The 109,872-nt window shown below is 32.9% G+C and overlaps 10 protein-coding genes across 11 annotated transcripts; 5 read left to right on the forward strand and 5 right to left on the reverse strand.

Annotated features, from left to right (window-relative positions):
- The first annotated feature begins 19,500 nt into the window (after window positions 1-19,500).
- On the forward strand, window positions 19,501-21,658 carry LOC108213457 (scarecrow-like protein 32). The gene has a single exon (XM_017385255.2). It carries the CDS (start codon window positions 20,090-20,092, stop codon window positions 21,419-21,421), a length of 1,332 nt encoding a protein of 443 aa, XP_017240744.1. The 5' UTR covers window positions 19,501-20,089; the 3' UTR covers window positions 21,422-21,658.
- Window positions 21,659-24,216: 2,558 nt separating this feature from the next.
- On the reverse strand, window positions 24,217-26,184 carry LOC108211599 (peroxidase 51). The gene is made up of 4 exons (XM_017383236.2): window positions 25,511-26,184; window positions 25,126-25,326; window positions 24,854-25,019; window positions 24,217-24,777 (listed from the first exon to the last, which is right to left on the reverse strand). Exons 1-4 carry the CDS (start codon window positions 25,754-25,756, stop codon window positions 24,362-24,364), a joined length of 1,029 nt encoding a protein of 342 aa, XP_017238725.1. The 5' UTR covers window positions 25,757-26,184; the 3' UTR covers window positions 24,217-24,361.
- An 8,977-nt stretch (window positions 26,185-35,161) lies between these two features.
- Window positions 35,162-37,154, forward strand: LOC108213326 (uncharacterized). The gene is made up of 3 exons (XM_017385107.2): window positions 35,162-35,461; window positions 36,186-36,309; window positions 36,410-37,154. The coding sequence occupies exons 2-3, from the start codon at window positions 36,229-36,231 to the stop codon at window positions 36,926-36,928; spliced, it is 600 nt and encodes a 199-aa protein (XP_017240596.1). The 5' UTR covers window positions 35,162-35,461; window positions 36,186-36,228; the 3' UTR covers window positions 36,929-37,154.
- Window positions 37,155-38,482: 1,328 nt separating this feature from the next.
- On the reverse strand, window positions 38,483-41,164 carry LOC108210712 (uncharacterized). Of its 2 annotated transcripts, XR_010289807.1 has the most exons (2): window positions 38,792-41,164; window positions 38,483-38,691 (listed from the first exon to the last, which is right to left on the reverse strand). XR_010289807.1 is itself a non-coding variant. In XM_064088975.1 (1 exon), exon 1 carries the CDS (start codon window positions 40,826-40,828, stop codon window positions 38,888-38,890), a length of 1,941 nt encoding a protein of 646 aa, XP_063945045.1. In that variant the 5' UTR covers window positions 40,829-41,164; the 3' UTR covers window positions 38,723-38,887. The 2 variants fall into 2 exon arrangements, 1 of the variants encoding a protein (XP_063945045.1); XM_064088975.1 differs by lacking the exon at window positions 38,483-38,691 and having other exon boundaries at window positions 38,723-41,164.
- Window positions 41,165-42,830: 1,666 nt separating this feature from the next.
- On the forward strand, window positions 42,831-45,406 carry LOC108211484 (tRNA (guanine-N(7)-)-methyltransferase). The gene is made up of 2 exons (XM_017383092.2): window positions 42,831-42,970; window positions 44,421-45,406. Exon 2 carries the CDS (start codon window positions 44,435-44,437, stop codon window positions 45,182-45,184), a length of 750 nt encoding a protein of 249 aa, XP_017238581.1. The 5' UTR covers window positions 42,831-42,970; window positions 44,421-44,434; the 3' UTR covers window positions 45,185-45,406.
- Window positions 45,407-46,152: 746 nt separating this feature from the next.
- On the forward strand, window positions 46,153-53,383 carry LOC108215179 (ribonuclease III domain-containing protein RNC1, chloroplastic). Its single transcript, XM_017387562.2, has 5 exons — window positions 46,153-47,122; window positions 50,415-50,619; window positions 50,905-51,105; window positions 52,572-52,658; window positions 52,824-53,383. The coding sequence occupies exons 1-5, from the start codon at window positions 46,329-46,331 to the stop codon at window positions 53,142-53,144; spliced, it is 1,608 nt and encodes a 535-aa protein (XP_017243051.1). The 5' UTR covers window positions 46,153-46,328; the 3' UTR covers window positions 53,145-53,383.
- A 6,695-nt stretch (window positions 53,384-60,078) lies between these two features.
- Window positions 60,079-63,911, forward strand: LOC108211571 (eukaryotic peptide chain release factor subunit 1-3). The gene is made up of 4 exons (XM_017383206.2): window positions 60,079-60,173; window positions 61,665-63,150; window positions 63,263-63,361; window positions 63,490-63,911. Exon 2 carries the CDS (start codon window positions 61,705-61,707, stop codon window positions 63,013-63,015), a length of 1,311 nt encoding a protein of 436 aa, XP_017238695.1. The 5' UTR covers window positions 60,079-60,173; window positions 61,665-61,704; the 3' UTR covers window positions 63,016-63,150; window positions 63,263-63,361; window positions 63,490-63,911.
- A 2,528-nt stretch (window positions 63,912-66,439) lies between these two features.
- LOC108214604 (suppressor of RPS4-RLD 1) lies at window positions 66,440-84,335 on the reverse strand. Its single transcript, XM_017386700.2, has 23 exons — window positions 84,071-84,335; window positions 83,877-83,986; window positions 80,757-81,529; window positions 80,337-80,381; window positions 80,104-80,205; window positions 79,934-80,014; window positions 78,430-78,496; window positions 77,205-77,305; window positions 76,977-77,084; window positions 76,073-76,143; window positions 75,880-75,936; window positions 75,100-75,208; window positions 74,914-74,994; window positions 72,892-72,978; window positions 72,439-72,645; window positions 71,620-71,945; window positions 70,640-70,726; window positions 70,457-70,556; window positions 69,793-69,884; window positions 69,670-69,708; window positions 69,495-69,585; window positions 67,281-67,378; window positions 66,440-67,199 (listed from the first exon to the last, which is right to left on the reverse strand). The coding sequence occupies exons 1-23, from the start codon at window positions 84,178-84,180 to the stop codon at window positions 66,878-66,880; spliced, it is 3,264 nt and encodes a 1,087-aa protein (XP_017242189.1). The 5' UTR covers window positions 84,181-84,335; the 3' UTR covers window positions 66,440-66,877.
- A 9,390-nt stretch (window positions 84,336-93,725) lies between these two features.
- Window positions 93,726-95,024, reverse strand: LOC108214758 (probable esterase KAI2). The gene is made up of 2 exons (XM_017386930.2): window positions 94,491-95,024; window positions 93,726-94,354 (listed from the first exon to the last, which is right to left on the reverse strand). The coding sequence occupies exons 1-2, from the start codon at window positions 94,907-94,909 to the stop codon at window positions 93,910-93,912; spliced, it is 864 nt and encodes a 287-aa protein (XP_017242419.1). The 5' UTR covers window positions 94,910-95,024; the 3' UTR covers window positions 93,726-93,909.
- A 240-nt stretch (window positions 95,025-95,264) lies between these two features.
- LOC108214757 (probable protein phosphatase 2C 78) lies at window positions 95,265-100,309 on the reverse strand. The gene is made up of 4 exons (XM_017386929.2): window positions 99,838-100,309; window positions 98,737-99,104; window positions 96,073-96,309; window positions 95,265-95,885 (listed from the first exon to the last, which is right to left on the reverse strand). Exons 1-4 carry the CDS (start codon window positions 100,097-100,099, stop codon window positions 95,619-95,621), a joined length of 1,134 nt encoding a protein of 377 aa, XP_017242418.1. The 5' UTR covers window positions 100,100-100,309; the 3' UTR covers window positions 95,265-95,618.
- Between the last annotated feature and the right edge of the window lie 9,563 nt (window positions 100,310-109,872).

Here is a 109,872-nt window from a genome sequence, read left to right on the forward strand (position 1 = left end):
AATGGGTGAAGTGAAAAATAAGTCAAAACTTATAAGTTACTAAAATGTTTGAAGAAAACATAGAAATTCCTAAAACAATAGTTAGAATTCTCAACTTCTTATAAATATATTTGATTTTTATATAAACGGATCAAGAAAATCAGAAACCAACGTCTTGAAAAATGATACTCGTACATGCACCGCGACAAACACACAATCGAGAAATCAAGACACATTACATATTCACACATGCATGACACAAAGACACTGTACAGATACATGCTAGTTATAGATGTAGTACAGCTCTGAATGTTTAGATGTGGCAGAGGAGTGAGGAGACAAAAGATAGATATTAAAGCTAGGCGCAAAGGAGCTGTCAATTTCTCCATTTCATATTGGTCCGACACTAGGTTGCGGTCCTGGCTCGATCGGACCATCACTCTATGCACCTTGTCCCGGACGTGCGCTTTAATTTGCCCATTCCTTCCCCCCTTTAACTTCTCCCCGCATCATTACCCTCCCCATCTACACGTGGAACCATGAATTTTGCCAATGAGTCAAACTTTTATCTTCAATCTTTTGGCCTCTGCACATAACGTTAATTTATTATGATTTCGTGTTCTGCATCTCGTCAACAATGCTTAATCTTCTTTCTGCTCTATGTTTCTTGTTGTTTCTCGTTCAAATTCGCTTCATTCCATCTCATACTAATATATAATTATGTAGTTGGTTTGTGGAATATTAGTAGCATTATTGCTTAATTAAGAAACACATTTACAAATCATATGGGACAAAATATTATTTATACACCACACTCTTGGATCATTAGTACTCGTTTTTCTCAAAGATCATTAATCTTATTACTAAATGAATCCAAATCCTGTAATAGAGATACTTGAATATTGTACATAAGTATTACTTGATTATTACAAATCCAGATCTTTTCGTTAGTTGATCCTAATCGTACATAATTAAAACCATTGGCCGCTTAAGTAAACACCGGATTAGAAAATGCACATGAATTATTGGGAACCAATTAGTAACTATTACTATATATACGCGTTTGGCCGACTTGAGATCTTATAGGATTTCATGCTACTATGTATCTAACCGTGAATTTATATTTAATTAGAATCAAAATTTCGTAACTAGTGGATTAGTATGCGATTTGGCGGGACGTACATTTTAACATCCTAATCCCGTCTTTAATGAGAGTTCAATTCAAGTTTATGAACATACTTATTATATCACCTACATCAATAATAAATTATGACATATTTTGATGACATGCGATGGTTTTTGAATTATTCAACGTGGTGCAATGATCCGATATATTTTGACTTATTTCTACACTAGCAACTTAGACCAACTAAATTTTTTAAGGGATTTTCTATGGTGTGCCCAAGTGAACACAATAGTCCCTAACTCCAATAAAAATAACTCATTTTGATTGGTGGATGAACAATAAATGATAATGGCCCCTCTGCATTCACATCAACTCCACCAATCAAAACAAGCTATTTTTATAGAATTTAGTGTTTAATGTGTGCCCTTGGGCACACATTAGAAAGACCGATTTTTTAAAAAGACTCACAATTTAACCTAGATTGTTATATATGATATTCAGCGCCTGTTTGGCGCATGCATTTCTAGCTATTTTCATAAATAGTCGGCTTCAACTCGTTTATGTAAAAAATTAGAAGTATTTATAAAAAATTAAAAATACTAATTCTTGTTTCAGCACTTTTGCTTTTTCCCTAAACAATTTAATCACTTACAAAACTTAATTTACTTCTCATTTCTGATTTAGATTTGATCTGAATCAAGCGAGATATTGAGTCGTCAACTTAAGTCGGGCAGAATATTCGGTTTCAACTCGTTTATGTAAAAAACTATTTTCGATAAATAGTCGGCTTCAACTCGTTTATGTAAAAAACTAGAAGTATTTATAAAAAAATCAAAAATACTAATTTTTATTTCAGCACTTTTGCTTTTTCCCTAAACAATTTAATCACTTAGAAGACTTAATTTACTTCTCACTGTCTGATTTAGATTTGATCTGAATCAAGCGAGGTATTGAGTCGTCAACTTAAATCGGGCAGAATATTATGTTATCTTGCTACTATTTTACTCTTAACTTTAGTAATCCTAACTAGATAGTTTGTAATGTTGTATTTATTGACAGTAATATATTTGGTTCAATGACTTGCAAGAATTTTGTTGTTGTGGTTGATTAATTTTATTTTGATTGGTTTAATTTATTTTCAGTAAGTTAGCGTAAAACAGATTTTCATTTTTTTATTTACCGATAAAGATGTAGATCTGTTTCGTTGAAAATGTGTTGGTAATTATTGACGGAATTCCGTAGGTATTTAGTTGCAATATAATGATAAATTCCCAACTAAAAAATTCTGTTACTATTTACTGTTGCTAATTTTTTGACGGAAAATTCTGTTGCAACTAACTGTTGCTATAGTTTCCAACCATTGTTATTATTCCCAATGAAATTTCGTCGTAATAAACCGTTGCAAAATTCCCAACGGATATTCCGTCGCTACTTAGGTGTTGGGTGGGAGTAAAAAACAACTTGAATTCTGTTGTTAAACTTTTGCAACTCTGTCGTAAATATTTGCCGATGAAAAAAATTCATTGCAATGCATTCCCTACGGCGATTTTTGCAACTAAATAATCTGTTGCAAATTCCGTCACTACTCTCGATTACTGACGGAATTTATAAATCAACAACGGAATTTTCCGTTGCAGAATGCGAAAACTGTTGTAGTAAACTTATTATGAGTGATGTTTAACATGTAGGTTTATTTGATTTTTCATAATAAAATTATTATTTTTAAAAATGTATGTAAAATAATATATTTTTTTCTGAAATTGTTCAACATCTTGTAATTACATAAATTTAAAACTAAAATATGAGTACTAATTTTTATTTAGATTAAATTTTGGTTGAATGATATAAATACAACCTGATATGGTCTGCAAAGCTAAAAGCTATAGTAATACAATTCTATAATATTATTATAGCTTTTATTGTGAAATTAATACAATTTTATAATAATATGATATTGTTACTTTTGACGTAAATATCAAAAGATCACTAAAACAGATGTTATATGTCAATTTCCTCACATATTTGAACGGGATATTATATGACTCGTTAAAATCATATAAATATCAAATATGTATTTTTAGCTATGTGTTGGAGAAGTAAAATTAATATTGAGTGAGTTTTATACATTTTTTTAACATATAAGCCAGCAACCGCTACCTTTTTGGATGCACACGTAATAAACTCACGGGCTCACGCACAGTAACATGCAAACTATGTGAATCAGATGAACCACAAATCCACAGTCTCAGGTAATAGCATTCGAATTATGTGAGATAAAACGCACTTAAGCGACAGGTTCGGTACAAGAGACATAGTCACAAATTCGTCTCCCTACGAGAATCGAACCTATGACTAAGAGGATACAAGCCCCCTTTTTAATTAGCTAAACCAACATTTGCGGGCGTTTTATACATTGTTCTTGGATGTTACTACAACCATGTAAAAGGTTATAAATTCTAGTATTTATAATAATATATTTAGATTTTATAAAATCTATTTATTATTTACTTTTAGTTTTTTATTTATTTAATTTTTTAAATAAAAAAGTTAGTAAATAAACTTTAGAAATGTAAATATATTTTCAACTAAATTTGTGAAAAGATTTGAAAATAATTTTTGGGACAAGTACTAGCACTTCCAACAAGTGTTGGAAAACACGAGAATCGGACTTAGTGGGTGAAGGCACCCTCAAGATATTGACAGAATAATCGGGGATCAATCAGAAAAATTAATCAGATAATAATTGGAATTAATTTAATATTATTTTAGAATTATATATAATCACTTTATCATATATTATAGATTTAAACTCTTATATAAAATTTATATACCACAAAAATATTATATATTACATGTATAATAAATTATAAATATAATTAACAAAATTATGTACGTATTTTTAAGTTTTCACAAAAAATATAACATCTTTTTTTATTTTTTGATTTTAGTTAAACTAAATTTTATATTTAAAAAAATATAAAAATATTAATTTTTATAATTGACCGACTTTTTTCCAATTTTTGATCTATTATACCGATTTTTGACAGATTAATCCGATTTTTGACCTATTTTTTCTACAAACGATTTTTGATCCGATTAATACTTAATCGAAACAGACCCCGTCCGAATCATGATTAATTGACGATTAATCCTGATTAATCACCGATTTTTAGAAAACTGCTTTCAACTATTATTACTTCTTTAAAAAGAAAAAGAAAATTACATGATTGTTCTCCTAGTTCTCATTAAATTAATTGAAGTAATAAGTTAAAGATAATTATTACTTCAAGCGTTGACGGTAAAATTAGGAGTTGTTTGTTTTAGTTTATAAAAATTTAAATTGAAAAATGTTTATGTGCAATAAGTCAGAAGTCGGCTTAGATCTAGAAAAAGATCAGAGAATAATTTAAAGCCAAAATTTTGTTTGTGGTACTTTTTTCAGCAAATTATTTTTTTAACTTTTTTTTTGATAAAAATTAGTTTTTACATATAAGTTATTCATAGACCACCTTTATTTTTGTTATTATATTTTTAACAACTGATAAATCATTATTAAGTTATAATTATTAAAATAAACATTTTAAACTCTTGACTTGTTATATTAAGTTACGTCAAATCATAAATAACATTATATCATAAGTTATAAATTCATCCACACACTATAAGATCAAATTAACCTGTTTGTCCCTAGATTATGATTTGAACCTAACCTCCCGGCATTATGATTAAAAAAATTGAGTGCATGTTTAGTTGTTTAGTATCATTATTGCACGGTTTGAGATGATTGTACAAGTAGAGTTGCTATTACTGTCAATTTATTTTGTCGTAAAGCAAATGATAATTTCGCACATTAATTCGTCAAAATGAAATGATAATTGGACAAAATCTCCCCCAGCAAAGGTGATTATATCGTCGTACAATCAATATGGTTTTCCTAACTATAATAATATTACAAAAAATTCAGACAGAATTTTGAAAATATATAGCTATGTATATAAGCTTTAACAAATTCACGACATCAAAGAAGACATGCATTTCATAAAATATATTATCACAATAGGTATCTTAAATTTATATACCAGTGTTTCGTCACTATTTTGAATATTCAATTTAATGCATTTAATTATAACAGGACAGACTATTTAAGTTCCGTTCTAGCATATTACAGTATTTCTTTTAAAGAAAAAAAAATAGTTTATAAAACAACAATATATTTTAATATCATTTTACTGTTGTGTTAGAATTTGATCAATTCCCTTTTCCGTCATTTATTACAATAAAATCGAATGAAGTGAATATTTTGAAATAAAAAAATAGAAGAGAAATAGAAGACCTAAAAATGGGTAAGAATATATTCAAGTTCAGAATTTAGAATTTCATTTCAAGTTTGAATACCACGATTTGGGGTATCATTTTAAATTCTTTCTGGTATTTGAATGTATTAGATATCAAATTAAATTCAAATTCAATTTTTCTTTTATTCAAACATGTCATTTAATAAATACACAATTTTAAATTAAATCCAAATTCCCAAATAAATTGTTAGGAAAGTTTTGTACCATTCTGATTTTGACTTTTCAACTGGTATCGTCTTATTTTCAACTTATAAGTAACAAACTTATATTATAACTTATAAATTTTACGGGATGTAATATCCTTAAATTTTCCAAATATAAGTCAAATTTTAAATTATAAGAATACCACATATAAGTTATTTGTTAGAAAAGTTAATAGCAAAAGGATATAATAAAATATTCTTCAAAACATTTTATGAAGTTTTAAATTATGTTTTGTTCATATATTTGTTTGATTATATTTTTAAACATAATAAATTGTTATAGGCGTTGAAAGTGGGAAAAAAAATGAAGTTTAAATGACTAATTAAATTATTTACTTAAAGGTTTACATTTAGTTAGTAAAATGATACATTCTATGTGAAATTTAGAATACAAGCGCACGACTCGTAAGATATAGATTAGAAAAACACTATTAAAAAACAAAAAGAAATAAAAGATTAGCATTGAGAATATCTCAATCATTTATGAAAATTTCTGTTAAAAGCGGAAATTTATGAAAATTAAATTAATTAATAAATTATGAATTATTAAAAATATAATAGAAAAATAAAAGTGATTTGTGGTTAGTTTTTGACTTATGAATAACTCTTATGAAAAGTTAAAAAATTTAAATAACTGGAAAAATTAACTCAAACTAACTTATAATTTTAAATTAAATTGCTATTACTTATTTTTAACTCTAAATGATTTCAAATTTATTGTATAAAAACATATTCTTAAATTTAAAATCGAAAATAATTTAAAATTCGAGTTTTAAGCCCGAGCAAACAGGATAAGAGCTGATGAAAACACAATGAAACGAAACTTGCAGATCAAATCGACGCCCAACCACTTGTCTAAAATATCACAAATATTTTGGCGCATAGCCAACCAATCGGATAACTATTTTTTCCAAAGTGCGCAAATTAATCATGAGAAAAAAATGAAACAAAATCCACTCATGATCTAATTGACATATATGGACCGATGGTGTGGGCCGACTTGAGAAGTTGACAAAACTATGTATAAATGGGAGCCCAAATACGTGGGACAAGAACCGGTCGGTGTGTTAACTACTAGCTTATACATCTTGACAGAAACCCATTAAGGGCCCACAATCCTAGAAAGCAGCCATGCCCACGATATTCGAATAAACTGGGTATACATACGTCTAACTCAGAATATTATTGCCATCCAACCAACTATGGTACTTTATTTGGCGGAATGGTGGGTCTTTCTGGACTCGATATAGTATACATGATTTAAAAATCGAATAATAACTTCAAAAATTGAAAGTACGATATTGAACCCATTTAGCTCGTACAATTCTCTAAAAGGAATTTGAAGATGATAAGGTTAAAGTGTATAATATCTGGCCAAAGAGAATTCCGGGTACCGATGAAAAATCTGTCCCCAAACGAAGTACGTGTACTTCTTATATGATAATAAGTGATTTCTCTAAAAAAATAATAAATATTAAACAAATATTAAATATTTAATATTAATATTAGTGTAATGATACAAAAACGTTTCTTAAAATAAGTACTTGTTTGTACTTTATATAACCATAAAAAATTTAGGGGAAATGCTACTCATCAATGAGGTTCTTAGAACTTTAATATTAACAAGGATTCTACGGCAGAACAAGTGGCGTGCTCAAAAGATAACCGGTTTTAAAAATAGGATTATAAAACTATTAAGGTCCTCCACAATCCTAAATTTTGTTTGGATCTATATCTAAATATATATTTTTTTCCATCGTTACGTGTGTTCAAAAATAATTTTAAAATATAATACATAAACACAACGTTTTTTTACATTTTGTAGTTCTGCTGTAGAACCCTTATCAATACTAGAAGGTTCTAAGAATTCTTAGGTTAATGATTTTAAAAGGAACATGACCCATTATTATTATTATTATTATTATTATTATTATTATTATTATTATTATTATTATTATTATTATTATTATTATTATTATAAGGTCAAATACATATTTCACTAATTAACTAAGAAAAATTTAAAATCTGAAATAGAGTTTATTAAAATATAAACAAGTAAATCAAATTCTAAGCAACGATGTTTAATATATATTACTTCCATCCCAACAAGTTGTTTGCGTTCATTTTTTGCACGTATTTTGAAATTTTTATAAAATGTAGTTTCATAATTTTTTTTCTAAACAAAAATTTAAACTTTACATTTTTATTCAAGAAAAATCTATTAAAAAATATTATGAAATTATATTTTATAGAAATCTCAAAATACGTGTATAAAAGCAATATAAAGAAGTAGAGGTGGCAATATGGTTGCAGAATTATAAAACCAATCCAAAATTTTGAATGTGGATCCATATGAAATCAGAAAAATGGATTTGGTTTGGATTCTAGTCTCACATTTCTCACAAAATATGGATCTTAATATATTTGTGTCTCAATTTTAAGATTTCTTATAATTTTCACATATATTATTATGTTCCTTTTTTCTTTTTTGCTATTTACAACAAGCGCGGAAGCCACGACTTTGAACCACTGCATCAATTCACATGCCCATAGCACATTATTATTATATTTATTATTTATTATATTATCACTTGAGTGTATTAATTTTTCTTCATTATATAATATTTGTTTTTACTTATTAAACTAGCTAGTTTACCAACAATTCAAACTAAAACCATAATCAAATTTATTAATATATGATATATGATTTGAAAATGGTTTCTATTCATTTGTCCTGAATCCATTTTATGAGAATCAAAACTAAACCAATCACAGTATCACACGTTTTGCCATCTCCATAAAGAAGTATATCATAACTAGTTCTCAGGGCCGGCTCTACAATAAGGCAAACTAAGCAGGGGCTTAGGGGCCCCAAACAAAAAAGGACCCCCAAATTTTTAAAACCCTTTTATATATATCTGCATACATAAATATTAATATTTGTTTTATCAAAAATTTGTTGAAAACAAACTTTTACCAAATAATTTTAATTTTTTTTAATATATTTGATTGATATAAAAAAATTTGATTTATTATTTAAAAATGAGAATAATTAAGTAAAGTATCATTTTTTTGAAAGATTCTTGAAATATAAATTATTTTTATTATGTTTCTATTAATAATATTTATCATATTTATATGAATATTTGTTCAAAAAAATTAAAATATATATATATCATGAATAATTATGATGAAATTAGTGTTTGAGCTTGTCTTTTCAGTTTTCACTGTTGTGTGTACATCTATTTATAACTCTTCCTCAACGACTAGCTACTGAACTATTATAATCTTTTTTTGGTATTTTTCTCATCTTCATCGTTCAACATCCAATATTGAGATAAGGGTCTTGTATTAATAAATTTATATTATATCAAAAAAAAATTATATATAAATATGGAAGGCCTCATTTTTAAGTTTTGCTTAGGGTCCCAAATTTGGTTGAGCCGGCCCTGCTAGTTCTGAAAACAAAATCTTTTATGAAACTACAAAAGTAAAATAAAATGTGTAATGTAATTTGTTTTAAAAAAAAATGTAATATAACACGTCATAACTGGTCTCTACTAGGTACTGGCCCTTAATTTGTTCTCAACTTTTTAGTGGGCTATTTGGCAGAAAACCAACTTGGGTTCCACAAAATCGATTGTAATTATATTTTATAGGCGACTTTCTGATTTACGTGGTAAATATAAAATTCAAATTCAAATTTTATATTTTATTCAAAAACATGACAATGTTATGATTTTAAAGTAATAAGAAAATATAATAAATTAAATTTTAATGTTTTCTTCAAAAAAATAATTTTCAATACCAGAACAAAAGGTAAAATTCTTAATATCAAACTTCCCATTTACATATTATCAAGTCATGTTATTTTTAAAATATTACTTTAAAAAAATAGAAAATTTCAAACAATAATCATCTTTTATATATTTTAAGTGATTTTAAAAAATAGCCATCTTAAACATCAATTTTTTTGCCGACACAAGACTATTAATTTTTTTTTTGGTTTCAATTTGCAATAATTCGTAATTTTTTTAACAAAATTAATAGTATTGTATCCTCAAATTAGCTTGATAAATTATAAATGTTCATGAGTGTTAAGCATAAAGGAGCAATAGTGACAACGCAACACAGTATTAGAGCATCTCTAGCAGAGTCTTAACATGTTCCTAAATATATAATAAAATATTCATTTTTTAAGGGATTACTACATTTTATTTAATGGGAACTCCAACAACATTCCCTATTTCTATTCCCTATTATTATTATAATATTATATTCAACTTGTAAGTATGAGATAGAAAGGAGAGAAAGAGGGGGGAAAATGAGAGAAGTGAATATTTTATTCTTCAAAATAGTATGAGCAATGGTTCCACAATCCTTAAAAATGAGGAATGAAGTGGACATCCTAACTTTTTAATGGATGGCTAGGACTCTGCGGGAGTTGTGTTTTATGTCATATTCTTTATATTAATAGCTTAGGACACCATATAGGGAAGCTGCTGGAGATGCTCTTAGGACCAGAAATAATACATGGGGGCCATTCGAGTAAGTTTAAATAAGATGATTCTTTGCTTATAGTAAATAAGTGTATTAGAAGTAATAAGTAAATAAGTTAATAAAGTGTTTGGAAAAGAAGCAGAACTCTGAGTGAAAAGCTAGCATTCTCAGTTTCTTAAAAATGCTTCCGTTTATTTATACAAATGGGTCAGAAAAAGCAGAAGACAGAAGTAGAAGTTGTTTTTGCTAAACAAAGAGGGGCATAAGTATGACGATGAAATCAATACGTAGAAGATTCGGTATAAACATGTAATAGAAAATGAACATCCGTCAAATGAAAGTAGTTTATTAATATGTTCAAGTATCGGTAAAGAACAAAATTCAAAACGTTTCAAGCAACGATAATTATGTGAAAATTTTGGTATCAAATACTATAAGATTCCAATATCGACTAACTGATTGTTCGTGATCGGAAATTGAAGCAAATCCAATTAAAGATGGACTGATCAATGATATTTATGCGAAAAAGATACGAATATCAAATTCAATATGATTCTTTTATGCATCAGACAACTATATTAAGTGTCAATACGCACGAGGATGATTCTTGTATTGATCTATAGAAGAATGGATCAAGTCAAGTAAACAGTTTTAACATTCGTCAAGAAAAAATTGACTAAAGACATGTTTTCAAATGTATTAAATCCAGCTTAAGTCACAAGGTATTTAATACTCTCATATTTATATATAGGGAAAATAGATTTTTTTGTCACTCAACTTATAGTGTTTTTAGAAACTTGCCACCCAACTAATTTTTTTTCCCTTTTACTCACTTATGTTAGGTTTGTATCTTTTTTTAGCCACCAACTTAGGTTTGGATTTGATTACAAGCATTATGATAACTAGTATTCTTTGCCCGCTTCGCATGGTTCTTAGTCTAACATTTTTTTGAAGTATAATAATTTTTATTATAATTATGTATTTTATATAGCATATAAAATAAATACTTATGGTTACATGAGAAAATAATTGTTTGGTGTTCTATTAATTAACCTGTTTTTTAATAATATGCTGATGGTTTTCTTTTACAGACAATTATTTCCGGGTTTTTTTTATATGTTTTTAACACTTTATGTTGATATAGTAAATTTACTAAATTATTGCTTTGCATAAAAAGTTGTGGATTAAATTCCAAAATTTAATCGTTTCATATAAAAGAATAGTATCAAATTATATTAATTATTTTGTTGGAATTAAATTTTGACTGGACTTTGTTCTACAGCTGTGTAATTTAAAATCGAACCTTTATATTACATAGGAATTTTTTGCCCGCTTCGCATGATTTTATGTTATAATTTTTTTTATTTAATTTTAATAAAATAATACTTAATCTAAATATATTGAATTGATATGTGAAATATTTATTTAAAAGTTAATTTTAGTTTACAATTAACATCTCGCATATAACCAAAAACACTTATTTTGAGATAATCTAAGGAAGCGTTTCGTTCATGGTTAAGGAGCCCGATGAACGGAATTTGGATCCTCATACCAATACAATATGTTTCGATTAACAAAATTTTTATGTGAAATGGACCCTTTGGATTACCCTTTCCCATACCCATATTCTCATACCTCTTATTCCCATTTCCGCAACCATCCAAACACCCTCCAAATGATTCTATTGTATCAAATTATGCTATGTAAAACTTATTAATTATATAAATTTGTGATATATTAGCATTTTGTTAACAAATTGAATATTATATTCCGAATGCAAATATATTACACTTTTTAAACATATATAACTATTCAATATAAATATTTTTTTAACAAAAATTAGTCAAAATTATAAGTATTTATCTAAAATACATTATTTTAATCCAGCTCATTAATATATTTATCTTAATTTATTTTGTTATGATGACAAATAATGTATTATTATTTTTATACAATATAAAAAACATGCCCAAAGTCTAAATGGCATATATATTTTGAAACCGTGGTGGTAGAATGTATTCTTATTTTAGATACCATTGTGTGCCAATTTCGCATTATTTTTTTTGTACTTGCAAACCTGCCCAGACCTGAAAAAAGCATAATCTTATGAAAGAGGAATTGATAAAATAAAAAAAAAAACCTTACAATTTGCTCTCCCTGTATCTCTAACATTATAAATTGCGAGTCATATCAACAATCATATAACTCATAAATGATACAATTTGTGCTTCTTTTTTTTTTTTTGAAAAAGTCGTACTATCAAAAGAGACACAATTGATTGACTTATGTTCTAGGAGATGAATGTAAGACTTTCTCAATTCAGCATGGAGACCGGATTGCATACATGCTCATAAGGCCGGGCAGTTTCAATAACCGTTGAGTTAATATTTCTTCTGTCCTCAAGCTCCACTTCTTTAGGACAAATCACCAAAATGCACAATACTTATCATGTGTTAGCTGGTAGTCAGAAGCTTCCCCTGTCTTCCAAATCTCACAATAGTCATTAATGGATGGGTTTAGTTTAGCTCCGTAAGTAATCGAAAAAAATTTAACAACTTACTTTCATAGTGTCTCTCAAGAACATGCAATAGCGATCCCAGTAGACCATTTTGTCCTGAATAACAAAATCTTCAGAGCTTACCCAGTGACCATTGCCACTTCCAAATTTTTTTGTTGTCCTCATCATTCGACTTCCACCTAAATTCAATTAGAAAGTTATAAATTCGACTCACGTCAAAAAAAAAAGTTATAAATTCGACTCACAATTGTGAATTTAGAATGTTAATCAAGGTCGACAATAACACCCAGAGAACGAATCTCATTTGTGTATTCAACAAAAACATCTCGCTCATGTTGTTACCACTTTCTAGACAGTCTCAATAGCATTTAGTTCATGATAGATGTGTCAAGTCAAATTGTTCTCTCATTTGATCCATCTTTCTACACCTCTCCCTTCTGAACTTAAAGTCGAGATACAAACAATTCTATAATGTCATTAGATTCCATTCAAGGAGTATAAGAAAATAACACTAATGAATCTTTTTAAAACAAATAACATAATGATGGATACATCAATTGCATTATACACTAACAAAAAGGTGCAGGCAGACACGCAATGTTTAAAATCACATTCAGGAGTAAATGAGTACGAAGCGAAATTATCTTAAATTAGGCACCGGTCACAACCTAATGAAATAATTATATCTACTCTATTTAGTGTGAAAATAGCAAGTTCTTAACCACCATCTCTCACTCAAACATTAAATGCCAAGACTCAAAAATCCGACTATATCTTAACCACCATCTCTCACTCAAACAGCAAGTTCTGTTACATATAGATGTCATGTTTCAATAGAATACAATTAAAAGTAAAAGTTGGTCTAATTCTTTAAATATGATCTCAGCAATTAATTCAGTATTATTATCTAATTAAACTTATTCATATACTATAATCGTGGTTAGTCCAACTAAAAGTAAGACAATTTGCAATAGTTGAAATTGTAGTCTTTACCTCGTGACAACACAGAGCCACCAAGTGCAAATAGTATAAGCAATACAAATGAACCAAACGTGCTTGAGACAATCGAACTCCTGCCCATTGTTACAATATACCGGAACAATGCAGAAGCCATCTGGTTGATGAGTACTAAAAGCATGTACTGTTTGAACAATCTAAAATACGATCGTTAATAATTATAGAGCGTAGAAACATGATTGAGCACTTAAAGAAGAAGTTAATTGACGCAACATATATAATTTTACCTTCCAGCATTTGGATCTAATTTGGATCTAATCCAATAACGTAATGAGTAAAAAGTTATATGAAATAGTACCTCCTTGTATTAGTCTAATCCGGTTCTTCCTCTTTTGTTTTTTTTCTGAATACACACACAACCAAGCTCAGTCCTAGTAAAATCATTACAATTGACACCATCCTGGTCTCCCTCTGTTTCCCTATAAAATGTAAAACATGATTGCAACATAACACGCTTGTATATGTATAAGATATAAGAAGTATAAACACTTCACATCAGTAAAAATTCTTTCGGAACTACAATAAACCACTTAAAATCAATAAAAATTCTTTCATAACTATAATCATACACTTGATATGCAATTTTCAAGTATTCATTATCAACTAAATTTACTCTTTCATAACAACTACCATATTCATATACAATCGCAATAATAATTATTTGAATCATATCATCACCATTATCACATATGTACTTGCATATTAGCTTTCGAAAAGTACAATAAAATTGAAAAGAACTTTAATCAAACACCTTACATGCATTCATACAAAGACAATTATACATTTATTTACCTTTAGTGTCAGTGAAATTATCACATCCTTTGAAACCCGATCCTCATCACGCGCTTCATTTTCGATGAATCTGAAAAATTTACCATTTGATATATATTAGTTTAATTGTTCTAATACTTAGAATCATATACAACAAAATTAAAATTACGATATACTAAAGGGAAATGAAGAGAAAGAGACGGAGGAGGATAAAATTCAGAATCCACGATAGTACTACTTGTATCATAAAAAAAGAGGAAAGTAGAGTTCAAAATTTGAATTGAGAAAGTGTGTATCTGTTCTGTATGTTCTGTACGTAAAGTTTGGATAGCACGTGCAAGTAAAATGAAACATGGCAAATACTGTAAATACGTTCAATTGCTGGAGGGCATAATAGTAAAAAGCAGTGCAAAAAGCCTTCAGGCAATATATACTAAAGAGATCTTTGTACCATCATTTATACATAGTGATAGTATGTAATATTTTGATGATGTGTCGTATGTTTATATCTTTATGTATAACAATAATAATATAAAATGAGCCGATGAAAAATTAAAACCAGAAAAAATCGTAATTAGAATTCTAAAAATTCAATAAATCATGAATATGAAATCAATGACTTCAAACAATTCACCCTCCCTGATAAGATAAAGTGTAATTGAGTGATATGATGCATCATCTTTCGCTATTAAAGTTTCAATAGACTAGCTCAGTCTAAAATCTCTCTCAAATTTATCTTCATAAATTTTAATAACTTTATCTTATTACAATTTTCAAGATAAATAAATAGAGAGGTTAACTTAATTTTCGATGATTGCCCTCTATAATGCATCATTTTATTATTATTACTCTCTCCGTCTCTCTCATTAGTTTACAATTTTTTCTACTGCTTAGCACGTATTTTAAGACTCTTATAAAATATAGTTTCATAACTTATTTTTGTGATTTTTTTTGTGTGTAAAAAATCAAACAATGAATTTTTATTCGGAAGACAAAAGTAAAATTATTTATGAAAGTAGTCTTTTAAAAGCCATAAAATGCGTGTAAAATTCTTATCGCCCAAGGTAACGACGTTGGAGACATAAAAAGTACTATATATAAAGATACAAACATATACTAAATCATCAAAATATTATTACAGACTACCACTGTATTTTAATAATGCTAGACAAAATTAATGTAATGCTAATAATCAAATCCAAACCTAACTTCAGTGACAAAAAAAATGAACCTTAAATTAGTGAGTAAAATAAAAAAAATTATAGTTGAGTGGTTAATTTCTAAAGAAACAATTAGTTTAGTGACAAATAAAATTATCATAATGCTAGTAATCAAATCTGAACCTAAGTTGGTGGCTAAAAAAATATCCAAACCTAACATTAGTGAGTAAAAGGAAATAAAATATAATTGGGTGGCAAATTTCTAAAAATACTATAAGTTGAGTGATAAAAAAATCTATTTTCCCTTATATATACAATTACTTGTATAGTGTTGGTCATGAATGATTTAATTAAGATACAGTTATATAAATTAAATAAAACTTTGACGCCAATTGGAAGATTGGAAGTCAAAATATATTTCAAATACTGATACGCCCCCTGAGTGTCAAGGGGGCGCGCTGGTCGATGCGCACAATTAAGTGCGAGGTGGAACACAACAAAGAAATACTATATTTTTAAGATAGTAATGCGCGTCTGGCATACCTACAGGTTTCTTAACATCTTTGAACATTTAAATTTTATTTAAAATTCTGAACGTCTATAGGTGATATATTTTGATAGCAGAGGAAATTTAACTTAGATTTTGTCAAAATTAAACAAATCCAAAAATATATTAAAAGCTAAAATAAAAACGGAATTATATTAATTCTTTGATTACTTCAATTGAATTCATATTTGTTATAAAACACAACCTAACTCAATTTGTTACAAAGCGAAAACAAATACATTCTATATGAGACAAGTGATATTGATATCTAGACTTGTGAGTAGTTTGCTAACCTGAGCCATTCCTTAATATCAAGTGTGTGTATCACTTTGACTCGACATTTGAAATTGGGTGGGTATGATTTGGCTTCTTTATGTCTTGGCAAGTATCCTTAATCAATCCAAAGCAATGCATAAAAGTATAACAGACATAATTACTTAAAGTTAATAATGTACCGTAGGTATCTTGAGCACATGGTTACACTCTTCACAATGATGCTGTTTCTGAAACTAGGGCTGTTCACGAACCGAGCCGAGCCGAGTTTTGACCCAGTCGAGCCGAGCTTTAAATTTTTTCCTATCGAACCGAGCCGAGCCGAGCTTTTTTATCGAACAAAAAAGTGTGTTCGAGCTCGAGCTTGATAACTAACGAGCCGAACACGAGCTTGTTCACGAACAAATACGAGCCGAGTCGAGTCGAGCCGAGCCGAGCTGAGCCAGAGAAAAATAAGGCCAAACCGCTACTTTACTCTTAAAATAGCAAGCCAAATAAAATTTTTAGCATGTTTTGATGGTACCATATTATAGTTGATATTCTCATGATCGATTTGATATATTATATGTTGAATTTGGCGTTTAATAACATATATATATTATGAAATTATTATGAAAATATTGCTTTTTTTCGAGCTTTAACGAGCCGAGCTCGAGCCGAACAAGTTCGAGCCGAGCTCGAGCCGAACATACTAAAAGCTCGGCTCGAGCTCGTTTTCTTAACAAACAATTTTTTGTGTTCAAGCTCGAGCTCGTTAACTTAACGAGCCGAGCCGAACGAGCTCTTAACGAGCCGAGCTCGAGCTTGTTCGCGAACAGCTCGGTTCGTTAAACAGCCCTGTCTGAAACAGCTAAATTCAAAGTGCATGGATTACAGAGAATTCCTTTTTAGCGAAAGATTCCAGAAATTGCTTGTACTTATATACACAGTTTATATGTCCTCTACTCCTTGTATCTCTAACTTAAGGAATCCTCCTAGAATTTATAACTACTTAATATTCAATTCCCAACCCTTAACTTATTCCATTCTCCTTATATGCTTTTCATATGATTCTTCTCTTATTCTTCCTTAGTTCCATGCGTTTTCTATTTTTTTAATTTTGACATGTTTAATTATTGACAAGAGACAAACATGACCTTAACAAAGTGACTCACCTTTTGGTATTAATTATACAGGATTAACAGGAAAAAGTGGTTTTATAGAGAAGTTTAGTATATTTATCTTGTACTCATATGGAACTTGCATCATCAAATTGGATTTATCAAGGTAATAATACATGCACTCCAGCCTCCAGGGTCACTTTCCCAACTCAGCTCGATTCACCTCATAACAGCTTATACAAACAAACAACATTAGTGGTTGAATGATTAATCCTAACAACATTAATAAATCTATCCCTCTCATTGGAAGTTGGAACCTAGAAACATTTCTCTTCTCTCAACTCGATCCGTAACCCCTAGTTGACAGTCCTCCCAGACCCAATCAAGGTTTTAGCGCGGGTATCTAAATTTCTGTATATTACAAAAAGGGTTAATTATCTAGTTGATCACTGAATTGTGAGCTTAATGTATCAAGTTGGTCACCGAAAACATAGAAACAGAGGCAGGCTTAAATTGTGAAACTAACTGCATTAATGAAGGGTAAGAAACGATATATGTGTATAATAAGAAAGTGCATCTGAGAGAGCAGGTTTGGCATAGTCGAGTGGTCTATTTAAGGTAGGGTAATGGTAAATTTGGGTAAGAATGTATCACGTGTGTGGTTGCCTCGGAAGGACCAAGCTGAGGAAGACCACGAAAAGAGATTTACACGTACGTACTATATTTGTTTGAATTACTACCACGACTGGCATAGAATTAATTCGGTCCAGCTTCACGAGATCGAATCAAATTTTGCTCCCACTTCGAATCCTCCTACATGCATGCCCCGATTCTGCAACTAATGGATACCAAAATACTTGCTGTCCCTGTGCGCTCTCTGAAAAGGTAAATAATGCACTGCCCAGAGGCTACAAGCCATTAAAATTATTTCATATCCTCAGAAAAATCATATCAACATGATTGGGGCGGTATGGTGGCTTGTGAGCTCTCCATTCGCGCGAGTAAACCAAATTCGAATTCTACTTGGTTGCTTCTCTACAAATGGATACACTTGTATATTCATTGAATAATTTTGCTGTAATTATATGTGACGGTCAGTGTTGTGTAAACCATGGATCAGCCTTACCTTAGTAAGTGAAGACTTGGATTTGTTTGATATTAATTAAATAATCAAATATTAGTCATTCAAATGAGTTATGAATTGATGATTAAGTGGTCAGTAATTAAATCAATTATCGAGTTATGAATTGATGATTAATCGGTCCGTAATCAAATAAATTATCGTCTTTTTGATTAATGACCAAATAGGTTGGAGTTTTTGGTGAGATTGAAACTCAACCGGCTAATTATGATATGTTTGTCGATGACTTGAAAATTCCGATCATCATTAGTTTGTATAAAATCCAAGCTAACCATATAGTAATTTGTATGAAACTGTAGTATATATAAGCTAAAATTTGATATCCGAGGAATTTGCAACTGATTTTTTCACGAGAAAGACTTGGAAATTAGCGATCGATGATAAATAAATAATGACATGTTCAATTAATCTGATGATAGCTAATAAATATTTCTTATGTCTCTCTTATTTCCTTACGATTTTCTTAAATTGCTTGACATATATTTGAAGACGCATATAAAAGATAGTTTCACAACTTATTTTAAAGATTTTTTTAATAAAAAATTTAGACATTCAATTTCTATTCAGAAAAAAAAATTTAAAATAATTTATCAAATTATATTTTATGATAGTATTAAAATGCGTGTTGAGTCCCGTCCTCGTTAGGGGTGGAGCGAGTATTAAATTAAAGACTCAAGCTCAGTTATAATCATGATATTATAATATGGATTTTGAATTCATAAGATTAACATGGATAGGACATTTCTTAATTTTGATTACTAACTGCTACCTATGAAAAAAAAATCCAACTCTCGCAATCACGTTAAGACAAATAGTCGGCCGGCAAACACACATGCCATCAGATTAAACACAAGATCCTCCTCCACTCATCCATATTACCCTCCTCAAAATCACTCCTATATATATATAGACACACATGACACACCCATCTACATGTAACCCTCAATTGATAGAAGCAGAACAAAATTCATATCTCTTTTCCCAAGATCATGGTTTGTAGCCATAATAGTAACTCCACAGTTTTTACTCTTGTGTTATATTCTCTTGACAGCCCTCATCAGATGTACATGACCACCTGCAAAAGCTGCTAATTCTCTTTGCCCCTATATTCACTTTCACCAACTCATCTTATTTGGAACAAGCTAGACTACATATCTTTGCCCTCACCAGTCCCTTTTGCTCCATCCATAAAACAACAACAATCACTTGGAAAAAGCTGAAAAGTCCATGTCCTCCTATTCATCTGCAAAAATATCCCATAAAATTACCAAAAATATAATCATATTCCAAATCCCAACGCGCAGGTACTACTACCAGTCTAGTCATTTTCTTCCCATCTGTCCCCGTTATCTCTAAAACGCTAGATCATTTATTTTCGAGATTTATTCAATCGCATACAATGCAATTTACACAAACCCCTCCACCGCCGCTTCACGAAATAACCTCATTTTCGAGTAATATGAGCAAGAACCAAATTGTAAGACCACGGCAATGGCCCGGGTTCCAAACTTCAAAGTCTATCGGGAGTTTCGGCGACGCCAATTGCATGGAACAGATGTTGGTTCACTGTGCTAATGCTATAGAAAACAACGACGCAACTTTAGCTCAACAGATCTTGTGGGTTTTAAACAACATAGCTCCGTCCGATGGTGATTCTAATCAGCGCCTCGCTTGCGGCTTCCTTCGAGCCCTTATAGCCCGGGCCGCGCGTAAAGGAACTTGCAAAATCCTCACAGGCGCCGTGGCTAATGTCCATATAACCACGCACAAGTTTTCGGTGATTGAGCTGACCGGATTCGTGGACTTAACTCCGTGGCATCGCTTCGGATTCACTGCAGCAAACGCCGCTATACTGGACGCTGTGGAAGGATACTCAATCGTTCACATCATTGACTTTAGCTTAACACATTGCATGCAAATTCCAACGCTTATTGACGCTATAGCGAATCGGCTAGAGGGGCCGCCATTAGTCAAACTCACGGTAGCGGGTGCCACGGAGGATGTTCCGCCCATGCTCGATCTTTCCTACGAGGAATTAGGGATGAAATTGGTGAATTTCGCTAGGTCTCGTAACGTTATTCTCGAATTCAGGGTGATTCCCTCCACTTCTTCGAATGGTTTCGCTTCATTTATTGAACAGCTCAAAGTTCAGAACCTAGTACCTGTCAACAACGGTATCGAAGCGTTGGTCATAAACTGTCATATGATGCTACACTACATTCCAGAAGAAACCCTAAATCCATTTTCTTTTAATAACACCGCGGTTTCATCTCTAAGGACCATGTTTCTTAAAGAGCTTCGGAGTTTAGACCCGACAGTGGTTGTGTTAGTAGATGAAGATGCCGATTTTACATCCAACAATTTGGTGTCTCGATTAAGGGCAGCTTTTAATTATCTCTGGATACCTTATGACACCGTCGACACTTTCTTACCACAGGGAAGCAAGCAGAGGCAGTGGTACGAGGCGGACATGAACTGGAAGATAGAGAATGTGATAGCCGAAGAGGGTGTGGAGAGAGTGGAGAGACTGGAGCCGAAAAGCCGGTGGGTTCAGCGGATGAGAAACGCTGGTTTTCGGGGGGGTTTGTTTGGGGAAGAAGCGGTGATGGAAGTGAAAAGCATGTTGGACGAGCATGCAGCTGGGTGGGGATTAAAGAGGGAAGAAGAAGATTTAGTGCTTACATGGAAAGGACATAATGTAGTGTTTGCAACTGCTTGGATACCAAGCTAGTTAGTTAAGATGATGATAGCTAGCAGTGTTCTTTAGTTCAGTGTTTGTCCAGCTAATTATGTAGCTCTCTCTAACAGGGTTGCTAAGAGTACTAAATATCTGTTAGTTAACTGTGACTTGTTCTATTAGGGCGTATATCAAGTAGCTAGAAGACTAGCTAAAGTTTCTAGCTACTAGCTCTTGGTCAGAGAGATGTTAATTGTGTTGCATTTTAATTAGTTTCACACCTTTGCTCCATGTTGAGAACCTCCTGATCATGTTATCCTCTCAAGCCTCAAGTATGTTTGCACGTCCTCTTGTTCTTGTTTCTTTGAAGACGGTGAAGTCTTATGTTGGTCACAACTCACTTATTCTGAGAAGTGCCTGGACCTTAATTAGATTTAGACCAGATATGTGAAGAAAAATTTTAAAAAATGTATAAGAAAAATATAAGAGAGGCATAGAAGTTCTTTTGTGACCCCAAGCTATAATCGACTCTAATAGAATTTATTCTGATTAACGACTCATGATTAAAATTCTGTTGAAGTTTGTTGGTCTCTGTTTCGTTTCATTAGAGACATGTTAAGCACACACGATGCATTTCGTACTTGTAGTGGAAGATTTGAAAGACTAATATGTGAGATACATGAAATCCTTGATTGTTGCATATTCAGAAGATATTAAGTTGACAAGGTTGATACTTTCATGATTGTATATGCAATGTTCATTTAGATTGCATTCGTATTAGTTGCATGTTTGAGACTTCACAGAAAAAATTGGATTTTTAGGTATATTCACTATAAACCCTCACGAGACAAAATGCAATCGTGTCATCTAGGAAAATAATGATAATTAGTTATAAATATTTTATTTGGCTTATTTGCCCGAGTACGTGCAAATGCTTAGTGTGGGGATATTTTGATAGAGTATATTTTATATATATATTCTAGATGATTTTATTCTCATATTTAATTATATTTTGCATTGATTTGGATATTTGTTTAACAGGTTTTAATGTTTTATTATAGAGTACAAGAAATTCTTAAAGTTGGAAGGATTTGAAAAAATAAAACTTAATTGGACTCAAATTTGGATGGAAATTCGGATTTATTTGGGTTATATGTACTATTTCGCTGTTTGGGCTATATCTGGAGTTCTGTACACCAGATTTTGACAATCTTACAGCCCACGCAAAATTTAGAGAATTTTCTTTTATTCAGAGATGATCCAATATCCAAAAGCCAACTAGAACAGCCCACAAACTGTAATGATAACAAAATTATGAATTTAAATAATGGAATCATATTCAGTTTCAGAGACTGCATTGTAAATTCATTAAAGTATTAAGGGCATCAATACTTATAGCTTCTTTCGATAAAAATCTGACTTCTAATTTTTTTAACCCGTTTGTGTAAAAAGTCAAAAGAACTTATAAGAAGCTGAAAATGCTAACTTTTGTTTCAGGATTTCTATTTCTTTCCAAACAGTTTAATCACTTATAAGTCTTAATTTACTTCTCACTTCTAGTCAACTTATTTACTTTAAGCAGAAAACACCTTTTTAAGTTACCCAAATGACCCCTAAAATACTTTAATTCTAGGAGATATCAATGAGTTTTTGGGATTAGAGAGGGATACATACACAGTGATAGAGAAAGAAGAGAGGACGACTTTTACTTTTCTTCTTCTCCAAGATTAAAGATTGAAGGTTCCTTTTCATCAATTCTCAATAATAGTTAATTATGTATTTTTATTGTTCAATGTGTTTTGTTAGTTTAATTATGAGTGAGTAGATTTATAATCTAGGATTAAGTTGAAACCTAGCTATGATATATGCATCATTCCCCCAACCTTAGTTGATTACTTATGTGCTCTTGCTTATTGATTTGAGCTAGAAAACAATTACATGTCAGTAATGATTATGTGTATTGTTAGAACCGATATTTATTTATCAATTGAAGTATGATTATAATGGTTGTGATTTATCCAGTAAAGACATAAAAATTTTCATAGAAATAGGTAAAATGGATTGTTAGGAAGTTTATACTCGAAAAAGGTTATATATTGATATTTTATAGGGTGCATCTTTCCTCTTGAGTAATATATCTGATTTATTAGGGAAGGGAATCATAACTGCATTGATTCATGCCAGTAAGGATACTTAATTCTGGATATTTTTAATTAATCAATAAAATCCTAAATTGCTTTAGTATAATTAGTTGAATAATATCTCAAAATATTATTGTGTTCTTTGTTTAGTTAAATTTGGACATTGTTTGACATATTTGTTTCTGTAGGATCGACTCTTACTTTTCCTGCTACATTGTTAGGAGAACTGTCACAATTATTATTTGATAGATTTACGACAGTCTTGTCATGCAGCCATTTCACTTATTGCTTGAGAAAAACAGACGGAAATATTTGATCCCTAATTTGGAACTTACTACAAATCCAATGCTTAATTTCCATCGTAAACAAAGTTATAGTGTGAAAATTTGTTTGCTTTGGGAAATAAGTGGAAATAAGACCCAATCATTAGTTTATTTCGTATCCCAAAATTGACTAAAGAAAGTATAAACGATTTCCTCTCTGTGTCTCTTTTTTATGTGGCCCTCTGTTATCACTTATTCAACTGGTGCGGCCTAATATTTACTATAACAGACATACAGTCGTGTCCATTACAGATTAATTTACGTGAGATATATTTTTTTGTGGAAAATGATGTACTTCATCAAAAGGATGTATATAAAATTCTATGGTTAGGCATGCATGGAGGTCCATATTGTATTGAAAATTAGAACGGACTTGCTCACTGCATTAAGAAGAGATTGTTATGTATATTTCAATGGGAGGAGATAAATTTGCTCAAGTATTGTGTACACTGAACTCTACTATTGTATCACGGGTAAAATTAAATCCAATGAGCATAGTTTACATTACTGTTTTTGACACATTTTTTCCCCTAAGAATTGAATGCAGCACAATCTTGACGAATATTTCCATATCTGCTACGTCCGGTCTTGACTCGGACGCGACCCAATTTGGTCATGCCCGTGATGAAGGCTCGTTCGAAAGCTGCATTGTTGCTAGCCCAGAGGTTAACGAACGGCCTTGATCTGAAATCAGTATAGAGGATTTGATCAGAGGTGAATAGCCCCATGCCCTGCTGAAGATTCTTATAGTAAATGTTATCAAATTTTTTGTGACTAATCGGATCCATGTTAACAGCTATTCTTGAATCAACGCCTATTGGGCATAATGACTGCAATTCAGCTACGTACGACTTGTTTAGTGCTGGGTCTACTTTGTTGTGCCGGCTAAAATTGTAAATTCTCGCCGCAAATCTACTGCAGTGAGAAAATCCCACAGTGTGAGCAGCTGCAAAACAGATAAATTATTAATTTGCAAGTATAGATTTCAGAATCTAAGAGCTGGAAGTGTTCTGTGATGGTACCTGAGAGAGCAATCATATCTTTTCGGTTTAAACCAAGCGTATTAAAAAAAGAAGTGAGTTGATCCAAATTGAAGGTAGGCTTTGGGAGACTTCCGTTGACACTCGAAGAAGTGGATATCAGCCCGTCTAATCTTCCCAACTCTACGCGGTATGAAGGGCCTCCAGACTGTATGAAACGTCGATTTACATTAAGATTTTTTATACATGTGTGTGGAGAGACGGTAATTTAACAGGATTGGGGTTCCAGTATGCTAAGTTGTTAATTTACGAACCAGGGAAACGACGTCCCGAGTGGCCATGGTCAGAATATCAGCACATGAGACCTTGTTTTTGCAACCGGGAGCTTTATCAACTGCAGCTTTAGCTTTGATCACGGTGTCGAATCCATCTCCAGCCAAAGAAAGATTGTCCGGGTGATCCTTCTCAGCTGTATTATTTCCTTTTGATTGAATCATTATTGATGAATCACAACCCTGCAAAGTATAAATGTTGAAAATAGTCACACCAGTCTTCTAAAAGGTTGCAATACCTTATAAGTGAGCAAAGTGCATATGTGCATGTGTTTAGATGACATCATAATATCGGCAAATTGATGGTTTAGGACAAGACATTATAGCAGATTGCGAATACTGTTATCCATCATAAGCTGTTTGTTACCTGGATTGCGCAATCATGGAAGAAGAGACGGAGAGTTCCAGGGATTGTAGTAAAGGTTTGGTGAATTTTTGTCTTAACAGCCTCTCGAACTATGGATTCAACATCGGGACACACATTGGCATAGTAGTTTGGCCTCAGAGCGGCAGATGCCAGGTTCGGGCTAAAGATGATCAGGCACAAAAATAAGCAAATTGACAACAAGGATCTTAAGACTTGACTACCCATTCCACGTAAATGGAAGACCATGAAAGAATGATCAAGATATTCTGTGTGGTCGGACTACCGAATGTTATTCAGCTGCACGAGTTGTCTGACTTGCTCTATAATGAAACTGGATGACCCTACTAGTTAAGGTACCGACTGAATTAACTTCGAAGAGAGCTAAAAATAGACCAAAAAGTGGTATAGTACTGATCAGATATTTGGAGCTAAGTATTTGAGTAGCATATAGGAAATTGAAATGCTCCAAGCACCCTGACATTCGTTATACTATTTGATAAATATTTCAAGTTCTCTGAAAAAATTCATCGGAAAAAACTAATCCCTGTGTATGAAAACTCGGACTAGTGCTGTCGATAAGGGGGTTGAGAGTTCTTAGTTCTCAGTTTTCAGGAGGAGATGTTAATTTCTTTTAGAAGAAAACGTAGCATAACCTTTAAAACAAGATGCAAGACAAGGACTCAAAAGTGGAAAATAACAGAGGATAAAAAAAAAAGAGGAGTCAAATTTTTAAAGAGGACACAAAATCCTGCCACGGTGCAAGATTCGAAACGAATGGTGAAGCCATTTTCAATCTCAACATATTCTCCTTGCGACGATTATGAGCTCCCTATTTTCCACATAATCAGGCTTAAAATTTCTGGTGACCACCAAGCTGTAGATTTGCTCCTCGCTTATCACATTTTCAGCATTTTTCTTAATAGGAAGAAGAAGAGTATTTAGAAAATGAAGCATGCGTGTAAAATTCAAATCGCAAATGATCATTTGAGGAGAAAATAGTACATTACTCCCTCTGTACTCTAGATTCTTTACCGTTTCCTCTTTTGGATGTTCGTCTCATTTCTTTAAATTACAAAACTTTTCTGAAATAGTTAATGGGTTCCACCATTTTTTCCCTTCTTCTTTTTCATACTACTTTTACTCCACTATCACCCTTTTATAAATTAAAAATCAAGAGGTCCCATCATTTAATCCATTTTTCTTTTTCTTTTCCACTGTTGAGAGGGACGGAGGGAGTACATCATTTTCATTTTCTTTAAACTAGTGCTTTCTTGCTTTTGGTTAGCAAAGAAAAGAAACTTTATTAATATTCTAAACTTGGATTAGCATAACGAGCCAGCCCATTTAATGCCTTGGACCCGAGGTCCGCACACATCTCTGATTTTACTTTCTTTGTGATATGATTTTCTTTTTTTTTCTTTTTACGAATTCGTGATATGATTATAATTGAAGTAGCCTTTACATCTTCTAAAGACAATAATATACAGTAATATAAATCGGTGTTATGATTTATATTACAGAACACGTAAAAGTATTTACAAATATTAAGATCTTGATATACTATGTCATGATATATTATATCATGTCCAGAATAAAATGGAATCATAAATCGGATTGACGTCGATGATATTTATAGAACTTGAGATTAATTAATGATAATGAGGATTGTGAAGCAAATTCTATTGGAGAATATAGATACAATTGGCCAAAAAAAGAGACATTATTGAGGCAATTTTAAAAAAAAAACACTATTTGGATCAGTAGTCCTCTCACACCTGAAATTGTGAAAATAGTGTGCCCTACGAATCATTATCTCTTAAAAATAAAGAAATTTTTGAAAATACAGTTAACACATCTAAAGTTGTCAAGTCAGTGGGATATGAATGATTATTTGTGTGAAAACAAAATAAAATTTCAGAAATTATGAATGTAAATCTCAGATAATTGTATGATGACCTTATATTGATGATGAAGAGAAATGGTATCTTGCGGTGTATACGATTATTTGATTGCTTAATAATCTCACAATATGTGACGATTTAAATTAAGTTCTATACGGTTCACTTAATCATGATTATCCTAGAAAAATCTTAACTGTCAGAAGCAATATAACAAACTCTCAATAACATTATCCTCCTCAAATGAAAATTGGATTTGGACTAGCAGTCCAACACAAAATACATATCGTTTTTTACCAAATTATAGGTGACAACCCAAAAAGTTTCTGGTCGAAGTAGATGAAAACTAGAACGTGTTTTTAGCTGACATTGAAAAAAGTTACATCTCATAATCAAAATATATTTATGTTACTTTTTGTGATGGAATATATCTAGTTGTATATTGAAATAAGAATATACTCTTTAATGAGTGATATTTTGTGAAACCTAGAAAGATTATAAATATATAATAGTACGTTGGACTTTGTGGACAGTTGAAAGAAAGAAATTCCCAGTCCTGGAGTGCTCTACTTAAATAAACTAAAACATGTTTTATTATACATGACATAACTATAAACATATTAGTTAAAGCAGATTTTTACTTTTGGTTAGTGTTCATTGTTAAGTAATTACTCGCTCTAAAAGTGTGTAAATTCTGAAGTTGTATGTGATCTCCACTAATCTTTCTCATACATGTTTTAAATTAATTTTGCATGAGCCCAGTCTTCATTTCAATTATGGTAACTGTGGATCAAAAATTGAATAAGTTATATTAGATAATTTCGTTTGCTAGAAATGAGTTGTTGCATGTACCTCTTATCATAATATATTGACTTCAGCCATTCAAGATGATTGAAACTGAAAAACAATGTAGCATGACAAGATTATGATATATTACAAAGATCACCCTTATATATGTTTTGAGTTCAATTAAGCGTATACGAGGGAAAGAGGACCATTCATTCTTATTAAAAAAATACAAAAAAAAGGTGCCTTTCTTGTCGGATTTTTAAAATTCAATTACTTATTATTATTATTTTAAATAATATATTATATAATTAAATTAAATTATACATCAAATATAATTATCAAATTATAGAATATTCAATTTTTTAATTTGATTAGTTTTTTTTATCAACCTCCGATTTCCGGTTAGTTTCTAATCAATATCTTATTGATTAATCCTGACCTTCGAATATATACCTGCTATTTGTATATATCTAATACCATTAACAACCCCACTTTTCATTCATTTATCAATCATAATCCACTATACTTTTAAGTGGTCTAATTATCTGAAGAACTTCTTTATATCGTAAACGTACCAGATAGTATAAAATAATTAGATTCGTTCTCGTTTCTCCATTAATATGATCGTCATAAGGTGATGAATAAGAAACAAAAGTTTAAAGTGCAATAAAAATCAGCGAGACATCATGTATCATCAAAATAAGAATTTAATATTACAACTTATATATGAGAAATATAGAATTTAATTCGTTAAGCTAGACAATATCTCATTTAACATGATTTGTAATTATATATAGACTATAGTGATTATTATTGAACGATATGATCGTATGAATGTTAAATTTATGTAAAATTATAACGATATAAATTCTATGTATATATAAATTATAGAGTATTGGTTTTATAACAATAATAATTTTGTTAATATACTATCAACAATTGAGAGGATATTAATTAGACGATTAAATAAAATGCGCACAAGCACCGACGGATTTTTTTTTTTTTTTTTGCTATACATTTTGTACGAATATAGTGTTTTGATATTTTCAAAATTTGGTTCACGAAAGTCGTAAGCATTTTATAAATATATTTACTTAAAAAGCAATTCTTATAATGTTACATCAAGAAAATTAATTATCTTAAATTCTTACTTGATATTTATAAAATAAAGAAAAGTTGTATATTCCATGCGAAGACAACACGAGCATACTCGTAACTGCTGATAATAACATAATATACAATATAAAAATTATTTCTAAGGAGGATCTACATGTAAGATATGTGATGCAATCAAGTTCACGACCACAACCACTTGTGGGATGAAATTTTTGTAAGTCTAAATCTAAAAACTATCCTATCTATTATATTTGTTATATGAGATTATGAGAATGATAATTCAATAATAAAATATGACAGCTAAATAATATAATATTCGTATGAGAACAGAATATATGAAAAATAAAAGATAAAAAGATCTACAGTTTTGGAAAAATAAGATTATCGAAAGAAGTTCACTAGTATCTTAATGTCTTGTTGAAAAACAAAAACTAAAGTACTCAAGATTATAAAAGCAACGAAAGCAACGATGTTGTCTAAGTACTCAAATTACAGTACACCCTCTTGAACAAGATACCCTATGTCTAAGCACGTTATTTACGTTCATCGTTTTTGCATGTATTTTGAAATTTTTATAAAATATAATTTCATGAAAAAAATAATTTATTGTTTTAGAATAAAATTCCAAACATCAAATTTTTATTCGGAGAAAAGAGTTTAAAAAAATTATGAAATTATACCTTTTATGGTTTCAAAATACGTGTCAAAAAGTAACGTAAGGAACCTAAGAGGACGGAAGGAATATGTTTATATGTCGGTGTTTATTCATTTATGAAGATAATACTGCTTGGTATAGTTAAATTTTGAATATCAGACCCATACGAGAATCAGAATATCAAAGAAGCTTAAAATCCTATTTATTTTTTTGCCAAAAGAAGCTTAAAATCTAATTAAGATCATAATGACATACCTCACTCTTTTTTTGAAAAGGAAAATAATTCAATAATGAAAAGTCATACGACATTTACAGATATAATTGAAATCGAACAAACGCAGAATCATATCACCGTTGAATCTTTCTTTCTAGGCAACCAAGCGATTTTTTGAAGAGATACGTACGTGCTGTAATACTCCCAGTATTGTTTTGAGCAATCGACCATAAATGAATCACCATACAAACTTTTATCACTGAATCAACATCATGAAAATCCCGCAGATCTGAAATCACGAACATGATAAACACACAAAAGCCAAATAAAAATAACTCTCACAGAATGAGAGAACAAACAAAATCTAAATAAATGGGAAACTTATTGAAGAAAACAAGAGATTAACTAATAATAATAATAAAAAAAAGACAAGATTGGGCCGGCTTTCTACCCGCGAAAGCCAATGGAAGCCCCAGATAAAGGAAACATCGGCTATTTTAAGGTCACATAAAAATTTAGGGTTTTGAGGGAGGAGCGTAACATTTGGTGACATACCTCTTGATGATGAATATAAAAAAATCTGATACAAATACATTTTCGCTATAAAATAACATAAATAATTTATTGCAATTATCTATTATTAAGGACCGAGCCCATTAAACATATGCAATATCTGATGTTTTTCCTGTAACTGCTGAAATTAATGTGCAATATTCGGCCTGTGATCGATATGATGCCATTTTCATCATGATTAAGCTCATTATCTACGGTTAATTAAGTAATGATAGTAATAGTTAGTCGCTGTCATTTGCTTAAAAAATTCCACCCGTGATCTACATGATGCATGCCGCCAGAGTTAACACAAACAATTGTTGCAGAAATACAGACGACATGTATGGCCTTGACAGTACCGACTATATAGTATTATATGACCATATAATAAAATAAATCCTACAATTATTTTATCGCAGTTTATCAATCGCTCTTTTATCATATCAGAAGCCAGACAACAAAGAATTTTGAAAACAACGAAGCAATACTCCCTCGGTCAAGATATCAATTCTTATTGATTACTTATAATGAAATTGATCGAGTTTTAATTACAAATCATATATGTGTAATGCATGTATATATGTTTGTTTAAAGCAAATATATGCAGTCCTAAAGCAAACACCACCTTGTACAAATATACGAGTTGGAATAAATGATGTGAATATTGTTTAACAAAGTTATTATGTATATGATCATCACCTTTGATAATAATAATAATAAGATTAGCTAATATGGAAACAATAATTTTAAACTTGAGCTGATAATCTTATCCTAGATTCCTAGTTGAACAAGCGTCATGGTGTTATGAAGGGAAGGGGGGACCAGTAGGGCTGTTTAACGAACCGAGTTGTTCGCGAACAAGCTCGAGCTCGGCTCGTTAAGAGCTCGTTCGGCTCGGCTCGTTAAGTTAACGAGCTCGAGCTCGAACACAAAAAATTGTTCGTTAAGTAAACGAGCTCGAGCCGAGCTTTTAGTATGTTCGGCTCGAGCTCGGCTCGAGCTCGTTCGGCTCGAGTTCGGCTCGTTAAAGCTCGAAAAAATGTAATATTTTCGGGATTTTTTTATAATTTATATATGTTATTGGACTCAGAATTCAACATAATATATATATATATATATATATATATATATATATATATATATATATTTTAGTGATGTAAACAAAATGTTAGGAAATAATAATTTTATTTGGTTTTTAACAAGCAAGTAGAAGTTTGACTAGTACCGCTAACTAGTGTTTAATCCTAATTTAGTGTTTCAATATTTTAAAAAATATTTTTTACCGATCCAACTGCATGGATGTTAACATATATACATTTTAGTGATATAAACAAAGTTTCAAAAAAATTGAAATTATTAGGTTAGCTATTTTAAGAGTCAACTAGCGGTTTGTCCTTATTTTTTTTCTGGCTCGGCTCGACACGACTCGACTCGGCTCGGCTCGTATTTGTCGAACAAGCTCGTGTTCGGCTCGTTAGTTAACGAGCCGAGCTTGAACACAATTTTTGTTCGATTAAAAAGCTCGGCTCGGCTCGGCTCGTCAGAAAAAAAATTAAAGCTCGGCTCGGTTCGGTCAAAACTCGGCTCGGCTCGGTTCGTAAACAGCTCTAGAGACCAGGTCCAGTGCAAGGCCAGGCCATGGATCACACACTTCGCGGACCCACCTAGCACCATTCTGGTGCAGCTTCTTCTGCCGGCAAGGCGTGCTTCATGTCTCTCGTCTATGTCCCTCTCCCTCTGCCTTCTCTCGTACATCGAGCCTCGTAATGCCTTGGGATACTCGTAGTCGTATGCAACTCTGCATGCATTTATTTGTTCCGAAATCCAATCTAAATATTCCGCATTATTTTGTTAAAATAATAGATAATTAAAATACCTTTAGTTTAAAAATAGTATATTATTAAAATAAAATATATCAGTTTAATACGGTGATAAATGATTTGCAATCTGCCTACAGATATAGTCATCTATAGGAGGTTAGCGACCCCTTAAAAGCTACTACATGATTTCAGTGGCTTTTAATCAAAAGCGACCCCTTACGGTCGCTTTTAACTAAAAGCACCAACATTTAGGTGGTCGCTTTTAGTGATTTTTCTTGTAGTGTACGGTTAATTACAGACAAATAAGTATGGTTGGAGTGTGAGTTTTTCGGGAGGTTGACTGTATTTTTTTATCTTTGGTATGTCAACTCACATATTAGCTAAGGGTTTTTAATGATTGGAGATGCTAAAACACAATATCCTAAAAGTTCAGCAAATTTATATAACTAGTTGAGAAGCCGCGCGTTGCGGCGGGTTATAAAAATTATATTAATGCTTTAATATTAATATTTGTAGAATAAAATAATTTTGTGGCTGTTTATAAAAAGTATATTAATGTTTCAAAATTAATATTTGTAGGATAAAATAAATTTATATTATAAAAATCTTGATGTAATACCAATACTAATATATAAAATTGCAAAATTGGATTATAATTCAAGGTGAAAAATGAAAATAAATTTATACACGTAATTAAAAATTTAAAGTATGACGAATCTTAATTTTATTTGTTTTTTTTAAAAGTAATCATGTTCTTACATTGTCACCATCCTCCAATTTTTATTGATTGATTGTGCCCAAAAACATCTAACTTAAATGTGTGAGATAGCGGTCTATAACCACCCTCTTAAAAGTTGCTTGAACGGAGCAAATAGATATTGCATGAATAATTTTTTCCTCTATACAAAGTAAATCATATAAAAATTAACAAGAACAAACATGTTCGATGAACAAAACAAATATTATAAAAGAATAACCAACAAGCATACATCACTGTTAATTTATTGATATCAACCTATCAATATCATGTCAAGATTATATTCTTTTCTTGTATTTGGATTTGTCGACTCCAATATAACGGTGTATAACTATGTTTGTTTGCAACAACCTTTATTTTTTTTAATACTGTATAAACAGCCTTCATTTATCGTTGCTGAATAATAACACCTCCAAGTTAGAAGTCGAGCAAGAAAACTATCACCAGAGAGGTAGGTTTGTGGTATTGAGAGAGAGGAGGTTGTGTTTGGATGATTTAAAACCCTACAACCTATAGAGGTATTTATAGGTGCAGAGAGACTTGTGTGCTAATCTTTCTCATAATTAAATAATTTGAAACAAAATCATATTAAAATTTTCAAGCTACTATATTCCATAAATAATCTGTCTTTTCCATAATTAAATAATCTGAAACAAAATCAGATTAAACTTTTAAGCTACTATATTCCATAAATAATTTGAAACAAAATCAGATTCTGAAATTTGTTTCTAATATAGCCGAAACTAAAAAAAATAATTCTAATTTTTGATATTTTTCATCCAAAAATTTCAGAAAATTAGAAAAATAGAACGGAGCGATGTGAGAGGCGCCACCCACACGCCTCTCGCTTCTCCTTTATATAAGTATATTGATGATGTCTTGCAAATCCCAATTTAGCCTACGATTATAATCAAATCGATTGGATTTGATCTTACAAGTTTTTGAAATTCATAGAAAATATTAGTAATAACTGTGCTCTGATTCCGTCATTACGTGTAAACAGTTATCAGAGTCTAGTTTCGGAAAAAACAATACTAATATCAACACCAGTAAAATTATATAATGGCATGCGGTACTGCGGTTCATGCATAAGTCTTATATATACTGTAAATACCACATACACAAAATTCCTAATAAAATAATCTCGTTCGATGTAGTGACTAATGAAAGGAGATACATATATGCGTGCATGCCCAGCTTAATTTTCTTAATAGCTGTTCATCTGAGTAGCATGGATCATTTATTTATAAATTCAATCTTTAAACAAGAACGTAAGGTCCACATGAATTGGTCCCGAGTGGAACAATCTGAGGAAAGTCGAATAGTTACAACGCACAACCACGTATATATATATATAGTAGTTACGATAAGTTATAAAATAGAAAAAATTCCCACATAAAGGAAACGTACCAAAAAACCATTAGTACTTAAAAATAAACATGAATTGTGCCAACATATAAAATGCAAACGTAAGGAGAAGGGGGCTTGTTTGGCTGGCTGCTTAAATTAATGTAATGTATTATTGAGAAAACTGTTCAACCCGAAATAAAAAACTGTGTGGTTGCATGTGATTCACTTTGGCATGCTAAGCTGTTATTTCGATGATGAGTACTGCCAGGCCCTCTCATCCACATCTGTAATTCTAGTAGTATAAGACTGGAGCAGTCTTGTATGGATAAATCTGATATCTATGAATCTATCCAATTAAATATATCTGCAGTGCTGTAGTTGTCTGATGCATCTCTTTCACAAAACTTGAATTGCATTGGCTGTTGGGGCACTGGGATTTGTTTGCTACTCCACGCCTTAAACCTCAAATGTAGTTGTAGTATATCATTAATGCTTTTATTTCTGTGTCCAAAAGGAGAATTTAAAATAAAACCAAAAACAAGAGAATCTTCATTTCTTGTTCATGTTTTATATATTTATTCTATCTTGTTCATCTGTAGGGGTATTATTATATGAAAAGGCATGTAGTGAGGGCAAGGTGTTTCTCATTCAAACAAACCTATCATGCCTTTCTAAAGTAGTATTCATCTCTCTCTCCCCCCCCTTTAAAGGCTTCTCGATCAGTTCTTTGATACCTTCCTTTCTTGTTCAAGGCCACTACTTTTGATCCATCTTCTCCCCTCAGTTGCATGTGCTTTCAGGTCAGACAATTCTCTCCTTTTGCATGTCTGATCATCTTATACTCCACACACATGTGTATGTGTGTGTGAATAACATAGAATCAGATTCAGTCTTTTTCTCTGATATTTGTCTTGTGCATTACATAGATTTCAATTAATTTCATTCCAGTTAGTACATATACCATTGATTTATCTTCCCTTCTAGTTTCTTGCATGGTTTTACAGTACACACAGAATGCTTTGCTTTACCAATATTTTCTTAGAATTAGAATTGATATATTAATTAACTATCTTGAACTATGAGTATAATTTGATCATCTTGAAAATCCTTCAACTAAATGTAATTAAATTGTCGACTACTGTGAAGAAGAAGACAGCCTCATCCCTATCATAATCCAGGGCTCCATATACATGCGCATGCGCTATTATTGCAAGTGTTTAATCAGTAAAGATGAGCCACAAATAAAATATCTGTGCCATATATATGTGGACAAATAAAAACTACTACTAGGGTACAGGGGGGCCAAGTTATGAGCTATATTAGAAATTTGCAGCTGAATATGATACCATTATTACCAGGTCCTAAGATATTTGATGGTGAAAATAACTAGACTTGTGGTCTCAAAACATAAATATGTCAAGTAAAAGTTTCTCACTGTTGTACAAAATATGTCTCCAGCACTCATTGTTGTCTAGTGATTACAAGTCTCATTCTTCTGAAATCGTTTTCAATTTTCTTTCTTAGGCAGCTAGCTGTATTCGATATTAAATTGATTAGTGCATACGAGATGGACAAGGTTTTGAATCCATATGACAAGGAATGCATGAAGATGGCAATGTTGAGGCAGGAAGAAATGTTCAAAGAGCAGGTGAGTGTGTGTGTGTTGTGTTTTTCCAAATGTATGTTATCTATTTTGGATTAGTAAAACGCCTATCCTGGTGCTTATGTATACGAGATTATTCCTGCAGGTGTTTGAACTCCATCGCTTGTATCAAATCCAAAAGATGCTGATGAAGAACGTCTCAAGTCAAAGTAAACGTAACGAAGAAAAGGTTGATCAGTACATGAACTTTTCACATGATATGCGTCAACCAGCAGTGCAGGTACTTGATTTGGAACAGCCTGCTGAAGAAAAGATTGGTGCGCCAGAGGTGGGAGTTGAGAGTGAGATTGAGCTGACATTAGGCCCGTCAAATTATTATCCAAGAAGAAAAGCAGCCGAGACACCAAGGACTACTTCAGATTCTGGGCTCAGTTTTTCTTCTTCTTCGACTGGCTCTAGCGATATAAAGAGGACAGATTCCAAGATTCAGAGAATGACAGATAGGAGAACAGAGGAATTAACAGCGCAAAAATGGGGACTTGTTGAGGTATCTAATTCGAACCCGAGTTTTTTGAGCGGGAGAAGAAACAGTTCTGATATGGAACAAGATAGACTACAGCAGCCCCCTTGGATGTTCCCAGTTCTAAGCCTGAAAATGACTTAAAGCCTAGTACTACTTGGTATCTGAGAATTAACTTTAGAGTTTTATATGTACATTACTAATTCTGTGAGTAATTTTATGTTATTGTGTGAACTTCATTTAGTAGTATCATGGCCGGGTTTCAGAGTTCTGTGTGAAGATTAGTTGTTTCCCTAGCTTTCGAAAACCCATTACAGTCTGTCAAGTGAGTGATGTTTCAAATAACTTTCTAATCAGAAGTTTTCCTGCATCATTGATTCTCATTACTTTTTCATGGTTTTAAAGCTCTGAAAATAATCGAATTAGTCAAGACAGTAGACGAAACTACAAATCAATCTTTCTCATTTTTGAATGTCAAGTTGAAAAGTATGCTCTAATCATCATTTTTGTTTTATCGGATAACTTGTGTATTGTTACGTAGGAATCCCACCTTTCCTCTGTTATATTACTTATTTTTAATGCATCGGATTTAAGGATTAGTACGTTGTGGAGGAGGGGAAGATCCGAATCTATTAATTATTGGTTTTCTAGGCATCTGTAAGATAAATTAAAGCAAGTGGTAGGACTCTGATTATATCAACATCATGTGGCTTGATTGATCACATGTGTTGCCTTAACGGTCCCTAATCTAATCTCTTTAGTCTTCTTTACCTACCATTGTGATTAGATTTTAGTTGTACAGACCAACAGGCAACAGATCAGAAGCCTTACATGCTTGTCTGCACTAAACTAACATTATATACTAATTCCAACTAAACCATAATTACTTGACATAAACAAGTTGTAATTTATAAAACATGAATGAAGCTGAAGATGTGTATGACTCTACTATATGAGAACATCCATTTTCTCTGTGATAATTTGCCTAGTTACTGTGCCAGTATAAGCTAAGCTAGTTTGTCAGCACATTTCTTGCTAATATATTGACTGATGAAATAGAAATTCATGAATCTCAGTCTCGTCGGATCACCTGCACTATAGACGTCTCAAGTTTGTAGTTAAATGTTCGTGAACAGAGCTTGATAAACGTAAGAAATTGGTTCTGGTTTATTAGAAACAACTAAGTGTGTTTCACGGCTGATGAGACTACATATAAACATTTCGTGTTTGCAAAGGGTCACCATATCATATTACAAAGTGATGAAGGCAAGATTCTAAGCTTGCGAGTGCATAGACTTAATTGAGGAAAGACCATGATCTTACAAAGATAGGACTGAAAGACCATATATTCAGGGAATGGAATGTTAAAACTGTATTACAATTGGTTAACCAAACAACTGTCGATAATACGTAAGTGAAGTATGTGTCACCATGATCTAAATGAGTTAAAGCAGAATGTATGAGTATTATCTTGCACATTGATTTGTTTATCTTAATCTCGGAATTCTACAGGTATTAATGGTTCGAACTGAACAGGTTTGAATGAAGGAAAAGAAAGGGCATGCCTTGAAATTGTTAGGGCAAAGCAACAACTCTAGGTTCAAAAGTTTGTTAGTACTGCAGCTCCAACTATAGAAATTGTTGACAGTCATAAAACATATTCCTTAGTGATGTATGTGTTCGTATCTCAGTAAGACCGTGATCTGATTTTGTAGAACTGAGTGAAGATGTATTACTGTAAATAATCACTTGAGCAACTCTATATATGTATATACACAGGGGTGAGGAATGAGGATCATACATCAAGTCTGACGATATTCAAGTCCCCAGAACTTCTCATGCATGCGCACTGTAATTCCTAGAGTGCACCATCTTGCTTTAAAGATTTAAATAGTGATAACAATTAACTGAAAAGAGGATAAAAAGAAGAAAAGCGGATTAGAAAAGAACTCTGCGGTATATTCAAAGCGACCTTAACTACCTCTGGACTCCATAGTAATTGTATACCTGAAACTCTGCCTGCACCACATTCATATAAATTTCAAAAGAGTATCAACAGGTGTATTTATCAATAGAACTGGCCATTCTCAAATTTAAAAGACTTCATCTTCTAAATCTGTACAATAGGGAATCTATAGATTTCTGTATCTTGGAACTTTGTGCTTCAGCTGCTGTGTGTGCGGCCTGACGTAAATTTTGGATTCCACGACCCAAACAGGCAATGGAAGGAGCAGAAGGAAAAGATTCCACAGCACATTCAATTCCATCACCACACATGATCAAGCCCGTGCAGGTAGCAACGCTACCTCCAAAAGTAAGCCACGGAAGAAGGCCAATAGGCTGCACTCTTCGTTTCCTCATTATTTCATAAAAGGCTGCTCTCATGGCTGAGAAACTTGTCTTCTCAGCAGAGGTTATAAGACTGTGAGTCACAGCTCGGATTTTCTCTGCAGAAACTGTTGCCTTCAATGCAGACGATTTTGCTCCAGAACCAGTAAATGCATGTACCAAATTCGATGAACCAAAAGTCTTGCTGAGTACCATCGCAAATACCTTCTGTGACTGGGTAACCATGAGTTTGAGAGAAGCTGGAACAGTCTTCATGTAGGCTGACGCATGAACAACTTTTGAGAGGGATGAAGCTCCTAAAACTGCAGTTGCTCCTGCCCCAACAGCCACTACTGGTTTATCTGTTAATAGTCGCCGTTTACCAACACCATTGTTGTTTTCCTCGTCGTATTTACAATTACCGGCCAACTGTTCAACCATATCCTTTACCTCTGCAGGAACTGGAGTGTTCCAATGCTTTCGCAAGCCATATAATGCACCAGAATCAATTATTGCCACAACAGATTTGAATTTTTCAGTCTGGCTTTTAAGAGCATGTGCCAGAAGAGCATGTGATCTATCCTCAACAGGAAGATCTGAAAATGCAGTTTGAGCTCTGCTAGGGTTCTTGATTTTGTCAACAGGAAGTCGGCCTGCATTATTTAGAGCAATTCTTAATCCCTCAACAGCTATTCGAAAGATATACACTTCGGAGAGGATCTGGGAATCAACAACTTCCCCCCTATTCACATCATACAGCATCTTCTGCGCATGAGCTAGACCCCTTCCAATTGAGGGTATATCGACAAAAACTTTATGCAAATCAACAAGCAAAGGGTAAATGGAGTGAGCAAATTCCGGAGGTTCATAATCTGGTTTTGGGTGTATATCTGCAGAACTCACTTCTGCTGCAGAACTGGGATGAACTACATACGAAGATAATGATTTCACCATCTGCACTTGCACATCGTTTGTTAAGGAAAACCTCCTTGAAGTCGACATAGCATAAGATCCCATCTTTTGTGGAACTAAACTAATTGGCAGAAAAGCTAGACCTTGAAATCTGTTCCCCGACTCAACCTCACCAGACGAGTCCCCATTATCATTACATTTCACAATCGGAGATTCCAGCAACAAAAATGATGAACCAACTTCTTCAGCCACCCTTTTCGCAGTCACAAAATGCTTGTTCCACCCAACCCCAAATATCTCCTTCAACACCAGACCTCCCGCAATGCTCTCATACTTCTCTCTATTAATCTTATGCAAAAAACACCTTTTCAACACTTCAAACGAAGAAGTCGGCAAACTGTCATCATTCTCCTTACTAATCCCCTGAACAAACAACCTCTTCAGTGCATTAACCGAAGAATCCACAACAGTTCCATTCCCACCACCATCCTCACATTTATCATCCTTCCCCTCAAAAACATCATTCAAAGTCTCGTCCCCTAACTGTGCGATAACCGCTTGAGGCCTAATCTCTCTAATAAGACAGTCAACATCCATATTGGATCTCTCAGACAAATTCTGAGCACATAAAATATAAATAACAGCATTGGACTCTGGTTCACGAATCGCAAAAACAAACCTTTTAGTCTGCTCAGGTATATCTAACTTACTAACTATACTATCGGACTCTCTCAAATCACTATTCTGGAAAACAGTCGAAAAGGGCCATATGTTTTGCACATAATACAAAATATTAAAACCCATCACACTAAATCAAACTTCACTTCATCGAGAACCCAAATTTAAGTACTTTCCAAAGATCAAATTTTTAGGGTTCTTCTAATTCTTGGAAATTAATACATGATCAATAATACACAAAACAAAAAATAGCAGAGCAGAAATAAAATTGAAAACTATACATATACAGGGTTGTATCTATAGATAGCAGAACAGGGGAACATGTAACCGAGTTTTACCGGAAAACAGACCGCTGATTGAGATTGAAGTTAAGATTCGCAGGAAGCTAGTGTCTCAAAAAAACCCGACCCGGATAGAGATTACTCTTTTACTATGTGTATATCTCCGTTTTTCGTATTTATTGCTTAATGGACTCATTTATCTCATTTAAATTTACTGTGCTAACATTAATAATCCAGCCACTAATCCGATTAGAAATGAAGTTGGGTCTTAACAATTTTAATTACATCGAGAGTACGATGTAGTATAGAAAATTTGATATATATATTTAGGAGTGTATTGGATTGAAATTTTAAGAGATTTTTTTTTCATTCTTGAAATTGATGGTATTCGATTGGGATTGTTTGAAATAAGGGTGTTCGCGGTGCGGGCGATGCGGTTTTTTCCTAAAACCGCAAATCAACCCGCGCATGCGGTTTGGGAAAATTCGTAAACCGCAACCGCATCAAGTAATATAAAAACCGCGTAAACCGCACCACAAAATTGCGGTGCGGTGTGGTGCGGTTCATGCGGTTTGCGTGGTTTATACATTCAAAAAATCATTCTTTTGAATGACAATATAAATATAATTTTAAACTATATGTGTTTAAAAATAATTTGTATAATATATATATATATATATATATATAGACAAATTTAGAGTTACGATACTCATCAAAATAAATATAAACTAAAATATGAGTACGATAATGATGAAGATGAAAAGATTTCAAAACTAACAAGTTATTTTATAGAAAACATATATAATTATAATATTTAATTTGTCGTCTTAAAACTAATCTTTTAATCTTAATTTATATTATAAAATTATTATAATTAAGTTGAGTAACTTGAACATATATATACACACGCAGGACATGATATCATAATAAATAATCTATCTATACAATATAAATATTTGTAATTATATGTGATTTATTTTTATATATTAGAAAATAGCGGTGCGGTGCGGTTTGAACCGCGCTTGTATAATATCAAACCGCAACTCGCACCGCACCGCGCGATTTGTTAAAATTTCAACCCGCAACCGCACCACGAAAAAAAAAACCGCATTTTGTGATGTGGTGTGGAGCGGTGCGGACGGTTTATGCGGTGTGGGCGGTTTGATGAACACCCCTAGTTTGAAATTCATTAAAACCTAAATATGTTTAATTGGAATTTTAAATTATGCTACAAAATCAAGTGGTATTTAATTAAGATTTTAAATTATGCTTTAAAATTCAATAGTATTTTATTGAGATTGTTTAAAATTCATTAAGATCTCATGGTATTCAAATGCTGATTGATTTTTTTGAAATTTATAAGATGATGGATTTTGTGACATTTTTCAGTGTATTTTAAGTTTTTTGAAATCTCACCAAAATTCATGAGATTTTGAAATATTGTGCTTAAATCTTAAAGAATCTATATAAATTATACCGTACAACATTTTATCAAGAATCCGCACAAAATCAAAATCACATACAATCCATTAAAATCTACATATTGAAAACAATTTATTAAAATCCTAATCGAATACACCCCATAATATGCGTAATAATTTTAAAAGAGACTTGTATTGTGGGACGGAAGGAGTATTTTTTCGATTTTGAAGATCATGTAAAAGTAAATATTAATTACTCGTCAAAACTTGGTCAATTTGACCACAAAAATCAAACAAGACAGATAGACCGGGACATGGGAGTAATTTTTTTTATAAAACAGTACATTTTTTTTTCAGAAAAAAACGGTACATTTGTCCTGCATCCCCGAACGAACATATCAGATTACAAATTTAAAAAAAAATGCTGTTAAAATGAAGAGGAAATATAGAAAATTAATTTGTTATAGAAAGAGGATTGCAAGTGTCAGTTTATCTCACAAACCCTAATTTTTTATCCCGCCGGAGGAGGGAGAAGAAGAGACTCAAAATCAATCAGTAGAAAAAAGGTTAGTTCAGTTACTTTTCTAGCTATGTTTATTGTTTTGTTTACCTGCTTTTTTACTATCTGTTGAATTCAATTGTGTAGCTGATTGATAAATCTAACTCCAACTGTCATCTATTCAATCAATTTTGTTGGCCCAATCATCTTCATTGTGTAAAATTTTAGGTTCAGTCACTTAACCCTTTGAAGTGATGATTATATATAATATGTGTATATATTATGGTAGCTTACAACTTGTCAGTATATGCGATTAGTATGTTATCACCTCGAGATGCATAACTATAGCTGATTGAATGTTGGTAGCCTGATTATAAATGGTGGGCGTAATTAAGACCACCACGTTGATCTTGTTATGAGTTATATATCTCGGCAAATAGGTGTATAATTTTATCAGCCTTAGTGGGAAGTGGATTTTCGTTATTATGGTTCTCTCGAGTCCTAGCACAGAAGAATCAGTTTTGCATATTTTTGTGTCTCTTTGAGCTGATAACCATTTCAAGTAAAAGAATTTCTGAATTATAATTAATATGATATAATCAAGAAGGTAAGGCTTGGTTAAATAATAGATGGTTTATGATAATGAGGTTATCGTCAAATAAAATAATACGCATATTAGTAATTGTATTGAGAGGGGATAACGGAGTTGAAAAACGGGTTACTTTAATAAGTGATCAACACATCTATTCAGCAAAGTAACTAAACCGACCTGTACAATGTCCGACAGGCGGTTACCATGTTTTAGCCCTTATACCTCGTACAAAACTGTTAGGTAGGTAACACTCGTTAAAGTGTTCAGTATTAATGTTATTAAAAGCAATTGCCAGTATATATGTGTAGTGCTGGTTAATTCTACTTGGCTCTTTCTGTGACAAAAATCTCCATATGTATAGTCTTAGCTAAGCTACGTTAAAAATCCTGTGGTTATTACGTCGAAATATATGCTGAACTGCTAAAGTACCCCTCCCCTTTCTTTATAAAACATCACTGGTAAGTGGCTACCAATCTTGTTGCTTATAGTCTTGTTTTCCTTAAATACGTGCATGAAGCCATGAACTGTTAAGTGTCAATTCTTCTTGTATCGTATGTAAGTGAGATCGTGATCAGAGAAACTTACATATCTGACATGTTAGGAATCAGTGACTGTTCATTATTTCCAAACTGAGACCTATCCTTATGCATGTTATATTTGCTACTCCTTCCTTCTAAGTAGACACAGTATCAGGTATTTTTATATGTGCTGCAGTTTAAATTAATATGTCTATATATTTGGAATTTTAGAGTGAGTGACAAATGATATTCATTGGTAATATTCTTTTTAAAGTGGCGGATGACCTTAAAATATAGTTAGATTAGAGATTACATTTTATATGCCTCCATAGTTTATTCAACACGTCATATTTCTCCTGAGATTACGCCAATTGATGAATTGCTTTAAATTTTTGTTTACTTTGCAGATTTAACAAGCACAATGTTGGAAAATGAAGCATATCTTAGCAAGACCACACACCTTCCAAGGAAGCGTTTCTTTCGAGCACGAGCCCACAGCAACCCATTGAGTGATTCCCATTTCCCAGTTCCAATTTCTCCTTCTCATGTTGACTACTCCCTTCACTATCCTCAGCTAGTTGTATCGTCTGATACAACTAGTTCAAAAAAGGTCGAGTTTGCTGACATCGGTTGTGGTTTCGGAGGACTTTTAATTAGTTTGGCAACTCTTTTTCCTGAGACATTGATGATAGGAATGGAACTGCGAGACAAAGTGACAGAGTATGTTAAGGAACGTATTTTAGCTCTGAGGAAGGCTAACCCTGGTCAGTACCAGAATGTGTCGGTAGTTAGGACCAATTCCATGAAATACATCCCAAACTACTTTCAAAAAGCCCAACTCTCAAAGATGTTTTTCCTTTTTCCTGACCCTCACTTCAAAGAGAAGAATCATCGCCGTCGTGTGATCAGTCCTTACTTGCTAGATGAATATGCATATGCTCTTCGAGTTGGTGGTATTATATACACAATAACAGATGTGGAAGAACTTGGAGAATGGATGAACTCGTGTTTGGCAGGGCATCCTATGTTTGAAGCTCTTACGCAGAAAGAACTCGAAGCTGATCCAGTGGTAAAGCTACTGAGCTCGGCAACTGAGGAAGGGCAAAAGGTTTCACGAAACGGGGGACAAACATTTCAAGCAATATATAGACGCATTACACCTATAAGCTAGAAATAATCATTTGAAAGATCAAGGTCAATTTACATGGCTGTTATGAACACCTTGTGATGTGGCACTAGATTGATATTTTACCCATCTTTGGGGTTTTTTTTGTTAAGTTATCTTCTTGTTTCATTCTTGCCGCCATATGACTTAGGCGGATAAGATAATGTTTTGTAATCTTTGTTTACTATTATAAACTCTGATATTTACTTTCAAAACTCTTGGCGAAAACAGGGAGCAAAGTTACTACAGTCATATGAAGTTTAAGAAGGATATGCTAGTATGACTCCTTTTTGGTGTTCATCTTTGATGATAGCTATTAGTGGCATGAATTAAATTTGCAAAGGAAATTTGATTCATGTGCTTGTGTACAAGGTTTCTGAAGGACCTAATCAGGTGCAGTATTAGTTATTTCTCATCTATGGTGTCTTGCTCACCCGATGGACTCCAGTTCAGCAGCTGTGTACTCTTACGCTTCTACACACCAACTGCATCTTTACTAATGCATCAAACATGATACAATCACAAACAAAGAGAGATGATGGTGCAATAATTTAAGATATTGCAAAGTCGATAATAGAGTATTTGTGTATGAAGAAACAGAAAGCCACCGATTGTTTCAGGCCACAACAGAATGCCCCAGAAGCTAATTCAAGCACATATATATCTAGTACTAGTAGCATTGGCAAAGGTGTACAATTGTATTACTCTTCTATAAACTAATCACTTACCTCCATTTACCTATTTTTCTACACAAAATATATGTAAAATTATTAAACAAAAAAATAATTATACTTTTTCAGTGAAAAAGAACAACCGTATTGTGAGGAGTCTTCGAATTGTACTTCAACATTATCAATAGCCAGTAAGCCAATAAATAGTCTTCGGCCCAGTTATGTAATTAAGACGGCCCATACAGATATGGCCCAATACCCGAAACAATATTATTTACTGTTATCATCTTCACCAGATTCTCTTGCTCCTTTCCTAAACCTTATGTTATCCACTGCAAAACCCCTGTATCACTCACCATTTACAAACCCTTTGAGCTCGCATTTCACAAATCTCTCTCATTTTCATCTTTATGTTGATTTCTTGTGTGCTTGAATAGTCTTACAAAATATCATTTCTTGTTTATTTTTGATTGACTTTCATGGAGCTCTCCTCACCTTTCAAGCCTCTTTCAAACCATCACATACATGATTTCTCATTTTCATCCTCATTTTCACCTTTTCCATACCAAACCCACTTTAAAAATGTGAACTTTATCAACCCCTCTTCATCAAAATTTCGAACTTTTGCAGTGGTAGCAAACCCTCAAGAACACCCTCTAAATAGCCCTCAAAGACTTCTTAAAGAGCTTGCGGAGCGTAAAAAGATTGTATCCCCCAAGAAAAAGTTGCCCCCTAAGAGATTTATTCTTAGACCCCCACTTGATGACAAGAGATTAGCTGAAAGATTCCTTAACAGTCCACAATTGTCACTCAAATCATTCCCTTTGTTGAGTTCTTGTTTGCCTTCTTCGCGACTAAACAATGCCGATAAGACTTGGATCGACGAATACTTACTTGAGGCTAAGCAAGCACTTGGGTATCCATTAGAGCCATCTGATACATATGGGGATGATAACCCTGCAAAACAGTTTGATACTTTGTTGTATCTGGCTTTTCAACATCCGCATTGTGAGAGAACTAATGCAAGGCATATAAGGTCGGCACATTCTAGGTTGTCGTTTTTAGGAGAGTATGTGCTTGAATTAGCTTTGGCTGAGTTTTTCTTGCAGAGGTATCCTAGGGAGTCACCTGGTCCAATGAGGGAGCGAGTGTATGCTTTGATTGGAAAGAGATATCTTCCTAAGTGGATTAAAGCTGCTAGCTTGCAGAATTTGGTGTTTCCGTTTGATAATATGGATAGGCTAGTCAGGAAGGATCGTGAGCCACCAGTAAAGTAAGTTACTCTTTTGTAAGAATTTAGATTCTGTTATGTTTATAAAGCATTACCATATCAGCTGTTGTGGTCTTCTACACATATCTATAGTTTTAGATTTAATATCGGTGAAAATACAAAAGTGAAATATAACAACCAATAATTAAAGACAGAATCCAAAAAGTGAGATGGTAATGGCATGCCATTAAGTTACTAATGAATGTAACCATGGTAGTACATCTGGTTATGTGGCTAAATTCTAAACTAGTTTTTATAGCTGTTGCTATCCTCTTGGGTGGTTGCTATATTGTTCCTGAATTACCTATGTGTTTATTAAATATGATCCAGTTATCTCTTTAGCTGGGGAAGGCAATCCTTTTACTTGAATTTTATGTTAAGCAAAACATGTACCCATAGGCCAGAGCTGCCACATGCGGCAGCTTGTAATGGCTGATGGGGATGGGACAATCTTGATTTGTGTGTGGCTTGACTTTTAGAAATGCATAAAATAGTAATAGAAAATTATATTGCAATCTTGGTATGTCACGTATTCAACATGTGCACCATTAAGCAGCAGCATGGCCTGTGGCTAATTAATCTTATGCAAATGGCTAGTTCATATTCATAGGTATGAATTGATTAAGTCACATATATATAATGCTTACGCACAATGATGGTTATGTGCAATGTGTTGCTGCAGTGTGGAGAACACTCTACTTCATAAAGTATAGTCTAGATCACGCATGACGCACCTTATGTTGACATGGTAATGCAGCAAGATGTAATGGTTATGTGCAATGTTTTGCTGATGTGTGGAGAACACTCTTCATAAGTCATAGCTTATGACCCGTGCCAAGCCCGGGTTTAAATAATATCTTAAAAATTATTATTTATTATAATTATAATGTCTTTTTATTTAATTACATTATCATCGTCTTAATATATTTATATACAGTATCTTTGTTTAGGTATAATACTCTCTGTGTATTGACTTTTGATCCTATTTTAATTTTGACTTAAAAAAAATATTTTCAAATACATGTTATGATATGAATTTATTTCGGAATGATATGTTTTATTTTAGTAAAATCGATATGTTGTTTATGATTTCTAATGAGATGAAAATAATATTTTGCAATTGGCTTGTATGTTTTTTAATCTTTTGTAAAACTTAAAGTTTTAATTTGTAATTGGTTTAGAAGTCTAATAGGTAACTATTATGTGTAACGCAAATTGGAGTTCTTGTAGGTAGGTATACTGGTAGTTGTTTCGATACTTATTTGACAAATTAATTTAGAAGTCTAACAGAGCTTTTAAGTTAAATAACTTTGATTTAAAACTAAATCAGTCCTTTTACAGTATGCTAAAAAATGAACAATTGTTCTAATGATAGTAGTGGCAGTGACATCGTTATCGGAGGATTTTGCGTTTGTCATGACAATGCTACCACCACATTCTTCTTCGTCTTTATAGCAATGTTGTGAAGGACATGGCTTGAATTAAATTTTGAATTAATATGGATTGGGCTAATAAATCAATATGGACTCCTTATTTATTTATTTATTTATTTGAATTCTAAAACATGATAGGATTTTTAAAGATGTTTCATAAATTAAATTGTGTGAGGTTTAAAAATTAAAACTAATAATTTTTCTGGTGATATAATTCTGTTGGTGAGTCGTTACATTACAAAATTCTGACCAACATGAAAGTCTTTTCATAGTAGTATAACAATAGTAGTATTACTAAATAATAATAATATACGATGATAACCAAATTTTGTTACTTTCATATCTGGTACTTCTGATGTTCCACTAAAAAAGGGTTTTGCTTATTAATAAAGGGTATAGATTATATAGATCCCGCACCTTATGTTGACATGGTAATGCGGCAAGATGGAACATCAAGTGTTACATTTAGACTTTAGTTTTGCGTTCTTATGCAATTTTGATACTTCTGAGGTAATCATGATTCATGAAGCATTACAGTCTGTAGTCACAGGATATGTGTCATCTTCTCTGTTCCTATTTATCAAAGAGGGCCTAGGAAAGCATACATATGTAATCCAGGTAGCTTAGAACTGCCACTTTTGTTCATTAGCAGATACTTTTTTATTTTATTGAAAAATATTAATATAAAGTATTGATGTGAATAAACTAATAGAAATAAGGATCAATTTGTTCTTGAGATTTACACTGGCCTCTAGGGGAGCATACTTTTTTATTATCAGCCGGTATGGTTTCATATTGGTGGTAGTTTACCTGTTCTTCGGGAAGCTATGGGTGATATGTTCTCAGACAATGTTGCTCCTGTGCATGAGCGCATGTGAAGCTGCTTGTTTCGGTGTGGCAAACACTGAACGTTTACAGGGCATAGGGAGCTAATATTAAGAGCTCTTTAAGAAAAAGAAAAAAGAGAGAATATTGATGTCCTCTACTTCTGCGGATAGGAACAATGCTTCCGTTTTGATGAACAAGCTCGAAATAAATCGAGTGTGTAGAAGGAACCCCTTCGAAAAGAAGAGTGTATTTACTTTGTTTTTATGAACATGTATGCTTGATAGAGAATATTGCCATGAACCCCTAGTGTTTGTGTTACATCTAGACTCCAGCCAACACTTGGGTTGGAATTATGTACACGCGGGCAATCAATAGCTAGTAGTAGCATAACATTAGTAGGTGGACGAAAATCTGAAATGTGGAGTAAAGACTTTGGAACATTAGAGTCGTTATAAAGCACACGAATGTAAGAGCCCTACTGCGGACCAACACAATGAAAAAGAGGGGACAACTAGTGATTGAAGAATTCATTGTTGTGTTGTTGTGACTTTTAATCTTTTACCGTATTTGCTGAGAACTGCGAGCATACACAAGAATGTATCGGCTTTATGATGACACAAGCAAAAAATTGATTATCATAATTATTTTTGGATCGTTTAAGTTTAGTTTATTTTTCTCCTATCTAGTTATCATTTGTGTTTTATGGATTTTACTTGGCTTTAAAGTACACAGGCTAACAGGCACTGAGGCACAGTAATAAAAGGCATGCAAGATACTTTTTCTGCACTTACATTTATATGTAAGGACTGATATTTATGTGAAAGCATAGTGTTATTTCTGATCTATCCTATGCCTGATGTTGGTAATGCCATAACATAACACTTTTACATTATAGCTGGAAAAACTAATTTGACATGGCACTATATACCAAACTGCTTTTTTAGGGACCAATCTGTATACTGCACATTGTTTTTCATTATGGCTGTAAATTAGTTTGGCATATTACTAACTACGAAGCTGCTTTTTCTGGACAGATCTGTATTCTGGGCTTTGTTTGGGGCTATTTATTTGTGTTTTGGCATGCCGGAAGTTTACCGCGTTCTGTTTGAAGTATTTGGAATGGACCCTGAAGCTGAAGACTGCCAGCCTAAATTAAGGAGACAACTCGAAGATGTGGACCATGTCTCTGTAGAATTTGAAGAAAGAAAAATTAGTTGGCAAGATGTTGCTACTTACAAGGCAAGCTCAATCATTTTTGTTTACTGCTCACTTATACATGTGGCCTCATATTAAATTATCTCAAGTCGGACTAGTGTGCATTCACCCATCTTAATCTTAGACCGAAAATGCAGTCACTGGAATTTATGACTTGCACAAGATTATTTCTTAACAATTCACAAGATTATTGTTTTACATTTCATAAGAAGAGAATAATACTTAAAATGATCATAATGCTGTGTAGAATTTAATCCAATACCATAAGAAATCTGCATAATCATATATATGTTGATACATTTCATTCAGCCTCCTGAAGATGCTCTTTTTGCACACCCAAGGCTTTTCCGCGCATGTGTTCCACCTGGAATGCATAAATTTCGAGGAAATATATGGGATTATGATAGCCGACCCCATGTTATGGAAATACTGGGATATCCTCTTGCAATGAAGGATAGAATTCCAGAAATTACTGAAGCCAGAAACATAGAACTTGGACTTGGGTTACAGGTATTTGTCTGTCCCTCTTCTCTTTCTTCTTTGTTTTATATTTTGAACTTGGACTTGGGTTGTGTGACTATCATTTGGAATTATATATCTTGCTGAGAGGTTCTTAAAACACAAATACAGTGATTAGGCGCGAGTAAACTATGATTTAAACATTGTAAATATGGAAAGCTGATCTACTTGTCTTATATGACCAATCAAACTACATAATGTAATATAATCCTTAGTTATATCAAATGATTAAGTTGAATCTATGCCATGAAATTAAGGTGAATAAGGTGATATATGTAGCTGTTATGGCTTCAATTCATGGTTTTATGGGATGCCAACATCTCGGGGACGGGGACGACGCTGTGATGGCTGGGGACGGCTGACAAAAACTGGGGACGTTTCGGTACTAAAATAACTAACTTACCCGTCCTCAACTAAATAGAAGTAAGACTATGCTCAATTCTCACTTATGACAGGTCAATTCGATGATTTAATGTCCCTGACAAAGAGAAACTCTTCTGATCCTAGAATCCGGTGGGCTCATTTGTAGCTGAAACTCCTTACTACTTTGCTTCAATCTTTGTTTAATGTTTAATATTTTGGATGTTAAATATTACATGTATTTTATATATACATTTTTTTAAATAATATAATAAATGTTGTACACATACTGTATAATTCTATAATTGCAGCTTCATGTCCACGTACCCGTATATAGTCCAGTAACCGTCTCCGTGCAATACTTTTTTAGTGTCTGTGTATATTTTCGCAGAAAGTGTCCAAAATACTGGTAAATCTCAGTAGGATGGCCCAAATGAGTACCTGTAAAATCAAGGTCTAGATTGCCAGAACAGTTGCATATCTTGCACATGCCTAACAGTATCTCAACAGATCTCACATGTCACGGATACGTGAAAAAATAAAGTTTACAGGCATCAGTGATGTGCGACCTATTAAAATATTAAGTATTCATGCATTTTGAAGATTACTGACCTGTTGAAGTGGTCGTCTACCAAGTGTGTGATCCATGTGAATCCTTATAGGGACTGAACTGTGAAAAAAAATAGTTTGTGCGCTAAATTTTCAATCGTAGCATTATGGGGCATCACCCAATTTCCACTATTTTCCCCTCTTTGGTTGATATATCTTTATATTGGCCAATGCTTTTACTTAACACATAAGCTAGCTATGGTGTGTGGTAATGTTTAGGTGCAATGTGCATGCTGACATGCTGTGTATGTCTTCAGAAGCTAAGACGTGTATTATTATCTATTTTAACTTATAATTGACAGCTTGATCTCCTGAACTCCTAATTTAACTTGATTACTTTAAACACCAACCAGTAGCAGCGATGATATTCGTGATAAGTATGTATCTCTACTTTTAAGGTCAACATGTATGTTCCATCAGAGATTTAACTGGTCTATTCCGAATCTGATTATCCTTCCATATATTCATTTCCCTCCCTGTATCTACAGCTGGCTTTCTTACACCCATCAATGCACAAATTTGAGCATCCTCGCTTTTGCTTCGAGCGACTCGAATACGTTGGCCAAAAAATCCAGGTATGAATTCCTGTGCATGTGCTATATTTGAAGGTGTCCTCTTTTCAAGTTGAAGGCAACACAATTCGTTTTGAAGAAAATTACTATAGATAAATAAATAATACGAAGTCTTAGCAAAGTATTGAACCATGCGACTATTAAAATTCGCTCTCTTTTTCTGTGCAGGATATTGTTATGGCTGAGAGGTTGCTAATGAAGCATCTGGATGCTCCAGGGAGATGGTTACAGGAGAAGCATCGGCGTCTCGTGATGAACAAATTTTGCGGTAAGTATTTGAGAGAAAAGCAGTTACACCGCTTTATCATATACAGTAATGAGGTCCAAGACCAGTTTGAGCACAACCGCAGACTGAGAAATCCAGCCACAACTTCTGTTCAGCAAGCAATCCACGGTCTGTCCTACACTATATATGGGAAACCAGATGTAAGGCGACTAATGTTTGAGCTTTTTGACTTTGAGCAAATCCAACCCAAAGCTGTCGTCTGAGGTTCCCTCCAGCTTTTCATTCTATACCAACAGATTGAAGATAGCATTTTGAGGTAGTCCATCGTTTGCATATGGTGCTGTGAACAGAGCCAGCATCACATATGTAATTCAGTGCAAGAGATATGTACGTTAGAGGTCGGATACTTATTGCAGATTGTGGAACACTTGACTGATCACATTACAAAAGCAAGAAGAGTGTACATATGTATTATTTACGCAGTGCAAGATTTTTTCTTTTAGATATTAAGTATTATTATATTACTCCCTCGTCCCATCCATTTCTATTCGGAGCTTTTATAGCATTTTAAGACTTTAATAAAGTATAGTTGTATAACTTATTTCAAAAGAAAAAATTGTTACTACTAAAGTTTAAATATTAAATTTTTTCAGAAGAAAAATAGATTAAGAAAATTTATAAAACTATATTTCATATAATTTTTAAAAAGTTTTTTTTTTTTTGAAATAAAGGTACTTGCTTTTATTTAGTTGAATCAATGATCAACGCATCAAGAATACAATCAGGCGGGTTCATGAGCCACTACATTCGCACACCGAGGAACATATTCAACTAACACTTCATCATGTTGCTTAAATAAATCTCTACAATCTACCACAAAGTATGTGTTTCCTTGAACATTTTTGCACGCCTCTGCTAGTTATTTCGCATCCGTTTCAAACACACATCTTTTGTAGCCTAATTCTTTGACCCATGATAATGCCTCCTTAAGCCCAATTGCTTCAACCTCTCTGGGACTGTACAGTGCCTGCAGTTTATGATTTCGAGCTCGTAGAAATGAACCATGAGCATCTCTAATAACACTTCCTACCCCAGTACTACCCCACTCCATGAATACCTCAGCATCCGTGTTGATTTTGATCCACCCTTGTGGTCGATGCCATTTCCGAGAGCTTCCATTTGTTGCTACCTTATGAGTCCTGACTGCTACACACCTCTGCTGCCATTCATGCAACATACTCATTGTAGTTGATTGAATGCCAAACTCTGATATATTCACTTTATCCCATACCCACCTGTTTCTGCGACTCCAGAGATTCCAGCAAACCATTAAAATCAATGCAAAGGTATCTCGTGGGCAACTATCTGCGAGCTGATGAATAGGTGCACATAATTGTGTACAGAAAATTTGTACATAATGATGTGGCAAGTGATGTGGTGGATTTTAATTGGAGTGGTTCGTGTAAATGCGGGGGGCCATCCAATTAAAATCCGCCACATGTCATTATGTACATGTTTTTGTACACAATTATGTGCACCAAGCATTTTCCATCTGTAATATTACCCTCATACCTCATCGTACTAACTACAGCCAGCCCCATATTATTCCATACTTTTCGTGCAAACGAGCAATCGAAAAGTACGTGAGTTGCATCTTCATTGTTTACTAAACACCACGGGCACTTGATATTAATCTGGACACGCTTCACAAGCAAAGCTACAGAAGTTGGCAAAACCCCACGACAGACCGGCCAAGCGAAATTAATCACCTTTCCTGGTAATTCCAATGCCCAGATTTTTCTCCAGAAGGCTGCATGCTCCCATTGTTGTACACCCTGCAATGCTCTATAACAGCTTTTAACAGAGAATATACCTGAATTCTCCAAGTTCCAGAACCATGAATCTTGCTTGTTATGAGCTGGAATAGCTATACTTTTGATCAACTGCACATCACTTTCATTAAATATATCCTTCAGACGCTCATCATCCCATCGTTTGCTACCAGTCTCCATTAGATTAACCACTTGTATCTGTTCCAGTTCATGCGGCATCGTAGCTTTTCATCCAAATATATATATAGGAGTATACAGTTATGTGGGACTTACCGGAAACAGGAGGTTTCAAACCCCTCTGCCTCTGGAGTATGTAGCCTATGGCAGAATATGATTTAACTAGGTGTATAACCCGCGCTTCGCGCGGTTGGTGAGAATATTACAAGATAAAATCTAAAAAAATGTTGGGACATCTTTTTTTTGATAAAAAGGAATCAATTCATTAATCAAAAGCCATACGGCATCTACAAACACAATCGAAATTGGACAGACGCTGAAGAATATCGCTGTTGAATCCTTCTTTCTTGGAGAGGCAACTAAGCGATTTGAAGATGATTTGAATATATACATTTGTTCCCATCTGATTGGTTTTCACCTGAATGTTCTGAACAATCGACCATAGATGCGATCCCATAATAACCTTCAAACCTGAATCAAACCCATGAAAATCATGCCGATCTATAACCTCGGTCATGGAAAACATCAAAACACACCAAAACAAAACAAATTTAAAAAACTCTTCAAATATGATATCACTTAAAGATGATAACATCTATTAAAATTAGTACAGCTGAAGTTAGAAAGTCCTTCAATGTCGAAGTCATTGGTCCTTTTTTTTTTCTCCATGAGAATCAAGGTATATCAAAAATTTATACACATATATTCTTGATCATATCACTTGCGTTAGGTTATATAAATTTTTCACGCACAAACTATTTCTTCTTGTTGGTAGAGAAGTTGAATCTTTTCAATATATCCTTTTTATTTATTTATAACATTGCATAGGTTATTATTTTTTTAGTTATCAAATCATTTTGACCAACATAATTCTTTAAAAAAAAAATACTTTTTTGACCTTTTTATATTTTTCTAAAATTGTTAAATCTAAAATTTATGCAATAAACTTATTCTTTACCATTTGTGTAATATTATATAAATATCTCAGTATCTCACACATTAATTATTTTTTCTTCCATCCCTATTTTTTTTGTGGAGAGTTGGTAAAAATTATTTTTTCTTTCATCCCTAATTTCTTTTTGTGGAGAGGTAGAATCTTTTCAATATATATTTATTTTGAATTTTGTAACATTACAGTACCCCTAGGCCCTAGCATGATCTGCAAGATGATGCCTTGCATGCCTTTCATCACTTTCTGCACCGTCGGCACGTGCTATATAGTTAAGCCCAAACTACAATATGAACAATACAACACAGCCTTCTGAGTTGTGAGCTATATAAACTAATGCTCATTACAAACTACAAAGACAATCCGGTCTTTGGAACACAGCTCACAAGTCACAACATTTTGTTGGCCGGCCAGGGAAAATTATAAGCATTCTGCTTATTACAAAAATTGTCTGAGCTTGCTACTTACAGGTCACAACATCAAGACTTCCACTTTCCGAAGTTTGCCTATGCTTGTGTGATTGCAAACTCCTGGCTCAGCCCGACTATCATGATTCACAATGAATGACAATTTGTTTCCAAGTAGATCATAACCAAAAAAAATGATTTGAATGAAGTTTTGTTAAGCTCGGATATGGCCAGCATAGCCATAATGTCTTAAAAGTCCTGCATCCAGCCTCCAGAGCAAAGATACCAATAAAGAGATTAATGATTCAAGCACTCGCAGAGATTTGTGTAAGACAAAAAGCAGCAGGAAGTTACATTGAATGGCTAGAAATGACATCAGATAACAATAACACAATCTTGTATACCTGGAATCTCAATTTCACCAAGACTGCCCTCAGAAGAAGGAGGATCAGCTTTATATGCCGCCTCATTTAGGCTCCTGCACATTGTCAGCATAACTCTCATACTAAATATTACCTAAGAGGTAACAATTTTTGCAGGCATCCCAGTTCCGATATATGTGCATACATCTGTATATGTGAGTTGTTTTCAAGAATCATGACTCCCACACGGCATCTACAGGCCTTCCAAGACTTCGACATGTACGGTAATAAGAGGATTCAGTGCAAGGGTATATCGTATATATCAATATAATAGAAATGTATGTTTGACGATATGCATAATAACTCCTTACTTCTTAGTTCTTAACAGAAATGTATGTTTGATGATATGCATAATAACTCCTTACTTCTTAGTTCTTAACATAACAAACAAACACTTCATCAAAGTTAAAATCAAAGACATAACTTAATCATTCAACACAAAAAAGCTTGACCTGAATTTTCAATGGTAATTTCATGATAGAAACTACACATGAGTGGTAAGAAAAAATAAAACAGTTAATTCCTGAGAAATGGGATTAGAAACAGAACTTAACAGCAGCCCACCAATCAATCAGCCAAAAGAGTTCCAGCCACAACAACTCCTCAACCACCCTGTTAATCTTTTGGTAAGTAGTCTTCGAAAAAGTAAAATATACATGACAGACATAGACATGAGGAAAAACCTAAAGATGTTTAGATTAGCAATACATAAGAAGCAAATAAGAATCAAACAACATCAAATAAGACTCCCCAAAGGTATCACAAGACTAAGTGTTCAATTTCTAAAATCACTGAATAGGCATCAAAAGACCAAGCCTTCAATTTCTAAAATCACTAAATACCGAATTCGTAGAGAAGCAGAGATAAAGAATGAGAGTAAAATATACATGACAGGCATAATATGAGCAAAACTTAAAGATGTTTAGATTAACATAAGAAGCAGATAAGAATCAAACAACATCTAATAAGATTCCCTGCAGCTTCTAAAATCAATAAATAGATATCAAGAGACCAAGGCCTCAACTTCTAAAATGACTAAATACCGAAATCGCAGAAAAGCAGAGATAAAGATTGAGAGGCTGAGAAGGAGGCATACTTATCACCTTTTCATAGCTGGTTCTGAAATAGCAAACCGATGTGGAAGGATTGCCCAAGGAAGGCCATTTATAAGAAACTCCGAGGAGGCACAGAGACTTCAGTTACGATTTGGGGAAATCTGCGGAGCCTGTCCAAGTTCCAGCCAGAAAATAACTGCAAGGCAAGCGAAGGGCCATCAGGTTTGATCAGCACTGCATACATCGGGATTTTACTTTATATAGATATATAGATATATAGATGATTTTGGGTATTAATAGACCAAAATTGGTCTGGAACCATATTCTGCCCGGTCTAATGCTCCATCAGGACCGTGACTCAGTATTCTATTTGCTTGAAAAATGATTAGGAGGATCAAAATTGGGGGATCACGAGTGTCCCGTAAAAGAGAATTTAATAGAGTAATTTTTAATCATTCTAAATTTATAAAATTATAGAAAATTTCAGAAAAATCGAATATGTATATAATTTCTAAAAATTTACTCGCCATCCTGAAAAATCAATCCCAATTTTAAATCAGCTCCGCCATTCCTTGGCTACGTGTTAAAATCCCAATCGAATACACCCCGCCGTCTACCACGTTAGACCTTCACATGAATACTCCAATTTATTTGTCTCTTTCCCATGAACCAAATTATTAAGTTCACTGAAAATGTAAGGTATTCAGAAATTTTTTGCCAATTTCAAACCAACGTGTTTTATCATGACTCACATGGTTACGGGAATCGAAAAGACATGCATAACCTCATTAATTAGAATTAATCCAATATTAATTTGAATTCTATAATTATTTTATAATATAACAAGAGTATTGATTGCGCTCAAAATGGAACCAATGCTTAAAATAGAACCATGGAATCACTAAGGTTCTGCTGCAGAATCCTAAACTTTAAATAGATTTTTAGGATCTAAATCCAAATACATATTTTTTTTCATGTTTTTTCATCGTTGTATGTGTTCAAAAATAATTTCAAAATATAATACATAGATATTGATATTTTTTGCATGTGAAATTATGCTACAAAACCCTAACTAATGCTAGAAATAACTGAAATAAGATAAGTGTTCTATGATTCTTTCGCTAATGGTAATTTGTTGAACATGACCCATGATTTATAATCACAAATTAAATAACATAGTTTGGAAAGATTCGTTTTCACCTTTATTTGTATGACAAATATTATTAACATAATTGCGTGTATTTTCACATAAAAAAATATGCTACAACTTGATATAAAAATCATATATAATGCGTAGTTATATAATATATATCTAAAATGAATCATCGATTTTTTTTAACATAGTATACAATTTTCATTTATTAATTTTCAAAATCATTTTTTCCATAATTGACCTAAGTACGTTTTTTGACCGATTAATCCAATCAAAATAGTTTTATCCTTTTAACGGGTGAAATCAAAAGGGAAAAATTTTAAACACTTAATCCAAACGAACACATTCAGTTAATCCGGATTTAATAGTAATAACTTTTCCATACATATATTAAAATGTTAAAAAATCATATCTACTCATTGCACACTTTCTTGAATTAACTTGATTCCTTCTTGTGTAATCAATCTATGTCGGTCTCTTTTATCCACACTGTCAAAACAACTGTCAATACACTAACTACCACCAATCTATCGGAGCCTATTTTTTTCCTTCCCCACGGAGCCTATTTCTTTCCTTCTCCCACCCATGTAATACCATTGGAGATTATGTTGACACGAATGCAAACACCTCACCACAAATATACAGTTGCCACGCCAAAGCCATTTAAAAACGGCATGAAAATTTGCCAAATCTTTTGATGAACTAACACCCGTGATGATCTATTGATATGCATTGATGAGTAAATCTAAAGTAGAAAACATGCATGGTCTTTTCTTTCTTTCTCCGAATGTCCACTATTTGAATTGATTGTGATCTTTCACAATGTGACATTATAAATCTGAGTGGTTTTTCCACTGCTAATTTCACCGGCATATAAGAAAAAAGAATGTAAGTCGTAGAGCACAATGAATGCATTAAATTATGAACTATTTTGACGCAGTGCGGTTGCCGAGAATGCGAGACCATAAGCAACACACCAAGACTGGCTCCCTCCCCCGTAATTGGTACTTGGTAGTATAAACAATTATGGGAAAAAAAAAAACACCTCTGCGGGACTGCGTTCTAAACTTCCTTGAAAATTGCCTTCTGTGCAAAACTAAAAAAAAAAAAAACTGAAAACAAAACTTAATCTTATGCGATGAACAATATTAAAAAAAGTTAGGTAAAAAAAAAAAAAAAAGTAGGCAGGCAGGAGGGACACGTAGGGATTTAAGGACCTATAAATACTCTCATATGCATACTCATACACATACAGATAGAGATCGAGAGAGTCGGCACCGTTGTGCACATTTCTCAGGTTTCTCTCTATTCTCATCCTTAATTTATTCTCATCAGGCCAATTATATGTAATCGATCACTCCCTACATGTTAAATTTTGATATATCTCGTGCTCATGTGATGCTTTTATCTCATCTTGTAATTAAATCCTGCAAGTTATATGAATTACATGAAATCGATGAATCCATTGATTTCAGTTATTATTGTCTTACGATTTCTGCATCCTTCAAATATAAGTCTTGTTTTTAGATTCGTTTATATTTGTTTGTGTGTGTCTTTTGCATAGAAAACTTTGTCACAAGTTTCCGTATCCAATTAGAATTGTATTGTTGTTACCACGAGTGTTTGCTTAAATATATTTGAAATCTCTTTTTTATTTAATAGCTGTCAGAATATAAGAGGTCAGTTGGGGTTTATGTGGTCTTAGATTTGAGTATTTACAGTTTGTTGATCTGAATTACTTAGGACTTACCACTGAAATTTGATAATATATGTCACTTTTATGGCTTTACGTGATATATTTGTTTGTCGGAAAATTCATGTTATGTTTGATGCTAGGTCTTTACTAGATTTATATTTGTTTGTCGGGAATCATTACGTGATGTGGACGTGTGTGTTGTTTCATTCGTGGTTCTTTCTTGAAATTTTAATTGGAAAATGGTCCTGACAACTGATTGCTGTCAACAATTTATACGTGTATTTTTGCGGTGGATAGAGTGTTGGGCCCTTGTATGGACATAAAAAAATATAGGGTTAACGTCATCCCGCTCTAAAAAACACTACGAATATTCCTACTGACCCGGACCCATTTTAATTTGTTCTTTCGCTATGAAAATTGCACCTTTGTACATTTGTGGTTGTCTGACCAATTTCTGAAACCTTACAAACTTTAGAGATCACTGATCAGATTTTCTCAGAGGGGATGACATTGTTTTTATTTGGCCATGTCACCTTCCATATAGGATAATCTTATTAAAGTTTGTTGTTGATGATGTCCATGTACTGTATATAACTTTGTTTCTCATGCCTTTTATTTGATTGTAGTTTTGAGCATAATTTACTTTAACGAGGCAGATATTGTTTTAGTGTAATTACTGAAATTGTTAGTCTCAGTAAATGACTAGATGTTGCACCTGGATGTGTGTATGATATATTAATTCCTTATTAATATCTACTATCCTCAATTCACTTTGCCTATTATTTCATTTATGATTTTTGATATCCTTCTACAAATTGCTTTAGTTGATGAGTTCTTTATTGGTTTTTAAATAAGATGTTTTAAAAGTAATTTGAGATGAACTAGCAACCTTATAGGTTAATATGAATGCGTTTCTAAACACGTTGGCAGTACAAGTTTCTTGTATGCTCCAGGTCATATATAAGCAATTAATTTCAATTAGATCTCCTTTGCAAGGGTACATCATTGCTTTAAAGTTTAAACCCTGCCTTTTTGTCAAATGAGTTGTATCAAATATTTGGACCGCAATTTTGATTGGTGTTGTCTTTGCAGGTAATCTGATTAACAATTTTGTAGTCCTTCACAGCTTACTATGGCAGACGCTCATGAAACTGACAAGAACATTCAGATATGGAAGATTAAGAAACTTATAAAGGCTCTGGAAGCTGCACGAGGAAATGGGACTAGTATGATCTCACTTATTATGCCTCCTCGTGATCAGATATCACGTGTCACAAAGATGTTGGGCGATGAATATGGGACGGCTTCAAACATTAAAAGCAGAGTGAATCGCCAGTCAGTTCTTGGTGCAATTACTTCTGCTCAGCAGAGGCTTAAGCTTTACAATAAAGTTCCTCCAAATGGGCTTGTACTTTACACTGGGACAATTGTAACTGAGGATGGTAAGGAAAAGAAAGTTACTATTGACTTCGAGCCATTCAGGCCCATAAACGCTTCTCTTTATCTTTGTGATAACAAGTTTCACACGGAGGCTTTAAATGAACTTTTGGAATCAGATGACAAGTTTGGTTTTATTGTCATGGATGGAAATGGGACCCTTTTTGGTACATTGAGTGGCAATACAAGGGAGGTACTTCACAAGTTCAGTGTTGATCTACCAAAGAAACATGGGAGAGGAGGGCAGTCAGCTTTGCGATTTGCTCGTCTTCGTATGGAAAAGCGTCATAATTATGTTAGGAAGACTGCAGAGCTTGCCACACAATTTTACATAAACCCTGGTACCAGCCAGCCGAATGTCTCCGGACTTATACTTGCGGGATCTGCTGACTTTAAGACGGAGCTCAGTCAGTCGGATATGTTTGATCCTCGTCTCCAGGCAAAAATTCTGAATGTTGTAGATGTTTCGTACGGTGGAGAGAACGGCTTCAATCAGGCAATTGAGTTGTCTGCAGAAATCCTTTCCAATGTCAAGTTCATACAGGAAAAGCGTTTGATAGGAAAGTATTTTGAAGAGCTCAGTCAGGATACTGGAAAATATGTCTTTGGAGTGGATGATACTTTGAAAGCTTTGGAAATGGGTGCCGTTGAGATACTTATTGTGTGGGAAAATTTGGACATGAATAGATATGTCCTTAAAAATAATACAACCGGTGAAATTATAATAAAGCATTTGAACAAAAACCAAGATGGGGTTCAGAGTAACTTTAGAGATGCAGCCACCAATGCTGAACTTGAAGTTCAGGAGAAGATGTCACTTCTTGAGTGGTTTGCCAATGAGTACAAAAAATTTGGTTGCACTCTGGAGTTTGTCACCAACAAATCACAAGAGGGATCCCAATTTTGCAGAGGTTTCGGTGGAATTGGTGGAATTCTTCGCTACCAGCTTGATATGCGAACTTTTGATGAGTACCCTGATGAGGAAGCCTATGATGATTCTGAATAGCAATCAATCACCTACCGTTATGAAGGTGCAGGAGGATGGAGCGAAATGACTGCACCGATAGGGCACAAGCTATTGTGCTCGAATTTTGCTACTGCTGCTCCGTTTTATCTCAAAAATTATAAAGCTGTTAATAAGGTACTACTAATGTCTTTTCGTAATAACCTTTTTTAGAGTACTTTTAGAATTTATTGTCCTTTAGAAGCAAGACCGGAAATTGTAATCTTATTTTGCAATTTTCATGAACCAGGGGGATACATTATCTGGATGGGAAATGCCCGGATATTTCAGATTCATACTTTCCTTGTTTGCAGGAAAGCATCAAGGAACAATGCTACAACAGATACTAGTATTGTTGCTAAGCTTAACTCTAGTATTCTTGTTTTTAGTTATTGCGTGTTATGATATCCTGAATGAATTGAAACTAAATATTAGTATCTACGCATGTTTTAGTAAACTTTGTGAAATTTTCTGCAGGTACTTGTTGATCATGCTGCAACCGGTAAAGAATTGAAGTTGAAAACTGGTCGGAATACAGTGGTTGACAAAATCCAGTCCAGAGGAGCTCAATTACTGCTATGAAAAAGGCTTTGAAAGCCTTGCAGATAGGAAAAGTGAGCAGAAGGTTGGACGAAAAAGTCTAATTGTCAAGGAAAAGAAGAATGGGGCGTTCAGTGCAGATAAAGGCACACCAGAACATCATCCAATAATAATAATAAGAATAACTGAGAAATAAACTTCTATAATAGCTATGCAGCTTTCAGTTTTTTTTACCATCTTTTTGTACTTCCAATCTCATAAATAAGGCTATAATGCCAGTAATATTAGTCTGTCCTTGTTCAATCACTTACAATACTACTAGTACTTCGATTTTGATATAATGTTTCAAGTTTGTGTAAGCTTGTGATGGGCCACGACTAATTACTAAAATGTCAAGTACGTACATAAATGTGCTAATATGTGTTAAGTTAACATTGAAGCAACATGTAGTGGGTGTTTGGGAGCTAGTACTTCTGGGCTTAAAAGACAAAAAGCTAGCTTCCTCTTCTTTGATGCGTGTTTGGCAAAATTTTTGAAGCACTTAATTAAAGAGAAATAAGCTCAGCAAAAAAGCTATGGAACATAGCATTTATTTCGACTCAGCTTCTTTTTATCAGCTCCTTTCTAACAGAAAGATACTATGAGATCGTTTGGCTGAATTTATGACTTATGACTTAACGTGACTTATCTGATAAGCTGGAATTTTAAAATATCTGTATGAGTAATTTTGACTTATTAACGGTTTGTGGGTTATTAAAAATATAATAATAAAAATAAAAGTGTTTTATGAGTGACTTATGACTTTGGGTAATTTTTATCGGAAAATTCTTTTTGAAAAATTAAGTTATTGAAAAAAAGTACCTCCACTTCTGGCTTTAAGTCAGCTTCTGGCTTATTTCTGACTTTAAGCCAGCTTATAATTTATTACACAAACAGACATTTTTAAGCTTAAAGTTGGAAACAGCTTTAAGCTGGGGCTTAAAAGCTGCCCCAAACAGGTACATGTTATTCCGGTTCATGTGATTAACAGCTTGACATTGTAGTAACCACGATCCTTTAACAATCATTTATTTCTCTTCCGTCTATAAACCTCCCTCTTCTTTTTATTTATTATTAAATACGAATATCTCCTTGTGACAAAAAATAAAATTTATAAATATTTCGTAGATTATGCAGAAGAAAATAACTCTTTCAAAATTAGATTATTTCTGTACAAATCATTTATTTATAGAATAATTGAAAATAATAATTTTCAGACTAACTTAAAAATTAAGTTATCCAAACACTTAAAAAAAAATTCAAACCAACTTCTCATTTCTAATCCACTTCTTTACTTTAAACAATAAATCACTTTTTTTAAGACCAGCCAAACCACCACAAAATATGCCAAAGGACATAAATGGGACCTAAACCTACAAGAAGCTTTTTAGTCAAGTCATTCCGTTGCGGCGGGATCCTTAAATTTCACAGCTTCATAAAAACTACCATGGGAAATATGTTGGCAACAAAGTACTCATTTTTCCCTAGTGACTCTGGACTCTGGTCAAGTTACATGGATTCTAAGCTCGGAATTAAGTAGTCACATGTGGAAAGCTAATCGGTTATTCTTTACTCTTTACATTTGTAAAAATTTCTCCCAGAAGGTTGGGCGCCATCTAACCCTAACAGCCTCCATCTTTTTCTCCACCTCTTCTACCTATCTCTATCCCTATCGCTTTTCCCATCTCAATTCTCTTCTTTTTAATTTTCTATCAATAATCTTCTTTGTTTGTCTGTTCTTCAATAAAATCGAGTTTTGTTCTACAAAATTCGAGAAACGTATTTGGGTTTTTTCGTTGTCTTCTGTCTAAGTTATTATTTGTGTGTTTGATTGTCTCGCGATATGCGATGTGTCTCACGTTATGCGATGTGTTTATGTTGAAAATGAATTTTAGGATGTATTGGGAGATCTGGAGATTTTACATCAACAACACTTTCGGCAAGATTTTACATCAACAACACTTTCGGTGTTTATAGCTGGTGTCCGACAGTTAGATAGTTGGGGTGCATTTGAAACGGCAGTGAAAATCACATGTGCTCACCTCTCACAAAATATATATATGTTCAATATAACATGAGGCATCTAAACTCTTTTCTTGCAACTGAGTCCTCTGAACATTGCACTATCCATAAAATTACTGTGTGGGTTAATTGTGAAGCTATTGTTTTCAGGGTAGATGAAGGTTGGATTGTTCAAGAAACCATCATATTCATTTTTAATTTTTATAATATTTGTATTCAGTTTGTTAAGCGATCCGGAAGCAAAACGACTAATTATTTAATTCATTTATTGATTTTTCAACCTGGTTGCATGTTCAGTTGGGAGTTGGGGGTTTGTCCTGAACGAGTCTCTTTCAAAATATTATTTTTGGGGAAAAAAAGACTCTGATTTTCATTTACATAACTTTTCTGCTTCTTAAAACAAATAATTTATGCCAAGATGTCCCTTGGGAATTTCAACCTTTATCAAATCCAAACTTCTCATTATAGATTTGTCGTGGTCCCGGAAAGACCTTCCTTCCAATTATTTTGCCATTCACCTCCATAGAGGGTAGCTTGCATTTGTGTCCCATGAGTACCCAGCATAATTTTAAAATTTTTATATTCTGTAATCTACACGAAATTTGGGTTCATTGTTTTTAATATAATATAAAGGAGTCAACTCATTACGAAGCTGTGTAGATAGATGCATGCTGCACTCCGAACAATAAACCATAAACCTCTAAAGCGATGCATCAAACATTAAAATCCTCCTGGTAAAAAGAGTTGTAAGCATCTGCTCATGGCACACCAAACAAATGAGCGCTGCTATTTAATACTAAAACACCTACAAATGTCATACCAAAAGGAAAAGAACACTTGTCACATATGATTATACGAAGGGATGTCAGAAGGAATTTATTCACCCCCTTAAGACAGATCCTGTGTATGTCTACATCATTGGACCGTCTTCTCAGTCAGTCTGTCTTTATAAGCTATCATACAATATACAGTGCCCACATGAAATCTAAAAAAACAAAGTTTCCCTTATTAAATATTTAGCAATTGTAAAGCTCCTAAGTAATTGCTATGACAACTTTCTAATCCTGAGCCTAAATCTTAAATAAACCTTATAATCTTCTCTATTATTTGAACTTGTATGCCGATTTCACCTTTTCTTTCTCTCTGTCTTTTGGTCTTTTTACCCTATGCAGCCTAAGTTTAAATTCCGCCTTCACATTTTCCACATTTACAATTACAGGATGACTTTCCAAGTTGCAACAAGCAAGCAGATCGAAAGATCAGCTTATTTACCTTCTACATGTAGTTTATTGGCAGATGCCTCAGAATAAGAGCTCAGGGCAGCAACAACGGATGCTGTAGTCTCAAAGTTTGAAGCAACATCTGGATAATCTTTCCAGCTTGTGCTGATATTAAGGGACTCATACAACCAAGTTTTTACGAAATCCATGAAGGAGCTTGGATCAAAGTTCAAAATGGCTTCCCAATCCACCTGTACTCCTACAGGAATGGTTCCAGTGAATTCCATATTAGCAGCAAGAAATACTCCAAGCAACACTATGAATCCAACCGCTGCAGTTCCTCTGGAAAGGGGCATGAAATTGTACCTGAAAATGTTTTTTTATATAAAAATTCAAAATTTGTCCCACTAGAATATAAATGTGATGAATAAAAACAATATAACCAACCAGTAATATGTCATCCTCAATATCGCATCCCTCACATTTCCAAGAACATCAAAATCAGTTGCCCCATAGGTTTCACCACAACATGCATTACATACGGCCTGCAATTTTTGCATGGAAGGAAGTTACATGGAATGACATATATATTTATTTCTCCAAAATTAAACTAAAGAAGCTTGGATATGCATTACAAATTTGCATGGGACGAATACAACTCAAATGTAATAAAATAAAGATTGCGTCTCCTATAAAAACTTAGGAGGCTTAGAATGATATGATAACATAAGATGGGAAAAAAGAACAACAAAAAAAAAAGAGTAAAAAGGCATGGATGTACAAGTCCTGAAAGCTTCATTGAGGAATGAGCCATCCTACATCGATCAAAATAGACAAATTTGCAAACCTTCATAAGAGCAAGTCCAACGCATAGCTATAATTGGTTGTATAGCTAAAACATAACACTAAGTTTGCAAAATCACCACACCAATGCATAGCTATACTTAGTCCAAAAAATGCATAAATGAATAGTTAGACCTATATTTCGGATTAAAGATGGCTATAGTCATCCTTGCCACCAGTGTTGTTTAAGGCGCAATATCTTAAAAAGCGCAAGACCTGATTTTGAAGCGTGACTCGCAAAGTGCCATTAATCGCGCGCTTTTTTGTTGGAAAAACAACATCGTAAATTTTAGCAAAATTATATTACTTATCAGATTCTTAAGTTTCAAATATAGGCTAGTTGCATTTTGAGGTAGATGTTTTTATTGTCAAGCCCTTCATATGATAAAGAGTCATACAATAAAGAGGTTCTCATCACCAAAAGCAATAAACACCATTCCAATTAAGGTCTTTGCCTTCATGGACACACACCAAACTTGGGCGCTTAAAAGCGCTTCTTGAGCACTTTTTTGCTGATTTCAGAATCACATTAAATCACAAATATATGAGTCGCACATCCTGCGCCTAAGCACAGAACACCATTAATCGTGCAATTAAGTGCACTTTTAATAACACTACTTGCCACAAACCAAAGTTAAAGGAACTTGGTGAAAAGTTAATAAGATTTTAATGTAGTTGATCCTATTTTAGAACTAGGTATTGGAGCACTAGTTGTATATTAAGACCAAAAACTACTTTTTGGTCTCAAATTATAGCGATGCCCATCGCCATTTAACTTTAGCATTAGACTTAATCTAAAACATCCGAGCAACTAATGCGTGCAAAACTTGGAAGCATCAGTAAGGATGCGGGGTATGGGAATACAAAATTCGACGAATTTAAAATATATAGGGATTCAGAAGTTGGGCAAATATAAAAATATTTAAAAATATATAATATGCATGCATTTCGAGAGTTACATTTATATTTAACTAAATAGTCACATAAATAAGTTCATTATTCTTAATAATTTACATAATAATTACTTGATAATATAATTGTTGCATTATAAGGTAGTTAAGTGATTAACTAATCTAACTAATTATATAATTATTTATTGGGTATTCTCTATGGTACTAGTGTACAATTGGCTCTTGTCAATGATACCATCACATGTTTTCCTTGTATCCATGGTAACCTTGTACTTTTGGTTAACACCCTTTTGTTAAGTAAAATATAATATCATTGATTTCATACCATAAACTAAATTGAATTTTTGAAATCTTTGCGAAAAATACATGAAATAAAAATTAAATTATTTAAATGGAGCAGAAATGAGTGAGATATATTTGAACTCCATAACCAAATTTGTTTTACGGTCTGAAATTAATTATGTTACATTTTACTTAACATAAGGGTATTTTATGTGAAAAACCAAATGTACATTTTTACCACATATAGAACTATAGAAGCAAAAAATGTGATGTTACCGTTGATAATGGTTGATCTGGTGCACAATTATGCAGGTGAGATTTGGATTAAGACATGCACATCTCCATGGCAATGAGAAATCAGACCTCAGTTTTTATCATTACTTTATTAAAAACACTTCATGCTCAAAATTAAGAGGATCACGCAAAAGCTTAAGGTAATTATTAAGTCACCATTTCGACTTTTTATGACACTCTGATACCAGGGCACCAAAGACCAGGTTTGTCAAATTATTATCAAAATTCTAAACTGCTTCTTGTGGTTTCTAGTTGACCCAAAAGAAGCTGTCCCAAACAGCAATGACTTATAAAAATAAAGAATAATATAGTTTAAGACTAGGGTACTCACTTCCCACGCCAATGCCATTTCGGTATCAAAGTCATTCCATCTACTAGGTGTACAGGGAGTCCTGATTGCAAAATCATATCCAGATTCTCCCCTGAATCACAATTTAGGTTAATAAATCACTATGATCACATTATGCAACAAAATAAAAAATTAAATTAGGTAGAATAAATTTTACATTTTGAGCAGTGTGATCCTCGTTCCTTCAAGACGCATACTGAACAAGTCAAAATCTAGACTTCAGCTCAGGTAGCAAATAAAGAAGGAAAAAACAAGACTTTTATCTGGGTATCAAAATTACCCCTCAGATGCGGTACTATTGCACCAAGTAGCCAACCAGAAATCCTGGCCGACAGCTGAATGAAGATCAGAACAGGAGCGTGCATTCTTAACCTACATTAATCAAATAATTGATTACTGAAAAGCTGCAAGCAACTGTAAAATCCAAACTGACCAAAACTTGATACATCCAAACCTACAAATATTTTTTTACACTCAATAACATAAAGATGTAAGTCTGAACGCAGGAAATGATGTCACAATTAACTTTCTGCCAACAAAGTACCATGAACAAAAAACAAAGACGAAGTAATAATATCTTGTTAAAAAATAGATTTCACTTTTCAGGCTATATATAGTTCCAGTCATCCCAGACAACCATCACCAAAATACTGGCTCATAACTTTATAGAGCTGAGGGACTCAAGAACTGAGTAGTATTAAGTAAAACATATATAGCAAAAGCAAACCACCAACTAGGATGCTAATTTTCCACCTTAAAACTTTTATATTTCAAAGTCTTGTAGCTCATAGGCTACAGTAATGCCCACACATACACAGAGTATAAGCAAGAAGACTCGCACATGAAAACAATTTGTTAACTGGTCCTCGGTCAACAAGAGGAGAAACACCCATGCGAAGTAAAGAGGCAACATTAACCAAATATCAGACATCAGTACAACTTACGTTTTCCAGTCTCCCTTCTCTAGATAAATCAATGATGTTATCTTCCTTGCTATAGACAAACTTCTTCTCCATTATTACTGCCTTTGCCAAATTAATTGCCCTGAACTCTCAAACAGGTAAGTTTAGTAGCCATAACATCCTATAAAACGATTGCACAAGGTACATTAGATATCCAAATTTTACCTTTGACAGTTTGGATAGTAGCGCACAACTTTATATTGTCCCAGTGTGAGAGGAGTGTGCGATCCAAAACCAGAATTGAACTCCTCACTAAATTGAAAACAAGAATCAAAATAAGAAAACGCTGAACATTCAGTTGACCATCAACGTGCCGAACACTACATATAATATTATTAAAAACATATATGACCCCATCTTAATCCATCATATTGTCATTAGAAAACAGATTTTGAATTAATTATTCCTAAATAAATCTGAGGATTTATATGTGACTTTGCCGATTCTTTGCCCTTGTCCTACATCAGCCATCAGCAGCAGCAGCAGAATGTTTATCCCCAAAATAATGGGGTAGGCAGGCTAATATGGACCACACATACATATCCCTTGAGGTCGGTAACATTCATCATACCCAACAACTATCGTTGCAAGTAAATTGAACATGCCTAAAAGAGAACTTTTGATGTGGGATGCAAGCGCTTTACAGTAGATAAAAACACATAACACGGTACAAATATTCAATCATATCAAGTACATGAAGCATCATACAAAAGTTAAAACCATCAGGAAAAGAATAGTGTAAATTACTGGGAAATATGCAAAATCTATACAAAGCATGAGTTTTTATATGAATATGTGTGTGTGTGTGTGTAAATTTTTTCAAAATTCATGAAAATACTAATTAGTGAATTTTTAAGTATTAAACTTCCAAATAAATTGATATAGTACATTGTAGTATTGTACATATAGTACAGTTTTAGAGTTTGTTTCTAAATTCAAGGAATATGAAGATTGGACGAGAAATGGGGGATTGGCAAGGACTACATGTTTGTGTGTGTGTGTGTGAGAAGCTCTTTTTTGTTTTTTTTGTTTATCGCGTCTGTGACATGCCATGGTAGTCTTTTTAGGGTGCATGTCTGAAAACTGACAACAGTATAAGCTTTGGATATCAAGTAAAAACCTAAAATAAATTTTGAATGTATTACCTCAACTTGTTAACCCATACGACAGGGTCACAAGGCTCAGATATCTGTCTCCATTTGACAGCCAGGGAGTAAAGCTCATGCCATGACATTATCGAACGGCTTGATGACCTATCTTCCAAAGAAGCAGAGGAAGTCAATATATCTGCTAAACTGCTAGTACTGCAACCAGCGCCACCTCTATTTTGACTCGGAGGACTAAGTCTTTCCTTTCTTCGGGCTCGCTTGCTGTTTTTAGAAGAACTTTTATTAGAGCTTTTCCATTCTACACGCCAAGCCTTTGACACCTTCTGTGCTATCTCTATAGCAGCCAACCCGGCCATACGATGCTGTTACAAGTAACAAGACTTAGACTCAATAGATGTACAGATATAACTACTAAGCAGATCCTAAAATGGAATCAGTCACTATTTTATGATGATCTATGATATTTTTTTAATGTGACTGAACAAAACTGTAGTTCAAAGAATAATAGTGGAACACACAGTGTGATAAGAATAAGATTCGAGTATCAGCCAGGAAAAAGTAGAAGAGAAGAATGGCCAGGTATGAGTATTATATTTATCTGGTAAATGAAGCTTTTTCTTGTATTAGTAGGCTCACAAAATCAACATTTATGCTGCAGCAAGCTGGTCTATTATATCAAACCAGATGATTCAAGTGAAGTGGTACAGTTACTTATATCACGGGAACTCAAACAGGAAACCAATTGTAGCAACTACTAAAGTCTAAACAGAAGAAAAACAAAGATGAAGTAAGCCAGAGTCTGATTTTGGTATAGCAAGAACAAACTTGTTAGGAATAATTCATGATATAACCAACCTGACGTCTATTAGGCAAAAACCCAGGGCAGTTGTATTGGATCTTCTTTCCTATGCAATCTGCAGCATCGATGAGAGTTGTCCTTGCCTTTGTAAAAGTAAATTCTTGTTTTTTCAGCTTGCTTTTTCTCAATGAATCACGAAGCGGGGGTTGCCTGTATACTTTTTCACATACATCTTTGGGGTGCATCCTTTTGCACCAGAACTCCTGGGAAATATAAACGACAATGTGAAAAGAAAAAGAAGCTGATCGAGTAGGTAAACTTCAATTGTGTAAATAGGCAAAGAGCTCATACTCAGGCTCGATTGAGTTAAGTAAATATCAAATAAGCATACATTTTGGCCCCTACACTATTCATACATTACAACAATATATGAATTAAATTTTGCACTTCACATGTATTGCATGATATAGAACATTTCTTAGATATGAATGATGCATCATTTAGGTTACCTTAAAAAGAGGATTAATATCTCCATCAATGTCAAACCAACAGAACTCACTGCTGAGCTTCGAAGCCGTATATAAAGCAATTTCTTTCTGCAGAAAGAATAACAAGGAAATCACTTTATACCTCAACTGCATATCTTATGTATTCATATATTGTCATTAGGATTATGCATACGGTAATTCGATATCATTTTTTTACACACACACACATATGCCATGTTTTTATGAATTTTTATTTATCTAGTAAAATAAACTTACATAATTAGTTCACATTATGATAACTCAAGCACCCATAATGAATGAAATTGTGCAATACATTGTACACACACAAAAACATGCTTCTAATTGTATTATCTATGTACACCAATATATTCTTATTTGCTAGTTCAGCAAGTACAAGCTGACGTACATTGCAGTACTACAAATGATAGCTTAGGCCATTGTATTCCAGATTTAGGCACGGAGTGGTTGACAGGATGGATCCGAGTGTTATACTTGAATGTTTAAAATTTGGGGATGCCTATTTTTGACCCAGTACGGGTAATAAAAGTTTGTTGAAACTTTTACTAATAAAAACAACTAAACTTGATTCCATATGGACTACATTTTTGGGAATTTCATCTCATCTTTCATATCTCATGTCTCTGTTTTGCTCTCATATTTTTCTTTTTGCATCATAGGTTCATCTGATATGTGGTCTCTGAATTGGTCAAAGAACCCACATTTCAGTCAATGGATCCGACATGGAATAAGTGCCATGTCTGAGTTTTAGGCATGGTTAAGGCAGCCACATAAATTTGCAACAAGACCAAGATTCTTGATAGAAATACTTATCCAAAGCACTGAGAATAAGAGGGATAAGAAGACCACGCACTCCAAACAAAATGAAAACAAAAATTCCAAAAGAAGGAACTCATAACTGATGTTCCTTTAAACACTCCAACAGCAGAAAAAACATAAATAAAAAAATGAAATCTAACACCCATGCCAACCATAAAACAAATACACAAATGAACGCTTTTATTTTGATCTTATAACATTAATATGTTGCAATCCTACCTTTTCCATCTTCAGAACCCTTAAACTGGATGGATACATAAACACTAAGTATTGTGTATGGTAATAACAGATGGAGGGACTAAAGGGGCATGCCTCAGGGTTTATTACATCCCTGGAAGAAGAATTTTTCTCATATTTCTAGCACTCGCATAAAGCTGTCCTATAGCAAGTACTCGTAGTGAACTGTATACTTTGTCCGTAACAATCTTGTTAATGTAGTACCTTCTATCAGGGTCTGTTTGGGAGTGCTGTTCAAAACTGTTGTTCCGGTAAAAAAGTGTTGTTGCAAAAATCAGATGATTATTTGGTAATTTTTTTGATATTTACATATTTTGAGTTAAAATATAAAAAAAAAAAAAATTGGTGATGTCTGATAGTGAAATTTGTGACAGCTTCCCGCAAAAGCTGAAAAGTAGCTTTTTTCCAAAAGCATGGGCAAACATGCTTTTTCTAAAAGCAGCTTTTGCTGCTTTTAAAATTTACCTAACAATTTTTTACATGCTTTTCAGGAAAAAGCTGATGTTGCTGTCTGTAAGCCTTAGACCAAACTTTTTCGTCACAATCTTTCTTTGAAAAGCTAATATAATGAGTTTTTTTCCTCTAAATTATCTCAGACCTTATCATGAAGAATGCTAACAAGTTGTAGGCAAGATATAATATATACGCGAGTATTTACAGAAGTAATGGCCGGGGGGGACTTTAAAAGCGAGGATAATATTATGTGAAGTCCCATTAACATTTCTAAACAGAATCTACAATCCTACGAAACTAACAAGTAAACAATTTAGTGCATTTGTATATTAGTATCACAATGGGGGGGCAGGGGCTCAGACATGCCAAGCCACCAAAGCTCTGACTCTGTTCAAGACATTTAGGTTGTCATGTTAACTGCAGATTTGCATGTGACGATTATGCATGAAACAATTCTTTCTACTAAACAGTTACCATTCAATTACAAAGTCAAACCTGATAGAATGCCAAACACTGAAGAACAAATTTATCCATCGACTCAAGTTCCATGTCCAAAGCAGCATCATAATCCTTCACCTTCACCGAAACAACACATTAAAAGAGATCAGAGACCAACAAATAGGTAGACCACTATAAACTAAAGGCCGGAGATGAAGAAGCAGGAAAGAGAATCTAGCATACTGCTTCTCTATATTGTCCCACAGCATGGTAGCAAGAAGCACGTAAATATAAGCACTCAATATTTGTACTGTCAAGGCTCAGTCCAGCAGATAAATCCTTTATTGCATTCCTGTGAAAGGTAACTTCAACATTCAAGAAATTGTTGAAAGCAAAATAAGGAAAACGAAATAAGGAGCCCGACTACTGCGGGCGGAAGATGGATCTCATGAAACTGAATTGGTTGGATACAACATCACAGAAATGAAATTAAATAGCAGCTCAGATATCAAGTGATTATCTCTGTGCAAGATCTAAAGATGCATGTAATGTGTCCCATCTTGAATATCAGGAAGTGGCCGTCAATAAAGAGAACCCAGCTACATCAATAAAGAAAACTGATCTACTACTTAATGTAACCAATAATATCAGATATTAGAGAAAGCTAAAAAGGGTAAATATACTATCAAGTTGACGGCTGGTCTTGCAGTAAGAAGATATGTAACAACAGAGGTACTCCACAGGACTAATTGGGTTGAGGTTAGAAGTTCAGTTTACCACCGCTTGGGTAACATATAACTTTTGTCTGGTGGGCTTAAACCTCAAGTTCATGGAGTATAAAATAGTATAACCTTTTCCTAAATGCAGACTTGTGTAAATTAAGGTCATAACACATTAATTACTCTTACTGAGCTAAACTGGCATATCAACATTTATAGCACTTACCTTGAACACCACAAAGCATTTACCTAATAAGCTGTTATAGAAACATTAATTACTGCAGAAGTTCAACAATTAGCTTACCTGTGTTGTCCCATGCCATGAAGTAGTAGCCCCCTCAAATGATATGCTTTGGCAAACCTATCAACAACTCACAAATTACAATACTATCAGCAATTTCCACATTCTTGTGTGAAGAGACTACTGGCACCAAACAAAAGATTCAGCGCCAAATTTACCCCTGGCCAGAAAATAAATGTAACTATGCACCACACACCTCCCATCAATTTGCAAAATTTGGTGAAGACATTCCAAGGCCTTGTCTGGATTTGCCAATTCTTGATACAGCTGTTGACAGATCAAACATCCGTGAAATGTTATATTTCTCTGAGTAATTTCAAATATATTTTAAAATAATTATTTGCAACAAACAATTTCTGCTATACAATGCAGTAACGCACATGCTGCTAGCTTGGAAATGACTTAATGTATATACAGTTGATTTCACATATGTGAGCAACAATTTTGCAAAGTCAATTCTAATACTTTCCAAATCCCAAATGAGCCTACTATAATTCAAGAATAACCAGTTAATTGAGCAAAAGCGATAATTCATTGAGGATACATCCAACTCCCAAGCCCTTGGTAATTCTAAAAGTAAGACCGTAAAGCTCAAAGCAACTAGTCAACTACCAGCTTTGTTACAATTACACCTACTATTGCAGGAAAAAAAATGACACCGCAATTACTCGTGCAAAAAGATCAAAACCAGAAACCACAACAATTTCCAGCAAAGCCCTCCCTACTAAAACCAGAACATGAAAAATATGCACAAAGACTAATGTCCAACTTTTTAAATTTGCTGAACGCTGTTTGGGAGAGTGTGTGTTCTACTGTTCTACCACTGACAAGAGTAATTATCAAAAGTAAATGGAAAAGTCGTAGCATGAATATAGTACTTGGTTTCGTCATAAGTACTGGTATGATTTTGGCTAGAATGCTAGATAAAGTACCGAAAGGACAAGAAGAATGTCAAACAGATTTTTTGGGTGACAAATAAATTGTCCACGTGTCAATTGTATTATATATTTACATAATACCAACCCATATATGCAAAGATTACATGATCTAGGACCATTGACATTATAATTGAAGAGGTTAATTATATATCTTCAGAATACCTGTGTTAGGTGAACCCAAGCCTCTAGAAAATTTTTGTCTAGTTCAATGGACTTTTTATGTGCATCTTCGGCCCTTTTGTGTTCACCAATTGAAGACAACGCTGAGCCCTATAAAAGCACAAGTTTGCCCAAAATTAATACGAAACAAAATTGTGCGCGCACGCAAATAATTTCAGCACACTACCTTGCCAAGCTATGAGCTAGCAAAGTCTGTTGTCATGTACTCACCAAGTATGTGTATGCAGATTTGTTATCTCTGTCGATCTTTACACAAGTAGTGAGGTCTTCCACAGCAGCCTTAAAATCTTTGAACTTGAAATTCACAATTCCTGCAGATAAATCAATGTAATCTCAGTACAGATTAAATTTCTCAATCACACAAGTCCAAGAAAAGGTCAATAAGAGTTTAATATATAAGAGCATCTCCATCGCTAGTAAATTCTTAGCAAAAAGTCTAGGTGGCATGCCATGAATAGAAAATAGAAAATATACATAATAAGTAAAAAAAATGGCACTCCAATGGTGAATGGACCATTTCCCTTAACAAAAAATATAGCCAATCATTTCATATTGGTTATATTTGGCCAACCTCTAGAGATGTGTAGCAAGATTTCGCATTAATTACCATATTAAAATAATAAATTTTATTTATAACAACTTGAAATAGTAAAAACATACCATTTTTAATATATAGCCAATCCCATCGGAGCACAATGTCATACAAGTTTGATAAATTTTATATAATTGATATTTATAATTTGGCCAGCCATTTTTAGCCAACACCGCTGGAGATTTCTAACTATTCAAATAGCCAGAACCATCAAGTATTAAAATCGTGAGTTTCAGAAGTAGGATAAGAGGTCATTATTAATCTCTTCACTGTTTAAAATTAGCAAATAATAAGTATTTAGCATCAACCACCATCACTATTGATCCATGGTGTTCAATCTTTTGATAATAAGGAAATAATATGACAAAAGTCAATGATACAACATAATTGGCAGTACTATCTCTATTACTTATGTACTGATACCCTCCCATTTTCTAGGGGTGAGCTTACTATAACCTTTTTCAGACAAGTCGATCATTGTTGCGAAAAGCGTAATTCATTGTGCTTCGCGCTTAGGCGCAAGTCTTGCGAGTAAAGAAGTGTGCTTAAGCTCAAGGAGAAAAACAGATGTACTAAAAGACCAAACTACGTAGAGTTAAAAAGAGTCAAGGAAAATAAATTATCTCTTCAATCTCTATGAGAATCTTAGCAGCAAGCACTCAAAATAATGGTGGACACAAGCATGTTATCCAAGATATCAACATCTGGAAGATAAGAACCTAAAAGTAAAAGCACGATAGCCCATACTTGTATAAAGTACACTGAACTTAGTCCCCAAAGCAAATATCTAACTTGCAAGAATGAAGTATTTTTCTAGTTAATACATAGAAGTGTACAACTTACCCCTTTCATGTAATACATCTGGCGAGTTTGGCTCAAATTCCAATGCTTTCGTCAAGTCTGCAATTGCCTGAACCAAGAAATTATACACAACAAAGATTCATGAATAAAAAGTTTAAAAATAAGTTAATTCCAAACAAAATCAAATATAAGACAATAGTAAGATGATATCAAAAGCTTCTGTTCTATATACAAGTACATAGAATCCTTTAATTTCTTTTTTTGACCCTTCTATAAATTTAAAATCATAGACGCTTTTACAGAATGTTCAGCTAGGTATTACACAAATAACAGGGACCGAAGAAGCAAGCAACTTTGCTGGAAAAATGGTATCAACATATGACTTCCTAATTTGAAAGATCAATGCGTGATAACTGGAAACAAGGAATTGGTTTAGTGTGTATGGGGTCAGAACTTGATTTCTATATTAAGAGTTTGATTCAGTGTTATAATGAAAATATTCTCTTATGATTTGATTTTAAATAATTTGCTAATTAATTGTTGAGAATTAAAATAAAGGTAGTGTGTTTATAATGTCTGATATATTAATAGTGTTTTTAATATTTTAAATAAATAGATACAACTCTTTTAAAATTTAAGCAACATTATTGTATACTAAGTTAATAAATAATATATATATATATATATATATATATATATATATATATATATAAAGTATGCTTATTAAAGAGTTCGATTTATGTTTTTTATTACTAGTACAAAATAATACATATAATATTGAAGGTAAACAGCTTTAAGGAGACTAAAAAAAAATTCAATCAAAATTTATTCCTCATACCCTTCAGCCCCCCCTCCTCCAAAGGTTTCAAAAACCTATACCTTGTGGATTTAAGGAATGGGTTTCAAAATTAAAAAACTCCAACCAAAAACTAGGTATGGATTTTACACATTCCAAACCCATACCTGATACCAAAACACCAATCAAACTGGACCCTACTTGGTATGGAGTATAAGGGGCTTGTGGGATTGACACGAGGGAAGAAGTTAATAGGAAATAACCTAAACCATAAACCCCTGCACTAATCAAGTTCACAATCGAAAGTAGTTGGCTACACTTTGCAGAAAGTGTACTGTAATGTCTACTGTTATGTTGAAAATCATAGAACTGGTCCATTTTGCCATCTCTCTATCTCCCAAGGTTTACTTTCCTTCAACCTATCAATTTTTCCTCACATATCTGATCTCTTTCTACTCAACTGAATACCTCTTTCCCAACTTCTCATCTATCACTGACAACTAATTTAAACTATTCCAGCAAGAAAAAAGAATACAGATTTCCCCCAAAATGTGGCTAATAAATTATAGCCACTAAATGTACACAAAATATTGATGGGCACTATACGAGATAATAAGCAGATCGGTTATTGTGACAAGACTGTCCTCCAGTATTTCATGTCTATATAAAACCAAAAAAATTCGACATAGTTGAACTCGCAAATCTTAGCAAAAAATTTTGACATTAAGCAGTAATATAAAGGGTTCCAACCTCAACAGATTCGCCTAATGCAGCTCGGGCCTGGCCTCTTCGCTTCCAGGCTTCACAAGCAGAAGGGTTTGATTGTATAGCCTAAAACACACAATCCAGAAATATGGTTAGAATGACAAAATCTAGTTGCAACACATGCAATGAAGTTGATACTTATGAGCCTCATTCACCTTTGTAAAATCAACTATAGCAGCTTCAAGCTCTCGTTGAAATGCATAAGCAGTCCCTCTTCCAATAAGAGCCTCGGGATAAGTAGGGTCTTCTCGGAGGATCTGCGTTTATTGTACAAAGAGGTACATAGACTTGACAATCAAAAGATAGAACTTTTACAGAGAAGAGCACAACCAAAAACCCCTTTAAGGGTTTATTTAAGAAAAATTGCTAAGGCTTTAAAAGGTATGACCTGGTCAAATATGGATATAGCATGATTGTATTTTCCTTCATTGACCTGTTACAACCGTATAATCATTTGGTGAGAAAATAACAAACAAATATACTGCAAGAAGCTGCATGGTGCAGTGGGTGAGAGGGAAGGGAAAAAAGGCTTACCAGAAAGCCACTTCAAATCAATCAGTCAATAAGAAAATTCACTATGTAGCTATTAGAACTACCTAATACTTCATAACCAATGTTCACCAGTAAAGTAGCCATTTATCACTAAGGCAAATTCATAACACTTGACAGACTGTGTAGCCAATAACTTTTAACAACTGTTCTAAAGTTTTTCCCCTCAAAATTCTTTCAACTCCATTAGTTTGTCAAAATGACATTTTAAACAGATAACATCATTTAATTACACTTAAATATAGTTGTCTTTTCTTACCTGAGCAATCCCTCTTGATAATCGAAAATCCACATTTATTGATTTGGTCTTTGAAATCCTAGTGACAGAGAACTTTTTATTCCTCTTATTCTGGTCCCTCAAGTCAAGATGCATGTCAATTTTATCACTTGGTTTATTGCGAGCATCGGTTTTATTCATTGATTTTTCAGTGGCTGCAGAAGTTTGATAGGACAATTCAGAAGTATCACTTGAACCAGTAGATGCTTCAGAGACATCACCCTTGGATGTGATATTAAAATTACTGCTTGGCTTAATGCCACTCCCTGTCCCATCACTGCTAACTGGAAAAGGTGGACTAACTGGCTTGGATAAATCATTAGAACCGCCACAGACTTCTGACCCATCACTTAATTTTGGACCCTCAAAACTTTCATTTGATTGGCCATTAGTCCGTCTACGCCCTGTAACTTTACCATTTGGAACATTTTGCTTGTATGATCTATCAACTGAGTTATTGCCAACTTCCAGTGTCATGCTAGTTTCACTGTGTGGTTCAAGCTTACCATTCAACTTATCATTAGTATCATGATTTTCATTCGATTTGCTTGTAATAACTGATTCATTTGCAGAAATATCAGATTCTGCAGCATGGTTCTGAGAAGAAAGAGTATTATTTTGTTTTGAAACTGTCAAAAGCTGCTCCAGTTCTAAAAGTTGCTTTAAATCTGTACAATTGTGAACAGCATATTTATGACCTTCCTCCCAAACCAAAAGTGCCTCCTCATTCCTTCCCAAAGCAGAAAATGCATGACCTAAACAAATGCTCAAAGATTGAGTTCAAGAAAGAAGAGCCTGCTAAAGTGAGATATTACATGAATATTCTCAGTGACAAGGGAAAAAACATATTAAATAAGTAAATCACATGAAATATTATTCACATATTTTACCAAGCAAGTAACTCAAATTTTCACCATACAGTGAGACCTAAACTAGACAGAGATGTAGACCAAGGGATGTCACCCACTAGACAGCCTAATCTACAAACTTGGTCATAAAAGTAGCTTCACAAGTGAGAGTTTTGCATCAAGACGAGGGACTGGGAAGCGACTCCACTGCCGTCATCCAATCATATAATTTGATTAGTGGTTTTACCATTCCTCTGAGGGGCTTCTACCGTTCTACGATAAATAGTTGCATTATTAGTTTCAGCTTTGTTGTAATTTATCAACATCGATTGTTTGTGGATATGATCCTAACAAACTAATATCAGGAAAGCTGGCGTTCAACTAGAAATTTTTGCTGGAGGAGAAAATCACAGAGCAAGTTCAACTATTGTGGTTCTTTCAATAAAACAATAAAAATAACAGGAGAATAACATGTTTAACTGAAGATAACATCAATTATTAATTACATACTATACCATTGAAATGAGACCTAAACTAGTCAGAGAAATGGACCATGGAATCTAAAGGTCAACCCCCTCGCCCCCAGTATATACTCTTGGTCGTAATAGTAGTATGTAAGTTGTAACTATACACTACTCACATATATCCTTTCTTACCATGCCAATCTATGTATGTTTACGAAGAAATTACATGAGTACATTAATATAAAAATTAAACAACTTATAATATTATAGCTAATTAGCTATCATCCCATGTTTTGAAGTGGGCTCGTAGCCCTCAAAGAGTTCCAACAAATTTACTTTTTTTAAAAAGGTCAATTACAGAACATTAAATACTTTTGCACATGTTTCCCTCCACTTCCACCAAGACTCCAACCCTAAACCCTTCGAGAAGTAGGGACGAGGGATAGGGACAAGTTAAAGCTGTAGATTCACAGAAAAAAAAAAATCTAAACAGTATCAACACAAAAACACAATATTAGTTTTTCTATAACCATAGTAGCATTGATGGACATTAACATCACACTGTTTGAGTGCATAACAAGCTCTAGTTTTCCGATATAGATTATTAAAATAAACTCAATATAAAATTCCTCATGTTGAACAAGTTTTAATAAATATAAAAATAAAAATAAAAACAATAAGACACAACGAAGGTGATTTACTATTTATGTGGAGTAAGGAATTAGAATCTATATTTATACTTTCATGTAAATATTTAGATTTAAATTTCGATATGAAATTGTGCAGTTTAATTAAGTATATAAATAGTTCATTAGGAATATTCAACATTAAGGTAGAGAATACGAAAGAACCTTTTTTTCCCCCTTTAACACTAGGACTAAAATTGTTGGTCAAATTCTATGTAAGTAAGTAGGTGTAATATTCTACTATCGGGACTCCATCGCTCTCTCGTTATACTCTTCCTCTCATATTGTCCTCATCAACTAGCCACAGAAATTCTAAACAACGAATTATAGTCAAGACAATATATCACAAACTATTAGCAAATAAACTCAATTTAAAATTCAAGACCAAGCAAAAGATAATATGCGGGATTATCTAAATAAATAATTAAACTGTAAATATTACAATTCCCTTTTTTTTTCTTGCCTATCAATTCCATCTCAATTCTTCTATCACTGGGAATCCCCTACAAATATGTAACTCGGATGTCTAGAACAAAGAACTCCAACAGTGTGCAAAAACATTCCATATGTGTGTATAATTATACTCCAATCATTTCATATTTGGTAATGCATATCCAAATGGCTGACTTGTAGCTTCCCATATTCATCTTTAGTCATGATTATACTTGGAACTACATATATCATATTAGGAAAATTCACGCTACTACTCTTGTACATTCAATTGAGTGTTGGGAACATGCCAAGGAAAAAGAAAAACTTGTTTCTGTTTCTAGACTACCAACCTGGCCTATACCGAATAATGAATCTGTGATGCTGCTAATACAATTATTTAATTTGACCTTACACTAGAATAATAAATCTATCGTGCTGCTAGAGTACAGTCATTCTTACCTTTACTAGTACAAGTAACGTGAAAGCATCTTATAGGCCTACCTATAAAACGATCAGTCACTATGGTAATAGAAAAGGCTAAGCAACTTCAAAACACTAGTATCTACTCAAAAGTATGTTCCCTATATAGACGTGTGTAAAATTATATATAACTACAGAAGATAGTAACACTAATAACTGAAAGACATTAATACGATAAAACAAATCAAGCACCTTTGAGAATGTAGGCTTGAAGCAGTGCAGGATCAAGCTTGAGAGCCTTATCGCAGTCCTTAATTACATGCTTATGTAGCTCCAATTGACTATAGCAGAAAGCTCGATTACTGAATTCACAACAAACAATGAATCAATTATACATACATAATCAGATATACACAAAGATTACAATTAAGTGAGTAATTACGAACCAGATGTCCTGAATAAGGCAAGATTTAGAGAGAAGTGAATCGAGGACGCGAATGGCTTTGGACCAATCACGAGAGCTGCAGAGCTTGGCTAGCTCTAGTCTCTCTGCCATGAGAGAGAGATAACGGATCGAGATTTCTAGGGAGAGTAGAGAGAGTTGAAAAATTGAAAAAGGGGGAGTGTGATGAGGGAGGATTAGATTGCAGGCGTCGGATGAATACTAGGGGTGCGGTTGCGGTGCTTTTTTAGTAAAAACGAATATGTGGTGGTTACAAATGTTTCTAACTAAACAACTACACTATTGATTTATTGTTAGCTGCCCTTGAATTTTGTGCTTAGGATAAATTAGGTCACATTCTATTACACTTCAATTGGGTCGAAATTGGATCAAACTTTATATATATTACATAACTGAAAAATTCTAAAAATTATAACATTATAAAGTATATATAATTTAATTTAAGATGTGATTTTTATTTTTTTTAAATTAATTATTCATGATTTTTATCAAAAATATCAAATAGTTTTGTTTTACTTTTCATCAGGTAAATTAGGCGCTCCTCATTATCACAATTTTAACAAATAATATCCAGAAAAACACATTTTATAAAAACCCCCAAATATCACTTCGAAACGCAATTTTAAGTTATGTTTGTACAAAATGCAACATCGTGTAGCGTTTTGGGTAAAAACAAATATTTTTTCATATTTTTAAAGTTAAAAAACGCTAATTAAAGTGGTGTTTTGGTTACAAACCTTACTTTAAGTTGTGTTTTGAGTGCAAAACGCTACTTTATAGTTTATCCTAGCTTATCCATTTTTTTATTTTTAAAATTTAAAATGCAACTTTAAGTTGTGTTTTGGGCACAAGACACAGTTTCATACTAGATTATCGGAATTATTTTTAAAAAGGAAAAAAACAAAAATGTGCAACGCAACATTATGATGTTGCGTTAGTGTCTATGCTAATGCAAGACGGTTGTATTCGGAGCTTTTTTTATTATGATATTTGGTGTATTTTAACTCTATTTTATAAATTGTGGGATACTAAAATCAACAATATGATATATAAACAGAAGAATGATCTTAAAGTTGAAAAATGTTAATATGTAATTGATATTTATGTTAAGACTACTTTATAAATGACAAATGATATATATATACATATAGAAGAAAGTTATATATATATATATATATATATATTGAATAATTAAAAATATTATTTATGATCAAACTAAAAAATTATGATTGATATTACAATACTCCAATTTAAATGCAGACTTCATACAATCTAATTTCAATATTAAAATAATATGTTTCATTAATAACAACTTAAAAAAATAAAAATATATCATTTTTCAGATATAATCATCTAATATAGTCGGTCTCATCATAGTATAATCTCTAACGAATTTAATAAATTTTATAAATTTTTTTATAAATCCAATTTAACCAAACATTTTAAACAATATTATCGAAGATTATCTTAAAATTGATCAAGTATATATTATAATAATAGGAGTTTCAAACAACTTTGATTTAAAAAATATGTATAATTATTAGTCAAATGGACTAAATCAAATCATAACATTACTATTATTTGCAAGGAGGGATTTGTAAATGGTGATAAAATTTATTTAATGTATTTATGGCTCATTAAATACTACAACAAAATTATTATTTAAATGTCATCCCTTTATAGTCTCTTTATTTTATATTCTCCATCATTTTTTTATAAGTCGCTTTTAGCTTTTCTAGTAGAAAAATCAAGGTAAGGGAAAAAAATACAATTACTAAATTCCACAACAGTTTAAGATGTGTAAAAATAATCTATAATATAAACTTACAAAAATAGATGGAAAACTAAGAGTTGATAGTTGCGCAAAGTTTGTATGTTTAGGACATCAGGGGCCGTTTAGATTAATCTAAAAGAACTGACTTTTTATTTAAATTAAAGAAATGCAGTATAAATGAGAAATAAATAAATTAATAAAATATTTGGAAAAAAAGTGAAAATTCTGAGAGAAAAACTAGTATTCTCAACTTTTTAAAAATACTTCTGCAAATTTATACAAACTGGTAAAAAAAGCTGAAGTTAAAAGCATATTCTACTTCCACTAACGAACCCCCGCTATATCTCCATAACTCTGAATATCATAATAGTTATCTTTTACAAAATATTTCATTGGTACAATATCCAGGAATGAATCATGATACTAATATAAATTTTGTGAAAAATTAGTTTGAATATGACTAGTTTATAACCCGTGCGATGCACGGGTGGTTATGATATTTGTTATTTTATCGTATATATTTTAAATTTAACTAATGTTGTTGTGAAAATAAATTTTTTATTTAACAGTTGAATAAATTCTCAATAGTTAAGTCTGTCAAATGACTAATTAGAAATTAGGTCAAACATATTTTTAATTTTAATGAGAATGTTAATATATTTCTTTTTACATGTTATAATTTGAGGAGATTTTTAAACTCATATATAAAGTAACTTATCAACCTTTTAATATTTCGTTATTAATAATTAAAATGTAGTGTAGAAAATATTATAAGTAAAAGAGACACGTAAAATCCAAATACCAACCCAATACTAACCTGATTTTCAATGTTGTGGTTTAATAGATAATAAAAAAAAATATTACAACATGTTATAAATGTTATAAATTAAGGAGGTTCGTGGGTCGAATACCACTGGCTCACCAAACTCGACTAACCGACCGACCGACTAAACTTGTCATGTTTCTGCTTTATTGCTTTAATAGCATAATAATACTCTATAGTATATTATAGATTTATATATATAATATTACCCCCTCCGTCCCATTTTATGTGACCTCATTTCCTTTTTGGGGCGTCCCAAAAAAAATAACCTATCATACTTACTATTTTTGAACACTACTTTTCACTATTACACCCACTACCTCTCTATTTTATACTCTTTTTAATTGAACAAACACTATTACACCCACTACTTTCCTCCACTATCTATTAAATTATTGATAGGTCTCACCACTTTACCCACTTTTCAACTAAACTTACTCTCTTTCCCTACTTTTTTTTTAATCTCCGTGAAAGTCAAACAAGGTCACTTAATCTATACTATACTATAATAAGCCAACATAACTATAATTTGTAGTCCAAGGTTTTAGTTATATTTTTTGGTTTGGTACTCTCCTTTTGGTATTAGAAGTCTACAAATGTGGAGTCTATTATTTTTTGGTGGTACTCTCCTTTTGGTACTACAAGTCTACAAATGTAGAGTTTATTAGTATTATATTGTTAAACAGTTTCAAATACCAAAAACACTCATAACAATCCATTATCATATAATATTTCATTAAAAAAATTATAATGATGTTATAAATAAAATTATAAATATACAATTTTGAATATCTTTCTTTTAACAAGAAACCTTCATATAACTATTTTTAATTTTAACGTGTTCTATTTCAATATAAACACGAACCATTACATAGCCCTTTCTAACTCTAATCTTAAAAGTTATTGTTGTCAAAAAAACCAAGATTACAAAATTACGTTGAAATTCGATTGATTAGATTACCGAATCTTTTCAAAGGTATAATACGATCAGCTATGTTTGGAAAAGATTTGAATTTTCTGATTTTTTTAATTTTTAAATCTATGTGTACTAAATTCGGATTAAATGTACTAAAATTCAATCCATTAACACTAAAATACTAATAAAATGATGTTAAAGTTTAAATTATAAATAATAAATTACTAACTATATACCCGTCCGTGCTTCGCACGGGTTAAAGGCTAGTATGGGACAGAAGGAGTATTTTTTAAGTGAGACTCTTAAAATATTTAAATATAATGTTAATGTATTTTGATTGAAAAATATTACGGATTATTTATTAATAATTATATGATAGTATTGTATTTATATATACATGTCGGTCCACGTAAAAAATTTATAACAAAAACAAATGTCCGTTGTGTTCAAATTAGAGAAGAGAATGGATTACGGGAGATCACAAGTAGTTGTCTCAAAAATGTCTCGAATGTGTTTGGTTCCTCTGCCTTGTTGCCTCGAATGTGTTTGGTTCCTCTGCCTCGTGAGGGAGTGAGAGGTATGGAATTCCGGTTAGCTGGCCTGAAAAGGTACGTGTATATTGTTTAGAAGCCCATTGATAGTACTAGCTTATAATAGGGTTGTCAAAAAAATCCGAAAGATCTGATATCCGTCCGAAAAATCCGTTACCGTATTTGGGAAAAAGCGGATATAATCAGTATCCGGAATAAAACGGATATTATCCGTATTCGAATCCGGAGTTTGCGGATACAGATATAGATATAAGTGTATCCGTATCCGAAAATATCCGTATCCGAAATTTTTATTATATGTATATAATAATACTTATATAAATTTATTATTTACTTATATTTTTTATTTTATCATATAAATTTTGAAAAAGAATTAATATTTAAAATAAAAAAGAAACATTAAGTATCTTGCAAATGGAGAAAATGGAACTATCTTCATCAAGCTTTTTCTTTTTAAAATTGTTGCGAATACTGTTGTTTTGTGATTATAAGTTGTTAAAATTAATATTTTGTTTCGAAATATTTGATCTGAATGCCCAAACTTCTGTTAAAATATGTTATTAATTTCTGACTCGGTATACATTTGCTGTTGAACGATTCAAAATATGTTTTTTTAATTAATCTCAGAATGTATATTTGATTTTTGGTGATGTTTAAAAAAGCGGATACGGATATTATCCGTATCCGGATAATATCCGGCCGAATACGGATACGGATCTTTTTACTCTAAAATTTGCATATCTGTATCCGTATCCGCATCCGATTTTGAGTAGGCGGATACGGATACGGATATGGGCAAATCCGTATCCGTTTTATCCGTTTGACACCCCTAGCTTATAACCCGTGCAATGCACAGGCGGTCATAAAATTACTATTTTATCGTATATATTTTAACTTAAACTAATATTTTTGTGAGAATAAAATAATGATAGAATGATATGATTAAATAGATTTTTTATTTAACAGATGGTAAATTCTTAATAGTTAATTTCGTTAAATGCCTAATTAAAAAATTATGTCGAACATATATATTTTACTGAAAATGTTAAAATATGTATTTTTTTTCATGTTATAATTTAAGGAGATCTATAAAACCAGATATAAATCAACCAATCAATCTTTTCATATTTCGTTATCGATAATTAACAATATAGTATGGAACATATTAAGTTAAAAGAGACGCGTAAAATCAAATACCGATCCATCATACTAACCTAAATGTTTTTTTTTGAAGAAATACTAACCTAAATGTTTTGTTTTAATAGATAATAACATATATATTATAACATGTTATAAATTAAGGAGGTTCGTGGGTCTAATACCAACCGGCTCACCGAACTCGACTGACCGACCGACAAACTGAACTTTTCATGTATCAGATTAGATTTAACACTATGATAGTATATATTATACATTTATAATATTACTTTTAAAGTGAGTCCATTGGAGTATTTAAAAATAATGTTAATGCATGTATTTTGGTTGAAAAATATCACAGATTATTTATTATTAATTATATATAATAATATTATATTTTTATATATATGTATCCCCGTGTTAATTTTTAGAAGATCCGTTTGTTTGGTTAGAATATATAAAAAAAGATGATGTGTTTTAGTTAAAAAGATAATTACTTTGTTTGTCGATATTATTTTAAATAATGGAGTTTTTTTAGTTAGAAAATATAAAAAAAGAACATATTTTAGTTAAAAAGAATAATTGGTATGTAAATAGGCCCGTATTTTGAACCAAGAACCGGCTGACCAAACTTTCAATGTTTCGGCTTTAATAATATAGTATAGATGCGTATATATTTTTTAAGGTTTGACTTTAGTTTTTGATATAGTCAAATAGGTCTTATATTTGTTTATGTTTTGATCAAATATTTGTTTTATGTTTCGATTTGTTTATATTTTGTTTGAAACCCACTAATTTTGTTTGAAACCCACTAATTATAAAAGTTCGTATAAAAAGCCCGTGTACCGACCGACCAAATTTTTTAATGTTTCGGTTTTAATAATAAGAAATATATTTTTTAAGGTTTGACGTTAGTTTTGGTATAGTCAAATAGGTCTTATATTTGTTTTATGTTTTGATTTGTTTATATGTTGTTTGAAGCCCACCGATTTTGTTTGAAACTCGCTAATTATAAAAGTCCATATAAAAGCCCACGTACCGACCGACCGACCAAACTTTTAATGTTGTTTCGGCTTTAATAGTATTAGCCTTTAACCCGTGCGAAGCACGTGCGGATATATAGTTCGTGATTTATTATTTATAATTGAAATTTTAACATCATTTTATTAGTATTTTAGTATTAATGGATTGAATTTTAATTAAATTATATTATTCAACTAACTATATTTTCTCTCAATTACTTAAAAATGGACAAACCCTAATATATATATATATATATATATATATATATATATATATATATATATATAAGGATTTTAGTACATTTAATCCGAATTTAGTACACGTAGATTTAAAAATAAAAAAATCAGAAAATTCTAATCTTTTCCAAACATAGCCGATCGTGTAATACCTTTGAAAGATTCAGTAATCTAATCAATCGAATTTCAACGTAATTTTGTGATCTTGTTATATTGAAATAGAACACGTTAAAGTTAAAAAGAGTTATACCAAAGTTCTTGTTAAAAAAAGATATTCAAAATTGTATATTTATAATTTTATTTATAACATCATTATAATTTTTTTAATGAAATATTATATGATAATGTATTGTTAGGAGTGTTTTTAGTTTTTGAAACTGTTTATAATACTAATAAACTCCACATTTGTAGACTTGTAGTACTAAAAAGAGAGTACCAAACCAAAAAATATAACTAAAATCTTGGACTACAAATTATACTCATGTTGACTTATTATAATATAGTATAGATTGTTTTATGTTTTGATTTGTTTATATTTTGTTTGAAGCCCACCGATTTTGTTTGAAACCCGTTAATTATAAAAATCCATATAAAAGCCCGCATACCGACCGACCAAACTTTTAATGTTTCGGCTTTAATAGTATAGTATAGACAGTAAGTATAGATGTGTTCGCTTGTGTATAATAAAAATACTTTATTACTGGGTGTATAGTTGAAATTACAAATCAACGTCTATTTTTTTTTGTTAAACTAGTGTCCGAGCTAACTTGTGCACACCTCGACTAATTTAATTGGATATATTTGCACGCTCATAGTATCTTTTACGATTTATAACCGCAAATTTATGCTAATAATTTTATAAAATTATTACATGATATATTTAGGGAAAATAGATTTTTTCGTCACTCAACTTATTATGTTTTTAGAAACTTGCCACTAAAATATAATTTTTTCCCTTTTTGTCACTAGTGTTAGGTTCAGATTTTTTTTGTTCGCTAAAATTAGGTCGGATTTGATTATTAATATTATGTTATTTTTTTAATATTATTAAAATATAGTGGTAGTCTGCAATATTATGGTGATATGATATATTACAAACTAACACTATAAATAGATCACCACAATATATTGTAGACTAACACTATGTTTTAATAATGTTATAAAAATAACATAATGTTAATAATCAAATCTGAACCTAATGTTAGTGACCCAAAAAAATCTGAACACAAAAAGGAAAAAAAATTACTCCCTCCGTCCCACCCATTTCTTATCGTTTGGGTTGGGCACGGAGGTTAAGAAATATGTATAAAGTAGTGGAAAAGAGAAAGAAAAGTGGGTGAAGTGGTGGGACCCATTGATTATTAATGTATTAAAAGAAGATAGTGGAGTAAAAGTAGTGTGAAAAAGAAAGAAAAGTGAAGAAGTGGTGGGACCCATTGACTATTTTGGGTAAGTTTTGAAATGTAAAGAATTGGATGGGACAACCCAAAAAGGAAAGTGTAAAGAAATGGAAGGGACGGAGGGAGTATAGTTTTGTGACAAGTTTCTAAACACACAATAAGTTAAGTGACGAAAAAATCTATTTTCCTGATATATTTACATAAATTTATTGAAGAGTATATATTATAAAAAATAATTTAAACTATCGGGATAGTGGGGATATTTGGGCAAACTTAAAAAAAGTGATTCTTTGACTAAAATAAAGAAGTGCTTTATAATTGAGAAATAAATAAGTTAATAAAATGTTTGGAAAAGAAGCAGAAACTGTGAGAGAAAAATTAACATTCTCAGCTTTTTAAAAGTGCTTATGCTTATTTACACAAACGGATAAAAAGAAGTAGAAAGTGATTCTGCTAAACAAACAGGACCAGTATTAGGCGACATGATATACTGCTGGAACTTCGAATATTTTGGATAAGTCGCTCTAGAGGATAGAATAGTGGTTGGGACACAAAAATCCAAAAAAGATTTCCATTAAAGTTTGAACAACTCGAAGGGAGGAATATTTGAATTGAAATAACTAATCTGGCAAGTACACAGCAGCAAGTCAGCAACCAGTAAAGGAAGCCCCATAAAAGGTAAGCTTAGGTACGAAGTTATTGAGTTCAGAGCTAGACTTCAGTCACACACTGTCAGGAGTGTCAGCTGGAAAAACACTCCATATGCCAAAATTTACTTTTTGGATAAATGTATAATGTATTGGGGTGTTCGTTTCAGTTTTTAGCTCAGCTTGTAATTTATAAGTCAGTCTTATAAGTCTGATAAGTTAAAAACCTGATATTTTATTAATTTATTTTTGAAAATTGATTATATAAAAATGTAAAAGTCCATTTTAAAATATAATTTATATCATATTATTATTGTATTAATAGTTTTTATATCTGATAATTTATAAATATCAGAAAATTATTCAAACAAATAAAATAAAACTAATTTTCACTAGTAAGTAAATTCCACTTACAAACGTAAACATTTCTTAGAATCCAAACTGCTCCTCTCTTTTAAAGCACATGGACTCCTTTAAGCCGAACCGTCCCTCTATTCAGCTTAGTGGAACATTTTGTTGAATTGCTGGTGCATCAAATTTTCACTAAAAAATCCAAGAAAGAATATGCAGCTTCAAAATACTAATAATGGTGCAACTTGCTTGCAACATACAAGTGGAGGACAAGAGTGGAGTGGAGTTGGATTGAAAGTGTTAATGGATTATTTGGTTCGTGTCCCGTGCCTTTAACTCTTTAATCTCAATGGATGGAGATGCCTTCACTTTGTTACACACAAATATCAGAATTCAAGCCACGTACTGATCAAGGCAATCACGAGAAAGCTTGGAAGTTGGACAACTATACCCAACTCACTTCTCGTGTTTTGTTTACTGACATAAGCACCGGTCCCATCCATTTATTTATGGATTTTTTTCTAACATTTTAAATATCTTCGAAAGCATAATTTTGTACCTTATTTTTTAAATCTTATGTCTTTTTAATTTTTATTTAAAAAAGTTAAAATAATCTTTCAACTATATCGTATGATAATATTAAAATTTGGGGAATTACGTGTTGAACCATCTCTACCGAATATTAACAATATGATGATGGACGGAGGGAGTATCCGTTTTGAAAACAATGCACGGAAATGTCTTAGAAATTCGCCGTATACAAATGCACCGCAAGAGGACTCTGGGCTGGAAAATTTTGCGTAACTTATTAAGGCCACTCAGGGACCTAAGAAACATTTTACATCTTTCAGAAACTATTCGGGGTTGGGTTGATCAGAGACGAAATCTAGGTTGGCTTTGATAAGTGAGAAACAAATGTATACAAAATATTGATGGTACATAAGATGTAGGTGTGATTAAGAATTCACTGATTGATATCATGTTGGATGTGGCGGAGAATGACGGGAATAGTGATCTCCGGGGAGCTCAACTGCGGTAAGTGACCCTCAGTGGCAATGATCTCCACCACAGACTTTCCGCCAATGTTGTGGTGAAGGAACTCGGAAACAGAAACTGGCACAGCCAAGTCCTTGGAGCTTTGAATTATATGGCAAGGGACTGTGACTTGGCCTAGGAGCTCTCTCAAGTCATTGGTAAAAATAGTGCGGAACACGCTTAATGCTATGTCCGGTCTCATATTGAACAAAGTCCTGCTGAACTCCTGGACCGCCACTGAATCCATGTCGCCACCAACTACTAATGGCGCAAATCCACACGCCCATGACTTGTAATTGGATTCTATGGCATTGCAAAGTTGATCAATTTCTTCTAGTTCAAATCCTCCAAAGTAATCACCAGTGTTCAGAAACCTGTCAAAACCATATTCCAATAACACATACACAAAAGTCTTGATAAGTCGATTAGCCTACCTCATTCTAAATATGTGACCTAACGGATAACAGGTAGACATTTACCGTAAGGTATAAGACTATTAATAGTAATTACCTGGGTGAAGCGGAAAGCGTGACGACTTTAGAGAAGAGATCAGGACGAAGGATGGAAGCGTATAAACCAACCATAGAGGACAAGGAATGGCCAACAAATATGCAACACTGAATCTCAAATTCTTCTAAAATGGCAAGAAGATCATGAGTGTAACCTTCGAGATTCGCGTACCGCTCAAAACTAAAATACTCAGGATTTGTGGTTCCGGCTCCCATATTATCAAAGAGCAAGACTTTGTAATCATCAAGCAAGTGAGGAACAAGATGTTTCCACACAGACTGATCGGTGCCAAAGCCGTGGCCTAACACCACGGTCTTCTCACCTGATCCAACTATCTTCACGTTATGGGCTTTTTCAGCTATCCCCATTCTTCTCACCTCTTTACAGTTTTTACTGCTTGGGTGGTCTGCTTTATACATAAAAAGCAAAGCATCAATTATTCAGTTTGCATGCCTGCTTTGACTATTATAAATATCTTCAACCACGGGACTACGGGAGAGCCAAGTAAATATGCCACTTCGGATACTCTTCTGTTTCGAAAATGATTTTTTAATATTACTTTTATTCTTGAAATACACCCTTATCCTTGGAACAAATACATACAGAATATAGAGAATATGTAGCTGTCTTGACTCTGCACACGGTCCCGTTTTGGCACCACAACCACCAGCAGACACACATGCGGTCGCTCACTCAATTCATAATAATGGACTCGGATATCTTGGAGTTTAGGAATATTGGAAGTTATCGTTCCCTTGAGAGAACACCTAACAATATCCAACTGCTAAGCAAGCAGATTCTGATTTATAGTTTTAAGAGGGTTCACAAGAGGCAAGCTTTCTGCGCAAGAAATGAAACATTTTTCCCCAAAAAATATATACAACACAAACTTACATGGTCTCATTCTCCTGAGACACATCATGCGACCAAAACACAGAAAATGATATCAAAACCAAGCGTGGAAGACAACCGTTACATATTGTTCCTCACCTACAATATGTACAAAAAACATGGACTTCTCCAGTTATTAAAGTGAACTCTCATCTAAAGACTGTTTGAGGCTCCTGTCCTGCAAAATTTATTGCATATTCACGAGCAGCACAGGATATGTGACTGACACGGGTTCATTCATGGAGTAATACATGGAGTACTTTCTCCTTCCGAATTAAACGAGTATATGTCCATTGGGGCACTAGTGCAGTCAGAGGCAAAATGATTCGTGGAATTACCACCAGGAGAACTTTGTTGCTGATCCAGATATATGACAACCACTGTGATATCATCATGAAAATGACGCCTTATCCCTTTCTCAATTCTTCTAATGTCATCGTACCTCATTTGTCTCTTTCTGGCTGCCTCCTCGATCGCAGCTCGCACCAATCGCTTAGCTATTCCCTGAAGTACCAAAGTCATAATATATGCATTCAGTATCATCTCCTTCAACAATGGGAAGTAGACTTTGCAAATGTTATTAAAGCAACAAAAGCAAATACTCTTAAGCAATCAGTTATATGCAGCTCGTGCTAAAATCTAATATAGTAAAGAATAGAATAATAAGAGCCTAAGAGAGATGGAGCCTCACTGTTCTTGGATGTTTCAGCACTATTTCAACTGCCGCCTCATCCGTGAGTTGCTCCCAAAGGCCATCCGATGCAAAAATCACGAACAAATCTTCTGGCCTTAATTTGTGGGTTAATATTGAGGGCTCTGCTGTCATAACAGCTTTTTTCAAAGGGACCCGGGATGCATGTAGCAGGGGAAAAGGATCTCTAACAAGTTCTGGTTTCTTCAAATAAACATCTCCGATTGATCTGGACACCTAATAAGAAAGCATGTGAATAAAAAAAAAAATTGCACCGTGTCGCAAATTCAATCATGTAGAACTGACTAGTTTTTAAAGAACAAATGAGATTACGCTTTATAATTTATATCAACCTAAGATAAAGACAGATATATTATAGGACCCCATACAGTTCCTGGCCATGTTCGGGTGTGCCCATAACTTTAGTGTGCTTGGTCCAACACTTATCTTATAAGGAAGATAAGTAGCTAGTGGGGTGCTTTTCTTCCCTTATAAAAGAAAAGAAAACCTAAACCAAATACACTCTTGAAAAGGATACATGTCATATTCTTATAAAACAGATGGCATTATAGTTATGTAGAACAAATTATTCACAAAGCAGCGAGTTATCATGATGCAAATAACACAAATCATAGAGAAAAAAGGCAAATAACATAGATTAAACAGATAAAAATGATAGTATTTGCGAACAAAATGAGATGAAGATAGAAATGAACTAGTGAAAAAAAAAGAAATAATGAAATTGTGAAATATATAGATATGGAGCTTAGTTTAAACCATTGCAAAGGAATGAAGTGAAATTATGCATACAGGTACAATTTTCTGGGCTGCAAGGCTAACAAACAGAAACAGACAAGCAATCAGGGCACAAACTGTAGAACACTAAATTGCATAAAGACAAAAATTCATTAAAAATACGAAGAATATCCCATGAAGCATGCAGAGGGAGTATTGTCATGTTCGAGTAACATGCTATTAGGTCAGAGTAGCCACCGAAGGAATCTGCATTTTAGTATGTTAATTTGGAAAGGAAGGTGAAAACGGAGTGATAAGTATGAAGAGACACTAGGAAGCAATGATGAAGAAATTCGATATGGCGGGATAGTGAAGGAGATGACACAGTTTAAGCAGAATTGTGATGCAATGATTAAAAATAAGCTGAGCTTGTGCAATGAAAGCTGTGGTGAAGCTTAGTTTAAACCACTGCAAAGGAATTAGGAGGAACTGAAGATTATGCACATAAGTATTTACATAACAGTGTAAGTTTCATTTCTTCAATCCACAAAAAATAACCTATATATTCTTAGCGGCATGGTTATCAAACAGAAATAAAGATATAATATCAAGGTACAAACTGCAGGTCAATAATTTGCATAAAGAGGAAAAGATACATCACGATTACAACAAATAACCCAGGACATAAAGCATGAAGATACTCCATTGTCCCTTTTTACTTATCACTTTGACATTTTTCACATATTTTAAGGTGCATAAAGTAAGTATCACCAATAAATATTCTTTTAAATTTTTTTATAGAAGTTTATTATTTATATTATTCTTAAATATAAAAGAATCAATAATTAATTTGTCAAGAGTATGATAAACAATACAACGTCAATGGGTAGTGGATGAGATAAAACATCTTAAGCAGAACTAATAGAAGTTGCGAAGAAGATGAACTTGAAAAAGGAATGAAGCAGTGAAATTGAAGAAATAGGCATAATTTAGACCACTAAAAAGGAATGAGAAACGCTTTTTATATCATGCATGTATACATACAAATAGTTATGTACATGATAATGCAGATAAAAATTCTTTCCATCCAACTGAACACCAACATGAACTCTCAACTGCATGGCCAACAGTTCTGTACATATAAATGACCATGGGAAAAAATCTAGAGCACTAGTTTGATTCAAGAGAATAAAAATTCATCTTAACTATGAAAACAATGAATTTTGGTGAAATATTTGCAATGTATTACAAAATGAATGCCTATACTTTGTGCATGAACCCATTGGCTGCAGGAAAGCATGAGATTTTAAAAAGGTCAAAAGGGATATCACAAGACGGCATACCACAGAAGTAAACATATAACATAAAAAACAAGAACAAAATATTTATATTCCTACAAACTCTAATGTTGTGTTTGGTTGGGGAGGATGGAATGGCATGAATGAAAATAAAAAATAATAACAATTACAAGCATAAGGGAAGTTTTGAAAAAATAAGTGAGTGCAAAATTGTTATGATGAAATTTGAGAAGAAATGGGTATAGGAGAGAATGGAGGGGTATAGGAGAGAATGAAATGGAGAACCATATTATAGTTCAAATTTCATTCATCCCAACCAAACACAAGTGCACAACTTTAATTATTATGTTCTTGCCCCATCAGTTTACTATCATAAAAAATAGATGTGACACCATCTAGCTAAAATCACCACCATATAAAAAAGCCAAGTTATATATTTGTTCGATCATACAAAATATCAATTACCAGTAAGCTTTCAAAAGAATATCAGTTACTACTTACTAGGCATTACTTGTATGTTGCCAATAATATCAACAGGCAACCAGGCACTACTAACAAAATTTCCTGATAAATAACTTATTAATAATAACCACCTTCATAAAAAACGAATAAGAAGAAAAGAAAGGATTACTTGAATTATGCCCTTTATTCTCCAAACTCCACGAGTGTACACCACAATGGTTGAATCATCAGGATGCATTGCCCTGACCTCCTTTCTAACCTCCTCAAACGCAACATTATGATCTGTTGACAACCTTTCTGCGAAAACAGTTGAAGAGCTAGTCATCCGCCGCCCAAGCACAGCCCGGGAGTCTCCAAGATTTGCAACATAAAGAACACCATTTGAAATCGCTCCAACAAGACAACATGAACCAACTGAAGCAATATGGGGTTGCTCCAACCAAGATTGCTTTACCAAACGCAAAAAATCGTTTTCTGTTGCACCAAAAGCCCTTTTGATAACTTCAGCCGATAAACCCCCTTGTTCTGAAGTGAATTCTATGACCAAAATCATTTCATCAGATAAAAAAAATGATGAATTGACCAAAAACTGATATCAGATAGAAGCCGCAATAGAATAAGTGAAACCATAAAGAAGACCCGTTCCATTTATTGCAAGACATTAAAGCAAATACAAATCAACTCCTATACCAATGGAGTACAGATTAACTCGGTAGTTGGTTAGAAAGTAGGTAATCAGCTTAGTCCAAGATCTCAGTAATTATGAATTTAGAAAATCCAAATATACAATGCTCCATTCAGTTCGAGGGAATGGAATGAAATTGGCACTATTTTGTGTTCAAATATTGTAATCCTCACTCAATCAACCATACCATTGAGACCAATTTACACTATGTTTCAATCCCAATTTGGAGGTGAATGTTACTTCACACTTCCAACTTCTTCGCACATATTTCTTCACAAATCACATATATACAAACCACATTATCTTATTACTATTTCCTCTTAGCATCATTCACTTCCCATTCCTTTCAAAATTACAAAGGACTAGCTTCTTCCGTTCTACAAATACCAACAACATACATCCTAAACATCGAAACACAATTATCCAAATTTTTGACCCTACTCTCTCCAATCCAGCAACCATCAACTACTACAACTTCACACAAGCACTACGCATTCTATTAAATATCAACCAATATTACTATTACTGATACTATCCGACAAAAACAAAATTTGAAAAAATTAGGGTTTAAAAAAGAATACATACTGTGAAGATAAGCAAAGAGATTATTAGTAATAAAGCGAGAAGCCTCGGGACCACCATGACCATCATAAACACCAACAAAAGTAGCCTGGGGAGAAGTGAAGACTTGAGCTTGATCTTCTAGCGAAGAATTCGCTTGAACAACAGCAATTGAGTAATCACCCGACGCGTGTTGTTTCAAATCCATGTGCCACAACAATGCATCCGACCCGCCTGTTTCTGACCCGAAGCATCTCTCCAGGGGCCTGTAACAACACTCCAACATTTTCCCTTATCTCTCTACAAATATCTCTACTGATCTCGATCTGATTTGTTGTGTGTTTCTCTCTCTAGAAAAAAACTGAATACTGGGGAAACGTGACGGGGACGTAGTAGACTAGACTTGTTGGTAAATGGAATTTCTAGAGAGAAAGAGAGTGTGTGATGTAGATGTGTTTTTTTGTGTTTGTTTTTTGTAATTGTTTTTGGTGACAGCGGAAGGTATTTTATGTTATTTTAATAAATATATGAAGGATTTTAAGTCGATAACTGAAATGGGACGGGAGGCAAAGCCGCGGGAGTTGCGTGTGCTGAGTGAATAAAATAGATTATATTATACTGGAAGTGATGACTTTGAGAAAAGGTCTTAAAATCGCATATCGGAGTAAATCATAACAATCCGGGACAAAAATATCGGAAATGCTAGAAAATCGGTTCCCTCCGCCCTCCTTTAGGAAAAAAAAACTCTTCGTAATACTTGTCGATCTTTAATTTCTAATGCAAATATATTGCCATCATTCCAAAATTATTCTTATCAAAAGTTGTATCACAATTAATAAGGGTTAATAAAAGTTTACATTCATGCATTTATCGGGGGTACAAGTGAGAAAATATTATTTAATTAATATTTTCTTAATATGCGTAATTTTTTCAAAAAAAACTTGTATTGTGGGACGGAAGGTGTAACGACCCGGATTTTTAAAAATATTTATATTAATATAAATGATTTTCTTAAAAAGAAAGGAATAAGATTTAATATTTTATTCCAGTTGATGAGTTTCCAAAATTTTATACTCCCTTTGTCGCATTTAATTCTATACGTTTCTTTTTCACTGCTCGACACGCACTTCAATACTCTTATAAAACATAGTTCTATAACTTATTTTTAAAATTTTCTTTTCCTGAATAAAAATATAACATTCAAACTTTTATACAGAAAAGAAAAATCTTAAAAATAAGTTATAGAACTATACTTTACGGGAGCATTAAAGTCCGTGTCGCGTCCCCGTCCCCCAATGTATATAACTCAGGGGGACGGAGGGAGTATTAAACACCGGGTTATTGTGTTATTGATATATGATGATATTTTTTTAAAACTGAGTTTCATATATCATTTTTGAAAATTCTAGATGAATATTATGGGGATATATGTGCTATGTGATGAAGTGATATTTGTGGTATTGTTTGTTTAATTATTATCGTGAATTATGAATATTATGTGATTTATATATGAAATTTTGTGAATTTTGTGTATCTGATTTATTGAGTTGACTGCTCATATGTGTTCGCATTTCAGAGATTTCAGTTTCTATATACTCAGGATAAAATATAGTTTATTCGGATATTTTCATATTGATTTATGGATTGCCATGTGATTTTATCATCGATTTACGGATTAAATTGCGTATATCTGTATTTATTTATTAATTATTCGTAAAACCGTCCGCTCGTAACGGTGTGTGATTTTATTTCTCGGAAGTTTCGAGAAAACTCACCTTTAGCCTAATTTGAATATTCCGGACACTTTTCGTGTTTGGACTTTTTCGATCCGGAATACGGTTTTTTCCGGAGTCGATCCGGCGGAGTCTTGCGGGTATTTTAATTGTTGATAATTATCTGGTTGTCTCGATATACATGAAAGCCAGATATTTTGATTATTATATTACTTTTTATCGAAATACGTGCAAATGGGACCCGTAGACCAATCATTGAGTTAAAATGCCTCGTTTTGATGATTATCTCGAAAACCGGTACCGATTGGACCCCGCTTTATTAATATAAAACTATTAAATATCGTATTTTCATGTCATAAACGATCCAAAGGGGTACCAATTATTCGTAAATATAAATAGACCTTTCTATAGCTTTATTTCACCCGTAAAATCATTTCACCAGTTTCTCTGCACGGATACCGAGAGAAACCGAACTGCATTCTTCGTGTTCTTCGTAATCAAACGAGGATTTGAATACGTTATTGGAATCCGATGGAGGTGTATGAATACTCGAATCGAAGCTTGTGAGGTGTAGAATCATATTTCATCATCAGAAATAGTGCAGAAATCACATGTAGGAAGTAGTTTGAGGTTGAAAATTCGAATTATTATGATTTAAATGATGAATTTTTGCAAACGTGATTGTTTGATTGTTTTTATGATTCCATGTTGTAGAGCGTGTTTTGCTCGTCGTTTTGGTATATTATATGTTGAATTTGGAGTTCGGAAACATATAGAAACAGTTAGTTGATGCTCAGATTATGCGTTCTTGAGTGTTTTTCGTGTTCTTGAATGTTTTTAATTAAAAAATCAGGCGTTTCTTTATTAATGATTCTGGGTTTGATTAGAAGGTATCAGCATGTTCAGTAGAACGAGGGGAGTCGATTCATATGCTTGGAAGTGATGAACGACCTCCGTAGTGGGTGTCGGATTCTGGAAAGAGAGGCGGCGTCGCCACTCTCTCTTCCACATTTCCGTAAGCTTGGGAAGTTTTCTGTCGATTCGAAGGGCATGAACAGATTCGTGGTAGTGTAATTGTGATATCTGGAATGTTTTGGTACTTGTAAAGTCAAGAGACATGGAGTTATAAAGCCAAAGGTCTAAGTTACATGGAGATGAAAGAGTATTCTAGAGTCATCACTAAATACATAACACTCCTCGTTGGATGACACGTACAAGCATCATGCCTCGTTAAAACCTTACTAGGAAAAACAATAGTGAAGGAAAAAGAGTACATGTGTTGTTCATATTTTAATATCATGTCTCCCCCTCATTTTAACATAAATCTCGAAATTTACGCATCCCAATCTTGTGATCTAATTTCTCGAAAGGAGTTGGCGCCTTTGTGAACAAGTCTGCTGGATTTTCACATGATCGAATCTGACAAACATCAATTTCACCCTTTTGTTGAAGTTCAAGGGTAAAGAAGAATTTTGGATCAATGTGTTTTGTCCTATCACCTTTAATGTAACCTTCTCGAGTCTGAGTGATGCATGCTTGATTATCTTCAAATAAAACAGTAGGGCTTCCTTTATTGACTAACTCCCTGCTCCTGAGTTTATTTAGGTGAGAAAGCAAGTGAATGCAAGTGAAAGTAAATGTGCTTTCACTTTCATCCCACTTTTGTAGCGAAACTTTAGGAGTGAAAGGTATGCTATATTTGCATCCACTTTCACTTGCTTTCCTCCTTTTGAAAAACTCAGGAGCACAAACAAGAGTGAAAGTTACGTGACTTTACTTCATTTTCACTTGCTTTCCTCCCTAATTATAACTCGGGAGCAAGGTGTAAAAGACCACATGATTCCCGAATATAATGGACCAAAGATCTTAGCCCCACACATTCCTGACTAGCTTTATGTAGTGCCAGTAATTCGTCATGATTTGAAGAGTTCGCTGCAAGAGTCTGCTTTGTAGACCACCAAGATATTGCGGTATCATCATATATGAATATGTAACCCGTTTGAAATCTACCTTTGTGGGGATCAAACCAATATCCATCATCCGCATAAGCAACTAATTTCATTTTTGAGTCTTTAGAATAAAACAAACCCATATCCATTGTTCCGCGAAGATATCTAAATATTTGTTTCACACTGGTCCAATGTCTTCGAGTTGGAGTAGAACTATGTCTTGCCAACAAATTTACTGAAAATGCGATATCTGGACGTGTACAGTTGGCAACATACATTAGCGCACCAATGGCACTAATATATGATACTTCAGGACCAAGTAGTTTCTCTCCCTTTTTTCTTAGGCAGAATGGATCCTTTTTCTTTTCAAGTGAGCGAACAACCATAGGTCATGTGCTCACAAGATATGCTTTATCCATAACAAATCGCGTCACTAGACAACACTTTCTTACCTTGTGGAGTTTCCACCAAAGTTCGGTGCTCTTTTTAGCGAGGTCTTTTCCTCCCCGTCAGATCTAATATAGCTGGCCTCTCCCTCAAGCTATCTAACGTATCACTCTGGAAAAGTTGCCTTGTCGTTGAAGCCCTTCTACTGGAATCCTTTACTGTTTTGTATATGAGAGTGAGGGGGACGCTACCGTCTCCATCATCTTTGCCTCCCTCCATTTTGTTAAGAATATTGCTCTGAATGGTTGGCTGAATGAGCGCCTTCTTCTAGCGCTAAATATTGGTAGTATTATCTCAGAGGTTCTTTTCTCAACGTACCAACCTCTTCTTAGAGTAAGTTCAAAAGTGTCCTAGTGTTGAAAACTAGAATTTAAGGCATTTCATATAAAAAAGTACTCCAACAATGTCCTGGTAATGTCTTAAAACAATAGGACATCCATCAAGCACCTCATTTTCAAGGCATCACTAGGCATGTCCTATTTCACTTCTATCAATAAGAAATATATTTCCCTCACTTTTTGCACATCTCGTCCTTCTCATTTCTTTTCCTTCCCTTCAATTATAATTTAAATATCATATTATATTAATTATAAGGCATAATTATAAGACATATTGTTGGAGTTGATATAAAAATCATGTCACTATATATTTTATTATATTTATAAGACATATAATAGGACATTGTTCGACTTGCTCTTGGAGCTGGCTCCTCTTTATTTATAGTGAGACTCCCGCCTGACTATCCTTCTCGGGCCTTGGCTCTTGGGCTTTCTAATCCTCTTATGGGCTTGGCCCAACAACAATATTTGCGAGAGAGATGACCTGGTTGGTGGTTATCACTCTACATCACTCATGTTCTAGTCCATTGCAAATTTGCAATATTCCAATTCCAACAATTGGATCAACAGCTTTCAATATTCTACCTGCTCCCACATGGAACAAGTGATAGTCAACTACAATTTTAATAAAAAGTAGCAATTTTGATTAATAGTCGCCCAAACACATGTAATAGCTTTGAAAATTCAAGTAATAGGTAAAATATAGCCGATCTGTGACTATAATATAATAAACGAGACTCAAAACGAATACAATCATATATCCTCAGTTTATATATCACCCCACCGTCTTAGATTTGTAATTGTTATCAACTTTTATGCGTATTCTGGAATCTGGATGTATGGAAAAGATAGTCTTGTAAGTTATTTTCCAAATTTACTTTTTTCAGAAAAATCATTATTGTATTTTTTGTTAAGAAAAATATTAAAATAAATAACAAAATTATGTATTTTATATATTAAAATACATGCAAAATCTAAATATGGGAGCAATTAAGCTGCCCAAGGTTTGCTTTAACTGTCTTCAAGTCAGCAACAATGATGCTAGGGGATTTTGATTCGATCATGTGAATTGTACTACCTCCTTCCCTTGGTTGTTTAGATTCACAGTTTGCACGTATTCTGAGATTCTTAAAAATTATAGTGTCATAAATATTTTTCAAATTTTTTTTTAAAATATAAGTTTAAAAATCAAAATTTTATTCAGAGAAACAAATTTTTATAAATATATTATGAAATCATTTTTTAAATGAATGCGAAAAAACGTGTCAAAAAATAACGTAAAAAAAATAAGGGTACATAGAAAGTATATAACAATAGAATAATATAATTATGTATGGGCTTGCGAATAGGTGGTTAGTATATAAAGATTCTGCATATGAAAACACATCGGACCATGATTTCATATGACGAGACAAAGTGAGACGGGCACCCTCGTAACTAGTACTCGTAGTCTTTTTATATTAACGAATATACTGTATCATATTAGTTTTTTCAGGGCCGTCTGGGACTTTTTTGAGGCCCTGTGCTGACTTTAAGAATGAGACCCTTTCAAATGACAAAACAAAATTTTAATATATTCAAAATAACAAGATATCATAAACAAAATTAGACTACTACAACTGAAAAATTGTTTGTTTTTTAGTAGTTAGACTTAAATATATGTGTGGCCTTGTGGGATTTACTACTAGTACAGTGTACTAGCTTGTGGGGAGAGAGTAGGAATAAGAAGAGACGTGCATGGCTGGGTCTTGGGAGTTGAGAATTGATTAGTGTTTAAATAAAATAATGGTAAAAATCAAAGAGATATTAATATTATATTATATTTATCATGAATAATAGAAAGAAGTAGTCATAAATTGGGGGTCCTAAATTTTCATGGGCCCTGTGCTGTTGCACTTGTTGCACTCCCTCAAAACCGGCCCTGAGTTTTTTTGCACTTCAGGCAGGTATGTCGAATATCTTTATTTTATTCTAATATTCGTTTTTAACTTTGATAATGGGCTTTGAGCCAGCTTTTATATTAAACTAGTTGAGAAACCGCGCGTTGCAGCGGACTATAAAAATTATATTAATGATTCAAAATTAATATTTGTAGAATAAAATAAATTTTATATTATAAACATCTCGATGCAATACTAATATTAATATTTAAATTGTAAAATTGGACTATAATTCACGAGTGAAAAAATGATAATAAATTTCTACATGTAATTAACGATTTAAAACACGACGAATCTTAATTTAATTGTGTTTTTTTTAAAGTAATTATGTTCTTGACTAACATTATCATTAACTTTTCTAATTGTGTGGGTTTTTTTTGAAAAGTAATCATGTTCTTGACTAACATTGTCATTAACTTTTCCAAACACTACTTCTTAGACATATACAGCACTCCCTGCATATAAAAAGCATAGAACGCTTTAACAGAACTGATTGATGACATCTAGCCATATTCATCCATCGCCCAATAAAACAAACAGTAAGCTTTGCAAACAACAACAAATACGTCCGACGACCAAAACAAATATTATAAAAGAATAACCAACAAACATATATCACTGTGATTAGGGGTGTGCATTCGGTTAACCGAAAAAAACGAATAACCAGAAAATGAAAATTTGACTACCGAAAAATGAACCGAAATATAAATTTCGATTAACTGAACCGAAATTATTTCGGTTATTTGGTTCGGTTTTTGGTTAACCGAACCGAATGCACACCCCTAACTGTGATATTGAAAGAGAGTGTAGGTTGTGTTTAGATTATCCAAAACCCTACAACCTAGAGGGGTATTTATAGGTGCAGAGAGACTTGTGTGCTACTCTTTTCCATAATTAAATAATCTAAAATGGAATCAGATTAAAAAAACTTGCAAGCTACTATATTCCATAAATAATCCGAAACAGAATCAGATTAATACTTGCAATTTATTATATCCCATAAATAATCTGAAACAGAATCAGATTAATTTATGCCAAAGCTACTATATTCCATAAATAATCTAAAACAGAATCAGATTAATACTTGCGATTTATTATATTTTATGCCAAGATATATACCATATCAATTAATCTGAAACAATTTTTTTTTGATATCTTTCATCCAAAAATTCCAGAAAATTAGAAAAATAGAACGGAGCTATCTGAGAGGCGCCACCTGCACGCCCCTCGCTTCTCCTTTATATAAATATATTGATATTTTATGCCAAGATATATACCATATCAATTAATCTGAAACAATTTTTTTTTGATATCTTTCATCCAAAAATTCCAGAAAATTAGAAAAATAGAACGGAGCTATCTGAGAGGCGCCACCTGCACGCCCCTCGCTTCTCCTTTATATAAATATATTGATTTAAGAAATTATTTTTTAAACAATATATATATATTAATAATTTTTTAAATATAAATGTCAAGAGGTTGTTTTATATTCATTATTCATTATTTACTAAATGATAAAAACTGATTCCGCAAAATACAAAATATTTTTCTTTAAACATAAATTTTTATTCTAAAAATAAGATCAGTTGAATAATGTATATAACCTCATTTATTTGAGTTTTTCTGAATTCTGATTCCGAAAGATATACGGGGAAAAAGAAAATTCACAGGTCACAAAGAAATACAAGAAGACGAGCAAGCACATGTGTTGAGTTTATGCCGGTGGTTGAAAATTGGTTTACCCACAGAAAAGATTGGCACGCCTATCTTTAGAATTACTGACATGACATCCGCCTAATAATCCTCAGATTAATCATGTTAGTAGCTGTTAGGTCTTGAGTCTTGACTCTTGCCCAACCAAGTTTAATCCACTGCCTAACGAATTCTACCACAGATAAATAATAAATTATTATTCAAAATCTGAAATATAAATCATTTTATTTTTAATATCTTTCTCAAATTCTTAACTGTATAATTAAAATTATTATTTTTTAAATTTTAATTTTTGATAAAAATCTAAATTATAAAATTAATATTATAATTCACAATACTTTTAAAAAATACTCCCTCTGTCTCAGTTAATTCTATACGTTTCTTTTTCACTGCTCGACGCGCACTTCAATGTTTATATAAAACATAGTTCTATAACTTATTTTTAAAATTTTCCTTTCTTGAATAAAATAATAACATTCAAAGTTTTATTGGGTTAATTATCTAGTTGGTCACTGAAGTGGGCATAATGTATCAAGTTGGTCACTGAACTCATAACGGTATCAAAATGGTCACTGAAGTGGTCATAAATATCAAACAAATATCTTGAAATATGAATTCAAGCAATAAAAATATTATTTATAAAGTTTTACACATTATTTTTGAATTTTACCAAAAACAAGTAAAATGTTATGACTTCTAATATTTATGATAATATATTCAGATTTTATCAAGTTTATTTATTATTCACTTTTAATTAAAACAAATAAAATATAAATAATGAATAAACTTGATAAAATATAAATATATTATTTTGAATACTAGAAGTCATAACTTTATAGTTGGTTGTGGTAACATTTAAAAATAATGTGTAAAATTTTTTAAATAATATTTTTATTGCTTGAACTCATGTTTCAAGGTACTTGTTTGATATTTATGGTGACTTTAATGACTATCTTGATACCGTTTTGAGTTCAGTGATATATTAAGTCCACTTCAGTGACCAACTTGATAATTAACCCAAATTTTTATACAGAAAAAAAAAATCTTAAAAATAAGTTATAGAACCATACTTTACGGGAGCATTGAATTCCGTGCCGTGTCCCCGTCCCTCAATGTATATAACTCCGGGGGACGGAGGGAGTAGTGATTTTCACCATACGATCAAAAAGTTTAAAATATGTGTAATAAGAGTAAACAATTTTATTAAATAAAAATATATAATCAATATTATAATTAAGTTTTAATAGACAATGAAAAAATTTAGAAATGGTCGACAAAAGTTCAAGTAATCTACTCCCTTCTTCTGCCCAGATTGTTTACGTACACTGTTTGCACGCATTTTAAAGCTCTTGTAAAGTAGAGTTGTATAACGTTTTTTTAATTTTTTTTCTTTTTTAATAAAAGTTTAAACATCAATTTTTTCCAGGATTTTTAAAATATATATATATATATATATATATATATATATATATATGAGTAAAGTTCTATGGAGACCATTTTTATTGGAGACCGTAGAGACCACTTATGTTCTGTAATCAAAACACTATAAAATACATTATTTTGTGAAGTATGTTCAACAAATATCAAGTATTCATTAAAATTGTTGAAGATCATCTATGTTTCATAAGTAAATAATGTATGTTCTGCAAGTTGAACAATGTCCTGCAAACTAAATATATTTTGTAGAATATAACATTTTGTAATGTTCTACATGCGAAACTTATATGATATTTAAGATTTTAAAGTGAAATAATGATTTTGTACAACATGATGTGCAAAACTATACGTTTTGCAGTGTTTTTATGCAATATTTCACTTGCAGAACATAAGTGGTCTCCACGGTCTCCAATAGAAATGGTCTCCATAGAACTTTACTATATATATATATATATATATATATATATATATATATATATATATTATGTAATTACATTTTATT

Source organism: Daucus carota, chromosome 3, assembly GCF_001625215.2.
Source record: "Daucus carota subsp. sativus chromosome 3, DH1 v3.0, whole genome shotgun sequence".
NCBI classification, from domain to species: Eukaryota; Viridiplantae; Streptophyta; class Magnoliopsida; order Apiales; family Apiaceae; genus Daucus; species Daucus carota.

What these genes read in the sequence shown, in the direction of transcription:
- LOC108214757 (XM_017386929.2), bottom strand. Translation starts at nt 100,099, where the DNA reads ATGTTGGAGTGTTGTTACAGGCCCCTGGAGAGATGCTTCGGGTCAGAA. An exon ending in TCTCTTTGCTTATCTTCACA is followed by an intron (nt 99,105 to 99,837) that starts GTATGTATTCTT and finishes TTTTGGTCATAG; the next exon opens with AATTCACTTCAGAACAAGGG. An exon ending in TGCTGAAACATCCAAGAACA is followed by an intron (nt 95,886 to 96,072) that starts GTGAGGCTCCAT and finishes TTGGTACTTCAG; the next exon opens with GGAATAGCTAAGCGATTGGT.
- LOC108211571 (XM_017383206.2), top strand. Translation starts at nt 61,705, where the DNA reads ATGGCAGACGCTCATGAAACTGACAAGAACATTCAGATATGGAAGATT.
- LOC108214604 (XM_017386700.2), bottom strand. Translation starts at nt 84,180, where the DNA reads ATGGCAGAGAGACTAGAGCTAGCCAAGCTCTGCAGCTCTCGTGATTGG. An exon ending in CTATATCCATATTTGACCAG is followed by an intron (nt 80,206 to 80,336) that starts GTCATACCTTTT and finishes CAATAAACGCAG; the next exon opens with ATCCTCCGAGAAGACCCTAC. An exon ending in TACTATCCAAACTGTCAAAG is followed by an intron (nt 70,557 to 70,639) that starts GTAAAATTTGGA and finishes TTGAGAGTTCAG; the next exon opens with GGCAATTAATTTGGCAAAGG.
- LOC108211484 (XM_017383092.2), top strand. Translation starts at nt 44,435, where the DNA reads ATGTTGGAAAATGAAGCATATCTTAGCAAGACCACACACCTTCCAAGG.
- LOC108215179 (XM_017387562.2), top strand. Translation starts at nt 46,329, where the DNA reads ATGGAGCTCTCCTCACCTTTCAAGCCTCTTTCAAACCATCACATACAT. An exon ending in AAGATGTTGCTACTTACAAG is followed by an intron (nt 50,620 to 50,904) that starts GCAAGCTCAATC and finishes CATTTCATTCAG; the next exon opens with CCTCCTGAAGATGCTCTTTT. An exon ending in ACGTTGGCCAAAAAATCCAG is followed by an intron (nt 52,659 to 52,823) that starts GTATGAATTCCT and finishes TTTTCTGTGCAG; the next exon opens with GATATTGTTATGGCTGAGAG.
- LOC108214758 (XM_017386930.2), bottom strand. Translation starts at nt 94,909, where the DNA reads ATGTATAAAGCAGACCACCCAAGCAGTAAAAACTGTAAAGAGGTGAGA. An exon ending in ACGCTTTCCGCTTCACCCAG is followed by an intron (nt 94,355 to 94,490) that starts GTAATTACTATT and finishes TGGTTTTGACAG; the next exon opens with GTTTCTGAACACTGGTGATT.
- LOC108211599 (XM_017383236.2), bottom strand. Translation starts at nt 25,756, where the DNA reads ATGGTCTTCCATTTACGTGGAATGGGTAGTCAAGTCTTAAGATCCTTG. An exon ending in TCCATGATTGCGCAATCCAG is followed by an intron (nt 25,327 to 25,510) that starts GTAACAAACAGC and finishes TATACTTTGCAG; the next exon opens with GGTTGTGATTCATCAATAAT. An exon ending in CTCGGGACGTCGTTTCCCTG is followed by an intron (nt 25,020 to 25,125) that starts GTTCGTAAATTA and finishes CGTTTCATACAG; the next exon opens with TCTGGAGGCCCTTCATACCG.
- LOC108213326 (XM_017385107.2), top strand. Translation starts at nt 36,229, where the DNA reads ATGGACAAGGTTTTGAATCCATATGACAAGGAATGCATGAAGATGGCA. An exon ending in AAGAAATGTTCAAAGAGCAG is followed by an intron (nt 36,310 to 36,409) that starts GTGAGTGTGTGT and finishes TTATTCCTGCAG; the next exon opens with GTGTTTGAACTCCATCGCTT.
- LOC108213457 (XM_017385255.2), top strand. Translation starts at nt 20,090, where the DNA reads ATGCAATTTACACAAACCCCTCCACCGCCGCTTCACGAAATAACCTCA.
- LOC108210712 (XM_064088975.1), bottom strand. Translation starts at nt 40,828, where the DNA reads ATGGGTTTTAATATTTTGTATTATGTGCAAAACATATGGCCCTTTTCG.